The 144,179-nt window shown below is 38.9% G+C and overlaps 1 pseudogene; it reads left to right on the top strand.

The window, feature by feature from the left end:
- Window positions 1-52,555: 52,555 nt before the first annotated feature.
- Window positions 52,556-105,498, top strand: LOC133771049 (UBX domain-containing protein 6-like; annotated as a pseudogene).
- The last annotated feature ends 38,681 nt before the right edge of the window (window positions 105,499-144,179 follow it).

Here is a 144,179-nt window from a genome sequence, read left to right as displayed (position 1 = left end):
CTTATTCCCATAGTGAGCAGCATCCACCCTTGCTGTATCTTGTTCTCATGGAAGTTGAGAACAAATCCCCAGCTCTGGGGAGTGTGCTTGCTACTTACTATGGTTATAGCGCTAACCTCGAGAAAAGAAAAAAAAAATACACATGAGGTTACAAACACACATCTGTGATCCACAATGATTGGCTAAATGAGAAAGTCGCTCAAGCTTGTGACTCTGGTGAGATCTGAATAGAGAAAATGACACCAAGAAGTAAATGGGAAGAGGATGGCTTTTTATCTTTTCTCTTGATGCCACCACAGTTCCATATGAAAATGGAGAAAAATGTATATAATCTGCAATGTATTGGTTAAAAAAATCATTTTTGTAAATTTGAATGCACAGAGAGAGAAGTGGGCTTTGTTTTGTTTTTGTATTAAATGATTTTATTTACTCTCATTAAAAGCAAGTTTCAGCTTTCTTTGGGTTGTTTTACTGTACCAGCATTTAAAAGGTAAATAAAATTTACTTTCTTCAAATTTAGTTAATATTATTTGAGAGCAGAGCTAATTTGATATAATAGGGCTCATAGTATCCTCTCCCCATAGATCCTCTGATATAATTCAGAGGGGCTGAACATCTAGGTGGAAGGTGTAATACATCTTCATTTCACAACCCTCCAGCTATGAGGCATTTCCTTCTATTATGAGTATCAACGAAACAGCAAACTCGCTGTCAGGATCAGTGACTCTGTCACCAATAGAAAATACAGATATTTTAACATCCCATTACAATTGCTCAAAATATTTCACAACATCATCTATGTTTATCTCATCTTTGAAATTTTATCTATTAGGCCGGCACCGTGGCTTAACAGGCTAATCCTCCGCCTTGCGGCACCGGCACACCGGGTTCTAGTCCCGGTTGGGGCGCCGGATTCTGTCCCGATTGCCCCTCTTCCAGGCCAGCTCTCTGCTATGGCCCGGGAAGGCAGTGGAGGATGGCCCAAGTCCTTGGGCCCTGCACCCGCATGGGAGACCAGGAGAAGCACCTGGCTCCTGCCTTTGGATCAGCGTGGTGCGCCGGCCGCGGCGGCCATTGGAGGGTGAACCAACGGCACAAAGGAAGACCTTTCTCTCTGTCTCTCTCTCTCACTGTCCACTCTGCCTGTCAAAAAAAAAAAATTGTATCTATTATTAGACCTGCCACTTATGTATTATATAATATATTCATATTGAATATTCATAATGGCATTTCAATATAATTGATTCCCTTTGAAATCCTATGTATTTCATCATGTGTATTTACAATACTATCCTAACGAGATGGGGCAGGATTCCTCCAGGTTCAGATGTAGAAAGTCCAGCAATAGCCTCAAGACTTTTGGGTCCATACATGAACCATGCAAATGGTTGGGGCACAAAAGAAGACAGTAAGGGCATATTTGTTACGTATACCTGATTATCAAAGGACTACACATTTACCAAACCACAGCTTCTCAGAATCATGAATCCTGACACAGCATATCTGGGATTTCTGCTCCAGGGTCTCTATGTGTGAGCCACAGCTTGAGTCTGCTCTGAAGGCTTGTTTAGGGGAAGAATCTGATTGCATGTTTACGTGGTTGCTGGGAATATTCAATTCTTCAAGGTCCTTTGGACTAAGGGTTTTGGTTTCTGGCTGGTTGCTGGCCAGAGGTTACCCTGGGCTTCCCCAATACGGCCGCTTGCTTCATAAAGACATGCATGCTGAGAAGGCAATAGAAAATGCTAGCAATGTGGAAAGCACTACCTCATATGGGATCTAAGCACAGAAGTGCTATCCAATCTCTTTTGCTATATTTTAGCAGTTAGAAGCATTATCACTATATCATACATATTTACTATTCATAACAGCATTTCAGTATAATTTCTTTTCTTTGATATTTGTATTTTATTGCATGTATTTATAACACTATCCTCTAAAGGGCTTGATGAAGTCTTTATACTGTTAAAGAGTTCCAGGACACACACAAAAAATATTAATACAGGTTGTGAATAAATCCTGGCATTATCTTGTCTCCTATTTCATTTGGGCAGTACAAGGGACAGGTTCTAGGAACTTTTCAAATATAAACATGTTTTCCTAAACTCTGCTTTTTAATTCTGAAAAACAGCCAAGTATAATAATAAAGTGTATAATTTTTTGTAACTCATAGTGCATGTCAGTTGTAGAATGATCAAAAGCTCATGAGTCATTACCCAAATGTTGAATGTGGAATAAACATAAGATAAAACAAAATACAAACACAAAAGATAATAGCAAGGGTGACCATATAAATTAGTGTGTAAATCATGGAATCTGAAAGTGAAAAACACGCTATTAAAAAGTATGCCAAGGCAACAGTTGCAAACTGGAACTGCCCCGTGTGAACCGTGAAGTATGACTCATCATCCTTAACAATAATTTAATTTCAAGTCAACCTAATAACATTTTTGCCTATTTTCATCACTAAGCCATTCAGCCAACTCCACTCATCATAAACTATATTATAAGAATAAGTAGAAAAAGTCTACTAATTTACCCTGCAGAACTCTCACATGAATAAGTCTTTGTAAAATTTTTATTAATATAGAGAAAGGTTTCATGTATTTCAGATATAACCTTAAGAAGATAACCATACTTCCCCACATTCCTCTCTCAATCCATCCTTCCTTTCATTTTTCCCACTTTAATTGTTACAATATCATATTTTCAATCTACTTTATAAGCACAAGCTTTATGCACCACTAACGATAAAGATCAACAAGTAAAAAATAGAAAGACAGTGAATAGTCTTAATTGTAGGGTACTGAATCTGAGTTATGTGAAGTTAAGAAGACTGTTGTATCTATGTCTTCAGATTCAGTAGTTAAGTTTCAATCTAGTCCAACTGAACAGAGCTAATGATTTAACTCAATTCAAAGCAAGTTCCAAAGGGTATTTTTTTAAAATAGGCTGCACCAAAGATGCTTTAATAGCTTCTATGTAATAATTCTAGTATGCTATTTTTGTTCAACTTAAGTCACCATAAGCTTTCCTATATGTTCTTGGTTGCTCCATATGACTGCAAGTATTTAAGAAATCAAAGAATCCTCACTTACGATGGATGTGAATTAAGTAGGAAGTCCAGTTACATAACTGGTGAGTATCCTTGAAACTTAAAAAAATACTTAAATATTTAATTTTGAAACTAATACAACAAATATGTGGATGAAAATATCTTCAGATACATTTCAAGATGTAATTCTGTTAAATCTGACTGCACATCAGCCATGCCATTAGCTTAACTGCATTAATGTCTCCACCCAAACTAGATTTAATCAAGATGTCTCTTAAAGAATATGAGTTGAGCTGGCGCCGTGGCTCAATAGGCTAATTCTCCATCTGCAGAGCCAGCACCCCGGGTTCTAGTCTCAGCTGGAGCGCCGGATTCTGTTCCAGTTGCCCCTCTTCCAGGCCAGCTCTCTGCTATGGCCCGGGAGTGCAGTGGAGGATGGCCCAAGTGCTTGGGCCCTGCACCCGCATGGGAGACCAGGAGAAGCACCTGGCTCCTGGCTTCAGATCAGTGTGGTGCGCCGCTGCAGCGGCCATTGGAGGGTGAACCAACAGCAAAGGAAGACCTTCCTCTCTGTCTCTCTCTCTCTCACCGTCCACTCTGCCCATCAAAAAATAAAAATAAAAAAAATAAAAAGAATATGAGTTGAAGGTGCTATACCAGAAGACCCCTAACACTAACCTAAGCAATTCTCATTTTGCCATTTAAAAATATTGAACTTGCACATTAGATGAGGAAAGGTCAACAACAACAAAAAAGTCCCAAAGTTAAGCCCACAATTCTAAATTAACCAAAGGAAAGTAAAAAGAAAACATATGCAAATTTTAGGAATATTCAATTCCAGAAAGATATGGTAAGTGTAATTTCCCCATTAATTCCACTAAGTACAGTGAAAACCCAAAATAAATATAAAATAAATTAAGAATACTCTGCAAGTTTGAGGGAAGAAGATACACTACTTAAGGACTTTAGCATCCAAGTAACAACATGGCGGTAAGCTCCTTGGGTTTTCTTTTTTGCTTTGTTTATCCTAAATTTGAAACAGAAGCAGTAGCCAGCAACCCAGAAATGTCAAAGAGAACAAACAAAAAGATTCAACAAAAACATGCTGGCTATAGTCAAAAGACCAAGAAAACAATATCCTAATAAGACAGAAAGCTTTAGATAATAATCAGTCTACACCAGACACACACACACACACACACATGCAAACTCTAGTACCTTCTCCCACCTACACTACCAAAATCCAAATACAGAAGTAGATTTCCACCATTACAAGACTCCAACACACCCCAAATCCCCTCATAGGATACTTCCAGTCGTCAAATGAAGCGGCAGGGATCCTGTCACTGTCAGCTGATAACAGGTCCCTTCCCACTGTGGAGACAGTAGAGAGTGCATGGGGAGCATGGATTACAACCTCTATCTGTCAATAGCAAGGCTTCCCTCCCCTTCCCCTCTCAGGTGGGGTCAGAGGAGGCCTTATAGAGAGGCAGGACCTTCCCCTTCTCCAAGTGGTAATAAGTCCCCAGCACAGTCTCAGAGGAGACCTCATGGAAGACAGAAATTCCTTTCCTACTTGGCAGAAGCAAGGACTCCCCTCTCAGGAAGTGACAGACCCTGACTGTAGAACATGGAGGACTTCTACCTCCACCTAGAAGTAACAAAGTGATGTTCCTACCACAGGGTTTCCTCACCATGTCAGTGTTAGAAAAAGCTAGCTAAAAGATAAAACTTAAATAAATCTAAAATTTCATAACATAATATATAAAGTCTGTCTACAAAAATCACTGGTCATACCAAATTTCAGAAAAACCTCAAACTGGATGAAAAAAAAAAAAGACTTCAACACTCAAGCAGAAATGTTATAATTATGAGATAATCATTTTAAAACATCATGATAAGAATGTTTGTTAAAATAATTACTTTTTAAAGTAATTATAAAGGAAATAACAATGAAAAAATATAATACAACAAAGAAATGGAAAGTATTAGCAAAAGAAATAAAAGATATAAAGAACCAAATAGAAGTTTTAGAACTAAAAAATAAAAAACTAAAATAAAAAGCTCAGTGGATAGACTGAAGAACAGAATAGGTGCAACAGAACAACAACAACAACCAAAAAAAATCAATCAATCAAACAAACAAAAAATACCTAGTGAACTGGAACGAAGAAAATAGAGATGGCCCAATCTGAACAACAGAAAAAAACAACTACAAAAAAAGTGAATGGAGTCTCTGGGACCTGTGAGAGTATAACAAAAGATATAATAGTCATATCAACAAACTCAAGTTCTAGAAGAGAAAGAGGTAGAGATTAAAACAAAAAAGTACTCAAGAAACAATAGCTATAAACTTTCCAAATGTGACAAGAGACAAAAAACTATAGATTCAAAAACCTTAGTAAATCCTACCAGGATAAATACAAAGAAAGCCCTGCCAAGACATATCATAACTACATTTCTGTAAACTAAGAATTAACAAAACATCCTGAAACCAGTTAGATAAAACATATTGGTTACAGGACAAAAATTTTGAGTAATATCAGAAGTCACAGATTACAGACATCCCATCTTTATTAAAATTCTTAGGAATGAAGGGTGAGTCAGGACATTCTTAGATAAACATAAACTAAGAGAATCTGTCATCAATAGCTGTACCCTAAAAGAAGGGTTAAAGGAAGCTCTCCAGACAGAAAGAAAATGATAAAAGAGAGAAACTCTGGAATATAATGAACAAAGAATACAATAATCAATAATATGCATAAATACAATTTGTAAGTTTTCTAAAGTATCTTTGATGGTTGAAGAAAAATGATCATGCTGTTTATAGTGTTTCTAACTGTAAGATAATCAACCATATAAAAAAATGAGAGTTAGTGTAAAGGGAGGTAAGATTTTACTTCAGCTGGTGAAAAATACCATTATTCAAGGATATCTCATATATATCATAAATAAATAAATAAATAAATAAATTGCATCACCCATAGAAGCCTCTAAAAACTATGCAAAAATATTCATTCAAGCACACTATATGCAAATCAAAATGTAATTCTATAAAAATGTTTAAGTACACCACACCAGAGACAGGAAAAAGAGAAACAAAAATGAGAGAACAGGAAAGAAGTTAAAAGCACATTTAAACAATAACATATCTATAATTATATTAAATGTAAAAGGCCCACAAACAACAATTAAAAGACAGTGATTCAAAAAGTAGGTTGAAAATACAATAATTGTAAATTATATGCAGGAAATTCTTTGAATATAATGATGTAGCAAAGTTGAAAATAAAAGGTTGGAAAAAGACAATAGTGCAAATATCAGTCAAAAGAAATCAGAACTGGCTGCATTAATATCAGATAAAGTATGAGTTTACCATAAAATTCATGAAAATTAATATTCTGAAAAAAATCTATGCATTTCAAAAATTTTTTATCAAAATAAACATTTTAAATTTTTATTTCTACTAACTTTCTGAAATACCTTCATAGACTTCTCAGTAGGAAAAATTGCCAGGAATGCAGAGGGATATTACGTAATTATGGAAGGTTCAATCCATCAAGAAGGCACAGTAATATTAAACATGTATTCATTAAATAATAGAAATACAAAATACATCAAGTAAAAAGGGAAAGGAGAAGTAAGCAAATACAACTAGATATGTCAGCATGCCTCTCTCGATTATTGGTAGAACAACTAACTAGAAAATAAACAAGGATATAAAGGAATTCAATAACACCACCAACCAAAGGATCTGAGTGACCCTAACCATAAAACAACAGAAAAGGTATTCTTTTTAAACAACCATGGAAGTATACACCAAGCTAGAACATATTCTGGGCCATAAAACAAGCCTTAACACATGTAAAAGAACTAAAATTGTACATAAAATGTTATTTGACCACAATGGAAAGAAAGTAGGTATCAGTAACAAAAGCGTAACAGGAAAACCTTCAAACACTTGGAGAGTAAGCAGCACAATTCTAAATAACCCATAGGTTAGGGGAATGTGCTATGGCATATTAGGTTAAGCCTCCACCTGCATCCCAGGTGCTGGCATCCCATATGGGCACTGGTTCAAGACCAGGCTGCTCCACTTCTGACCCAGCTCTCTGCTATGGCCCAGGAAACCAGTAGAAGATGGTCCAAGTCAGTGGGCCCCTGCAACCACATGGGAGACTTAGAAGATGCTCCTGGCTCCTGACTCAGATAGGTCCATCTCCAGCTGTTGGGGCCATTTGAGGAATAAACCAGTGGATGGGAAATCTCTGTCGCTCCCTCTATCTGTAACTTTGCCTCTCAAATAAGTTATTTTTTTTAAAAAATAACCCATAGGTTAAATAAAAAGTCTCAAAATTAAAAAATAGAGTGAACTGAAAGAAAATGAAAATACATTCTACTAAAATTTGTGTCACGTAACTAAAACAGAGCTGAGAGGACACTATGTAACAATGACTGCAAGCTTAGAAGAGATGTCTCAAATCAGTGATCTAAGATCTCTCCCAAATATCTTTGCCAAGGGAAAGCAAAACAAACTCCATAAAAATGGAGGAAAGAAAATAGAAAAGAGCAGAAGCAACTGATATTTAAAACAGTAAAAAATAGAGAAAATGAATAAAATAAAGATCTGGTTCTTAAAAAATATCAATAAAATTCAAAAACTTCTAAGAAGAGGGCCGAAGAAATAAAACACAAATTAAGAAATTATTCTTGTAGAAAGAATAGAAATAGATAGATATAGGAAAAAGTAAAAAGCAACAGAGAGGTTAAATATATAGATGATTTCAAATGTTTATTTTTAAAATCAATAATAATCCCCTTAGGATTTAAAATAAGTATAATTTTGTACTATGACGACAATAACATCAAAGCCATCAGGGATTAACTGGTGAGTTATTTTTAAAACATGGACCCAAATCATTTGATGAGCCTCTATCAAGAGGTATAGATTCTATACCTATTTGTTAAGCCTGGGTGAAACTGTGATTGCTTAAATCAGTCAATGGTAGAAATGACAACATGACTTTCCAGGCTAAGCCATCAGAGGACATTCAGCTCCTACCCTGTTGTTTTATTCTTTGATCTCAGAACCACTACTTAAATGGTCTGACATTCTGAGGCCATCCTCCTGGAGAGGTCACATTTTGGTTTCTCATCAGTAATAATAGCTAAGCCCATCCCTCATTCATGTCAGGCAGAGGCCACACGTATGTGTGAAAAGGTCACCTGTTTGGGGCACCCCCCAGAAAGCCAAGTCATCCCACCTGTAGCCCCAGTCATGAGGAAGCAGAGATAAGTCATCTCCATTGTGTCTTTTTCAAAGTTCCCAATTCAGAATCCGTGAGCATAACAAGTTAGTGGTCATTTGGCACTAATAAATTTTAGAGGAATAGCTCAGCACCATGGCATAGTGGGCTATGGCTTTGCCTGCAGTGCCAGCATCCTCTATGGGCATTGATTCTAGTCCTGGTTGCTCCTCTTTCAATCCGGCTCTCTGCTATGGCCAGGGTAAAGCAGCAGAAGGTGGTTCAAGTGCTTGGGCCCCTGAACCCATGTGGGAGACCTGGAAGAAGTTCCTGGCTCTTGGCTTCAGATCAGCCCAGCTCAGGCCATTGGGGTCATCTGGGGAGTGAACCAGCAGATAGAAGACCTTTCTTTAAGTCTTTTCCTCTCTGTCTGTAACTCTACCTCTCAAATAAATAAAATCTTCAAAAAAAAATTTAGGGTAGTTTGTTGCACTGCAAAGGCAAATGGAATATACAGTCCTCTAATGTCCTAGAACGGTTTGAACAGTAAACAAACTTCGTTATATTAGAGTCCAGGTTAAGGACGCATCATAGAGGAAAATCTCTAAAAACATGGAGAAAGTAAGTACAGTTAAGCTGCATAGGAAAATAGTCCTCATCAAACTCTTCCTAAGTCATATCTGCTGCTCAAATTTTCGTTTGGGTTTTGATGGTATCCCATCAAGAAGCTTCTCGTGAGATATGAGTGCAATATTTTAGAGAAGGATAATTAAATTAACACTGTCAATTCGTTGTGCTGCCCTATACCTGCCAACACCACCAAACATACACGCCATTACCACAGAAAGTTGTGACAAGTATGGATGATTTAAATGGTGTACATATCCCCAATGGCGCCTGCTTAATGTTTTTCCAGAGTTAATACAAATGCATGATACTGAAATAAGTACTGGAAAAGCTCTTTACAGCTTTAGGTACAGTAAAGGAGAAAACTTGACTTTTCAAAGCTGAATTCTGGTTCCATCTCTGCCATAATTCAGCTTTGTGACCTGAAAAGGAAATTTAAGATGAAGCTTTACAGTACTGAAAATTCTGAAACCAAAAGATATAAACTTTTCCAATACATTATACAACATAAACCATAAAATAAAGGGGTTTTATACGACTGTCACTAAAACTCTCTAGATTTTAAAATTCAGTAGGAAAATGTTTGCCTTTGCCCAAGAATGTAGGTTCTAGTAACCAGACACAAAGCATTGAGAAATATAGTTAGATACTTAAACAAAAAGCTTTTTCCCCATTCTACCAATCACTCTCTCTTAATACTCTGTATTCTCTCTTTCCTTGCAACTACAGATATGTTTGAAAGCTATAATTTTCATTAAAAGACTCATGCAGATTCATAGCAGAAGCTATCCAGATTCCAAAATTAAAGTGCAAACAGACAATTAACCCACAGAATGGAGCTCCTACAATATTTGTTTCCAGTTTCTAGTTATATATCAGCAAAATGAAAATGTGACAATGCTAGATAATACCCGCTTGAAAGAAATTAGGTAAAAGCAAGTAAAAATCTCATTCTTACCTCTCATTCTTTTCACCCAAACTCAGCAAATATGCTGATTCAAACTTAAATATAAAATATCCAGTGAAGACTAAGGTCAAGTGGGGATTAAGAAAGAACATGGCTATTTGAATAAATTACATTCTCTGAAAATATGCAACTCAATAGAACAGGACATTGAGGGGTTTTTCTATTTAATTTCTCCAAGGCATGAAAATAATAGCAGCTGTCAATATAAGTTGTGAGACTATACAGGACTTGCATAGAAGAGAGATTGAGAAGCTATTGGATGATTCTTCCCCCCACCCACTCACCCATAATGAGGGCATAAAAATTGTCAGGATCATGCAGAGAACTTAATTGGTACTGTGACAGGTGAACTCAAGGAGTGAATATGGAATCAGGGAGCAGCCGATGTTCAGAGTTTATCTGAGGAAGAAAAAACATGAGACTTTGTCATGGATCATATATAAAGTGAAGCTGCATTGGGTGTTTTAGATTAAGTACAGAGAAAGCTGCTTAGGGGAAATTTCAAGAGACAGAAGCCAAAAATTTCTAATGGCTTTGGAAGCAACTAACAAACAGACAGAGCAGAGACTGATGGGTAAAACAGTGATTGCATGCCCCTGGAATCCAGGAAGAAAATATTTCCCAAAAAACTCATGACAACAAACTTTCCATAACTACCTGAGGATTCCTTGGTCCATTTTTGTGCTGCTGTAACAAAATACTTGAGACTGGGTACTCTATAAAGAAAAGAGGTTTGCTTAGCTCAGAATTCTAGTGGCTGAAACGTCAGCCATTGTGGAACTAGGACCCCATTGAGAGTCCCCTGCTGCATCATAACATGGAGGAGAAGTAGAAAAGGCAGTCATCTGCAAGCAAAAGGGACCGAGCACATGGCGTGGGCTCTCTTTATAAGACAGCAATCTTGAGAGAACTTACTTCACCTCACAAGACCTGACCCATTCCCACCAAACAGCATGAATCCATTCATGAGGGTGGAGCTCCCAATGGCCCAACTACCTTCCACCACCTCAACACGGCTAGATGGGAGAGCAAGCTCCCAGCATGTGAAGACAAACCATAACAGGGTGTAGAGCAATACTGTAAGATTGCCAGTCTAATAAGAACACTTTGACAGCCCATAAATCTTCCTTCCTGCCCCTCAAGGCTCAGGAAGTGAGGCAAGGAAAGGAGAGCAGTGAAAGAAAGAACCAGCCCAGCTGGAGTTGGCAAAAAAGTAATTCTTAATCAAGTTTAGAATTTAATTATTACATAGATTAGATTTTCAATAACCAAAGAATAATGAGAAAAATTATGAGACTACTAAGTTTTCATTCAGGGCAAGAAAAGAATTTGCCACAATAAATACATTTTCAATGGGCAGTGAGTCCAAATTAAGTTCCCTAATGATTAGACCCCACAAACCCAGTTTGTTCAACATACCAGTACCACTATTTATCTGTACATGTTAAGATTCTTTCCCTGAATTACCCAAATAATTGTCCAATTACTCTTCTCTTTACCAATACACATGTTAAGATTCTACTATTTATCTTTTTAAAAAGTTTATTTACTTATTTATTTGAAAGGTTGAATGGTGGGGGGGAGAGGGAAAGAGAGAGAATGAATATGAGTCTTCTATCTACTGGTTTACTCCCCAAAGGGCCACAACGGTTAGGGCTGGGCCAGGTTGAAGCCAGGATTTTTATCCAGGCCTCTCACATGGGTGCACTGGCCCAACTACTTGTGCCATCCTCTGTTGCTTTCCCAGGCACATTAGCAGGGATCTGGGTCGGAGTGAAGCAGCCAGGACTTGAGTGGCCAGCATATGAGATGCCAGTGATTCAGATAGCAGCTTAACCCAATCCCCACAACATCACCCCTGCTGCTCATCTTCTAAGTTCTAAGGAATTATAAAGAACAGTCATAAGCTGGTATGCAAGAATAGTGCAAACAAATAGAAGGAAGTATTCCCAGATAATATGACTTATTGTGAATGATAACTATTTAACAATTTTCATCAATATTTGTTAATAAATCAATCGACACTGGATATCTATTACATGTTGACTATGAGATTAGGCTTTTATCAAGACACTGTGGCAAAAAAAATGTCCTACATGAAAGACCTCTGTGAGAGAGATCCCCATGGAAAGAAGTGGCCAGAGAAGGATGTACTTTTCTCTGAAGGGAAGAGATAACTTCCAATTTGCTTATGGCCTTGTCTAAATACTGACAGAGTTTGTGGATTCAAGAGGCTTCCATAGCCTTAGCAGCTCATGTCAAGAGCCTTGGGTGGTCACTGATATCATACATAAGAGTGTTAATTGTTAAATTAACAACAAGAGTCACTGTGCACGTCTCATGCAGGACTCCTGTCCTCAATGAGTTGTATTATGAGAATTAACCATAAAACTTGTTGTCAAACAGTTTGTGTGTATGTATGTGTATGTGCAAACTGTTGAAATCTTTACTTAGTATAGAGTTGGTATTCTGTGTATAAAGTTAATTGAAAATGAATCTTAATAAAGAATGGGACTAGGAATGGGAGAGGGAGGAGGAAGTGGGGAGGAAATGGGGTGGGAATTGGCCTGGGAGGGCAGATATGGTGGGAAGAATCACTATACTTCTAAAGTCGTACTTATGAAATTTGTACTCATTAAGTAAAAGGTTTCTTTGGGGAAAAAAATAAAAAATCATCATAGTAAGTTTAACTAAAAGAAACAAAAAAATAGAGAGATATTAGGCTTCTAAGAATATTTGAAAGAACAGGCTATTTGATACCCTCAAGTTGTTATCATCCATTTCTAATATCATTGTTTAAAAGTGTGTTGGTCTTACTACATGATGGTAAGAAACTGACACTCAGTGTCACTTCTCCGGGGCTACAAAGGCTTTGTAGTTAGACATCTTCTGCAGATCATCAAGTACATAGTAAGACTCAGAAGGATGTGCTGCAGAAAGATGAGCTGGAAATGGCTAACCCCTGCTGCCAGGGGTTGGAATAGGAAATGAACCATTCCCCAACATGAGCAAAATGCTATAAAAAATCAGAAGCTATTAAAAGTCTACCTGTTTTTTACAGAGATTTTTGAATAAATTCTCTAAGATTTTTCTTCAAATAATGTTATTCTCTCTGGGAAGACGGATCACACATATTCATGAATCTTATGGACTAACAATCATTTTTGACTCATACTGTGTTTAAAAACTAAGTATATAATTTTAGCTACAAAAGAGTAATTTAAGAGCTATTTGTAACTTTTCAATGCTAGTGTATAGTATTTTTTACTTTGTGTCTTCCATCTTTATTACCTCCTAATAATAGGACTTATGTCAATACACTTTCGTTTTCACTGAAGTGAATGGGCTGGAGCTTACTGGACAAATGCAATGAGACTTAGTTATGGAAGCTGCATTTTATATGCAGATAATGGAAAATGCATCTCATCAATTCTATATTAGTTCCACTGCCTATATTCCTGGGATCCAAAGACATGTCCTTTTTGTTTTCTCTTCTTTCCTCCACATGAAATGCATTTAAAATAAGCAGATCTATACAAAATTCCAATGTGGAGCACACATAGTGGGTATTCAATTAACAACTGCTGAATTGTGAAGAACATTTTACTGGTATAAAAAACTCAATCCATATAGTGAATGTGATGGGCACATCATATGCAGGCATAAAGAATTTCATTTATTATTATCCACTTGTGTGTATTGAGCAACTGATTATTCATACACATTTTATAAAGCTGATCATTTCTTGTTCTTTTTTTCATGGTGGAAGTATGAAAGAACGTACCAAAGGAATTAGTACACAGTGTACTGAGGACGTATTTATGTGCAGATGAACAAAATTAGTCATCTGTATTTAGAAACCCTGAATGCCCATGAAGGAAGGCCAATTTGGTATAGGTTGAAGGCTGATTTTGAAATATCTCACTTAGTCACATCATCATTCACAAAGTGGATCAAATTTTGTTCATCACATACTTAGGGATATTACAATAGAAAACTTCTGACCTGGGTTGAACTACATTCAGCAGTTGTCTTTGGCTTTGGGTCTGGGTTTTGAATTGAGAAGTACTCAGCAAACTGAAATAGGCTGGTGCCCATGTCAGCTACATCTCACTTGTGTCTCCCTCTACCAGGGTGGAAATCTCTACCAGGTTTACTTTCTTCAGGGTAAACGGAGCTAGGAGACTGCAAATTTAATGCCTGCCCAACACCCAGGTGAAATAAAAGGACACTCAAGTCAAGAGAGACAGGGAAACAACATCACCTGCCACAAAGGCAGCCCTCAGGGAAGATAAAATAAGCCACACTTTCTAAAGGAACCCACGTACAGCAGAATTATGCCCCTGCTATATTTATACACACGGGTACAGTTTTCATACACTATTATGGTCTCGTATTATATATCTTTAAATCATCCAGCAAAACTTTCTGCCTCCTCCTAATGCTGGCTCTAATTTAGGATGAACAACTACTCTCATAAAGAAAAACTGCTGCTGCTGCTGCTTATTAGGCTCCAGAAAGGTCTCACTGACTAATGTCCCAGGATTAAATGAATGTGGAATAATAAGAGCTGATTTATTTGTGCTCTGCTAGGATAAAGCTGCCACTGATTTTACAAGAAACTATTCATCTGAGGCCCACTGTAGCTAGTAAATTGTGGCTGTTGCTGGAATTAGTCTCCAGGCCTTCACGTCATGTACAGTGTGAAGTAGCAGCACGGTAATAAAGCCATTGTGGGCACTTGGTTTATTTAAAAGATTCTCCCCCTTACTTCCCATCTTCAGGGATTCTGAAAGTGAACCTCCTGAGATCTCTTTCGGAAATCCACCCAACCCTTGCCCACAAGTTGCATTTCTAGCTGCAGAATTTAAAACAAGAATTAAAAAGATAAAGTGCTCCCATAAACACCAAGACATTGTCTTTAGACTTTGCTTTTTAGCCTAGCATACTAGAAATGCTTTCAGAATCAGGAAGTTATTGCTTCTCAGCCTTTGGCTAAGATCAAGTGCAGAATGAGGCAATGTTAGGAGAAAAAGCAGAGTAATTAGATAATGGTTGTACTATCTCTTAAATGTGTTTGGATCTTCTGTCCTCCAAGAACAACCTTCCAAATTTACTGATAGCCATTTTATGCAGGACTTTGGTCTAGGCACTTCTAGTAAATGAAATATTAAACCAATGAAAAGCTCCACCCAATAGAGAGGAGCAAAAAGAAATGCAGTTGCTACAGAGAAACCTGGAGACAGTAGCACCATCCCTATACTCCTCAAGAATAAAATATTTTCAGGAGCAAGAAATCTATTTTAGACACTGCTGTCTAACTTATTCTGGCTCACTGTGGTTGTACAGTTGTTAAACTGGAGACCAAAGGGTATATTAACAGCCAATCAAAATGGTGATTACTTTCCTGGGGAATAGTTGTCTCTGTGTTATAATTAACAGTCCTATCAGAAAGTATTTTCAAGTTGGTTTTCATTTTATCTGGTCTTGCTCATCAGAATATTTATATAAGTGTGACTATATGCTTTATTATCAACATGATGAAAATAAGAATTACAATAATAGGTAACCTGAATGGTATGTACCTTGTGCTTGGCGTTATTTTAAAAACTTTATAAAATATTATTTCATTGTTTTTTCATAACAATCCTATTAGGAATGGTCTTTGTTATGCTTGTTTTGCAATGAGATTAAGGCACAAGAAGCTAGGACACGTGTCTAAAATCTCCTATCTCGTGTCAGAAACAGGATTTGAACCCAAAAGGTCTGGTTCTCAAGTCAGTGCACCTAAACCACTAGGCTATCTTACAATGATAGCTCTATCAATCAATAGATAGGCAGATATGTATTGAAAATACATATGCATACCATATTAAGTTCCTGAGAATTTATTTACTCTAAAGGTCTAGGAAATGTAGCCACTTTTACATGTCATGAGAATATGGAACTGAGTTCATTTTAGCACTCACCCTACTAAAGCAAGTGTCATCATACCTAATTTTGATTCCTCTAATTCCAGTTTCTCTGGATGGCTGCAAAATTATCATATACTTATCCCTCTAATACTTTCTTGTATCACAATATTCTTTCATTAAAATAGTTTGTGTTCACTTCCACACCATGTTTCCTAATTTATTTTCTCCTCCCATTACTTGCTCACTCGGCCCCACATAGAAGATGATTTGTAATAACTAAACAGACTGTGATCCAGTTGTGCACTAGATGACCTGCCTGAGAAAAAAAGAGAAGTTCAAAAAAATTCAGCATCCCAAACCCAGTGTGGCTGGCTACATCCCTTTACCTGCTCTTGACCCAAGTTGCTATGTTCTGGAAAGGGAGATCAGCTAGTATCTACTCTGGCTACACAGCTCTCCCTTCTTAGACTAGAATGGACTCAGGCCTCAATGTGCTTTTCCCCAAGGCATACAATAAACTTATCCTCACCTTTCATGGATGGAAGTATCCCTTTCTTTCATGGTGGTTCATTCTGGTTTGTGTTAAATGCTTGATTTCATTATTAGCTGACAAAGATGGGGTCAAGGGACCAAGTGGAATTCATTTAGCAGTGGCTAGAACTTGAGCCTGGGATTTACTTGTAGCTATTATAGGTGCAAATGTTGTGCTCTATGACATCTTCCCCTCTAATAACATCTCAGAATTCCCTAGATAACACCTCTCATCCACCCGTGGAATTTGTTTCCTGGCTGTAATCAAGATAACAGAGCCAGCAGTTACCAAAACTTTTCTATATATTGCTCTTGTTTTCCTTTATTCTCATCAATTCTGTCTTGACTGTCTCATAAACAAAGGCTGTGTTTCCAAGACTACTTTTCCCCTTCTCAGTTTCAGAATCTCAGTAGAAACATTTTGTTCATAGTAACAGCTGTTGTCTGCATCTTTGCTACTCAAAATGTGGTCCTCAGATCAGCATCCTTGGCATCACCTGGGAGCTTCTAAAAATATACAATCTTGGGCCCCATCTTATACCTACTAAATCAGAATACGCAGTATATCAGGATATTGGGCAGATTTTTAGGCATCCTGTATTTCATTGTTAGAAGGAAAAATGACAACAGTTCAGTTTAACAAAGTTTGCTTATGCAACAAAAGATTCTAGGGAACTGGTGTTGTCTCACAGTAGGTTAAGCCACGACTTGGGAATTCAGCACTTCATATCAGAGTGCCAGTTTGAGGTTTGGCTGTTCTGCTTCAGATCCAGGTTCCTGCTAATCAGCTTGGGAAAGCAGCGCTTAATGGCAAAACTACTTGGGTCCCTGACACCCATATGGGAGACCAGGGTGGAGTTCTTGGCTCCTAGTGTCAGCCTGGCCCAGATCTGACCATTGGGTCATTTGGGGGGTGAACCAGTGTATGGAAGGTCTCTCTCTCTCTCTCTCTTTCTCAAACTGCCTTTCAAATAAATAAATCTTAATTCTTTTAAATATTCTAGAAGTAGGATTCCAAACCAAAGATGATTCAGAATTCTCCACTCTACCACATGTGCAAATTACAGTTATAGCCAGAGAAAAAGAAGTGACATACAAAAGTAACCTGATTGGCTGAAGTTGGCATTTGCCTTATATGGTCAAGTTTGGGCAGCTTTCACCCCCAGGCTAGCAAGGTTTAACTGCTATGATTGGCTGAGACTCAGTTGCTTAATTACAAGGATGCTAGATTCATTTACATTTGGTAACACACCAAAATAGCATACAATTCCTAAGTATAGAGGCTGTTTTGGGCCAAACTTATAATTCAAGTATGGGGGCTGTTATAGGTCAAATTTACAGTATTTCTGTTTAACAACATGTAAGGAAAAGGACCTTTGAAGTTTCTAACAGGAGACTGAGCTAGCCAGTGCTTCAAATAGGCAACAGCCATCAGTCCTGCTGTACAGATGAGCACTGACTTGATAAAAACCACACATGTGTAAATGTTGCTGACAGCATGAAGAGGGCAGACTACTTTCAGATGCGTCATGTACATTTTAAGAAGTCTTCAACAGAAGCAAAAATGGAAAAGGAGGACAGCTGATACTTTACAAAGTTATTGCAAAACCTCAATGGAGATGATATTATACAGGAGCAGGATGGGCCCATTATATTCTCCTTTCCATCACTGTAGTCCGTATCATTTAAGTATCACCATTCTCCAACATTCCAGTGAGAAGACCACAAGCTGAAATTGTACAACTACCTACTCTCAAGGTTCCTAGGTTTCTAGGAGAACTGTCACCTCATCAAGAGAACACTATGAATGTTCTTTGTATTATTTTGAATACACTACAGTGCTGTGGTGTGGTAGGTTAAGCTTCCACCTGCAAGGCTGGAATCCCACATGGGCATCAGTCAAGGACCTGAGTCCCAGCTGCTCCACTTCCATTTGAGCTCCCTGCTAATGTGCCTGGAAAAGCAGTGGAAGATGGCCCAAATGCTTAGGCCCCTGTACCCATGTGGGAGACCTGGAAGAAGCTCTCAGCTCCTGGCATTGGATTGGCCCAGCTATGGCCATTGTGGCCATCTGGGGAGTGAAACAGAGGATACAAAACCTCTCTTTCTGTAACTCTGCTTCTCAAATAAATAAAATCTTTTAAAAAATAGGACTACATGAACAACTTAGATTTCTCTTGGTAATATTTTATATTTCTGTTAGGACTCCATTTCTTTTATAATTTGACCATTTCATTTTAAGTTAGTACATCTCTCCCGAGTTTCACACCTAGTTATGCACATGCTTTAAGTAAGCTCCCTCCAAATATATTAAACAGAAAAAATGCTTTTATTAAAGAAAGTCATAATTTTTTTCTATAGTCAAAATTGAAAAAGAGAGTAAATATCTTTCTGAAGTTGGTATTAGGGTCAATCTATTGTATCACAGATTGGCATAGTATAAAAGTTTATCTGAAAGCCTCCTTGCAAGAAACTGTATCAGAAAAACATACTCACTAATCATAACTTTCATAACCTCTCTTGAAAATCAGTCTACAGTTATGACATAATCCTGATACAGACATCATTCAATTTGTTCTGAAAAGTTTTACTGAGTGCCTCACATGAGTGATTTAACTTATTTTCTTTTTTTTATTTTCTTTATTTTTTAAGATTTATTTATATGGGCTGGCGCAGCAGCTCACTAGGCTAATCCTCCGCCTATGGTGCCGGCACCCCAGGTTCTAGTCCCGGTTGGGGCGCCGGATTCTGTCCTGGTTGCTTCTCTTCCAGTGCAGCTCTCTGCTGTGGCCCGGGAAGGCAGTGGAGGTGGTCCTAGTGCTTGGGCCCCGCACCTGCATGGGAGACTAGGAGAAAGCACCTGGATCCTGGCTTCGGATCGGTGCAGCGCACCGGCCATAGCGGCCACTTTGGGGGGTGAACCAACGGAAAAAGGAAGACCTTTCTTTCTGTCTCTCTCTATCGCACTAACTCTGCCTGTCAAAAAAAATTTTTTTTAAAAGATTTATTTATATGACAGAGAGAGAGAGAAAGAGACATACTTCCATCTGCTGATTCACTCCTCAAATGGCCACAATGGCAGGTGCTGCACAGATCCAAAGCCAGGAACCAGGAGCTTCTCCCAAGTCTCCCACATGGGTTCAGGGGCCTAAATACTTGGCCTATCTTCCACTGCTTTCCCAGGCCATAGTAGAGAGCTGGATCGAAAGTGGAGCAGCCAGGACTCGAATCAGTACCCACATGGGATGTTGGCAATGCAGGTGGCAGCTCTACCTGCTATGCCACAGTGATGGCCCATTATTTTCTTCTTAATAATAAAGTTTATTGACTAAGAGGACAAAGTTCTCAGTAAAGTACAAATACCCTATATCCCTAATCTTACAGCCTACTCTCTCTCTAACCCTGGCCTATTTATAGGAGAAACTTGTTTTGCCAGTAAGACTGGGAGTTTGTCAGTTAATTTTTTTTTTATTAAAACAAAAGGTATAGTTTTAAATTATATATTAAATGTTTTTCTTTATTTTAAAGAAATAAAAATATACTCAGTATCCATTCTTTATTGTTATCACAATCTTTTCTCAGAATTAGGATTCACTAATTGGAGTTACATATTGATTTCCTTGCATAAATCTCATCTCTATTGAATAACTGTGATTTTCAATTCCTGAATTTAATAAAAAAAAAGCTTAACATTTGGCAATCAAGAAAAGTGAAGGAAATTTCTATTTTTTATCTCTTTTAAACATTGAATACATTTTGCCTGTAATATAATAATGTCTTGGCTACTTTGATGTAAATTCTTCAAAGTTTCCAACATTATTTTATAGCAATAATAATCACATTTTGCCATTCTAACAGTTCTTCATTCTGCAAAATATGAGAAGACTTCAAAAAGCTTAGGGTAGCATTGAATTAAAATAAAATGCTGGAGCAGGCATTTGGCCAGTGGTTACAACAACAGTTAGGAGACCCATATCAGAGTGCCTAGGTTCAATTCCCAGCTTCATCTTCTGATTACAGCTTCATGCATTGGCAACACATGATGGCTCAAGTAGTCGGGTCCCTGCACCCATGTGGGATACCTGGATGGTGTTCCCAATTCCCAACTCTGCGGCCATTTGGGGAGTGACGTAGCTAATATTGTATCTCTCTGTCTCTCTGCTTCTTGAATATATACATGTTGAATACATACATATATATATATATATATATATATATATTTTTTTTTGACAGGCAGAGTGGATAGTGAGAGAGAGAGAGACAGAGAGAAAGGTCTTCCTTTACCGTTGGTTCACCCTCCAATGGCCGCTGCGGTAGGTGCATCGCGCTGATCTGAAGCCAGGAGCCAGGTGCTTCTCCTGGTCTCCCTTGCGGGTGCAGAGCCTAAGGACTCGGGCCATCCTCCACTGCCTTCCCGGGCCATAGCAGAGAGCTGGCCTGGAAGAGGGGCAACCAGAATAGAATCCGGCGCCCCAACTAGGACTAGAACCCGGTGTGCCGGCACCACAAGGCAGAGGATTAGCCTGTTGAGCCACGGCGCCGGCCGAATACATACATATATAATATATATTGAATATATACACACACATGTATATATACACATATGTGTGTATATATAGGGTCTTTGCTCTTGTCATGCTCTTCTCAATAGAGCCATGATGACACTCCTATCTAGAGTCTATGTTACCTTTTTAAACAGTGTTCCATGTGAAGGCTGAACAACTTGGAAGTGTAAGTTGCTCAAATGCCACATGACACTCCTGGTGGTGTGTGTGCAACACACCAGAGGGAAGAAGTAGCACAGCAAGGACTAAAAGCTGACCAGGAAGGGAGCCCCTTCTGCACGACCAAGTTTAGCATGGACAGCAAAGATTTGGGGAACTGGTCCTTTGAACTTGGCCTTCCCAGTCATTATGAAGATTTATTAACCAAATAAGGACAGAATATGTTTTCTTTAAGAGTTTGTTATTCTTTTATTATTTCCTTACATATTTAGAGGTTAGGGATATGTACCTTCATTTGTACTCTTGTCCATAGCCCCATTAATTAAAGGGTTTGGCCTAAAAAAAGAGAAGAAATTTTAAGTAGAGAACCCACAGAATGGGCTCTTAGCAAGTCTGGAATCCAGCTAATAGGAGCAGTGGTGGTAAAGCATGTACTAAAACATCCTCCTAGCTGTAGACATTCAGAAGCTGGGCACAAGTGTGTGCAACATGACAGACAGATTAAATAATGTGGAGTAATCCAGAAAGGTAGAAAAGTGGAAGTCTGTTAAGAGTTTCTAGCATCCTCTTTAGTAAGCTTTGGTTTTGGCTTTGTAAAGTGAAGATAATAACCATGTCCAACTATAGATATTGTGAGAAATGAGTAGATCAGTAGAGTGTTTAAAATGAAGGCTAAGTACATTATGCACAGTAACAATCAGAAGCTTTCGTTTTGTTCCTCTTCTCTAAATTCTAGCTAAAAAATTAATAATAATACAAAGTAATTACGCAGCACTCTATGTGTGTTCTTAAGGGTTTTGTGATCATCCCAACCTACCAGATTGGGAGATGTAGGCACAGAGTGGGTGAATCACTTGCCCAAAACACACAGAGCTCATAAAGAATACAGCCATAATTCAAGCCTAAGATTTCTGGCTCCAAAATTCTTTGGTAAGCTCTTCTTCTTTTCTCTCTCTCTCTCTCTCTCTCTCTCTCTCTCTCTCTCTCTCATGGATAGGAACATCTTTTTATTTTCTATACCTCCTTGAAGCGGTATTGGACCTTATCTGAGCCATTTAGAACATGCTGGCTATATGGAATGAATTAGTTCTATGATACAAGTGCTTCATAAACTTTCAAGTATCACAGCCCATATGGTAAAGATAAAAGCATTTTCTGATCTCTTCCTGTACCCTAACCTTCCCATGGGTCACAAAATTCATAAAAGATGACATTTAACTTCCAAGTCATTATGATTTCAAGGATATTTCTGGCAATTGTTTTCACATACATCAGTTATTTTATATTAATATTTTAAGTGCATGTTTCCTTTTGATTGCTAAGTGAGCAATTTTTTGTCACTGGAACTTTAACTTGGTCATTTCAGTTCACTTTTCACATCTATTCTGGCAAAGTCAGAGTTGTTTATTATCCCCATTTCAGTCAAGGTTATCGAGAAATTTGCAGGGCACCTTGCCAATCCCAAGTCCACTACCTGTGTTAATTACTAATAATTGTGCCAAATTCATGATTTCTTGAAATTATTTCAGGTATGAGGGTATTTCAAAATGGAAAAATGGAATTAAAAGGTAAGTATATTTAATCTTTTCAAAAAATAATTCATGCATAGAAAGGTACTCAGGAAATTATGGAAATGCTTGTTACTAAAAAACTATCCATAGATTTTGAAAATTTTTTGCACCAAAATAAAATTATCTTTTAATTCCATTTTTCCACAAATATGTTTTGTGGTATCTTCATATATGCCCCCAGCCAGGCCTGCAGTGAGACAATCATGAAGAAATTTCCCACAACCTCCCTCAACAAAGAAAGAGAGGAAGAAGAAAATTATCAGCACAATTAAATGAAATTTTCATTATAAAAATCTGGTACATAGATTTCAAGTTTGTAGCACATGAATCAAAATCAGTACTGTGGCATAGCAGGTAAAGCTGCTGCCTGCAGTGCCGGCATCCCATATGAGCACTAGTTCAAGACCTGGCTGCTCTACTTCCAATCCAGCTCTCTGCTATGGCCTGGGAAAGCACTTTAAGATGGCCCAAGTCCTTGGACCCCTGCACCCACGTGGGAGACCTGGAGGAAGTTCCTGGCTCCTGGCTTCGGATCAGCACAGCTCCAGCTGTTGCGGCCACCTGGGGAGTGAAACAGCAGATGGAAGACCTCTCTCTCTGTCTCTACAACTCTCTGTAACTCTCTTTCAAATAAATAAAATAAATTTTTTTTAAATAAGTGTTTGATAGGGAGAGAGGGAGGTCTTGTATAAGCTGGTTCACTCCCCAAATGACCACAGTAGCCATAGCTGGGGCAGGCCAAAGCCAGAAGTCCAGGACTGCATCTGGGTGTCCCACATAGTTGGCAGAGGCTCAAAAACATATGCCATCATCCACTGCCTCCCAGGAAGAATTAGTAGGAGGTTGGATTGGAAGTGGAATAGCCAAGATGCTAAGTAGCCCTCCAATATGAGATGTGGGCATCCTAAGTGATAGCTTAATCTGCTGTACCACAACACTGACTTCAAGATTTATTCTTTATAGTGACTATTACAACACAACTCCTTCCTGTGGAATTCCTAGCCCACTGTTTCATTTTTCCAATTCAGGAAGTTAACACGATGGGTAATGATTTTCAGGGTTGCTTAGAGCTGCCAGCATGAACACATTCTTCCTTTGCATGATCTCAGCAGTCCAACTCAGTTACATCCATCATTATTTTGGCACTGGAAACATACAACATGAGTGAACAAAACTCAAGCAAATTTGCAATGAAGGTAGCCTGCTATGACCAAGGCTTGTTTGCATTATAAATTATTTAAGCAAAAACAATATCTTAACATGTGAAAGCTGTGACTTACTAAGAGTACTAAATAGAAATGAACTAAAATCTTGCATTTTATTCTATGATCATTCATCATAATCATAAATCAATTAATAATGTATATTCTTAGAATCATGGGTCTTAGCAACCCAGCTCTAAAAGTATTTTTGTCACTTCTAAAACAATGTCTTGAATGTGAATTCTCTGACAGAAATCCCATCCCACGAAATACATTTTAGAAATATATGCTATGTGAGATACAATGTGTAATAGTTTGTTTGGATAGAAAAATGCAAATAACAGAAAAGAGTGAAAAAATACAAGAAAGGATTTTAAGTTTTGAATCCTCTGAACAGGTTTCTTTTGGGTTGAGAAACAGTTAAGAACCCAGCTTTTCAATTTTCATTAAATCATTTTGATGGACTACTTATTATTATCACTAATGTTTCTTGTAGCTTGCCAAAATGCTGAGCAAAACACGCTACCAATAATATGCTTTTAGTCTCCAAGATGCCAAAACGACTAATATGTTGAACTATCTGATTCAGTTGGTTTCATCCCAACAGCTGTCAACAGATCCCAACCTGACCTTCTGTGGAAAGAGCAAGGAAACTAGCTGAATTTTCTATCACTTTTACTGAGGAAACAGATGCTGGGTGTGGTAGAGGGGGAGTGAGGTCTCGTTTGGGTCTGTTTCACACGTTAGGAATTGAGTTTGCCAAAGAAAGGAGGAAAATCAGCCCACTAATTTTCTAATTTTAGTGTCCATTTCAAGACATTAAATAAATCAATGAACAGCTAAGGTGAAAGGTAGAATTCCAGGCTCCCTCAAGGAACATATGCTGTCTCTTCACCTTTTCCTACTTTCTCTCTCTACTGTGAAAAAGCTACCCACCCTGCAGGGTATCAGCCCCTCAGAAAGGGTCCCTCTGCCTTGAGAATGTGCCAGAGTCACATTTTCTAAAAATGCTGACCTTGACTGTGGGCTTATATTCAACTATGAAGTGGAACCAAATGAAGAAAATAGGGCTGTGCAATGACCAATCAGGCTTATTTTCATACCTAAATATACCTCTAGAATTGTTCTCACAACACACAAGGTCGCTAAGCTCTGGGAGTCTTTTTTTTTTTTTACTACATTTTTAATGTTGATCATACAAAATTTCATTTTGCAAGAGGTAAAACAACTTTCCTGGAGAGATAAAATAGGCTTCATGATATTGGTTCGGAGGAACAAGTTAGGAGCAGTCTGAAATTCAATGTCTATTGTATTCATTGTCATCTAATGAATTTACGTGTTAGTAAATATATAAAAAATAAAGTATAGCTCTAAATCTCATAATTGGCAAAGTATAATATCAGCCTTTCCCATACTCTCTAATATTGCAGAAGATAAAATCAATTAAAACAAGATGCTCAGGGACTGGCATTGTGGACAGCAGATAAAGCTGCTGTGTGCAACACTGGCATCCCATAGGAGTACAGAGTACTTGTTCTCCACTTCTGATCCAGTTACCTGTTAATGCACCTAGGGAAAGGAGCAGAAGATGATCCAAGTGTAGGGGTCCCTGCCAATCATTTAAGATACCTGGATGGAGTTCCTAGCTCCTGGCTTTGGTCTGGCCCACCCCCGGCCTTTGCAGCCATTTTGTGAAGTGAACCAGCAGATGGAAGATTGAACTGTCTCCCCCTACCACTCCACCCCATCAAATAAATAAATCTTTAAGTATAAATTTCTTTAGTTTTTCAAAAAGAAGACACTGAAAATAAAACTAAGTCTGAAAAAAGACATCGTACGATAAAAGTTATGAAGTATTGAGGGTATTTTAAAAGTTCACAGAAAGTGGAATTTAAAGACAAATTTATTTTGGTGCAAGAAAAATCGAAATCCATACATTTAGGGATCTTCAAAGAGTTCATGTAAAATGTATAAAATGAAAAACCTATCGAGAGATTTCAAAATAGCTTGCATCAGCATAAAAGTATCTTTTAATTCTATTTTCCCATGAACATTTTGAAGCATCTTCTTGGTGCTACTGTTTGGATTTAGTTTCAGTGTACAACCTTAAAGGTTCATACCCAGGAAACTGGGTTCCCAAGGTGGCAGTGTTGGAAGGCAGTAGGATCTGTACGTGTCAGGGCTTAGTGGGAGGTCATCGGACCGTAAGGGAGCCACTCTCAACGAAAGGATGAATGCTTTCTCATTAGAAGTCAAGAGTTCTAGCTCTAGGGAAATCGTTTTAAGCAAGTTTGACTGTCTTGACTTACTCTTGTTTCCAGTCTCACCTTCTCTCCTCTCTCACATGCTCCCACCATGATGCCATCCATCATGGTGTTATATAACCAGAAGACCCTCACCAGAACCAAGAAGATGCTGGTGTTAAGCTCTTGAACCTCCAAAAGTGAGCTAAATAAACCTCATTTCCTTATACATTACCCACCATCCAGTACATTGTTATAGCAAGAGAAAACATACTGTGCCAACAGGATTCCTGTTAAACCATCATAATAAACAGACACAGAAACAGTGGCTTTGTCAGTATAGTGGGCTTATTTCTTTCTCTTCCAGCAGTTCAGAGATGGGCAGTCAGTCTGAGATGAGTTACATTTGATATGTGGTTCCAATCGTGGGAGCAATGGGACTGCTTTAGAAAGTTGTCACTATTTCCAAGCCAGCAAAGTAAATAACAAAGTAGATGGAAAATAGTTTTCTCACTCACAACATGCCCTATAAGTTGTACCCTTTACTTCTGCTGATATCTCTGCAGCTAAAGCTTAAAACATGACCATCACTCCCAGCTGCATGAGAAACTGACAATAATTGGTAATCATTAAAAGTGAATTATATTCAAAAAGTACTTTGTGAGGAAGGACCTTTATCAGACAGGAGAGACAAGGTTTTAGTCTCTAGCTAAGTCAGGAAATGGTGCTGAGAATTCTAGAAAGAACTTAAAAAAAAAAGATATTGGAAAATAATTAGCAATGTCTGTTTTAAAAATACTCATATTCCTTTAGTCTCTTCTTCAAATCCCTGAAGGCACCTATATTTGTGAGTATATGGCCAATAGCCAAAGGTAAAAGGTAATTAAGATTCCCAAAGGAGAAAAATGTCAAGTGTATCAGTCAAACAAATTCAATCAATCTTCTGTTTTCTTTTTTTCTGGAATGAATTTTTTCAAGTATAAAACAGATATGTTAAAGCCAGCTTTCTCTTCCTGTAGTACAGCTTTTTAACTGCCTTAAGTCTACAATTATTCCAGGGTAATAACCTTCAGTTGGACCTTACTTTGCCAAGTAAAATAAACAACCTTCCAGGAAAATCCTAGAGTTGCTCTACTCAATATTCCCATATGCTCTATTCTCCTCTATAATCTTCCAAAACGGGAAAGAAAAGGGAAGGCCTCATTGACTCTTTCACCATCAACCAGAGTGAATTAAAATAAAGCCTTATGAAAATGAAACATCTTGTGTTCTGCTTGACAAAAAATACTCAGGAAATAACAAACTAATAATATTAAAAATTCAGCAAGAGAGAAAAGCTGATCACATATCACAATGAAGAAGCAAGAAGATGCACAGTAGTGTTTCAGACATATGTTAATAGAGTTGTTTGGTAAACACTAAAGAAATATTGCTTGCAAAAATATTTTGGTTCTCTGCTTTCCTCAAAAGTAGGGTTGACCTACTGGTTCATTGGTGACTGGGAGGAACCAGTGGGTTCTATGGAGAAAGCACACGTGTGCTGGTTCAGGGCAGATCATTTCACTATACCACATCTCCCTTCAGAACTTTCCTTTTTGCTGCCAGGTTTATCAGTTGGTGGTTTCCCAGTGGACTTGGACTCCAGACGGAGGACCACCTGGAGCATGACTGTGCCAGAATGAGACAAAGTTGATACAAAGTTTTACAGAAACATAAACCTTTGCTGTTCAAGCCACTGAGATTTAGGGCTGTACCTTACTACAGAGAAATCTCGCCTATGCTGACTGATGCAAGCCTGCCCTCATAAAGTTAGTTTCTGGATTTACTGAGTAATTAAGGACTACCCATCATTTGCCAGGCACCCTACTAATTTTATCTTCACACTAACTGTCATATAGAGAAATAAACGGAAGAAAGTCTACATGGCATCTGAATGGTGGATTTAAAATCTGAACTCTGAATCCATGCCTAACTCTCTTTCAATTACATCCATAACTCCATTTATTCAAAAATCAATCCATCCTGGCCTGCCACATTTACCCTCTAGGAAAGCCCAGGATCCCAGTATTATAGTACATTAGAGACATTCTCTCCTCCAAATTGGCACACACTGGAAAAAGCTAGCCCTTTAAAAATCACCATCTTCAGAGAATACAGCAAGAGTTTAAAAAGAAGGATTAAAAGAACAATTTTCCCTTTAGCAATGTCTTCCCCCATAGACAAGAGCAACAAAGGCAGCAATCTGAATGATGGGCTCTCCTGGGCTCCTTATGAGCGTCCCCAGCAATCCAGGCACAGGGTTTTGCTCCATGCTGCCATAGTCACTATAGAAGCACTCATTTCCCCATTCTGTGGCTGAGCAGGTGCCGGATGCAAAGCTGGACGGTAACCCAATTTACTGTGCTGCAACAACAGAACAGCACCCCAGCTGGAGAAAAGGCATTTCGGTTTTGCTCTTTTCACACATTTGTATGGATAAATGGAAGTTTATGTGAGCACAAAGAGGATATATTGTCCTCTGGACGCACATGTGTAACTTCAATTCTGCCAGCAGTCATCATTATAATAAGTGAGGTTTATAGAAGTTTTCTATCCAGAAGGATCCCAAAGAGCATCACAAAAGCTTCACAAATTACAGGCACAAGGGCTTCTTTCACATCCGCATGGAGAATCTCATCAGTAATATTCTGCTTTTCTGGCCCACCATCTCCAGATGTCAATGAGAGATCACCCACATGTCAGGAGAATGGAATACTAGAGTCAAAAACCAATCAAGGGGCCAGAACAAGGGGAGTTTTGCCCCAAATGCATACACAATAGCAGTATATCTACCAGCCTTAGGAACTGAAAATAACAGGTGCTTAATAGATACTCACAAGCATGGCACACATGGCTCAACATCAGGAGTCAAAAACAACAGTGATGCAACCCATCAGAAAACTTCACAGGGCGGTTCGGCATAAAGAATTGGAACTTGGCCTCTTTTCCCTTGCCAGATGTGCCACAAGCTCACTCATTCCAGATTTAATAATGTGTACAGATTGAGTTGGGATAGAAACCAACAACTCAACTGTGAAACAACTGCTGAAACAGAACAGCTCTAGTAATGACTGAGTTGGAGATTCCTAGTTTTGGGTTTTAATGTGATTTTTTGGTTTCCTAACATCCTGAGAACTATGACTTGATTTAAATTTGTAAGTTCAGTCTACTGAGTTAAGTCATCTTCTTTTAATGCACTTTAGGAAACAGATTTAACTGGATCATGCATTCATTCAAAGGTAGTATATTATCCTCCTCAATCAGATGTACAAACTGGGTCACAGCTCAAACAGCTAAGTGGCAAGTTGATTCACACTGAGTTCCTCTGACTCAAGCTCAAAATCATCAATTTTTAAGTATTGTTACAAAAAGTGTAAACAAGAGAAGGTTCAAAAATTTCATGGAAAACATTAAAATATGTTTACTTTGGTACAAAAAGATTGAATCATGCAAATAAGCAGTTCATAAAAATGATTACTAGAAACTGTGTATTGGTTTCAAAGATTTTTTGTACCAAACTTATCTTTTCATTCCATTTTTATGAACATTTTGAAGCACCCTTATATCTTTATAAGTGCTAAATGTGTGTGTATTATTTGTAAAGGAGTTGTACACTTGAAGGATTTTGCATGTGGTCTGTAAACCAAACAATCCCTTGATACTCAACTATACTTGGTTGGATGCACATTAGTTGTCATCACGTATTTTGTTTCATACCAAGGTGAGTTAAACTTACGGGTTTAATATTTCAGTAAGTTTAAAATATCATAACAAAAGTTAAAATATCTATTCTAAGTTCTATATTAGAGAACATGAAAACTAGATGATATAAAAAGATGATACAAAATTATATATTATATAAAACTATATATTATAGGCTATATGGGAAGAACTAAATGTGCCAGATAGCAATGAACAAAACTGACTTCCTCAGCTGTTTGGAGGATCAAGCAACCAATATGTTATGGAAACATTGGGATATACAACTTAAACTGCATCTTGAAAAGTGAATTTCAAAGGCAAAGAGACAGAATGATAGAAAGTTGATCATGGCCTCAGCTGTGTACCCACCTGGCTGCCACCTGCCTCCCTCTTCATTCCCCTCACCTAACCCAACTGTCAATGTCCAACAACCATTGACAGGACCAGGGGCAATTCTGGGCAGCATGATGGGACCCAAACATCTTTTCCTAATCCTGTCTAATTAAACACAATTGACTCTTCTGATCCAAAAGGGAGACCCAACTGTGTAAAGTGCTCTAGTGAAACCTGCTATGACCACCATGTTCTGAAGACCATCTGAGCAGCCTTACCTGCTTCTTTCAAATTATCACTGAGGTGACCAAACAGATACAACTAACAGAAGATCATATGCTTCCTGTTTGAATTCTGTATGTTAGAAATTTGAACTGTGAAAAGCCTTCCCAAAGCATAGAATCACAGGGTAGAGGGAAACAGATATAATACATACAAAAATATTAGTAGATGTGATTTCTGTGCACAAAAACCCCAAATCACTGGTGCCTAAAGTAAAAACTGTGAACAAGATGAACAAGACTGGAGACAAGGAATTAATGACAACACTCAGAGGTAACAGAATAAGGGGAATATGTATAGGGTTTTTATGAACCAATAAGAAATTAGGAATGCCCTGTGACAACAAGCAGAAAAGGAAACAAACGTATTTTTAAAAGATTTTTTTATTTGAAAAGCAGAGTGACAGAAAGAAAGGGAGAGACAGAGTCAGAGATCTTCCATTCACCGGTTTATTCCCCATATGCCCACAACAGCCACTGCTGATCGAGGCTGAAGCCAGGAACTCCAGATTTGGGTCTCCATGTGGGTGCAGGAACTCCAGTATTTGAGCCATGATCTGCAGTAAGTTGGATCAGAAAAGGAGGTGAGACTCAATCCCAGCACTCCAGAATGGGATGTAGGTATCCTAAGAAACAACTCATCCCAGTGTACCACAATGCCTATCAAGAAAGTATTTTAAAATGTTAAGCCCCAATAATGACCAAACAAATGATTATTAAAGAAATTATTTGCTATTTTCACCTATCATATTGGCACTTAAATAATTATGCTGAACAGTACTATATTGTTGCTATAGGAAGTAAGTATAAACAGCTATAATCTTCCTGTAGGAATATTTGGAAAAATGAAAAAAATATTTTTGCATGTTCGACCTAGAAATTTTATTTCTATACATTTATCATATAGAAATAACCAAGAATGTTTTCCAAGTTAGACTCTAAAACTGTTCACCAAAGCAATTTTCTAACAATGCACAATTGGAAACAATTTAAATATTCAAAAATAGAGGACTGGTTAAGTAAATGATAGCAAGTCTGTTTAAAACAATTCTATGCAGCCGGCGCCGCGGCTCACTAGGCTAATCCTCCGCCTTGCGGCGCCGGCACACCGGGTTCTAGTCCCGGTCGGGGCACCGATCCTGTCCCGGTTGCCCCTCTTCCAGGCCAGCTCTCTGCTGTGGCCAGGGAGTGCAGTGGAGGATGGCCCAAGTGCTTGGGCCCTGCACCCCATGGGAGACCAGGAGAAGCACCTGGCTCCTGCCATCGGAACAGCGCGGTGCACCGGCCGCAGCGCACTACCGCAGCCATTGGAGGGTGAACCAACGGCAAAAGGAAGACCTTTCTCTCTGTCTCTCTCTCACTGTCCACTCTGCCTGTCAAAAAAGAAAAAAGAAAAAAAAAAACAATTCTATGCAGGCTTTTAACATGGTACCACAATATTGCATAGTTTTAGATTTTCTTAATTAATATAAAGAGATCCTATTTCATGTATTGTGAAGATACCCTTCTAAGAACATAAGGATACTTCCCTCCTTCTTTTTAAAATAGAAAAATATTTTGGATACTTAAATTATAAATATAGCATTATCTCATCCTATTTTTAGAAGTTAGGCACACAGAACAAAAGGAACCAAGAAAAATGTTAAAACTGCTTAGACTATAGGTAATTTTCTTCAATGAACATAGATTACATTTGTTATTAAAAACATGTCATTTGGGAGGAAAAAAAGCACTGACTTAAACAATTATCTTAAAGGTGATTGTTCTATAACCTTATTCTGATCAGAAGCACTGTAATTTTATGAAAATTAATCATTTAAAAAATGGAAAACCTGAATCTAAAAAGGAAATCATTACAGTCAGAAAAACCAAATCAAGGGACCAGCACTGTGGCACAATGGGTTAAGCTGCCGCCTATGAAGCTGGCATTCCCCATATGGGCACCAAATCAAGTCCTGGCTGTTCCACTTCCAATTAAGGTTCCTATGCTAATGTGCTCGATAAGGGAGAAAAAGATTGTCCAATATGTGGGCACCTGCCACCCATGGGGGAGACCTGTTTGGTGTTCCAGGCTCCCGGCTTCACCCTGACCCAGTCCCTGCTGTTGCAGCCATTTGGGAAATGGAAGATCTCTCTATCCCTCTCCCTCTCCCTCTCCCTCTCCCTCTCCCTCTCCCTCTCCCTCTCCCTCTCCCTCTCCCTCTCCCTCTCCCTCTCCCTCTCCCTCTCCCTCTCCCTCTCTCTCTTCTCTCTTCTCTCTTCTCTCTGTCTCTCTCTCCCTACTCTCTCTGTATCTCTTTGAAATAAATGAAAAAAATCTTTTTGGAAAAAAACCCAAGTCAACAGAGGAAATCAGTATCTAAGAGCAATGCTATTTCTATATCCAAACTCAGTGATGGAACAACATCCAAAAAGAAGTGGTTGTTATTCATTCAGAATTGACTATGAACATTATGCCTTCAGATCCTCAGCATCATCCATTCCTTTGAACCAACATTTACAGGGATTTGATACAGGTGAGAGTACTTCAAAAGATTCATAGAAAAATGGAATTAAAGAACTTTTTGAAGACCTCTCTTACATTATTTGACTCTGCAATTTCTCTTGCTTCTGTGTACACAACTGATGTCCTCTTTGGCAGTACAGTATCCTAGCACCCTGAAAGACCCCAGAACCCCAGTCCTGTTCCCAGAGCATGCCCAGTTACCCACCTGGGACACTATTGCTGCTGTAATGTCTGGTAATTTCTCACTGCAGGAAGGCTAGTGAACTCGGAATGTAATGCTTGCAATCCCCTTAAATTTATATGTTGAAGCCCAAACCCCTAAAGAGACCTCTAAGGGAGTAACTGAAGGTTAAATGATATCATAAGTGTCCAACTCTGATCCGATAGGATTAGCATGTTTATGAGAAGAGACATCAGGAAACTCATTCTCTCTTTCTCTGAATGTTCATGTGGAACAAAGTCCACATGAGGACAGCTAGAAAGCAGCCATCTGCAAGCCAGGAAGAGAACCCTTATCAGGAACTGAGTTGATGCAAATCTTGATCTTCCAGACTTCAGAACTGTGATAAAATAAACTTCATTACCTTAGACATCCAATCTATATCTTTTATTAAGGCAACCTGAGAATCCTAAGACATTTCACTTAAAACTAATGGACCTCTACATACAAACTCTTAGTAGGTCCCTCAAAGCCTAATCATTATGCTTGGTGCTGTGGTTACTGGAAAATTGCCAGACACACTGGGATCCTAACATTTCCTTATGCCTTTCTTGTTATATTGTCACTCCTTGAAACATAGCCAGACATGACCTCCATTCCAAATTTCCCCGTTTATGCTCTTTGCATTCCAATCCACTCCACCAACCATCTATTTATGTTCAAAATGAAATCTGGAATTTATGTACTCTCTTAGGCTTCCTGTTTGGACTGCTGTTCTGTAACCCCTGAAGCTAAATACTATAATTTTTGTTAGTTATAAACCTAAACTATCAAAATCCATGTCCTCTTATTTTCTCTCTCTCCTAGGCCTGGAGTACCGAAGTCCAACCATAGGCTGCTGTCAAACAATTCAAGTTTGGAAAACTGTCCCTTTTTCTAGCTCTGATGTAACAGCTAATCTGATTATCAAACCTTATTTCACTTGCCCATGGACGGGGCTGAGGGATTTCTTTTCTTTGGTAGCAGAAAACAAAGGAAAGAAAACCATCTGAGGTCTGCTCCTTTACAGTCCAGGCACTAGGAGGATATTTCAAAATGTTCCTGGAAAGGGGTTGGCACAGTGGTTAAGACACCACGTGGAAAGCTCGCATCCCATATTGGAATGCCCGAGTTTGAGTTCCAGCTATCTTCATATGTATACCCTAGGTGACAGTAGATGATGGCTCATGTACTTGGGTCCCTGACTCCCATGCTGGAGATCCAGAATGAGCTCCAGGCTTGCTCGTACTCTGTTCTTCAAAGAAAAAGAAAATAAACAGTAACAACCTTAAAAATAAAATAAAATAAAAGATAACTTTACTTTCATGCAAAAAATGTAAAGTCGGGCATAGTTTTCTCATAATATGCATTTTCATAAGCTTTCGAAGATGCTTCAGATTTCCTGAGCCCTGGGGAATGCTGAATCCCCCTCTGAGAACTGGATCATTCTACAATGAAGAGAGCCATTATAATCAAAAATACTCCCCCATCCTGGGATAACCACACCCAATCAAAGATAGAGGTGGGATCCCAAGTATAACACTCTTGCCTCAAGGGAATATGTAAATCTGAAGAGCCATCCCAGCTCCAGAGTTCATTGAGGAATTGGCTAAGCACTAGGTTCAGTCTACTTCTCAGTTCAACTTCTCCTGTTGGCAGTTCTAATCACAGTGCTAATCCTGAAAGTGCCTCCAATAAGTCTCAACAAATATTCATTTTAGAATTTATTTTCCCAGGAAGCTGACATAAGACAAGGTAGATGAACAATGAATACATTGCCTGCTAGTGCTCTCAATGTTCATTAAGATATTCTAAAACAGTTTTGAAAATTCCTTCTTCCTTTATTCAATAGCCCATTGATCAAGAACCCCATTCCCTGCCCCTTTTTACATTGATCCCCAGAGAGTGTTAGACCTGCATAGTGTAGAGTTAAACTCCAATTCTTCCATGGTTGGCTAAGATCAGGTTAATTTATGGGTAAACCTTAAGTAAGCTAAGCATTGTGCAATGCATTGCTGAGCTTGCACTAGGCACTCATTAACATATCACTTTCCTACTTCAGAGATGGTTTTCCTGTCATATCAGCCTTGTACCTCACATCTTGATTCAGCAATAATTTAATACCTGCTATATGCAAGGCATTGTGCTTGGCAGGGACTATGGATCAAAAATTTTTCACAAGCTAGAGGACTTTTCCCTAAATAAAGTTGAAGCTTTATTAAAAGCAATTGAAGGGGCCGGTGCCATGGCTCACTTGGTTAATCCTCTGCCTGCAGTACCAGCATCCCATGTGGGTGCCAGGTTCTAGTCCCAGTTGCTCCTCTTCCGGTCCAGCTCTCTGCTGTGGCCTGGGAGGGCAGTGGAGGATGGCCCGGGTGCTTGGGCCCCTGCACCCGCGTGGGAGACCAGAAGGAAGCGCCTGGCTGGCTCCTGGCTTCAGATTGGTGCAGCGCCAGCCGTGGCGGCCATTGGGGAGTGAACCAATGGAAGGAGGACTTTCTCTCTGTCTCTCTCTCTCTCTCTCTCTCTCGCTGTCTGTAACTCTACCTGTCAAATAAATAAATAATAAGGAAAAAAAGCAATTGGAAAGTATTCAGTAAATGTCAGCTTAGGTGAGGTTACAGGTTAGTAGGTTAGATAGTGGTGAGAGATCAGCAAATATGAGAAAATGTGCCCTCAGAGACAGTAGCACCTGACTGGGGAGAGAAGTTGTTCAGAAGGTAAAGTAAGCCCAGCTCCAGGGACCACTCTCTGGTCCTTAAATATGCAGCATTAAAAGAGTGGTCAGAAGAAGATGGTCCTGGAAAGTCTACCCTACAACAGTGAAATGTCGTCTCCCTGAAGTAACATGAGCACAAGCTGAACATTTTGGGGCTACTTTTTCACTCACTTTATTTTCTCAAAAGAAATATATTTTTTTTCTTCCACACAGAAGCAACTTGTGTTTTTTACTATTAGGAACACCATGCAGGTTTCAGGCCTTAAATGTTAACCTTACACGTGCTGAAACCTCAAGATTGGATCTCTAGGAATCTCTCACATTTGCCAGTCTTGTGAAGAAAATGTTCATTTCCATGACTGGATTGCCAACTCCATATGCTTGAAAAAGTTTGCGTTTTTAATCATGATTTTGATAGACTTTGAAAGAAATTAGCTTGACTATTGAATTTAATATTCTGATTACACAAGACACAAAAGAACACACACACACACCATTTGTAGAAAACTGTTATCTGAAAAGTTGTGTTTCAAATGAAAATCAACGTATTCATTTTAGAAATAAATTAAATGAGGGCTGGCATGGTAGCACAGTGGGTTAAATCACTGCTCACAAAGCCAACATCCCATAGCAAAGCTCTGGTTCTTCTCCCAGCTGCTCCACTTCCAACCCAGCTCCCTACTAACACACCTCAGACAGTACTGAAATGTGGCTCAAGCACCCCAGTGAAGTTCCTGGCTCCTTGCTCTAGCCTGGCTCAGTCTGGCTATTGTAGCCATTAGGGAGTGAACCAGCAGATGGAAGATACCCTCTTTCTCTCTCTATCCATTTCAAGCAATAAACAGTTTTAAAATAAATATATCAAATAAGCTTTGGTTGTCTGCATTACACTCAAAAAGAGAGCAAATGTTTCATGATGTCCATTACCAAATGTAGTACAAAAGGTTGGTTGGCATCCTGTCTATCACCAAAACTACAGATAGGAGACACCTACTGGTGATTTCTAGAAATTATAATTGTGGGTATAGGGCAAGGATCTTGGTCAGCACAGGAGTGGTTTCTTCTAGTCCAAAAGCATGCCAACCAATAGTGAGATTTTTATGCAGGCAGAGTTGGGACTGAACCCTGGATTATGTAAGTTAAGGAAAAATCTTGTACACGCACTCAAAAGTAAAAATTCAATGTGACAATTTAATTTTCTCTATCATTTGAATTACAGGAAAAAGTAGAATTTTAAAGTACATTCCATCATTCAGGACTAGCAAAAAATTGTTCAACAATAAAGTCTCCCTTTCTGTAGGCCATGATTTGGGATAGAATAACCATAAGAATATGGGTTTAAGAATTGGTACCATAATAAGAAAATGCTCACAGAGCATTTATAAATATGCATTGCCCATTTGTGATTCATGAAAGATATCAAGCCATTTTTGCATTTTCAAGTTAGGTTGTACCTGCACAGTTCCGATGTCACTGATGACCAGTCATATATGGTACATTCCTTCAATTGTGATCTTATTTTTTCTTAGTTGATGAGTGTTTTCCATTTTGGCCTCCTACTAAAGCTCTTGCATTGCTGAGTTTATTGGAGTATCTGAAACCATACTCCAAATATTTATTGGAATTTATGAAATAATATTCTACAAGGATAATTCCTCTAAAGGAACCTGGAATCTTCATGAAACATGGGGCACATTCCAGATGGGAATGTTCTTGAACAGAATCTTGACTTCAATTTTCAGGTGAGACTATCTAAACTGAGCTCACAATGAGGCATGAATAGCATGCAGCTGGCTAAATTGGTTATCTTAACCACACTTTTTGAAGCTTGTCAATGTGTACAATGTAAATGAGTAACAGTGCGGGTCTAGAAATCAACATGAAACCTTCACACCAGAAAACTGGCAAACCTCCTGAGGTGTTCTAATGAGGTTCCTATCATCCAGGAGAATCCTCAGGTTCACTATCATCTATTGATTCCCTGTGTGCCCAGCACTCTGTACTGAAATAATAGTTTCCTTGTATAGGGCTTATTCTCATTGCAGGAGAAATGATAAGTATTTATTTTCAACTGTCAGTAGTTCAGAATTTAAGCATAGAGTCCATCTCTTCTTTGTTACTATGGTTGAGCCACTAATAATTCTAATTTGCTAATATACAGTTTTATTTAATATGGAAAATAATTGCATTTTCTTCAATATGTATTCCATGGCATACTTTTTAGATCTATCTCAGTATCTTGGAGTGGCTTTTGTCACCAATGGACATAACATGTGTACTACAGTCAGGCAAGAGGCATTAAATTGACTCCTTCACCACTCTCAGAGTCTCCCTCACTGTGAAGACAACACATTCTCACTACACCACCTCTTATGAAACGAGATGGTCATCCCCTGGGCATTTGGAAGTGGGCAGGAGAGTGGCAGCTTAGCCACTTTTAGTCTAATTACAGCTACACAAGTGTTGTGGAATCACACAAGGGCTTACAGCTAATGGATTTCAATCCCTCAATCCTCCAATGCACAAAGACCCGGAGATGTGTTACTTTTCTCAACAAGTGTATCTTTAGTGGCCACCCTGTGCCACAAAGTACAGTAGAAAGGTCACTGTCTCTTTGACAATATCACATTCTAAGGCTGGAGATAATAAGTAAAACAGTTTTGTGATGTAAATTAGTAACTGCTTTCTTAGAGATACAGTCACACACCCCATACACACATTTCAGCCACAGGTGGACTGTGTGACAGTGGTCCCATAAGATCACAACAGAGTTGAAGAATTCCTATCACCTAGTGATATCTCAGCCATTGCAACATCGTAACACAATGCATTGATCATGTGTTTGTGGTGATAGCCATATAAATAAACCTAGGGTGCTGCTAGTCATATAAAAGTATAGCACATAAAATTAGAATACTTGCTAACAATAATAAATGACTACATCACTGGCTTAAGTATTTATTAACTATACTTTGTATTGTTTTAGAACATGTCCCTTCTACTTATTAAAAGAAACTGTAGTGTTAAACAGTAAACAGTATTCAGTGTTACACTGCAGCCGCCCACACATCTTGTGTTAATTGCACTTCTTGATTCTGTCAAAAGTCAACATGGAGTTTGACCCTGTATCATTTTGGTTTGTGTAAGTCAATCTGCAATGGTCTCAACAACAGAATCACCCAACAATGGACTCATTTCTCAGAATGTATCCCCGTCATTAAGCAACACACGGCTATACTTCCAAAATGTGATCATCATGAAATACACAAAGCTAGTTAGTGGCAAGACAAGAAAAAGTCCGGGTCTCTGCATTTTGCATTCCACTGTGCCTTGCAGAGCACCACAGTGCCAACCAAGATGAGGCTTCATGTTTTTTCTCACACACACAGCTCAGGGCCCTGAGGCATCTATAAATGCTGCCAAGAGCTGACAGACAGCCTGCCTGCCATCAATTGTATCAGACTCTCCTAAGACAAGATGAAGCTGCAGCCCTAGAGAGCATGCCTTCTTCTAACCCATCTCGCCCCAGGGTTATCGTAGCCATGGCCCTAAGCAAGTGCTCTGATATGAGGCACAGCAATAACAGTAGATAAAAGGAAAGAAAAAAGTGGAGTGATACTACCTTTTTGCTATCATTCCTCTCCTTGGCAACGAACGACCCATTGACAGAAGTTTTTACTAAAATGCAAAGACAAGACACTGCATTTGCGTGACCAAATTACCTAAGGATAGAATGTGCACATGTCTTCAGTAGCACAGGCTCTCACATTAGCCTAGACTGGAAGATTCTATGTAACATATGCACCCATCAACATTTTAGAGGTAAAGTGAAATGAATAGCATGAGGGTAAAAATAAAGAAATGTAATATCATTTCTTTAAACATTTCCTAATCTTTCTTCTAATACTCATTTTAAAAATATTATTTTTGCCTAAATTTTCTGTATATCACCTGTTATTAATATTAGCTATATATATATTAATATTAGCTATTCAATAATAAACAGAATGACTGATCTTATAGTAATGATAAAATTAATATCAATGGCCCAGTAAATCCTACATAATAAATATAACAAAAGGATATTTCAGACCAAGAGAACTGTTGACTTCAGGTCACCTTGGAAGCTGCCAATAACAGAACCCGTTTACTGCACTTAGACTGCTCTGCCCTCATGGCACAATTCTAGGCCAGGGAGTTTTGAGAAGTGGAGTCTGCTTTGTAGCTACTGTTCTGCATTTCAGATCTCTACTCTGCCCCTCTCCATCAGTCTCAGTAAACACAAACTTATAATCTGACTGTTTCATTATCAATGAGCATACATGATGAGGTCACTGAAACTGTAGCTCAAAAATGTCAGGAATACTATTCCATTCCTCCTCTGAAGACCAAAGCCAAGAATATCTACATGACATCAGAGTAGGAATGATTTTTTTTAATTTTTATTTATTTCTAATTAAGAGACAGATAAACAGTGGTTTACTCCCTAACTGCCTGGAGCATCCCAGGTTGGACCAGGCTAAACAAGGAGCCAGGAACTCAATCCAAGTCTCCCTTATGGATGACAAGAACCCAGAGGCTTGAGCAATCACCTGATGCCTTCATTTGCCCAGGGTGTGCATTAGCAGGAAGCTGGAATGAAATTTGGGCACTCTGATATGGGACACAGGTGTCCCAAGCAGTTTGCTAAGAACTGCACCAAATGCTTACCTCCATTATTTCTTATTCAGGGCACAAAACCTAAAATTCATAAAAAATATGATAGATGTGTGTCCAAGATATGCATATTCTTATATGATTAAATTATAGCGATGAGTTCGATGCTTTCTAAATTGAGGTAATAGACAAGGCAAATACTGGGGAATGATTTCACAACTACATAAAAAGAAAATATTAGTGTCTGCAATACACAAACAGCTGCTAAAAATAAATGAAAAGCCCAAAACTGAAAATAATAAAGAAAATATATATTTGGAACCTAGAGAAAATAGTAAAATAGCCAAGATTATCTTTTTCAAGGACACTCTACCTCACACACTCTAAGTGAAATAGAAGAGAGTAACAACGTAATATTAATGCTATCAGTTTAGCAAAAATTTAAATATGTGTAACTCTCCAATGTCAGTGAGAACATAGATCCTGGAGTCTGCACAAGTATGAATAGGATTAGCAAAACGACAGTAAGGAGATCTGGTGAACAGTTTTGCCACAGAAGTAAAATTAAAACTATGCATATCCTTGAAAAAATATGTGCTATCTAGATCCAGTAAATATATTTTAGAAAAAGTCTGTGCTTACCTGCAAGAAAAAAATATAAAACATGGTTATTGTGGCATTATTTATAATTGTAACAAAACTGAAAACAACCCAAAGGCTCATGATTTAAGGGAATTTATACATGAAATATAGTATAGTCTCATGCTATACTAGTATGCATCAATTAAAATGAATAATTTATATCTACATATAGCAACATGGATATATTTCAAAAGCATCTTGAATCAAAGAGGATATTACAGAATATTAAGTACCATATAATTTATGTAAGTATTTACGGCCAAAAAAGCATAGTATCATGATTATAATCCTATTATTTATTGCTACAGAACAAAAGCACAGCAAAACTTAGGTGACTTACAATAACAATATTTATTTTGCTCAGGCAATGGTTTGAATGGTGTTGCCTCCAAGTTCACATGCTGAAATCCTAACCCCCAACATCACTGTATTTGGAATAAAAAATTAGCCTAAAATGAGTCAGAGAGGATTATCATCCCTTTTAAGAAAAAGCACCCGAGGCTGATCTCTATCTCTCCATCTCCATCTCTATGTCTCTGCCAGATGAGGACAGAGCAGGAAGGAAGCTGTCCAACGGTTAGGAAGTCACTGTTCAGCCGTAACCAACTATGCTATCCTCCTTGATCTCAGACTTCCAGATTTCAGAAGTGTGAGAAAATAAATTACTATTGTTTAAGCCTCCCAGTGTGTGGTATTTTGTTATTGCAGCCTGAGCTGATAAATACAGCTTACAAACCACATGTTGGGCAGGACCTATTGAGGAAACCTCACTATTTGTGCTCCAATCAACAGCAGCTGGGGTTTCAAAAGCCAGAGGCTGACATTTGGAGCCTTGATCACTTCTCTCCCTGGCATCAGCACACAAGATGGAGAGGCCTGGGCTCCCCATGCAGCTCTCTATCCTTTTGGGAGCCTTCCAACAAAGTGACTTCAGTTGGACATCTTACAGTTTAGCTCAGAGCTTCCAAATGGTGTGCCCCAACAGGGAGAAAGCCAGGCAGAGACTGAATCCCCTGTGATGTCCTAGACTTGGAAGTCAGGCAGCACCTCTTTCACTGAATTCTAATCATTATCAGGATATAGGAAGTCCAGTCTATGGTCAAGTGTAAACTATTGGACATTACATCTTGATTATAAGTAGAACTGTCACAGAATTTACAAAAAATATATGAATGCCTCCATTTTACTACAGGTCTTCCAAAAAGTCCATGGAAATGCTTATTATGAAAAAAATCATACAAGGATTTCAAAAACTTTTACATCAAAATACAGTGATATTTTAATTACATTTTCCATGAATTTTTAATGTCTCTTTTGGTGTCAGAGAGAGAGGGAGAGTGCAAGACTGTACACCACACCAACAAAAGTATTTTTTTTTAAGATTTTTTTTTTCCCTTTTTGACAGGCAGAGTGGATAGTGAGAGAGAGAGAGACAGAGAGAAAGGTCTTCCTTTTTGCCGTTGGTTCACCCTCCAATGGCCGCTGCAGCCGACGCATCTCGCTGATCCGAAGCCAGGAGCCAGGTGCTTCTCCTGGTCTCCCATGCAGGTGCAGGGCCCAAGGACTTGGGCCATCCTCCACTGCACTCCCGGGCCATAGCAGAGAGCTGGCCTGGAAGAGGGGCAACCGGGATAGAATCCAGCGCCCCAACCGGGACTAGCACCCGGTGTGCTGGGCCTGCAAGGTGGAGGATTAGCCTGTTAAGCCACGGCGCTGGCCAAAAAAAGTATTTTTAAAGTAGAATGGTCGTCCAGTGCTGCGGCTCACTAGGCTAATCCTCTGCCTGCGGTGCCGGTACCCTGGGTTCTAGTCCCAGTTGGAGCACCGGATTCTGTCCCAGTTGCTCCTCTTCCAGTCCAGCTCTTCGCTGTAGCCCCTGGAAGGCAGTGGAGGATGGCCCAAGTCCTTGGGCCTTGCACCCGCATGGGAGACCAGGAGGAGGCACCTGGCTCCTGGCTTCGGATCAGTGCAGCACGCTGGCCATAGCAGCCATTTGGGGGGTGAACCAACGGAAGGAAGACCTTTCTCTCTGTCTCTCTCTCTCACCGTCTAACTCTGCCTGTCAAAAAAAAAAAAAAGTAGAATGGTCATATATAAAATGAACTGGATTTGCAAGAGGTCCACATTTTTCACATGTGTCTTTGATATTTTATCAATATTTTGAGAATAATAGGACAAAATGTTAATAACTGTCAATCCCAGAAAGACATTATTTTGTGTGGCAGGTTAATTTCATTGTCACCCACAATAAAAGGCCTCTTTATATCCATACCTTCTGCAGTATCACATCATATCTCATCAACAGATGTAGTCTATTTCTGCAGCCCTGAGGTCTCAAGGCCTTGCCCATTTCTGCTTTGTCTCTTTCAGACCTCTGGCTCCACCAGGAGAACAACTCCAAAATAGTTGACTGGAGGCTGAGAGCGCCTCTGGAACATAGCTGAGTCATCCCAGCTGAGACAATCACAGAGCAGACAGCCCCGCCCTCTGCCAAGCTTACCTACCTGCTGACTACAGACATATGAGCAAGTCCAGCCCAGATCAACAGAACTTCCCATAATAAATGATGAAGGTTTTAAGTAGCTAAATGTTGAACTGGTATATTGCACAGTAATACAAGTACCAAGTGATACAGAGTATTTGTTATCATATTCTGCATATTTTTCTATATTTATACAGTTATTCAAGATGAGAAGAAAGAGAAGGAGCAAAAGTGGAACAGAAAGAAAAATCAAAAACACAATGATGTAAGGTTCAAAACCTAACAGAGCAATTGGTCCATTATTTTGAGGGCCAGGGGTAAGAAAATTCCACAGATACTAACTAAACTCTGCACTTTGAGGAAGACTTTTGTTATAATTCAAATATCACTGTGAACATGTCAAAAGAACCAAACCACATCCATTATAATAAGGAAATTACTCACCAGAAAATGCACATAGCTTGTGTATTGCTCTGACCAAAGAAATACAAAATACTAATAGTAATTAATCTTCATTTATTTCCTGAGATACAATGGAATGAAATAGTCAATCACTATTATTGGTTTACATATTACATATGAACTGTTAAAAAATACCAATGCAGAAATTCACAAAGAGTAAGCTTAGTAAATTCTCTTAGCCCAAATCAAATAGGCCAATGTGATTAGACACACTAATTGGACTCTTTATCTCATTCAGGAACATCTTGATGCCCTAATCTTTCTTAAAAATAATTATGGGAGAAAAATTTTATGGTCTCAATAGTTTGGTAATTTATTTTTTAAGATGGAAGTTTTCAACTCAAACAGCATTCCTTAATAAAAGGTGGGGGAGCAGGGGGCTCTGCACGGTGTCCTCCACTGGTCAGGATTCTGATGATGTGTGTACCTTCCAACAAAATAGACACAAAAGCAGCAATGGAAGAAGGCTTACTATTTGCAACAACATCCCTGAGTCCCAAAATTATAGGCCCTAGAATAACAGACAAGATTTCTATTGAAAAGAATTGCACAGATTATCCAGGATGCCATATGAGTTCAAGTAACCAGAAGCCCTTAATATTTAGAAATGGGTTAATTGTAGTTTTAACTCACTACTGATGAGATAAAGCACCTCAAGTTTTACTTAACTATCATAATTTTATCTATATCCTTTATAATGAAATAGCTCATTACATTAATAACTCTAGATGATTTTATTGTTTTACCCATTCAGTGCTGTTCAAATCAAAATATTCACACATCAGAAGTAAAATCTTTTAGCCAACCAGGTGACCTATTTTTGGTGCAAAAGATATCATGCACATGGTATATGTGCTTTCACTCAGTGACCTGGAATTCCTTCTTCCAAGGGCTTCTGTGAAGTTCATTATAAAGAGCAGATCAAAATTAATTGTTGAGGGAGGCAGCTGTTATGGCTCTGTCCTCTCGGACCAGTACATATAAAGACAATGTTGAGAAATCAATAATGTCACTAGGTCAAGGGCACTTCAAAGTACAGAGCCAATAAATGCTCTTTGTCCATATTTACAAAGGAAAGATCTCTGGGAAAAATAAGTGATTTCCAAAGCCATAATCTCCACTCATGTGAAAATCTCAAGGCTTCTGTGGAAGTTACTATCCAGTACATATTTCTGCTGTCAGACTACTTCTGTCACTGCATTTAAACCATGCAGTGCATTTGCTGCTGATTCCACTGTTATGGCAGGAAAATGACCTGTAAAGTTCTTTCGAGGAGCTTGGCATTTTGCATATATTATAGAAATACAAGAGGAAAAAATGTGTTAAAAATGAAGTTTATGAAAAGTCATCCAACTAAATTTTACATTTTGTAGACTACAGAGACCGCCTGATTTGTGAGACTAAGGAGGGAAGAAAAAAAAAAAAAACTGTCAAGACAGAAAATCTCCATATTCCCCTGTTTTCAAGGGCAGTTATCAACTTTTTTTTCTGTCTACAAAATCTCCATGGTAAATAGCAAACTGGAAAATGTGCCAAACTACGTTATTTGACCCCTTTTTTTTGATGACTCTGAAGTGCAAAGGACTTAATAGATGGGAACATATGCTTTATTGGGTGTTGGGCGGTGGTGGTGACAAATGCGTATGCACTGATTTGAGAGCAATCTGATTGAAAGCAATGACAAAAGCCTCAATTTTTATGAGCTCTCCAAAGGAAGAGACCTTGGTTTCATGTGAGGGAGGTTAGAGTTATGTCTCTCAGAGGTAACAGTGAATATCTGAGCTTAATTTGCAGCAATCCAATAGTTGACTGGGAGACAGGATTTCTGAGTCTGTACCACAACCTGGTGCCAACTGAGCATTTATCAACACTGAGCATCTCTCATCACTGATAATGTGAAGGGGGGGTGGGTGCAGAAATGCCTAGGGCCCCAAGGGCACTGCTATTTACTGCATCAAGATATTTTCCAGAGCAGATTCATGGGCTTAGAGATGGGGAGAGCACTGGCCCTCCCTCAGGATCCCCAGCTGGGGAGCAGGGAGGAAGGGAAGGGAATTAACCATTTCACTGCTGCTCAGCGATCACTGTGCTATTAAAAAGGTGCTTTTTTTTTTTTCCCGTCCCAGTGGAGTGGTTAGATATCAAATCCACAGTCCTACTTCCTGACTCCGAATGGGAATTTTATTCCTTAATCATATCTTCATGGCTGCTTCACTGACTAGCTTCAGTGGGAGCCCAGCACATTATTTAGAGGAATTAAAGAGCTTGGGGAGTTGGGGTGGAGGGAGGAGAGCATTTTTATCATAGTAGCACTCACAAGCATCAATACAGCTAAAGGTCGGCTGCACTTCCATCAAAACCTCCTGATTCCCAGGCATTTATAACTTGGCTATAAAAATCTCTCTCTCATAGGCTGCAATTCGGCAAACAGAGCCTCAGCTGAGGGGAATATTATGCCCTCTCCATTGCTGTTGGTTTGTTTTGGTTTACCTTTCATTTTTGTGATTGGAAGAAAATACAGTAATTTACAAGACATTACTTAAAATTATGCCTCCCAAAATGTTAATACTTTAAAGCATTCGTTTTTATTTTCACCTCCAGTAAAAGCCCTGACTTTGACTCCACCTTGAGTCATGTCCTGGCCCAATTACTCTTGGCATTTTCCAGAAACAAAGACAATGGTCCCAGCCTTTCCTTCAAGGGCAGTTGAGTAGAAAGGCTCTAAATGCTTGAGAAGTTTGTGTTCCCCAGCCCTGGGGCAGGACAGCCTGTTGACTGTTGCCTCTGAACTAATTTCCCCCTGTAAAGACCCAATCAGTGGGACTGCCCTGGAGAGCACAGGATTTTTAATAGCGCCAAGGTGCTTATTTTCAGAGAAGAGCTCAACGCAGGAGGATCAAATAAGGAAGGGAAGAGAACCTGGCTCATCCTCTCAGATGAACCCAATCATTTTCATCTCTCATCACTTTCACATCTGTGATTTTCCTTCTTCCTTGCAAGGGGAGATGCTTTTCTCTGCCATTAAGGAAAGAGATGATTTCTAGGGCGTGAGTCAAACATCTTCAGCTTGTTTCTGGAGCTCCATCTACCCCCACTTTCTCACTCAGGAGAGGCCAGGCAGTTGGCATTGCCCCCCGCATCCCCCCATAGAAAGGCACCTGGCTAGCTGAGACCTGTGCTAGTGGAAAAGCCCATGCAGATTGAATGTGCATGGGGAAAAACGAGCCTTGGGTATTTTAGCCTTGGGAAAAACATGACAAACAACCTAGAAGAAGTCACTGTGCATTTACTCCCCATGTAAGACCTCTGTCCTTAATAAGTTGTACTATGAGAATTAACTGCAAAACTTGTTCTCAAACAGTACGTTTTACATTTTGTGTGTGTGTGCGTGCAAACTGTTGAAATCCTTACTTAGTATAGAGTTGGTCTTCTGTATATAAAGTTAATTAAAAATGAATCTTAAAGAAGAATGGGATGGGAGAGGGAGTAGGAGGTGGGATCAGAGTAGGAGAGGGAGGGGGGATATGGGGGGGGGAATACCAATATATTCCTAAAGTTGTGCCTATGAAAATTGTATTCATTAAATAAAAGCTATAAAAAAAGAACAATCTGGTGTCCCTGCTGGGAGCCCTGCAGAAGGCACAGGCCAAAGGGAAGGGAGCCCTGAAGCCAGACTTACTGGGGGTGCAGGGGAGACGTTAGTGTTATTCCCTCACATTCATCAACGCAGGGTATGTGCCTTCAGATTCTGGAGACCAACATTTATCTTTTTAAAATGTCCCCCGGAGAGGGAATTTCTCACATTTCACTGATGAGAAAAGTACAAATAGAAAAGCCAGCTGATGTGTTAGAGGAGCCAACAATGGAATTTAGTGTCACATGTCCCCATCTGAGATTTCAGCCCTCCTTGCCTGGGGGGTGGGGAGTGGAGAGGAATACCAGAACATGCTTTAAATCTTTCTTGAGTTTTCATAAAATGAAAACAGAGCATTCTAAGCCGTTTCACTTGGAGTACTGCACCTACAGCATGGCAGAAGGCCCCAGCGCCGGGAATCACACATTCTAAGAGCCAATCTATGCCTCCTATCCCTGGGTGCCTAACACAGGGGGAAAATCAGCAAGGTCAAGATTCCATGCCTTCCTTCAAAACCATAAGCCCAGTAACTGGAGCCCTAGAGGCTCCGGACCAAACTCAAACTGTTCCAGGCCTTCGCTCCTGTCTTGCAAGTGCAGAACAGGCCAAAAGGCACATTCTTGGGCCTGAGACAGAGAAAAGGGTGGCTATTTGCTGCAGGATATGGACAGAACTTGGATGTGCGGACTGTAGTGTCCACATATAAAGTGCAGAGATCCAGGCAGAGCAGGACAAAGCAGGATGGAGACAGAAGAGTAGCTGGCATGGTGCAAGGACAGCTCTCCTCACATGGCTGTGTCCTAGTGTGGAAATACAAGAAGCTACGCTGGTCTCCCAGGGCATTACGAACATATTTCTGTCAAGGCGGAAAAAATGTACAGGAAATATTTTATCAGTTTGTGAGTCTGACATATGACTTCTGAATATGTAGACCCCTATGGTACTCTTGATGTAGGTTCTTGGAAGGTAGGGTGGACCTGTTGAAAAAGCCCCACCAAAAATGAGTTGTTTCCATGAATATACAGGGTGAACATCACTAATCCAAGGATCCAAAACGTTCTGAAATCTGCAACTTTTGGCCGGCGCCGTGGCTCACTAGGCTAATCCTCTGCTTTGCAGCGCCGGCACACCGGGTTCTAGTCCCAGTCGGGGCACCGATCCTGTCCCGGTTGCCCCTCTTCCAGGCCAGCTCTCTGCTGTGGCCAGGGAGTGCAGTGGAGGATGGCCCAAGTGCTTGGGCCCTGCACCCCATGGGAGACCAGGAGAAGTACCTGGCTCCTGCCATCGGAACAGCGCGGTGCGCCGGCTGCAGCGCGCCTACCGCGGCGGCCATTGGAGGGTGAACCAACGGCAAAAGGAAGACCTTTCTCTCTGTCTCTCTCTCACTGTCTACTCTGCCTATCAAAAATAAAAAAAATTAAAAAATAAAAAAATAATAAAAAATAATAAAAATAATGAAATCTGCAACTTTTTGATCACTGACATGATGCTCAAGAGTTCTGGAAACTGAAGCATTTGGAATTTTTGATTTTTACATTAGGAGTATTCAACAGATACAGTCTATGTAAATATCCCATAATCTGAAAAACTACAAAATCTGAAACACTTCCAGTCCCAAGTATTTCAGTAAGCAATACTCAACTTGTACATATAAAAGGGTACTTCAAAAAGTTCATAGATAAACATATATAAATTTATATCCTTATAAACTTATTTTGGTACAAGTAAGTCTTTTGCAAATACTCATTTTCCATGAAATCTCTGAAGAACCCTCTACGAGTTTAATTTTTTTCACTCTGTTAAAATCATACATAGAAGGGCTGGCACTATGGTGCAGTGGGTTAATTCTCCACCTGCAGTGCTAGCATCCCATATGGGCACTGGGTTCTAGTCCCGGCTGCTCCTCTTGTAATCCAGCTCCCTGCTATGGCCTGGGAAACAGTAGAAGATGCTACATGTCCTTGGGCCCCTGCACCCATGTGGGAGACCCAGAAGAAGTTCCTGGCCCATGGCTTTGGATTGGCTCAGTTCCAGCCTTTGCAGCCATTTGAGTAGTGAACCCATGGAAGGAATGCAATGCCCTTCTTTCTGATTCTTCCTTTCACTGTAATTCAACCTCTCAAATCAATTTTTTTTTAAAAAATTCATATATAGAATCCCTGCTTCAATGCTCACCTATAAGTCTACCTGCCATCTTATTTTGCTCTATTTTTCTGATTTCTGGTTCCTTTTTTTTTTCTTTTGTTTTTTGGCTTAGTGAAATTTGAGTTATATCTACCACCTTTCTTCTTGTTTATCTGTAAGTTTTTAACAGTCTTTTCAGTTTTCTAATGGCTATTTTTCTGTTCATGTCATAATAAAATTTATGTTGCTCTATTATTATATCAAAACTAAACATTAATCATAACCACACATACACTAATAGGAAGCTTTTAAAAGCCTTTTCTGCTTCTTCATTCTCTTTCCTCTCTGGTCCATTCCTAAATTCAGAATCTTGCAAGGATACTTTAGTTCTAGCCTATTACTGAGATTTTAATTACTATATGTCCCTTTCAGTCCAAGAACACTTACTTAAAACATACAGAACCCCACCTGAAGACAAGTACATAGTTGCTAATCAATATCAAATACAAAATTAAGGGGCTAGCATTGTGGTGCAGCAGGTTAAACCAATGTCTATGATGCCAGCATCCCATATCCAAGTGCCAATTCTACTCCTGGCTGCCCTGCTTCTAATCCAGCTCCCTGCTAGTACACCTGGGAAAGTAGTGGATGATGAACCTAGTGCATGCATCCTGTCATCCATGTGGGAGACTCAGATGGAGTTCCAGGCTCCTAGCTTCAGATCTACTCAGACCCAGCTGTTGCAGCCATTTGGGGAGTGAACCTGCAGATGGAAGATCTTGCTCGTTTGCAATCTCTCTCCTCTGTCACTCGTATTTTTAATAATACAAAATCAAGTTCTATTTGGGTAGGAGAGGACATTTAGCCTAGTAGTTAAGATGTCCACATCCCACATCAGATTACCTTGTTTCAAATCCTAGCTCTGGCTTCTAACTACAGCTTCTTGCTAAGGTAGACCCTGGGAGGTGGCTCGAGTAATTGGGTCCCTGCAACCCACACCTGAAAACCTGGATCATGTTCAAATTTTGGCCATACCTAGCCCCAGCTATTGGAAATGAGCATTTAAAGAGTGAACCAGCAGATAGGCTCTCTGCTGTCACTCCATCCTTCTTCCTGCCTCTCTGCCTATTAAATAAACTTTTTTTTTTAATTCCACTTAGATCAAAGAGTAAGTATATTATAAAACCCCATTTAAATCTACCTGACAAGGTTCTTGAAACATTTCATCAAGTGGAACTAAGCAGACAAAAGGCAAGAATCAAGGCTGCAAGTGAACCCTTGATTTGGCAAGAACATAGCAGATAGGGCTCAGGACATACGAGGAAGCCCAACACAGCTGTGGGAAGTTGTCAGTCAAGAGCCAGGGATCATGCCAAAACTGGAGGTCAAGGAAAAGCATCTGAGCAAAGTTAGACCAGAAAGGAGGACAACGGAAGCAGCTGTGTGGACCTACATGCACATTTTGAAATCCAGACCAAGAAGGAAGCAGTACATAAGTGTCCAGCACGTAGCAGAAGACACTAACCCCACTTACTTCCATAGCGTTTGGCACATTACAAAGCACTCCGCGTCTAATAGAGAATTCAGTCTTTCTCACAAATGGCAAGCAAAGGATTATTAACCCCTATTTGTGGTAGAAAAAAAACAAACAAACAAACAAACAAACAAAAAAACAGCAGCTTGAAGAGTTTCCTTGTTTTACTTCATGTAAGCCTGAAAGAGGTAGAGGCAGTTCTTGAGGTTAAGTTCTTCTGATGGTTGACCCAGATATATGCTCCTCCACTCCCTAGCATGAGGCTTTGAAGTTACTACACAGGGGAAATGACGACAGCTCTCAGCTCAGACAGGGATGTCCAGACTTTCTGAATTTTCTGTTGTTGGGCTCTTTGGTTGGATAGGGTGAGTCAAGGAGGAGGACTGTACTATTTCTGGTTGTCATTTCCTGCACAGCCATTTATGGCAGTTCCATGAGCCTGACCCCTGGCAGTCAGACACATCAAGCCAGCACTGGATTTATGACAACCCTAACTACTGCCATCCAATCTGCTAACCTGTGCAGGGCACGGACATCAGGAAATATGTCTTTCCGTAAATACAGTACAGGGGAACTTATTTGTTGTGGCAGTAAGGAGCAAAAAAGGACATTGCTCTCGAGGTCCCAAAGGGGAAAAAAAAAGATGATGTATGATGTAAGGTAGGGTATTAATCATGCTTGACACCTCTGGATAATCAACTGGAGTCATCCCTGGGAACAATTTCCTTTCAAGGATAAAACAGAAGAAAATAAATTGGGAGGGGCTTATCAAGTAAGACAGCACAACCTGATGCAACATTGAGTGAATGTAGCTCACAATTCTTAGTGATTGGCTGCCAATTAGGTTCAAGAGCTTGAGGGTCATAAAAATTGTTTCTGATTGTATTGTTTTCCATTCTCATCTCCAGTAGACTCATCCCAATGGAAGCTTGTAGTCTGTACATAGAAGACCTACGAATAGGTCAAAGCTGCCACCCTCAAGCTTCATAAAATCAAGAAGTATTTCATAGAGCTCCAAGAGGTTTCCCCATCTGCAAGTCTCCAGGCCAGCTCAAGGAGTGGTGGATCTTATCTCTGCCTATAGACAGATAACTGCACCATGGGATACCTGATAAACACGAAACACCAAGTTCCTGATGGGAATCAGGTGCCAAGCTAGGTATGGCAAAAGATATCCTTTTATGTGGAGTAGTGGTTGAAATTGACTTCAAAATGGGAAAATACCACCACAACTCCATTAAAGATAACAGCACTAAGAAACAGAAAAACAGGAAGAACCAGGTATCAAACCTGGCCCTTTCATATCAAGCTTCTACTACTAGGCAAGTGATAAGTTGCCAAACCTGCAACATGCAAGGACTATTCCTACATACTTCAATCAAGATGAAGCCATTCATTTTGTTTAGAATTAATGTTATCCCCTACCTATAACAAAACAGAGACATTCTAACATCTCAGTCCTTTTGCACTTGAACCGAGCACTAAAATATAAAATTAATTGTTGTGTATAGAATGTTTCATTTTTTTAATCACAGCTCAGTCCTCACGGTCTTTAATGGTACTAGTGTGCAGTCCTCTACATTTTGTGAAGCATTTTCACAACACTACAACTTATTTCAACTGTGATTAATCACCTGTTTTGCATCAGGATTTTTCCCAAGCACTCAGAAATGCAAAGATGAATCAGTTAAGAAAGCTTTCTTGAAACACTGAAATAAGGAGGAAAGATGCACAAATGCTTACAGTGATGGAATGTAATAGGGGCTTTACTAGATATATGTACAAAATAGTAGTGAGCACAGGTGAAGCCAAGTGACTTTCCCAAAATCATGCCACTGATGGGCAGCAGAGGAAGAAACTGAGTCTATTGCTTCTGACCCACATCTGGGATAATATATCTGTACCAAAGGTGGTTTCTAGGCCGGTGCCATGGCTCACTAGCCTAATCCTCTGCCTGCAGTGCTGGCACTCCGTGTTCTAGTCCCTGTGGGGCGCCAGATTCTGGCCCAGTTGCTCCTCTTCCAGTCCAGCTCTCTGCTGTGGCCCAGGAGGGCAGTGGAGGATGGCCCAAGTGCTTGGGCCCTGCACCCGCATGGGAGACCAGGAGGAAGCACCTGGATCCTGGCTTCGGATCGGCGCAGCACACTGGCCACTTAGGGGTGAACCAACAGAAGGAAGACCTTTCTCTTTGTCTCTCTCTCTCTCTCACTGTCTAAATCTGCCTGTCAAAAAAAAAAAAAAAAAAGTGGGTTCTTATATTAACCACTCCTGGACTTATTTAGATTTCCTTTTATTAATTTAAAAATCGTGGTTTATAAGACCATTGACTTGCCCTCTTTAGCACCTGTCTCTCAGATTTCATTCCCAACTGACACCTATACCACTTTTTTTTTTCCCTTAGTCATTAAGTCCCCAGTAGTCACTCTTAACTTCCTCTACAGCCTATCCCAACTGGAACTTCCTTCCCTTCTTACACAACCTCTATCTTCCATACACTGCAACCTGGCCTGAATTTGCCAAGTGTGACTCTTCTTGAATAAGCATATCAATGCTTAGACACAGGAACACAGAGTATCCTTTAAGGCAATCACCACAAAAGAGGTTATACATTTATTCTAATGGTGCTGTGATTGCTCCTAGTCATATCTTATTAGGAAGATCTCTTTTAGAACTGCATTTGACATTTCCAACTCCTTTTGCTTTGAATAGCAAAAACGGTGGCAAAACTGCATCTTTTTTATGCTGGCTTTGATTTTTAATAATCAAATGACCTATCCAGTGAAAGATAATCCCATTTCCATTCAAAATGTGCTATTTCTTTAAATTATTAATATTTCTTTTCTATAGTGGCTCATTAAACTGACAAAATGAGTAATTAAAATATATTTTGAGCTATGTTCCTATGATTCAAATAAAAAGATGCTTTACTATGGTAACTTCTCAAAGGATGTACAGAAATCCATAGAAATACTAAGTTGTTTTCTTCACCTTATTTTTTTGAACTGTTCTAAATGTTTAAAAAATATACAAAGGAACAAGCATTTGGCCTAGCAATTAAGAACCAGCTAAAATGCCTGTATCCCATACTGGAGCAGCTGGGTTCAAGTCCTGACTCCAGCCCCCAATTCCAATTTCCTGCTAATGCACACCTTGGGAAGCAGCAGTGATGGCTCAAGTAGTTGGTTTCCTGTCACCAACATGGGAGAGCTGGATTGAGTTCCTATCATCTCTCAGCCTTGGCTCAGCCCAATCCTGGCTATTGTGGGCCCCTTGGAAATGGATGAGAGTTCTCTCTTCTCTCCTCTCCTCCCCTCCACTCTCCTCTCTTCTCCTCCATCTCCTCCCACCTACTCCCCTCCTCCCTCTTCTTCTCTCCTCTCTCTCTCTCTCTCTCTCTCTCTCTCTCTCTGGCACTCAGATTTTAAAAATGTAGTGAAAGAAATGTGTAACATTTCAAAATAACTTTATAACATTTTAAACTTTTGATTAACATACAATACTTACATTTTTGTGGAATACAGTGCAATCTTTCAACACATATACACAGCATAAACTGGTCAAGCCAGGCAACTAGCATTCCCATCTCATTTCTTCTTGTGTTTACAGCCTACCAGCTCCTCTCTTCCAGTTTTCATATAGTATAGAACCCATTGCAAACTATAATCATCTCACAATGCTGTGAAACACTAGAACTTGTTACTTTTGTTACTTATATCTGTGTTTTGGTACCCCAATATCCAATATTCCTTTCTCTACTTCCCATTCTTTCCAGCCTTTTCTAATCACTATTCCAAGTTCAGACAGACTTTGTTATTTTAAATTTCCATATATGAGAAAAAACACGTAGCACTTGAACTTCTGCATCTGGCATATTTCATTTAGCATAAAGATCTCCAGTTCTACCCATTTTGCTGCAAATGTCAAGTTTTCATTTATTGTGACTAATATCCCAGTTTGTATTATACTGCATTGTCCTTATCTATTCAGCTATCCGTGGGCAACAAAGTTGATTCTCTAACTTCGCTACTGTGAATAGTTCTGCAATGAACATGTGCATATAGGTATCACTTTTGTATTTGAATCAATTTCTTCAGATCCATATCCCTCTAATTTTTTTTGAAAGATTTATATATTTATTTGAAAGTCAGAGTTACACAGAGAGAGGAGAGGCAGAGAGAAGAGAAAGAGAGAGAGGTCTTCCATCCAATGGTTCACTCCCCAATTGGCCACAATGGCCGGAGCTGCGCTGATCTGTAGCCAGAAGCCAGGAGCCAGGAGCTTCTTCCAGGTCTCCCACATGGGTGCAGGGGCCCAAGGACTTGGGCCATCTCCTGCTTTCCCAGGCCATAGCAGAGAGCTTGATCAGAATTGAAGCAGCCGGGACCAAAACTGGTACCCACATGGGATGCCAGCGCCTCAGGCCAGGCAGTTAACCCACTGCACCACAGCGCCAGCCCCTTAAACATTTGACAATTATAAACAATTCAAAGAGATGATAAAATTATCTGAAGAAATATTTCTCGAAAGAAATATAAATGGTCATCAGCACATGAAAACTGCTCAACATCAGTGACAGATTGGCTGTCAGATTCAGGTAAATCAAAGCCACAATGAGTTTTGTCTTTAATGGTCCACTATTGTGCAGTCCTCTACATTCTGCAAAGTACTTTCACAACACTACAAGTGGTTCTTGTGGCAGTGCAGATGAATATTGCACCCGGTAGGGCTAGCGCCCAGACATTGATAACCTGGAAGACAGGAGTTGAGGGTGAGATTATGCCAATGTAGATGATCAAACCCACCCCTCTGATAAAAAAAAAAAAAAAAAAAAAGATTTACCACGGCCAATGTGGGTGTTACCTGGATACTCCCCTCACCCAGGAGCACAGAACAGAACTCCTGGTCACACCTAGCACATGCCCCTAAGTATTCCCTGAAAGACACTTTCACCTTCATTCATAAATGAGAGCATAACAGGGTATAGAATTCTGGGTGGACAGTTGTTTTCTCTTAAGACTTGGACCATATCTTGTTATTTTCTCCTACCCTGTGGGGTTTCTGATGATACTAAGTCACAGAGCCATAGTCCAAAGATAAAAGCCATCAGAGGAGGAAAGAAAAAGTACCTCAAGAAGTGCTTAAAAATAAAGGCAGAAACTCAGGAAACAAGAATAAGCTGACACCCTCAAAAGGACACAATAACATTTCAATACTAAAACGTGAAAATGAAGAGATTGAAGAAATGCCAAAAAAGGAATTGCAAAAATTAATTATAGGATTACTCATAAGCAATCAGAAGCAAATTCACAAATTAAAGAACTCCACACATGACATGAATGAAAATTTTTCCCATGAAATTGAGATTTTAAAGAGAAAATTAAAGGAAATATTAGAAATGAAGAATTTAATGGGTCAAATAAAAATGCAGTGGAAAGCCTTAACAACAGACTCAGTTAGGCAGAAGAAAGAATATCCATGTTAGAAAACAAATCCCTGGAAATATTATAGACAGACCAATAAAAAGGAGAAATTAGAAAAATTAAAAACAGTGTTGGAAATTTTTGGAATACTATCAAATGAATCAGCATTGGGTCTTAGAAATTCCTGAAGGTGGCTGGCGCCGCGGCTCACTAGGCTAATCCTCCGCCTTGCGGCACCGGCACACCGGGTTCTAGTCCCAGTTGGGGCACCGGATTCTGTCCCAGTTGCCCCTCTTCCAGGACAGCTCTCTGCTGTGGCCAGGGAGTGCAGTAGAGGATGGCCCAAGTGCTTGGGCTCTGCACCCCATGGGAGACCAGGAGAAGCACCTGGCTCCTGCCATCGGATCAGCGCAGTGCGCCAGCCGCAGCGCGCCAACCATGGCAGCCATTGGAGGGTGAACCAACGGCAAAGGAAGACCTTTCTCTCTGTCTCTCTCTCTCACTGTCCACTCTGCCTGTCAAAACAAAACCATAACAAAAAAAAAAAAAAAAGAAATTCCTGAAGGTGTAGAGAGAATGGAGTAAATGGCCATTTTAGTGAAATAATTACATAAAGCTTCACTAATTTGGACAAAAAAAGGACATCCCAGTACCCGAAGCACATAGAACTCCTAATAAACATAACCAGAAAAGATCTTCCATGACACATTGTAGTTAGACTTTCCACAGAACATAGAAAATATTCTCAAATGTGCACAAAAGAAACACCAGATTACTTATAGAGGATCTCCTACTAGATTCATAGCTGACTTCTCATGAGACACCCTATATGCTAGGTGAGAATAGCAAGATGTAGTCCAAGTATTAAGAGGAAAAAAAAAAAAAACTGTCAACCCAGAATGGACTGTACACTGAAAAGCTCTCATTTATGAATAAGGTGAAATAAAGACCTTCCATAACAAAGGAAGTCCAAAGTAAACAATAGGAATACTTATGGAAAAATGGCAGGGCCAAGTCATTACTTATCAATATCAACCTTGAATGTAAAAGGCCTCAACTCTCCAGTTAAAAGATACAGACTGGGGCGGGGGGAGCAGTGCCATGGCAAACTTGGCTAATCCTCTGCATGTAGCACCAGCATCCCTTATGGGCACCAGTTCTAGTCCCAGCTGCTCCTCTTCCAGTCTAGCTCTCTGCTGTGGCCTGGGAGGGCAGTGGAGGATGGCCCAAGTGCTTGGGCCCCCGTACCCGCATGGGAGACCAGAAAGAAGCACCTAGCTCTTGGCTTTGGATCAGTGCAGCACCGGCTGTGGCAGCCATTTGGGGAGTGAACCAACAGAAGGAAGACCTTTCTCTCTGTCTCTCTCACTGTCTGTAACTCTACCTGTCAAATAAATAAATAAGTAATAATAATAATAATAAAATTTAAAAAAAGATACATACTGGGTAAAAAGTGAAAAACAAGACCCATCTATTTTCTGCCTAAAAGATACACATCTCACCAACAGAGATACACACAGACTGAAAGTGAAAGGATAGAAAGGTATTCTATACTAAAGGAAAGCAAAAAAGGGCAGGTGTTACCATCCTAATATCAGACAATATAGACATTAACATAAAATCTGTTAAAAGAGACAAAGAAGGGCGCTATGTAATGATTTAGGGATCAATTCAACAGGAAGATGTGACTATAATAAATGTATGTGCACCCAATTAAGGACACCTGGGTATTTAAAATAAATGTTAATCAATCTAAAGGGAGACACAGACCCCAATAAATAGTAATGGGGGACTTCAACACTTTCAGCAATGGACAGATCAACCAGGCAGAAAATCAGCAAAGAAACAAAAGGGTTAATTAACAATGTAGACCAAATGGAACTAACAGATAGCTACTGAACTTTTCATCCTACAGTTGCAGAATATACACTCTTCTCACCAGTGCATGGGACTTTCTCTAGGATATATCACATGCTAGGCCATAAAGCCCATCTCAGCAAATTCAAAAACATCAAAATCAAATCATGCATCTTTTCTAACCACAGTGGAATGAAGCTGAAATCCAACTACTAAGAATCTCTTGAACATACACCAATACATGGAGACTAAACAACATGCTCCTAAATGAACAGTGGGTCATAGAAGATATCAAAAGAGAGATCAAAAGCTTTCTGGAAATCAATGAAGATAAAAAAAAATATTAAAACATAGGATACAACAAAACCAGTGTTAATAGAAAAGTTTATAGCAATTGGTACCTACATCAAAAAATTGGAAAAGCACCTAATAATAAACTGTCATGCATCTCAAGGAGCTAGAAAAACAACAAAAACCAAACCCAAAATTAGAAGAAATAGTCAAAAATTAGAAAAGAAATAAACACAATAGAAACAGAAAAAAATACAAAATATCAGTGAAAGGAGATTCTGTTTTGAAAAAATGAACAAAATGGATACACCATTGGCTCAACTAACAAAAAAAAAAAAAAAAACAGGGAGAAGACCCAAATTAATAGAATCAGAGATGAAAAAGGAAATGTAACAACAACAGACACCATACGAAAAAAAAATCATCAGAAATTACTACAAAAAGCTGTATGCCAACAAATTGGGAAACCTAGAAGAAATGGATAGATTCCTGGACACATAAAATCTACCAAAACTGAGCCATGAAAACACAGGAAACCTAAACAGACTAATAACTAAGACAGAAATTGAATCAGTAGGAAAGACTCTCCCAACATAGAAAAGCCCAGGACTGGATGGCTTCACTGCTGAAGTCTAAAGGATATTTAAAGAACAAATTCCAATTCTTCTCAAGCTATTCAAAACAATTGAAAGGGAGGGAATCCTCACAAACTCCTTCTAAGAAGCCTGTATCACCTTAATTCCTAAATCAGAAAAAGATACAAGAGAAAGGAAACTATAGGCTAATATTCCTGATGAACATAGTCACAAAATTCCTCAACAAAATACTGTCCAATCGAATCCAAGAACACATCCAAAAGATCATTCATCTGCACCAGGTGGGATTTATTCCTGGCATGCAGGGATGGTTCAACATGCACAAATCAAAAAATGTGATACAACACATTAAGAAACTGAAGGACAACAACCATATGATTATTTCAATAGATGAAGACAAAGCATTTGATAAGACCAACATCCTTAGGACCAGCACTGTGGCACAGCGGGTTAACACCCTGGCCTGAAGTGCCAGCATCCCATATGGGCACTGGTTCGAGACCCAGCTGCTCCACTTCTGAATCAGCTCTCTGCTATTGCTTGGGAAAGCAGTAGAGGATGGCACAAGTCCCTGCACCTGCATGGGAGACCTGGAAGAAACTCCTGGCTCCTGGCTTCAGATTGGCGCAGCTCCAGCCATTGTGGCCAATTGGGGAGTGAACCATTGGATGAAAGACCTCTCTGTTTCTCTCTCTCTGCCTCTCCTCTCTCTGTATAACTCTGACTTTCAAATAAATAAATAAAGCTTAAAAAAACACAACATCCTTTCATGATAAAAACCTTAAGCAGATTGACATAGAAGGAACATTCTTCAACACAGTCAAGCCAATTTATGACAAACCCATAGCCATCATCTTACTGAATTGAAAGTTAAAGCCTTCTCACTAAGATCTAGAACAAGACAAGGATGCCCACTCACACCATTGCTAGCAATACTGTCTTGGAAGTTTTAGTCAGAGCCATTAGGCAAGAAAAACAAATCAAAAGGATACAAATTGGGGAGAAAGAAGTCAAACTATCCCTACATGCAGAAGACATGATTCTATATATACAGGATCCAAAAGACTTCACTAAGAGACTAATACAACTCATAAAAGAATTTGGTAAAGTAGTAGGATACAAAATTAACACAAAAAATCAATAGCCTTTGCATACACAGACAATGTCATGTCTGAGATAGAACTTTTAAGATCAATCCCATTTATAATAGCTATTTAAAAAATCAGATACCTTTGGATAAATTTATCCAAGGACATGAAAATCTTGATGATGAGAATTACAAAACACTAAGAAAGAAAAAAAAGACACAAAAAATATGTAGGGGCCAGCACTGTGGAATAGCAGGTAAAGCTGCCACCTGCAATGCTGGCATCCCATATAGGTACCGGTTCTAGTCTTGGCTGCTCCATTTTTTAATCTACCTCTCTGCTATGGCCTGGGAAGGCAGTAGAAGATGTACCAAGTTTTTGTGCCCCTGTACCGCGTGGGAGACCTGGAGGAAGCTCCAGGCTCCTGGCTTTAGATCGGCACAGCTCCGGCAATTGCGGCCAACTGGGAAGTGAACAAGCAGATAGAAGACGTTTCTCTCTCCCTCTCTCTGCCTCTTCTCTCTTTGTATAACTCTGACTTTCAATTAAATAAATAAATCTTTAAAAAAGTAAAAATATTCCATGTTCATGGATTGGAAGAACCAATATTATCACCATGTCCATACTACCAAAAGCAATTTAGAGATTCAATGAAATTCCAATCAAAATACCAATGACATTCTTCTCAGATCTAGTGAAAAAGATGCTCAAATTGTTATGGAAACACAGGAAAACCCAAATAGCTAAAGCAATCTTATGCCACAAAAACAAAGCCACAGGCAGATTTTAAGACATATTACAGGGCAGTTAAAATCACAACAGCCTGTACTGGCAAAACAAATAAACAAAAAAACAAAAACAAAAAAACCAGAAGGGTAAATTAATTAATGGAACAGAATAGAAACTCCAGAAATCAATCCACACATCTGCAACCAACTTATCTTTGACAAAGGAGCTAAAATCAATCCCTGTAGCAAGGATACTCAGATACTCTCTTCAACAAATGGTGCCGGGAAAACTAGATCCTAGATCTCCACATGAGAAAGTATGAAGCAAGACCCCCATATTACACATTATATAAATATCTGCTCAAAATGGCTTGAAGATCTAAATCAATGACCAATACATCAAATTATTAGGAAACCTTGAAAGACAATAGCATAGGCAAAGACATCTTGTAAAAGACACCAGAAGCACAGGCGACCAAAGCCAAAATTCACAAATGGGATTATTTAAAGCTGAGAAGCTTCCATGCTGGAAAAAAGAAAGAAAGAAAGAAAGAAAGAAAGAAAGAAAGAAAGAAAGAAAGAAAGAAAGAAAGAAAGAAAGAAAGAAAGAAAGAAAGAAAGGAAGGAAGGAAGGAAGGAAGGAAGGAAGGAAGGAAGGAAGGAAGGAAGGAAGGAAGGAAGAAAGAAAAAAGAAAAAAACACCCAGCAAAGTGAAGGGGCAATCGATGGAATGGGAGAAGTTATTTGCAAACTGAGCTACTGGTAAAGGGTTAATATCCAGAATCTATAAAGAGTTCAAGAAATTCAACAATAAAACAAACAATCCAGTTAAGAAATGAGCAAAGGACTTAAACAGGCATTTTTCAAAAGAGGAATTTCAAATGGCCAACAGACGCTTGAAAAAATGCTCAGGAACACTAGCCATCAGTTAAATGTCAATCAAAACCACAGTGAAGTTTCACCTTACCACAGTTAGAATGGCTTTCTTACAGAAATCAACAAACAAATGCTGGCAAGGATGTAGGGAAACAGGTACCCTCATCCATTGTTGGTGGGAACGTAAACTTGTACAGCCACTGTGGTAGACAATATGGAGATACCTCAGAAATTTGAATATAGACCTACCATATGACCAAGCCATCCCACTCCTGGGAATTTACGCAAAGTAAATGAAATCAGAATATGAAAGAGTTATCTGTTTCCCCATGTTTATTGCAGCTCAGTTCACAGTAGCTAAGATATGGAATTAACCCAGATGTCCATCAACTGAAGACTGGATAAAGATATAGTATATGTACCTCCATGGAATACTACACAGCAGCAAAAAAAAAAAAAAAAAAAAGAAAAAAAGAAAGAAAGAAATCCTGTCATTTGCAACCAAATGGATGCAACTGGAAACATTATACTTAATGAAATAAGCCAGTTCCAAAAAGAAAATACCATATGTTCTCAGTGGTAACTAATAGAGTACCTTTGATGGTAATCTATAGAAGTGAAACTGACACTTTGAAATGCAATGATTTTGAATAGCCCTTGTCTTGACTATTGAGGAATGGGTTTCTTGTTTGTTTGTTTATTGTTTATACCATTTGTTAACACTTCACTTGGTGTAGGATTAATCTTACATGTATCAATTTAATTCAAAATAGATCTTTATAAAAAAATAAGAATACCAATAGGAGAGGGAAGAGAAAGAATAATGGGGAGTGTAGGCCAGTGGGGAGGGAGGGGTGGCTGGGAAGAATCATTATGCTATATTTGTATATATGAAATGCATGAAGTTTACCTTAAAACAAGTTTTCTAGGCAAGAAAAAAAACTGTTTAAAAACTGAAAAAAAACCTCTCTCCTTTTCTCTGCCTCTCTCTCTGTCCTTCAAATAATTAAATAAATCTCTAAAAATGTAAAAAAAAAACAGATTTTATTGAGGATTTTTGCATCTATGTTCATCAGGGATATTGGTCTGTAATTCTCTTTCAATGTTGCATCTCTTTCTGGCTTAGGAATTAAGGTGATGGTGGCTTCATAGAAAGAATTTGGGAGGATTCCCTCTTTTTCGATTGCTCTGAATAGTTTGAGAAGAATTGGAGTTAGTTCTTCTCTAAATGTCTGGTAGAACTCAGCAGTGAATCCATCTGGCCCTGGGCTTTTCTTTGTTGGGAGGGCCTTTATTACTGTATCAATTTCTGTGTCAGTTATTGGTCTGTTTAGGTTTTCTATGTCTTCCTGGCTCAATTTAGGGAGGTTGTATGTGTCCAAGAATCTGTCCATTTCTGATAGATTTCCCTGTTTGCTGGCATACAAGTCCTTGTAGTAATTTCTGATGATTCTTTTTATTTCTGCGGCGTCTGTTGTTACGTTTCCCATTTCATCTCTGATCCTATTAATTTGGGTCTTTTCTTTTTTTAGTTAGTTGGGCCAATGGGGTGTCAATTTTGTTTATTTTTTCAAAAAACCAGCTCCTCGTTTGGCTGATTTTTTGTAATGTTTTTTTGGATTCAATCCTGTTGATTTCTTCTCTGATTTTAATTATTTCTCTTTTCCTACTGGGTTTGGGTTTGGTTTGCTGCAGATTTTCTAGATCCTTGAGATGACTTGAAAGCTCATCTATTTGGTGCCTTTCCAATTTCTTGATGTACGCACCTATTGATATAAACTTTCCTCTTAACACTGCTTTTGTTGTATCCCATAGGTTTTGGTATGTTGTGCTGTTATCCTCATTTACTTCCAGAAAATTTTTGATTTCTCTTTTAATTTCTTTTATGACCCATTGTTCATTCAGGAGCATGTTGTTCAATCTCCATGTGTTTGCACGTGCTCTAGGGATTCCTGAGTTGCCAATTTCCAATTTCATTCCTTTGTGGTCTGAGAAGCTGCATGGTATGATTCTAATTCTTTTGAATTTGCTGAGACTTGCTTTATGGCCTAGTATGTGGTCAATCCTAGAGAGGGTTCCATGTACTGCTGAGAAGAATGTAAAGTCCTTAGATGTAGGATGAAATGTTCTGTAGATATCTGTTAGATCCATTTGGGCTATAGTGTCATTTAAATCTACTGTCTCCTTGTTGATCTTCTGTTCTGTTGATCTGTCTATCTCTGAGAGTGGAGTGTTGAAGTCCCCCAGTACTATTGTGTTGGGGTCTAAGTCTCCCTTTAAGTCCCTTAACAAGTCTTTTAAATAAGCTGGTGCCCTGTAATTAGGTGCATATACATTGATAATCGTTATATCTTCCTGTTGAATGGATCCCTTAATCATTATATAGTGCCCCTCTTTGTCTCTCCTAACAGTTTTTGTGGTAAAGTTTATGTTGTCCGATATTAAGATGGCTACGCCCGCTCTCTTTTCTCTGCCTCTCTCTCTGTCCTTCAAATAATTAAATAAATCTCTAAAAATGTAAAAAAAAAAAAAAAAAAAAAACCAGATTTTATATTTCAACATCTAGAAGAGTTTGGGGAGTCAATTTATCTTGGATCCAACACAGTCTCTTTTTGTATTCCCTCAATACTTTAACCCTTACCATTCCCGTATCATTGATCTGTCATTTCTTCCACAAGTAACTTCATATCCTAGAGCTTCTGTTCACCAGTTAATCTCTCCAGGTTTTGTCTAGTCATTTCTTCTACCTATTCATCCAGTAAATGCAAGGAAGGAACCAAAAGTCAAACAGACCTCAGACAGAATATCTCAGAAAGCCTGATGGAAACTAAAAAGCTATAGTTATACTCATTTTTATGCCTTTAAAACTACCACATGTCAGTCCTTCCAGATTATCAGTAATGAAAATGTCAGTGTCCAAATCCAACAAAATAAATTACTATATCATAGTAAAGTCCTTCAGTCTGAATTAAAATGGTACAGCCACTCTGAAATGTACTCTGGCAGTTCCTCAAAGGGTTCAAACAGAGGCCGGCACTGTGGCACAGTAGGTTAATCCTCTGCCTGTGGCGCCAGCATCCCATATGGGCACTGGTTCTCGTCCCTGCTGCTCCTCTTCCAATCTCTGCTGTGGCCTGGGAAGGCAGTGGAAGATGGCTCAAGTCCTTGGGCCCCTGCACCCACATGGGAGACCGGGAAGCCCCTGCCTCCTGGCTTCGGATAGGTGCAGCTCCAGCCATTGCGGCCACCTGGGAAATGAACCAGCGGACAGAAGACCTTTCTCCCTGTCTCTCCTTCTCACTGTCTTTAACTCTATCTCTCAAATAAATAAGTAAAATCTTAAAAAAAAAAAAAACCAAAGGGTTCAAACACAGTTAGCATATGACCCAGCAATTCTACTCCTAGGTATATGTCTAAGAAAAATGAAAACATATTTCCATAGAAAAATTTACATATGTATGTCCATATACACATTATTCATAATGTATTAAAAGAAACAACTCAAATGTCTATCAACAATGACTAAAAATATGTGATGTCCACATAACAGAGTATGAATCAACTATAAAAAGGAATGAAATACTGATACTTGCTTCAGTATGGTTGGTAATTAACAACATTATTCTAAGTGAAAGAAACTAGTTATAAAAGACCACGTATTGTTGGAGTCATTTATTTAAAACATCCAGAATAGGGAAATCTATAGAAACCCATAGTAGGTCAGTGGTTGCCGAGGGCTGAGGTGGTTAGAGGGAAATGAGGAATGAATATTAACAGGTACAAGGATTTTTTTGTGGGTAATAAAATGTAAATTGTATACTATATTTTAAATGAGTGAATTGTGTAGTATAATTATATCTTAATCAAACTATGATTTTAAAAATTACACAGGTTAACTGTCATCTTTGCAAAGCCCTAAATCATGCAAAGTGAACAGAGGGCTTTATTACTCAAATTGTTTCTGCCATAATTATTAGCAATTATGAGGTATTCCACAGCATTGTGGTGTGCAGTTTTACACATATTGTATCTAAATATCACAAAAATTTTGCAAAGCAGATGCTCTTAGTGGACAACTAAGACATTTTTTTACCTTTTTGTCATGCAATGCTGTAATTAAACACAATTTAGAATAATGTACAAGACTACTTCAAAAAGTTCATGAAGATTTAACTAAAGGATAAATTTTGGTACAAAAAATTCTGAACTCCAGGCATACAAAGAGTCTAACAATTCATTAAAATACATATTATTAAAAAATTATGTATAGATTTCAAATTATCTGCACCAAAATAAATTTATCATTAATTCTATTTTTCATAAATTTTGAGTACTCTTCTGTATACATGAGTATTGCCCCTATTAGTGGAAAGATAAAAAATAAAGCAAACAAATAAAAATAATGAACTGTCACAGCATGAAAAGTAACTATTTACAAATTACAAATATAAATCTGAAATTTTTTGCTTCTGTAAATTTAGTGACTGGTAGCCTGAGTCACCCTGCTCTGAGCAAGCACCCAGGTAATGTAATATAAAGCAGACCCTAGCACTCGCATTTTGAACTTGAATCATCCAAGGCTTTTTGGCAATTTTTTTTTTAAACAGGAAAAAAGGAAGAGGAGACAGGAAATCTTTCTAGAAAGTAAGAATATTTTCACAAGGACCTCAATTTCAGAAGCTGCTTAAAAGTAGTCTATGAAAGTCAGTAATTTCATAACAATCAAAGAAGGTAAACAAAAAGTGTTTATTATGTGATGCAATTGACTGATGCCAATTTCTAAAATGTTCTAATAGAAGGGTATAAAATTAGAAATCATCAAACTGAAGAATAATCATAAACCGACCCCAATTTATTCAACTGATATTTCTTCCCTTTGATTAAAGAGAATGTAGAAACAGACAGATGTTCCCTTGTGTTCTGCCTGAAATGTAAGAAATATTGTTAAAGCACACAAGATGTAACCTGTGGTAGGATATCTGGGGGTTGAATGGAGATGGGTGGCCAGTGAGACTGCCCCCCATGCTTGGATCTTGCTTTAGGTCCTGTACATGGTACAAATGTATGCCTTTTCTCTGCTATACTTTAAACTGGAATTTTTATCCTTTGCCCATGTTGGCATTCTTCACCCATCAATAACAACACCCACCAATTTTGCCAGCTTTAACTTACCACTACCCTCATGACCATGCTTCCAAATAAAATTCAGACCAAAATACTCAAGTGTGACTGAAGTTTATGAGTCTCATGATATTTTGGGGGTAGGAATAGGGAAAATATCATCGGGAAGTCAGAACCAGAATTTCATCTTTTCTAGCCTGAAAGAACATCTATACCTTGTTACGAAGATAACAGGAAACCATCAAAAGATAACCTCTTTCAGGATAGAGTTACCTGGTATTGATATTAATGTGTGAGGGATCATCAAAGAATTCACAGAAAGTGCATATTATGGGGGGAGAAAACAACAATGGATTTCAAAAAAATTTTTGTGACAAAATAAAATTATCTTTTGCTTCCACTTTCCCACAAACGTTCTAAAGTACCCTCATATTTGTCAAGAACATTTGGAAGAGCCACTGTGACCAGAAAAGGATTAAGGTTCAGAGAGAACTATCAAGTGGACTATTGAACATACTTCTCTCAGAGAGTTTTAAAGGCAAATTGAAACCACCAATTTCTGTGGGTAAATCAATTTTAAAGTGATTTTGCACGTGGCACAAATGAAATAAAGGCACATTTATGGCTTACATGTGTATTTATTAAGACAAGCACCTTAGCATTCCACTTTTCCCAAATCAATGTGAATATTAGGTTGTCAGTATCTTTCAGCCAACGGCCACCAGCATTACACCTATAGGTAAAAATATGGGTATCTTGGTCATTCAATGAAGGAGAATGACCCATGGAGAACTGTGGGGTCTCTGAGTACTAGGACGTTAGGGAAAACTTACAGGATCTGAGTTAATGTTAAGTTATTGTGAGAGGATTCCAAAAAGTCAGACATCATTGTAAATTAAATGCTTTTAGGAGACATTCTATGATTTGCTATCTCAATGGCTCTCATCTAGGAAAAGATGAAAGCCAGGCTAAAGGAGTAATTGGTAAAGAAGCATTAGTTACTCTAAATAGCCAAGAGAAGAGGTAGTTTACAGTTTTTTTGGTTTCATTTTACTTCATTTCTGCTTGTGCATAGACAAAATTACACGGATGGTCTTATATTCTAATTCATTTAATCCTGATCAGAGAATGAGCTTGCCTGATGTTTGTGTTTTTATGATTTAATGTTCAACAAACAAAATCAAGCCCTGGAGGATAACGCCAGCTCACTCACAGGTGTCGGGTGGGGCTATCGAAAGAGAAAAATAAAGAATCCTTGACTGGTCTGAAAGTATGCTAGAAAAAGAATAAAATATGACTTAGCATCACAGGTGACAGAAATACAAGTATATCCAAAGAAATGGTGATAATAATAAAAGTACATGGACAAAATTTGTCACATGGACTGTGTGGAATCTCATTTTCTTTTTTTCATTTAGCTATGTACTGTTTAAAAGACACACCTAATGAAAAATGACCCCCAAAATCTGGTAGAAAAATTTACACTTGGCAAACACTAATTAAAACAGTTTCAGTGAGACTTATATTAGCATGGGCAAAATGGACTTTAAAGCATGGTTTTTAACAGGCATAAACCTCTTTATAAAATTATAAGGTAAAATTTATCAGGATGTTACCAGTGTTAATTATTTTGAACTTGTGTGCATCCAATGCAATTGCATAAAAAGATAGAAACAAAAATTTCCAGGATTACAAATGGAAATTAATGAACTCAAAATCATGTCAGATTTTTTAATGTTCCTGTCTTAGTAAACAATAGCTCACCTTTACCTATAAGCCACATTATTAAATGGTCATTATCTCAGGGATGAAAATTTAATTAAAATGACTAAAATATAAGGATGAGAAGACTTACAGGCATTTTACATATATATATATATATATATATATATATATATATATATATATATATATATAAACTAGTTAGAAATCTTCACTAATCATAGGATTCTTCTTGGTCTAGAGAGTTTTTCCAATGAGTTCACTTAGTAGGCAAGTAACAGATAATTCAAATCTAATACAAACTATTTCCAAGCCTATATTAAATAAGACCTCTCTGTTTTATTACATTGGTATAACATTTAACACAAAGCCAATGCAAAAAAAATTATTTTAGAACTATTAACTACATAAGGTATCTCGAACATTTAGATCACTCAGATATGTTCCAAAGGTTCTCTCAACACATGATTCAGGGCTAGGTCAAAGTCAAATCCTGACTGCCATGACCAGTGAAAATAATCAGAGCCATTTTTCATTTCAGGAAGTGCACTTACAATGAGAGTGGAAGCAGTAATAGCCAAAGGTACCAGCTCCCTATGGTCCTTAGCACACATACTCAAGTCAACACCTCCAAAACAAGTGGCTACTATGAGTGCAAAATGAGTTCTGAGGTGTTCTGTTCTAGACTTCAGCTTAAGTCACTTTATATTCTTCAGCTCTATTCTGGCAGGAAATTTGATACCTCGAGAAAACCTGAGAAAACTGTCCCATTACATGGAAACAGGAAGTGAGCAAAAGACAGCCTTGAGCCAGCACCTCCCAAGCCTCCTAACCTCCCATGTTCTCAGAGTTCTTCCAAGATACAGACAAGCTACACGAAACTTCTACACATGTGGCCTCTGTGAACACATTCAAGATCACTATCTGGCCAAAATAGAGCTATTCCCATACACATTCATTAGGGAAAATTGTTTTCATCTAGGAACCCAAGAAAACTTAGCAACAAAGAAGTTTCTCATGTAATTATCTACACTAACATATTATATTAAAAATTATGTTAATGTTACCAATGCTAAGAAAAACAAAATACATGACAAAATTGAACACCTATTTCTGGAAGGGGCAAGGCAGTTAGATCATTAGTAATAGAAGGAAATATCCATAATCTGGTAAAATTGATTTTTTCAAATCCTATGGCAAACTTAATGGTAAAACATTTGAAGTATTTTGTTAAAAACAAAATAAGACAATAATTCTGGCAAGCTCCCTTTCTATTCAACACCATATGGAAGACACTAGCTGACTTAATGAGGTAACAAAAGAAATAAAAGTGCAACAATTGAAAAAAGCAAAGCTGTCATAATTCCCCGATCAGCTTATCATATTTTTTTGTTTTATTTTGTTTTGTGTTTTGACAGGGAGAGTTAGACAGTGAGAGAGATAGAGAGAAAGGTCTTCCTTCTGTTGGTTCACCACCCAAATGGTCGCTACTGCCAGCACGCTGCGCCCATCAGAAGCCAGGAGCCAGGTGCTTCTCCTGGTCTCCCATGCGGGTGCAGGGCCCAAGCACTTGGGCCATCCTCCACTGCACTCCAGGGCCACAGCAGAGCGCTGGACTGTAAGAGGAGCAACCGGGACAGAACCCTGCGCCGCAAGCAGAGGATTAGCCATGTGAGCCATGGCACTGGCCTCAGCTTATCATGTTTAATCCCTCTAGTGAATACTTGTGTCTATTATATAACTCTTATACTTTATAATAACTATAATTTGATTCTTTAACTTAAAGAAGTTTATGAAAAATGCCTACATCTTACTAAAGTAAAAATAATTATGACAGCCATCTCTTTAACAAATTCAAATGCAAACGTGGGAAATTTAAAAAGTCATCAATCCCTTCAGTGGACAGTAAATAACAGCAATAAAAATCATTTAAAACATTATGTACTAGGCCAGCGCCGTGGCTCACTTGGCTAATCCTCCGCCTGTGGTGCCGGCACCCCGGGTTCTAGTTCCTTTTGGGGCACCGGGTACTAGTACCGGTTGCCCCTCTTCCAGTCTAGCTCTTTCCTGTGGCCCGGGAAGGCAGTGGAGGATGGCCCAAGTGCTTGGGTCCCTGCACCCACATGAGAGACCAGGAGGAAGTACCCAGCTCCTTGCTTCGGATCAACACATTGCCGGTCCTAGAGGCCATTAGGGGGGTGAACCAATGGAAGGAAGACCTTTCTCTCTGTCTCTCTCTCACTGTCCATAACTCTCTCTGTCTCTCTCTCTCTCTCACTGTCTAACTCTGCCGGGCAAAAAAAAAAAAAAAAAATCACGTACTATAGATTAAAACAGTGGCTAAGAAGACATCTCCAAGAGAAAAGCCTGGTTTCAAATATTTTTAGCTGGCTGTTTGGCCTGTCTTTTGAGATGTAAAAACTGATGGCAGAGTTGTCCATGTGTAAAAGTATAGACTCAGCTGATATTAAAATATGAAAAGCGGGATACAAAATACCCATATATTCAAGCCCTACTAAAACACACTAGCAAGGTTAAGCCTTTTAACAAAGCATTTCAGTAATCAAAATTAAAATATGAGTGGAAATTCATGACTCTATTTCTCCTTAGCAGTCACAGATAAATTCATACTTATAATGGTACATATAATAGTTCCTGGAAAGAATGGAATTAAAAGATATGTTTATTTTGGAGCAAGAAATTTTGAAATCTACTGATGTGAGTAGGCTTTAAAAAGTTCATTAAATGCTCGCACTGCGGCTCAATAGGCTAATCCTCCGCCTGCGGCGCCAGTACCCCAGGTTCTAGTCCCGATCGGGGCACCGATCCTGTCCCGGTTGCCCCTCTTCCAGGCCAGCTCTCTGCTGTGGCCAGGGAGTGCAGTGGAGGATGGCCCAAGTGCTTGGGCCCTGCACCCCATGGGAGACCAGGAGAAGCACCTGGCTCCTGGCTTCAGATCAGTGCGGTGCACCGGCCGCAGCACTCTGGCATTGGAGGGTGAACCAACGGAAAAGGAAGACCTTTCTCTCTGTCTGTCTCTCTCTCTCACTGTCCACTCTGCCTATCAAAAAAATAAAATAAAAAATAAAAAGTTCATTAAAAAATATAGTATGGAAAAACCATATTTGGTACAAATTCAAAAATTTGTACCAAAGTATACTTACCTTTTTTAAAGGGTTTACCTTAGTTGATTTTATTTCACATATTTTCTTTAACTTAATATTTATTAATTTTTGAGATAATATTTTTAATTTACATTATAGTCAAAGACTTAGTGATTCCATTAAATAAAGAGTAGGACAAAATAAAGAGTAAAGCTACCATAGCCTAGCAGAAAACAGTCAAGAGCTATAAACAATTATAATGAAAAGATGTTAAACTTCACTCATATAAAGTAAATTTTAAAACAGTCACAAATTATTGAAATTCTGGGAGTATATAATTAATAATTTTTTTGAGAAAGATTTAAAGCAAAGTTTGACAAAACACTAGTTGCAGCAAAACTGATACACACAGGCATTCCTGTATTTATTCTCATATCCTGTTTCTCTCTTTCTTCCTCTTCTTTTTCTCCTCCCTCTGTCTTCCTTCCTTTTATCCTTCTTTATCTCTTTCTCTATCTTCTTGATTTTAATATTAGCTCCCACATATAAAGAAAAACATCTGGTATTTGTCTTTCTTGTATTTTCTGTATCTGGCTTATCTCACTCAAAAAGATTTATATTTTATTTCCATTTTACTTGAACTTTTTGAAGTTCCTTCATATTCATATGGACTATAAATATCTGTTCAATAAAAGAGAAAATGCCTGACAAATATTTCACAGTCTCATGATTTTTTTGGAGCTATGGTTCTCAGCCTGACGCTGTCCAACTTACCTATGCAGGGTGAGTGTCAGACTCAGAACAGCCTGGGAACCGGCCACCCCCATGGCTGATCGCATCTCTACCACTCCTAAAAGGCATCCTCTACTGGATGGAATCCTGAAGGAAGGGGATTATTAGCCTCCAGTGGGAGGAAAGGTCAAAACTTCACGTTTGCAACATTATCAAAGTTACCAAATTATTGGGAGAAACATAGCCTTTCGATGCCTTGAACAAGAGATGGTTAGAACAGGGCAGACATCCGAGCGAGTAATGCTAGAGCCAGCTTTACACAGCTTGGTCTGCTGCCAGTGTTTGCAGTAGTCAGATTTAATTTTAGTGACACTATGAAATGTAGTGTGCTGTGCATAAAATATTAATGTAGCGGATAATTGGGCACTCCAAAATAACCAAGTCTATGTACACTGATAAATACTGACTCGGTGAAATGTTCTGGCATTTACAGATATTCCTCTCCCTCTAAAAGTAAATGATAATATCTGTTGTAATTCCAGCTTGTTCATGCTTCCTGTGGTGTTTCTTGCCTGCTAATACACATATTAGAAGAAGCCAACAGGTATATAAAAACAAGCCCTCCTCTTAGAGCTAATAAAAACAGTGGATTTTACAGCATACAATTGGACAAATTAATACTCTATCAGCAAATAATAATAAAAATATTCTCTACATGAATTTTCATCTATAGATAAGCTAGAGGAACATATATATTATATATAATATATATACACAATGGAATCAATGGAATATTTCTTTGCCATAAAAAAGCATAGAGTCCTGTCAGTTGTGAGAACATGGATAGAACTGGAGGACTTCACGTTAAATGAAGTAAGTCTGACACAAAATGAAAAAATACCTCATGACCAGCACAGTGGCTCACTAGGCTAATCCTCCGCCTGCGGCACCAGCACTCCGGGTTCTAGTCCCGGTTGGGGTGCTAGATTTTGTCCCGGTTGCTCCTCTTCCAGTCCAGCTCTCTGCTGTGGCCTGGGAAGGCAGTGGAGGATGGCCCAAGTGCTTGGGCCCTGCACCCACATGAGAGACCAGAAAGAAGCACCTGGCTCCTGGTTTCGGATCTGTGCAGCGCACCGGCCACAGCACACCAGCCTTAGCAGCCATTTGGGGGGTGAACCAACGGAAGGAAGACCCTTTCTCTCTGTCTCTCTCTCTCACTGTCTAACTCTGCCTGACAAAAAAAAATGAAAAGAAATACCTCATGATCTCATTCATAATTGGATCCTAAAAGATGTTGATCTAATAGAAGTTAGAGAATAGAACAGTGGCTACCAGAGGCTTGGGAGAATGTAGGGTAGGAGGCAGGGACAGAGATAGGTTGGGCAATAGGAGCAAAGTCACATTAGATAGGAAGAGTAAGTCCTGGTTTTTTATCACAGCCTAGTGAACATAGTTAACAATGTTTCCTACATCTTAAAATACTTAGGAAGGAAGATTTCGAAAGTACTCAACATAAAGAAATGACAAAAGGTTAAAACGATGGGTATGCTACTTATCCTGCTTTGATCATTATCCAATGTATACATAATTCAAAGCATTTCATTGTTCCTTATAAATATGTACAAATACTATAGGCAATCAAATGATTAAATTAATAAAATAGAGAGATCTGAATATCATCCAGTTTCTCACTTTTGTATCAAAAAGTCATCACACATATCTACATTCAGCTCTTTTCCACACTTCTCAATCATATTTCTCAAGAGAAATGTCCACACTCACCCTCCATCATATTCTTCAATTTGCTACAGGCTTTCATCTGCACGACTCTTCCAATGTCCCATCCAAAGTCACTGACTAAAAATGAACAGACACAGTCTTCAATAGAGCTGTTTGCATGTTCTCTTTTGCTTATTACTTTGTCATCCATAAAAGCACTTCTCTGGTTCTTCCATACCTATCTGGTCCTCCTCTCCAGCTTTCTGGAATCTACCTCCTCTGCTTATACCCTCAGTATCAGTGTGGCCTGGGCCTCCATTCCTGCCCTCTGCTCTCCCTGGAAGATCTTTACTGCCACCCCCACTTTCAATTATATCAATGACTAATAAACTTCAGTGGGTAGTCTAGATTACTGTTCTGAGTACCTAGCATCAATACATCCAAACACACACGATTCATGTCTACCTGGATATTTGCATCTATTTTGTCACCAATGGATCTAAAATGTAATTTTTCTCCCCCCCACTTCCCCGTTTCCCCAGGCTGATCTAACAATCTCCCCATCTTCAGCTCAAGCATAGTCAACCGCACTCATGTACATATCTGATGTTCATTTTTTACTTTTCTTCTACCCATGATAAAACCAATCTTTAGGTCCTAGCTGTATCCAGATCTTCCAGATACATGGAAATGGTGCTGCTGTTGCCCTGATATCTTTTACGTCTGCCTCCTTTTCCTCCTCAAATTCCTGTTCTTTCAAACCACCACTCTTTGACTGGATTATTTTAACAGTCTCCTATCTCCTGATTTTCACTTTCTTCTAAAATAGGATGTAACAAAATACAACTTCCTCTCCAAATTCAACCCCCTGACTGTTTTGGTTAACAAAGTTTTATTGGAATACAGCCAAGTCTATTCATTTACATATTGCACATAGCTGTCACTGTGCTACAATAACATTAACAAGACAGCAGTTAAAACCGGGACCATGTGGCCCATGAAGTTGAAAATATTTACTATGTTGGTTCATTAAAGAAAACTTTGCCATAAAAGCTTCTCTCACTTTTCAAAATGTAAATAATTCATTCTTCCGCTCAAAATGACTCTCCAATGCTTGCTCATAGGTTAAAACTCAAACTACTTAGTACATCAACTAAACATGATTCAAAATCTGACCTACACTTATCATTCCAGATTCATCCTCACTTCCCCATCTCACCCCACACAAATCAAACACTGTTCTCTGATCTCACTGAATACGCCTGGCTGTCTAGTGCCTAGGGATCCTGGACCTGGCTTCATTCTCTTCTGAATTCTAGCTTCACCTCTGTCCCCCTTGGCCTGACCACTTCTTAATTACTTTTTAGGATTCAAATCAGATGCCATGCCTTCAAGGAAACTCTAATTGCCACATTTTAGTCAGGTGTCCCTCTCTCTGGCTCCGCTAAGTCCTCCTGCTTTCCTCTCAAATCTCACTCTAAAAAATGACCTCTTAGCTTCTTGTCTTTGGCTCTTAACTGTAAAGTTTCTGAAACAGAACTATAATATATTCACCCATGTACTTGTATCAGTAGCAATTGTTAGAGTTCTGGTAGGCAGGCTATGCTTAATAACTATGCGTTGATTAACTGAATGAATGAATACTATTTGCTATCTCTGAATTTTTCCTTAACTATGAAATGGATTAATTAAAACATAAACTGTAAGGGTATTTGATAATCAGGTGCATACATATACTCATAGAATATGCCTATTATCTATAATTTGTTAGCAACCAATATATGCAAGTCTGCTGCCCATACCTCTCACAAAGGGTCCAGAGTTCCATTCTGCTCAAAGCATCTATTGGCCTGGGTAAAAAATAACAAAAACATGAATATATACAGCCTTTGCCTTCAAGAAAGTTACAAATTGATAACAAACTTACACATTTGACAGCAAAGTTGGTTGTATAGATCTCTGTGGTGAGAAAAGTCACCACAATTCAAAGTACAATATGGATGATGCCCAGAGACAAATAAAAAGACTATACTGCCAGGTAGCTTGTTGTGCCTAATAAATTGTAACTGGTTTATCATATTTTAAAATTTATTAAAGTGTTGCTGAAACACTACCTTCTAGAGTTACAACTAAAACTACAATGAGGTTAATTTCTGGAAATAAAGGCAGATATAAGGATAATTGTAAGAGGTAGGTATTGTGGCACAGTGCGTTAAAGTCACCACTTGGAATGTCCACATCCCATATCCAGTGCAAGGATTCAAGTTCTGCTGCCACTTCTGACCCAGCTTCTCACTAATGAACACTCTGGGAGGCAGCAGGCGATGGCTCGAGTACTTGGATCCTTGCCACCTACATGGGAGAGCTGAATTGAGTTCCTGACTCCTGGCTTCAATCTGGCCCAGTGCCAGCTGCTGTAGGCATTTGGGGAGTGAAGAAGCAGTTAGAAGGACACACACACTCACTCTCCACTTCTCTTTTCCAAATCAATAAAAATATTTGAAAAATAAAAATAAGAATCATATGAAAAATCCTTTCAGTTATTTTATCAGACATTATAGAACACAAAAATTATAAAGGGATTAAAATGGGCCTTTGTTAAGAACATGAACAGAGAGTGTGCAAATAAAGAAACAGCAATGAGTTAGTAGTCAAAAAATTTACAAATTAATGCTGTAGATGCTTGGGTCAGATGGACCCAAGATGGAGACGTCACTACTACCTGGGGAACATTTGAATGTCAACTTCATCATTTGTGGAAATGAAGTGACAACACTGTGTTAGGATGCTTGCAGTCTCAAGAAATATAAATGCTCACGCAAAATACATTAAATGATAACAAGTATGATATCATACCAAACTACATCAAAAGAAAATAGTGTTACCCTGTGGCAAAAAAATGACCTAAATGAAAGATCTCTGTGAGATCCCAGTGGAAAGAACGGGCCATAAAAGAAGGAGGTACCTTTCTCTGAAGGGAGAAGAGAACTTCCACTTTGGCTATGACTTTGTCTAAATAAGGTTGGAGTTTGTTTGCTTCCATAGCCTTGGTAGCTCATGACAAGAGCCTCGGGTGATTACTGACAACATGAATAAGAGTGTCAATTGTTAAATCAACAACCGGAGTCACTGTGCACTTGCTCCCCATGTAGGATTTCTGCCCTTAATGCGTGTACTATGCGAATTAACAGTAAAACTAGTATTCAAACAGTACTTTATACTTAGTGTGTTTGTGTGCGATTAAAAATAATAAAATTTTCTCCTTCCTGACTGAGCCCTGCAGCCCCACCCACCACGGCCTCCAGCCAACATAAATTCTGTCAGAGTACGGCAGACATTGGCCCCACGTCACAGGACTCCATCCGGAACCAGGTGAGGAAGGAACCATGAGCCAAGCGACTGTCAGCGGGAACCAGGAGGCCCCAGAACCAACGCCGTCCCTGAGGCAAAGAGGAAGGCTCGGCCCACCTGGCGTGGCCGGCGTGTACTTCACCTGCCACTCACGGAGGGGCACCTAGAGCAAGGACCAGCCGGAGGCAGGCACCAAGGAGGTCATTCTCACAGTTCTCCTTGGACCCCGTAGCCGCGTCCATCGTGAAGATCCACACATTTAGCTAAGACCGGGACGGGTGAGGCTGGGCTTGGACAGCCTCCACTCCACTCTGAGGAGAAGTACCGGGAGGTCAAGCTGCTGACAAGGTGTTCCAGGAGCGCACTGACTGCCTGGAAGGGCCCCACGAGTGTTTTGAGGCCATCGGGTTCCTGAAGACACTGCTTCCGGTTGCTCATCAGGAGGGCCAGGAAGAGTTCTACCTGCTGAGTGAGGTCGTGCTGGCCCCACCGCCGAGACTGGCAGGCCCAAGGAGAGCTGCGGGCCTCACTGGACCAGGAGCGCTCGGTCTTCCAGCCCTCAACCTGCCCTTGGATTTCTTCACCTCATGGCAGAAGTCGAGTGAGCAGAGGCTCAGATCGGCCGCGGCAGACAGGTCGAGCATGCTATGGACCCTCCGCAGCAAGGAGGAGCAGCGAACGCTCTGTGGGTACACAAACTGGCCACTGCGCATGCGCTTCCCCGAGGCCTGCACTTCCACGTCCTAATGGACTGCAGCTGGCGGGGCCTTCCACCACCCCCATAGTGGCTGTCAGTCCTGGCCGCCAGGCTCTGGAAAGCGAATGCTTTCCTTTTGAGCTGCTGGCCTCAGCAAGGCAGAAGCTGTCGGAGGACAAGACCCTGGCCTCTTAAGAGTGCCTGCTGGTGCCCTCTGCCCTCCTGGTGGGACCCAGCTATGCTGGAGGAACTCAAGGCTGCAAGGGCCAGGCCCCAGGTGTCTGTCCTAATACTGGAGCCTCAAGGGTCCAGCTCATTCTCGCCCTTGTCCTGTCCCCTGCCTCAGAGCCTCCCAACTGCTTCCTGTGGTCTTCTGTGGCCCTGGGAATGGTGCCACGTCAGACACACCTCATTACTCAGACTCAGCCTCTCTATCAATCACAGATTGGATTTCTTTCATGCCTCTTAAGTCTTATAAATGAGCAATATATGTTACCCATTTTAATAATAATATGGGGCCGGCACCGTGGCCCATTGGTTAATCCTCCACCTGTGGCACCAGCATCCCATATGGATGCTGGTTCTAGTCCCAGCTGCCCCTCTTCCAATCCAGCTCTCTGCTATGGCCTGGGAAAGCAGTAGACGATGGCCCAAGTGCTTGGGCCCCTGCACCCGCATGGGAGAATGGGAAGAAGCTCCTGGCTCCTGGCTTTGGATAGGTGCAGTTCTGCCCGTTGTGGCCATCTGGGGAGTGAACCAACAGAAGGAAGACCTTTCTCTCTGTTTCTCCTTCTCACTGTAACTCTACCTCTTAAATAAATAAAAAAAAAACCTTTACAAAAATAATAGTACATGTGCATAAAGTGTAAAATATATGCACCAATATATTAAAAAACACTAGTTCTAAGAAGTTGGATCTTCGATGGTTTACTTATATAATGTTGCTTATCTTGATTTTTTACCATAAAGTATTTAAGTATGGACTATAAATTTAAACATTTTATATTTTTTCTTAAGGATCAAAAAGTTTACCATGTTATAAATGTGCAGGTCTAACTTATGTTAATTTGTCTCTGTTTTCTTTTCTTCTGCCTTAAGCAGTTAGCCAAGAATTTAGCTTTTCCTAGCACCAGGGATGTTTGTAAATGTAAAGCAGAAGCTACCTGAAGGTAAAAGCTTTTCATTTTTTGGAAAATAAAAAGCTGTTTTTAGGATCAAGCATTTAACTTCACAATGAAGACACCTGTATCCCACACTGGGGTGCCTACTCTTAATTCCCAGCAGGAGCTCCTGACTCCAGCTTCTTACCAGGGCACATCCTGGGAGGAAGCAGGTGATGCCTCAGGTATTGGGTTCCTGCTACCCTTGTAAGTCAAACTGAATTGGTTCCTGATTCCTGGCTTTGGCCTGGCCCTCTCTTAGCCATTATGGGCACTTAAAGAATGAAACAAGCAGATGGGAGCTCTCGCTCTCCTGCTTTCTTTCTCTCTCCTCTCCCTCTCCTTTCTGCCATACTCTCTGCCTCTGAAAGAATTTTTTTTGACAATCAGTAAATGCATTTTTTGCAAAAGAATTACAGCTCACTAAAAAACACAGAAGGTAGATCTATAACTGCCTGATATATGCTTCTGATGACAGCAGCAATTCCTCATTACATAACTAATGTGGATTTGGAGACATCAGAAGATCTCATCACAAAGATGTCATAGCAGGGAATGGATGTCATTGAAAGCTTTTCATTCTGTCGCCAGTTCACTTTCCCCTTCCAGCATCAAATGACCTCTTCAGAGATGTGTTGTGCTCTTGAGCGCTGACCACAGGAGCCAGCCAGACACCTTTGCTACTATTCTGGGATCTGACATATAGACTCCCTGAGTAGCCCTGGCCAGCCCCTTTCCTTCTCTGTCTTGCTCATTCCTAGACTCCAAGATGATATCATGATATTACCTACAGAAGGGAGACTAAGTGACGAGCACCACCTAAAGTATCCATAAAGGATCATTTACAGTCTCCTTTGTCTTTTAGAGTAATACTTTCTACAATGTCCAATTGGAAATGACAGAGAGAGAGTTGTGTGCCAACTTCCACTTTTTTGGGTCATTGATCTACATACAAGCATCAAAGACCATTACTCAAGGCTTTGTATATTTCAACATCCATCCCAAAGGACTCCAGTTCCGTCAGGTTATGTCACTGATTCACCACTGATTCTACAGAATCTGCTGAGAGAAACATAGTGGGACTAAGTTCTGCTCTTCCAGAGAGCAAACAGAAGAGCACTGGTTTCAAGTTATCAGAGAGCAGGATTTTCTTCAATGCAAAGCAAAGCAAAGCAGTCTAATATTTATATTATTATTTACCATAGTATGTTTTTTCAAAATGCTAGTCCTCTAAGACAGCAAAGGAGGAAGTGTTATTTGAAAAACACTGCATAGCAGCTGGCGCCGTGGCTTAACAGGCTAATCCTCTGCCTTGCGGCGCCGGCACACCGGGTTCTAGTCCCAGTTGGGGCGCCGGATTCTGTCCCGGTTGCCCCTCTTCCAGGCCAGCTCTCTGCTATGGCCCAGGAAGGCAGTGGAGGATGGCCCAAGTGCTTGGGCCCTGCACCCGCATGGGAGACCAGGAGAAGTACCTGGCTCCTGGCTTCGGATCAGCGAGATGTGCCCGCCGCAGCGGCCATTGGAAGGTGAACCAACGGCAAAAAGGAAGACCTTTCTCTCTGTCTCTCTCTATCTATCCACTCTGCCTGTCTAAATAAATAAATAAAATTATAAAAAAAAAAAACTGCATAGCATAGCACTCATGCTTAGAAAATCAATGCTTATGAAAATATGACAGGCTATAAAAAGTTGTATAAGAAAACTGTGACTTTGTTGAACCCAGAATTTTATAAAATTCTTTAACTAGACAACACATTTTTTAGAAGATTGATTTATTTTAAAGGTAGAGTTACAGATAGAGAGAAGGAGAGACAGAGAGAAAGGCCTTCCACCCACTAGTTCACTCCCCAAATAGCCATGATGGCTTAAGCAGGGCCTATCTGAAGCCAGGAGCCAGGAAATTCTTCTGGGTTTCCCATACAGTTGCAGAGACCCAAGCACTTGGGCCATCTTCCACTGCATTCCCAGGCCATACCAGAGAGCTGGATTGAAAGAGGAGCAGCCAGGATACTAACTGGTACCCATCTAGGATGCTGGTGCCATAGGCAGAGGGTTGGCCTTCTAAGCCCCAGTGCCAGCCCCCTAGACAATGCTTTTTCGTTCAGCATTATTTTTAGCCACATTGATGAAGTTGTCTTCTGAAAACATAGATTTTGGGATGGATTGAAAAAGACTTTCTCAAAAAGGGAAGATTCTTTGGTCACCAGTGTCAAGCATGATTGTGGGACTAACTGCCAGGAAGTTTCTGGGGAATTGTGCATTGCATGTGATAAAGGATTAGGAGACTCTAAGATCCCTTTTAATCCTCAAAATTCAGTGAATCTTTTCTACCTTAAATAAGTATCATCATTTAGTACCTTCTGTATCCATGGTTAGATCCAAAGACTAATATCTTTTATATTTGCAACTAGACATAACAAATTATACAAGACAGACCTTAGATTCTTTATCCCATTTGCCTGTGAAATAGCCCTAAAAAGCACTATAATCCCATTTCACAGATGAAAGAGAAACTGGGTGTCAACAAGTTTAAATAAATTTCACATAGACATATAGCCAAAGAACTAGCATCACAAAAATTGGAATCCATGTGCCTTTATTTTCTACTATGTAGTGTGACATCCTTAAATCTACCAGTCTCAAAGGAGACCAGTAGAGATATGGTTGAACTTGGAATATTGAAAACTTAAAGTTATTAAATAATATTTTGGGAATTAGCCCCACAGTCATTGTTAATAATATAGAAATAATGTACTACTTCTCTGAACTTATAATATCCATAAACTTTTCCTTCCATTTCTTTCTAAGGACGTAAGCAAAGACCAGACAGGTCCTCATTTTGATGTATGGTCTTTGTACTTGCTGTTAACTATCTTTGGAATGCTTTTTTTCAGGTCTGGCTATTGCTCATCCATCAGGACTCAAGTTCCATGAGGTCACTTCAGCCCAGGCTTTCTTGCTCAGCTGATGCACATCTCCTTCTGGGCACACAGTATGATCATTCTTCCTGGATACCTTGATATCTGGTGCCACCATGGAATTAGCACTTTCCAATTGGTCATGAATAGAAGTGATGTGTGTAACTTCCTGACTGGGGCATCTGGACAAGATCCAAGAACCACCCTCCCCCCAAACTTTCTCTTGTTCCCTATGACAACCAGTGCAGTTTTTTTATGATAATAGCTACTACAGCCTGGGCCACCCAAAGACTAGGTAGAGAAGAGCCTTCCTGTGGACCCAGGATGGGCACACCTGTAAAATCTTTTTTCAGCTCTGGGTATTCAAGGTCTTTGCATAACCTAGCACAATGCATCTCAAAATTTAGGTGTATAACAATCACTCACAAAGTTCTTTCCCCAAAGAGATTGATTCAGTAGACTTTTGTATCTTTAGATCAAATCTCTAGATCTCTGGAAATCACCGTTTCTAAACAGTTCTAGGTGATGTTGATGCTCCCAGACCACACTGTGAGTAGTACTGCCAATCCTGAATGATATATCATTTATTCTCAAGGTATCATCATTTCTGTTTACTCTATTTCACTTAACACAACTACTTTTTTTATTTACTCATACATTGTTTATCACCCCCAATATGACATTATGATATAAACTCCATGAACACTGAAACTTTGTCTTTTTTTAAAAAAAAATGTCATAGCCCACAAAATGTTGAACACTGTCTGGGATCATGAAAAGAGTAAAGAATGAATGAAGCATCAAGAAATGTGTTTGAATGTCTACCATGAATGCCAACTTCTATTCAACTCTGTTCTCTCAAGTGCCTTCTATTTTCTAGGCAGAGAAAGGAAGAAACAGGTGCACAGATCCTGCTAAAATACAGCCTCAGCTCAATCCATCAACCACCTTGATGTGCACGGAGCCACTTGAAGGGGTCTTGAGTAGAAATTGTTGACCTTGAGTATAAAATGCCTCTCGCCTCTTCCCTGACTGTACAGCAGGGAGGGCAAGTGGAGCAGGAAAATAAAGAGTGCATGACATTTGGATTTTTCTTTATATGTTTTCCTCCCTTTGTTTTCCACAGAGGTGGCATGCTGTGAGGACACACTGTCCAGATTCAGTGAGAGTCTGCTCCACAGTGAACCGTGTTACATGGTAGCCCGTATGTATTTAAATGATATGCGAAATTCATGAATTTTACAACAGTAATTATCATCACATATTCCCTCATCTCTGAAAAATATCCCCACTGGGTTCTGGGGAAAATGACAGAGGAAAGGCCAACATGAGAAGACACAACAAGCACAGGGCCAGGCCACCAGTCCTTACCACTTCTGGGTCTGCCTACTTCTCAAACAGGACTTCTGCAGACACCTGACAGGAGATGACAGCAAAGAAATCACAGCACACTCTGCACCTGCTTGTGTGCCTCTCAATCACTTCTCACAATTAACAGGCAAATAAATAACTTGAGTGTCTACTAAATATAGGAACTATATGGAAAATTGGAATTGACCTAGAGATAGCTAAAAGGAGATTCATATTTATGCACCAGGATATACTCAGAGTTTGCGTTAAAGTACTATATTTCTCTTTATCTCACCCCCCCCACCCAAAATGGGAAGCAACAGAAATTGGCAATTGTTGAAGCTAGATGGGTAAGGGCAAGTTAATTAGAAAATTATCTGTATAACTTGTGTATGTTTAAAGAGTCTCAGCATAAAAAGTTTAAAAATTGTCATCTAGTGTATCATAAAGAAAATCCTAGTGCAATTTATTAGATGGGAAAACAAGCTGATAATACAATGTCATAGGTAGCCTCAGGTGGCTCCCGGTATAGAAGCACAGGGTTATATTTTGACATTGTTTAGATTCTCTATGTTAATATAGTATAATTGAGCAATGCATATTCTCAAAACTGTCAGCGTGGGAAGGAATGTATTTGTAAAAAAATTGTTGTTTTTAATGCTTGATAGTTCAGAATTATTCTTAGAGTGAAATAAAAGATGTTTCCTGGGTAGAATTTTTTGCATGCTCCTGCCAGGAAGTTAGCTTTTGTTTGATTCCTTCTGAAGTCATTTCAGTGGAGAAAGTTTGCACCTGAACCTTCGAAAGATACATGGAATGTGTGTTACTTTTGAATTCTTATTTAAAGTAATTAAGAATGTAAGCATTATCACAAAAATTTAATATTGGCTACAGCTTTTACCAGAACTTGTGCTAACTTAAAACCTAGGTTGCGATTTTACATGTTTAATTAAAAATGTTTAAATTGAAGGAAAAAAATCTCAAGGAAATGTGATAAATGTTGCAAATTAACTTCATGATACTAAATGTTTTTATACCCCACACTCTCAAATAGTCCAGCCTGTGGCCACCGTACAAAGAGAGGGTAATTATATTTTGTAGACTTCTCTTCCTACCCAACAGACAGAGTGGATCAAGGCAAAAAGCCAAAAAGGGAAAGAGAAAGGCTGAACTTGAGAGTCAGTCAGAGACCCTGGTTGGAATTCTTAGCTGTATCTCTTTCTAGCTGTGTGACCTTGAACGGCTTACTTTACCTTCTTAAATCTCATCAGTAAAACCGGGAATGATATTACCTCTTCATATCATTGAGTTGCAGTAAAGTATTGATCAGAGCAGAATCTATGGTTTAGGAAGAGAGATTATTAAGGAGACACTTTGCAGGGCAGTCTGTCCTTGGGGTGAGACTAGGAGCAAAGACAAAATGTAAAGAAGAAAAAAAAAAGCAGGAAAGCTGTGAGATATTTTGCATTTTTTTATCTCCAAAGAGAAGGTATCCACAAGCAAAGAAAGACCGATGGTCAAGTTCAGAGTCTTGGTTCAGTCTGTACAGAGTATATTCCATTACCTGAGTGCCTGGACAAGATGACTCTGATTTTTGCAATTGCATTATCTGAAGCACCACGTGGAAAGAAAATAAGCAGTAACTAAAGGTGGTATCAAAGTCCATTTAGCTCCACCTGGAAGGAAGGCAGGGAGGATTTTATGAATGTCACAGAGGGGAACAAAGTGAGTGATCCACTAAAGGGTCAACTTGAGCCTATGTGTCCAGGACAGAGCTTTATGTGTTACCTACAGCTCCTCCACTGACCATATTTACTCAATGTTGTGTCATAAATTCAGGGTCTAGTGTTGAGCTTCTACCACTGTCATTGCTCACAAGGAAATACCAACAATAACCCATCCATAGCTCAGGAAAGAGGACGCTTACTTTCCTGGTGACTTGCTAAGGGTTCACAACAATCCACAGAGCTAGGAAGAAGCATAGCTAGGACAGGAAGTCAACAGTTTTTACTCTGCAGAATTCTCCAAATTAAATAAGGACATGCGCATGAGGTGCTTAGAACATAGTAGTCCTTCAGCCAGTGCTGGTTCACATAACTGTTGTTGTTGCATTCATTGTTATCATCAGAGCTACCGCTATCCTTTCAATCCAGCCTCAAACATCTTCCTGCTTAGAGATTCTACTTCTGCCTTCAACCAGAACACCTCCTCACAAAAATAACTCTCATGTACCACAAGCATTCAGGAACAGTAGAAAGTTACGCAAAACATGACAAATTAAAAGCTTTATATCAATTCCTGACTACAGTAGCTGAAAAATTCCATTTAGACACATCAGTCTTCACAAGGCTGATGCTTCCTCACCAGTCAGCTGTCTCTCCTCCTCTGCCTTTTCCTGAGCTCTGTCCAACCTCGTGGGTTGTCTTCCCACTCTCCGAAAATTGCCCAGACTTTCCTTGCCCTTCCATTGTCTTAGGAGCCTCGGTTGCTTCTGCACAGCATATCTCCTCTTGTCCTAGCACTTGACTCTAGTTCACATATCCCATCCAGCAGCACAGGGCCTTCAGCTTTCCCAAGATTCTATTCAAAGACAGCAATCTAAAATACCACGTTGAGTTTTGTCATTACCATCTTTGGTTCAAATCTCACTCCACCTATCACTCAGCCTCACAGTGATTCATTTATTCCCTCTTTTGTCCTCTCCTCAGCTCTACTTAGCAGCAAAACTGCTTGCTAGACCTTGTTCCAAGCACTATTCAATTCTAGCCTGTTACAGCTTTTGCACATGGTCTGCCTTCAACCATTCAACCCTGTTTCTCAACCAACCATTGCATTGGTCCAGAGTGTGAATTAGTTCATCTGGAAATTCAATTGGTATACAGTTGCTGGGAGAAGAGAAAGGCCAGGAAAGAAAATTTGGTAAAGAAATTAAGTTTCTGCCAAATTTGAAACCAGCCACAAAATATATACTTATCATTTCTTTTTAGATTAATTTATTTATCTATTTGAAAGTCATTGTTACAGAGAGGGAGGGAGGAAGAGAAAGAGGAAGATTTTCCATCCTCTGGTTCACCCCCTTAGATGGCCACAGCAACCAGCACTGGGCCAAGCTAACTCCAGGAGCTTCTTCCAAGTCTCCCAGATGTGTGACAGGGACCCAAGAACTTGGGTCATCTTCAACTGCTCTTCCCAGGACTTTAACAAGGAGCTAGATCAGAAGTGGAGCAGCAGGGACATGAACCAGCATCCATATAGGATGCCGATGTCCCAGGTGGCAATGCTGTAATACAACACTGGCCCCAGTACTTATCATGCCTCAGCTACTCAATAATGAACTCTGAGTGATCTCAGACTAAACTTTCATATGCCAGTGTTCATTATACCAGTGCACACATGCACCCAAGTATGCAAAATAGAAAAAGCAAGCAATCTTGAAGGCCAGGATTGTTACAATATTTTAAAAGGCTGGCTGATTTGAATAAATCAAGTACAACTGTCTTACATTATTTTGTAATCTATGCTAACTCAGCATTCATTAATTGAGATTCATCAAAACAATATTTTTTCTCATGGAGTTTCAGTGTCTTCCCTCTCCCTTAAAGAAGATTTAATTCTAAACACAAGAGGAAGAAAAGGAAAAATGAGAACAGATATAACCAGTCAAAAAACTCAGATTTATGGAGTTCAACCTTGAAAATATTTTTTTAAAACATCAAGCACGTGAATTAAAGCTCCCACCAGGCAGCTATAATTTATACAGCAAGCACTTGGCAGGTAATTTGAGCACACTGTGATACGGGTAGCAAGGGGATCGTCTTCATAGAAAACCAGACCACTTTGTGACAAGCTGGGGGGGTGGGGTAGGGAGGGGGTGAGAAAGCAGAGCACTCATTTTGCAGCCAGAATAGGGTGTGTCCACTTTAATGGACATAGGGTAATACAAAATAACATGCAAAGACCTAAGAAGAAAAGAAGGTGGGTGGCAACCAGATTGTAAACAAGAACCCATGAAAACTGAAAGATCATGAAGCAAAGGTTGACAGCCCAAAATACAGACTCCACCATGGTTGCAAAATTTCAGGCAAATCAAGGAAAAGAGAATGAAAAGACAACTAACTGGGAAGCTTCTGATAGTTTCCAAAAATGAAATATTTCATTTGTTTAATTTTTTTAAAAAAAATCTGTTTAAGAATGTAAAATGTTTCCTGAAATTAATAATTATTTTCTCATTCAGTTCAAAGCATTCCCTGCCCCCTGAAGGATTAAACTGTATTTCACAACTAGCTCAAGTCCAACAACACTGTCCTAAAAAGAAAAAACACAAAAACAATTATTTCCCCTTTGAGTTTTAGATAAAAAGTACAAAGTTTGTCTGAAAAACCTATTAATTTATAATAGAGCACAGAACATAGGTTTTCTCCAGCCTATGCTAAAGATAGATACCACATGTGGGAGTGGTGGGCAATCCCTGAAATTAAAGGTGTGGGTAGATCCAAATGATGTCAATAAATTTCAGGTAGTGGTAACAATTATAAGCGTTCCATGTGCCTCAAAAGCCCTATTTCCTGGTATTGTGACTAACTGGCTTGGCTGTAAATTCATTTCTGAGTGGCATTCATCCTTCGCAATATGCACAGTCTTCTATGGAATGAAATTTCTGTCACTGGTTCTGATCTGTTGTTCTCTCAGTGATGAATTCCTTCTAACTTGATGCCATATTGTGTCTTCCTTTGGGTGGAGCAACAGGTGAGTAGAAGTATGGTAATGAAAAAATGCACTAAACTGGGATATAAAAGATCTGGATTCTGGTCTCTGCTATTAAATTGACTCACTTGCATCATATGCAATATGCAATTTACATCTCTGAAGGGGGAAAAGCTCTTCACCTTTATCATCAAAACTCACTAAAGTTACCATCATAAATTAGATCTCCTAAGCTGGCAGCCTTAGTATTCTACCTGCTCTATTGCATTTGATCAAAAAACATGTTAGTTTTTAGTGGATAGATTTCAAGCCAAAATGCAAATTTACCTATTCTCTTGAAAAGTCATCAAATCTCATGAAAGTAAGCCTAAGTTTGTGTTTGTTGAGAATAGCTGCTCATCGCAAGATCATGGGCTGTTCAATTTCTTGCATCCTCACACCATATACAATGGTTCATATACACTTATCTCACTCACTTGCCTCCTTTAGGTTACCTTCCTGAAAGGTGAATCACTGCATTTGAGTTTGTTACCCCTAGTGCAGAAGAGGCAGAAGTAGGTTCACAAGTGATTACAAAGTAACAAAGAGTGCAGAAAAGCCATAGACACCTATGGCGGGTAGAAGGCTTGACCAGTAGGCACATCTACAAACAGATCACAGCCCCACATCACTTAGTGCTCCCTTCACTGCTGGATATACAATAGCTCGCTAAATAGCAAGAATACATGTGATATATATTTAGATTGCACATTAGACTTTAAAATCAAGACCTAACTGAATGCATTAGCCAGTGTTGCTGTTTATGCCTCCACAATGCCATGGAAACACTGTGCAGCATCCTAATGGGCCTCTCCTGGCAATAAATAAAGCCTTTGTCTATTCATGTTCCAATTTCTTTTTTTTTAAACATAATTTACAATTTCAAAGAAGAAAACAGATCGTTGATGTTTATTGTTGAGGTTTTTTTTTTCCTCCTCCCTGCCCCTTCCAGTTTCCTGTCTTGCAAAGTACATCTGCAAAAAATGCAAAATGCACCTTCTTGTAGTTACTGAAATCCAAACCAGCACTGTCAGCGTGCAGAGAGTGAGATTCTCCCAGCTGGACTCCTCTTTCCCCTTTATAAAATGCCATGATAATTAACCTCCATAACGAGGTTCTTTAAGCATTTCAGTCTAACCCAAAGAGCACTTAATACAGTTGTTTAAGGTTGAAAGCTGATATAAAACAGACATAAAATCTAGTGGGTTTCACTCCCCTCCTTCAGTCTAAAAGGCACTATCCAGTCCATTTCTATAGAGATAGTAACAGAAGCCACAGCCCTTAAATGGCTCCACGATGGCAGCGACACGTTCTCACCTCCCTGGCTCCACAGCGTGTGGTGCAGACAGTTCCCTCCTGCTGCCGCCATCACCCTAATGTGCAGGGGCAAAGTGAAATCCGAGGCTTCAAGTGTTGGGAGCTCTCTGCGGTCTGGCACCTGCCGTCTCCTGCCAGGCAGTAACCCAAGACTTGGAAAGGCAGATTAGTATCTGGTGGAGAAGTGGGCAGATTTGATTAGGTGGCTCACATTTGCTGAGTTCCCTGGACCCAAATGCAGGCACCTCAGGCAGACAGTCCAGGGGCCGCTGCTCCCTCCACAGAGTTCGTGCTGAAGCCTCTGCTAACCGACTTGGGACCTTGCATCACCAGGCTCACAGGTCAGCAAGCAGGAGTCACTGCCTCCCAACCACAGATTAGGCGGGGTCAGCCTCAGGGCTAGGATCTAGCCAGCAATGTCTATTTTCATCAGTCATGAAAAGCAGTATGTGTCCCAGATTTCTAAGCATTCACAAAATGGGTCTCCCATAGCATCTGCCCAAGGAGAGACCTCTCTCATCATAATTTTCAAGTGCTGGACCTTAAGTCAGAAAACAGTGTCCACAGTAAGGCCTCCCTAGGTAATAATCAAATGGTATGGCCTTTGATTTTCTAAAATGGTGTATAATAACCTGTCCATCTGAAATATGCTTCCATATCTCTTGTGAAATAATAACAACTACAACAACAGTATTACCATATAACATTATTAGGTGCTTACCTTGGCTTCTGGGATAGTTGTTATTATCCGCTTGTCACAGAGGAAGCCAAGTTGAAAGAGCTAAATAACACATTCAAGGTCAGAAAGCTAACAGGTCGCTGAGCTGGGAGGAGCACCAGGCAATTGACTGCAAAGCCCGTATTTCTTCTCCCACGTTTTTGGAGTACCTACTAAGAGCTCTTCACAGTGATGCTCCAATATATATACATGTTTCTGTGATTCCTTCCTTCCCAAAATAAAAACTCCATGAAGACTGGATTTTCCTGCCTACCTTAGGTGCCAGAAAAAAAGAGACAAACAATGCCCAGTCTGTCAGGACTTCTTCCCCTTGAAGACAAATTCTTGCCACTGTTTTGGATTTTGTGATCCTAAAATCTCTACCCTCTGCTTCCCTCAGATGACTTCCCCTCTCTGAGACCTTGCATTTTTGCTTTGCATCATGTCTACCTTAGAAACCACTATAAATCTTCTACAAACAGGCAAAGTATAAATGCAAATGTTTCTGCTGGATCATCATAATTGGCACCAGAAAAAGCTTCAAATGTGATCATGCACTAAAACAATAAGGTCTGGAAGAAAAGGAGAAGTGGGCAAATCAACTTAAAAACCTAGGAAGCATCGAACAAGTGTCCTATCTCTATTACTAGTGACAATAACACAATACTACAGCATCTAACTCTCCTCAGATGTGTGCACTTACACTCTCAATCATTCTTTGCAAACTTATATTCTGGACTCATGTCTTGTCTTTTGAGATGCTGGTCCTGACAACAAGGACCTCTAACATGTGCATGATCCTGTGCCTGGCTGGGAGACTGCCTGCCTAAGCCATGCAGGAGGTTAAGAGGGCATGGCACACCATGCCCCCAGGAGAAACCCTGGTAGAGGGCTCAGCACACTGAGACCCCCACATATGGCCTGACTGCCAGTAGGCCACAGAGGTCCCAGGCACGTTTCCCCCACCCCCACTTCTGTTGAGAGGCCTTGTAATTGTCAATCAGGTAAACAGCTCCCAGGTGAGGCCCAGACCCATAAGACCACCTGGAAGGCTATGTGACCTTCAAGCTGATTGGAGCAGCATAGCCGCACCAGTATCAGCTTTATCCTATAGAATTAGTGTTGCTACCCTGAGCTAGCTACTCCCCTTTGCCTACCCTATAAAAACTTGTGTCTAACTACTAGTAAACTGACATATTCATCAAAACTGTCATCCCACCATCCCGATACTGTGGGCCTGCAGGATGAGCCCACACAGACAGACTAGTTTTACCAAAATCCACAATACACTGAGGACTGATGACCTTCAAAAGTTTGGGAAATGGGAGTAGGTTGAGGGTGGTTACTGGTGGAACTGCTTTCACAGATTTTTCACCTGCACTGGCAGTTTCCCCACATAGCTGAACATGAACAGTGTAGTGTTTGTGAATAAAACAAAATTAGCCATTTTGCATGAAAGGAAGGAGTGTCTTTAGAGATTTTTCTTAAGTTATTCACCCTTTGCAGAGGCTTTCTCTTTTGCTGTGAAAAAGCTTGCTCCTGAATTCAAATATTAAAATGCTAGGTGGCTCAATTTTCAATTTTGTCTGATACTAGGGGACAGATCCAGGTTTTGCAAAATTTGAAGCTTCATGTATTTGAAACTTTAAGCAAAAAAATGCAAAGTTATAAATATCAAATTTTGTTTTGGCCAGCGCCGTGGCTTAACAGGCTAATCCTCCGCCTTGCGGCGCTGGCACACAGGGTTCTAGTCCCGGTCGGGGCACCGGATTCTATCCCGGTTGCCCCTCTTCCAGGCCAGCTCTCTGCTGTGGCCAGGGAGTGCAGTGGAGGATGGCCCAAATGCTTGGGCCCTGCCCCCATGGGAGACCAGGATAAGCACCTGGCTCCTGCCATCGGATCAGCGCGGTACGCCGGCCGCATCGCGCCAGCCGCGGCGGCCATTGGAGGGTGAACCAACGGCAAAAGGAAGACCTTTCTCTCTGTCTCTCTCTCTCACTGTCCACTCTGCCTGTCAAAAAAAAAATTTTGTTTTAAAAAGTGATCATTTAGAAGTTAGACATGTAGGCAAATAAATTGCAATAATTTACAAGTTTTCAAATGTTAATAATGCCAATAATATCACAACACCCAGAAAAAAAAACCATTTTCATTAATAAACTGGTCTGGCCAACCCCTACAAAACTTTGCCAACTAGATTTTTGTTTGCATTTCCCTTGATTGCCACTTTGTATGACAATAAAATGGTAATGATATAGGCAGGCAGATAGTACTAGCAAGAGAAGCTAAAGCATACCAACATCACCCTGGCTGCCTTGTCCACTGTAGCTCTGCTCACCTGACCCTGCCTGGTAGCCTCAGCCCACACAGCAGCTCTGGCTTGCATGTTTCAAACCACCATCCTTCTCTGCAGCACCACATACTACACATTTTATGCATCACGCAAGATGCCTTTCCATGCAGTATCCTACCTCTTCTTTCATGTAGCAGAAAACTGCAACTAGTGAGACTGTGCAACTTAGAATTGGAGCCAACTAAAAAGATTCAGTATGTCTGCAAGCTACACCCCCACAATGAACTTAAATTTATTATAATGTAATCATGTTAAAATTACCATGGCCGACACCCCACTCCCATCACCCACATGATGCAATGACACTTCCAAGACTTCCAAAAATTGGCAAGGAAATGAGTGGGACTCAAGCCTGTGTCCTAAACTCTGCCCCCTTTGAATATTCAATTAAGCTCTACTCCAGTTACCACCCACTGTGATGGCCCCAAACCTTTTTGATGGCAGCTCATTCTCTCCCCAGCTTGCCAGAATTCAATCCCAAGGATATACTTTTGCTTTCAGTAAAGTTTGCTTCTCTACTCACCTCTACCTACATCTCTTCCTTAAATTTCTTCTCTCATAGAAAAATGAATCTGGACTAAGCCTAGCCAGAGGCCATGCCTCAATAGTTGTATTTTCTTTAGAGAAAAAAGTTCAGCCTCTCCACAAGCAAAGTTGACCACATTATTTTTTCTTATTGTTAGCTTAGAAAAGTTTTTTCAGCTCTACCACTTATTGGAATGTTTTACTTGTGTTTAGATATATTGCTAATTTGGGGGAAATATGTGTCAAGTTTCCTGTCAAAGTCTTAAGATTACAAGACTGTGGGACTTTGAGCCTCCCTGGATAGTGAATGACAGGGATTTTCAACACTCATTAACAAGTTAGTTGTTGATGTCCTCCCTCCAGTAACATATTATGAGTTATCTATGTCAATTACTGTTTTTGTGTCAAATCATCATGAAATGTAGTTAGTTCTCCAAAAATGTGTGTGTGTGTGTGTTTATATATTTTTTTTCCTCTTTTCATTAACTGTATTATAGGAATGACTCAGGAGCCAAGGCATTAACTCTTATAATGTACCTCTTGCTCTCAATGAATTGCTTCTGTTGGTATATTCTGGCTATGATCCATCAGCCCTAAGTACTCACTGGTTGCTCATTACAAAGTCACCAACTTGGGATGAGAATTTAGCCTCGCAGTTAAAATGCTCACATTCCACATCAGAGCACCTGGGTTTGATACCGGCTCTGGTTTATGACTCCAGCTTCCTGCTAATACAGATCCTGGGATCTGTAGCAGTTTATAGCCAAAGTGACTTGGTCTCTGCCACATCTACAGAAGACCTGGCTTGAGTTCCCCAATTCTGACTTTGGCCCAGTCCAGCCCAGCCCTGACATTCATAAGCATCTGGAGACTGAACCAATGGATGAGAGCTTTCTTTGTCTCATTCATTCATTCATGAATAAATAAATAAATAGTTTAAAAATAAACACAATGGCAATAAATATCAAATTTCAATTATCGCTTTTTTACAGAGAAGTCTCACAGGGCAGTAAGGGTGTTAACAGAAATTAAATGCCTATTCTAGTAAACTTTACACAAATATATCATCATATGAACATAATTATTAGTCTTAGGGTACACCTTCTTATGCTGACATCATTTCTCTATCAATTGCATAAGAAGTAATTTGCATTAAAGGAACTCAGGGTCTAGCAGAATAGACCACATAAAATAAATGAATAACAAATACATGCTTGGTATATTGTCAGAGTTTTGTTCTTGGCTAATATCAGAACCCTAGATTCCATAATAAATGATGTTAGCACCAATTTCCTTACCAATTACATCATTAAAAATAATAAATATATAACAGCTATATTGGTTGATTAAGCAGGCTGACAGGACCATTTAGTAATTTTTAAAAACTGGATTAGCTCTTTAGTTGAATTGCTAGACCTTGTATTGCTTAATAAATTAGAATAAGGGATAAATTTCAATAGGTTTGAATTTGAGCACTGTGTGGCAGTGAAGTCAGAGGCATTTGGGGAAAATCTCTCGATTTTGCCTTGCCTAAATTTGCTGCTTTATTCATTCTTTAGAATTAAGGACCTAGAGAAACTTGTTAAATGTTGTAACAATTTAAGTAAGCTTAGAAAACCAATAAAGAATTGATATTGAAGCACTGATTATTTTATCATAGAAGCATTCTCTAAGGCAGAGAAACTTACAGAGGGTCAGCATCAAATGAAGTTGGTCCCAAGAACTTATGTAGAATGAGACTCTACTTTGAGAGGACAACTCTACTAGGAGACTGAGAAGTCCGGGATAGCCACATGAATTCAGAAAGACCTTGGGGATCTCTGGAAATATAATCTGTTTATTAGTTAAGAGAATCATTACACAAAAACCTCATTGTTAATTTTTCTCATAAACCTTTCATTATTGCATGCATCTTTCTGTCTATACCAAAATATGCACAATAAAAGAAATGAATGAAACCTTGAAACATAGGCTTTTAACAGTTTAAGAATTTGCTATTGGGTGGGCATTTGATACAGCATCTTGAAACGCCTACATCCCATATTGTGGCCCTGGGTTCAAACTGAAGCTCTGCTCCTGCTTGCAGCTTCCTGTTAGTAAGCACATAGGAGGCAGCAGGTAATGGTTCAAGTAGTTGAACCCCTGCCATCCATGTGGGACACCTGGCTTGAGGTCCAGGTTTTTGGCTTCAGCCTGGTTCAGCCCTGGCTATTGCAAGCATTTGGGGAATGAACTAGTGAATGGGAGTAGAACATTCTCAATCTCCCTCTAATTTTAATTTTAATAAATGTGGTATAAAACTAGCAACACAGGCAACACCTGGAGTCTTATATGAAATGCAGAGTCTCAGGCCCCGACTTACACATGCAGAATCACATGCACATGTGCACAGGTGACTCAGATATGCAATGCAGTCATGGAAGCTCTGGGTTTTTCCCAATACCAACAGCCAAAGTGACTTTGAAGTCAACAAAATGATTTTTTCAATTTCAGTTAATTTTATTAAATAATATTGTAACTGGAAGTGTTTTTGAAAATATGGTTTGCTCATTGAAAAATATCAAAAGCACAGATAATAAAATTTTTAAATTATAAAGTGAACCAGATCTGAGTTTGTGAGCATGCTTTCTGTGTCTGTGTGTGTGTGTACGCATGAACATTTTAAAACCTTTTAATATATCAGGTAAAGTACCCTGATATATTAAAAATAAGGTACTCCTCTACATACTGATTGTAATTTGCTTTTTATATTTAGCAATAATATGAGGACACTTGCTCATGTCAATAAATGTATTTGGGGCTTATCATTTTATTTTTTTATCAAATACTTTATTGTACTGTGACATGTAACTCTTTCAGTAGTCTCTTGTTTGATAATCAAAGAACATAAATTATTTTTTTAAAATAAAGTCCTAAATGTAGAATCTCAGTGTCACAGGGTGGGCACATGCCAATGTTATATACATTGCAAGATGACCTCAATCACCTAAGCCTGATAGGTGGTCAGCATTCGATCTTTTTTTTGTCAAATGCTTTTAAATCATCTTCTCCATATGAGTGTTTGCAGAGGTATGTTTTTTGTATTATTGGTATTAGTTAAAAATTTAATGGTTCAGTAATCTATGTGCTTTTGTAATTTCAAGTCAAATAATCCATTTCATTCAGAAATCTAGTTATTTAGAACATAAAACCCCAAGATATGATTCAGTCTAGGTTGTTTGAAATGACAAGTTTGATTAAGGATACAAAAATCTCTGTGATCTCTTTCTACATATCTACACATCAATTTAATGTTTATTGTGAGTCTCTCTATTGAATATACAAACTGAACTCTTACAGTCTCACTCTATGTTATACATCCTGCTGGTCCACCTCTCTCTAGCCCAGAATTGTACCAGTCCTCTCCTCTTTATAATTTCACTCCCTAGATCATATCCCCATGGCTGCCCACCACAGCGCATGAGTTTGAATAAGGAAGGGATTCTGACCTCTTCATATGGGCAAAGTTTATTTTCCCACCTCTGTTTTTCTGAGCACCAACATCACACCTGACATAAAATCATCAGTACCATCGTTGAATGAATCCATAAATGAAACTAGAAACTACTTACTCATCCCCTTCAACCCAAATTAAGAAAACTGAGACCAAACAAGTTAAAAACCAAAAAAAAAAAAAAAAAGGAAAATAAAAACTTAGGTGAAAACATTATAGAGGGCTGTATTATTTACTAACTTAATATATTTCCTTAATGAAAGTGCTTAATTTCCAACAAACATAAATGAAGATCATATTTTCAGAGTGTAGAGGAAAAAGAAAAACAAAAGTTTCTGCTTGTAGTAGCCCATAGCTAATGTCAAAGGGAAGAAAGGCATTTTTCTTTTCTAGTTTTCCCTACATTTCTTAAAAACATCAACCATTATTTAAAATTTTCTCCCCATCACTCAAAGAAACAGAGACAGTTGTTCCTTCTGGATTAGTTTTTTGCTTATCTCACCAGCAGGGTCAGGATAATAAATCACTCAACCCCTAGGGAATAATAATGCAGTTACTGGGCATGGGGTGGGGAGGGGAGACAAAGAGGAAAATTCTTGGGATTCAATTCATTTTCAAATACTTCATAGTACCTAAGAAACATCAGCATGAAGATCCTATATAGGTGAAGCAGATGGAAAGGGAAAAGTCAGAGAAGTGGCAGTTCCATTGGAGGAAAAGCTATGATCTGTTTTTTCAAATATCCTGCAAAAAACTACAGAAACCTTTACTTAGTATAGAGTAGATATTCTGTATATAAAGATAATTAAAAATGAATCTTAAGGAAGAATGGGATAGGAGAGGGAGTAGGAGGTGGGATGGTTTGGGGGTGGGAGAGCGGGTATTGGGGGGAAGAACTGTTATAATCCAAAAGTTGTACTTATGAAATTTATATTCATTAAATAAAAGCTTTCTTTAAAAAATTTTTTAAAAATCCTGCAAAAAATAACCCTTTGTTTCTTCATTCCTGTAAGCCAGCCTTAAACATCTCGTGGGCTGGTGGCAGCCCTGAGACAGCATCATTTTCACTTCTGGTGGAGATGTTTCTGCTGTATCTGGTGGAGTGGCTGAGGAACCAACAGCCATTCTGGGCTATCACTTCCCAGAAGCTTGGTGCAGGAGCATTAAACAGCAAGGTTAAATATGCTCCACTCTGCTACTGGGTGTTGATAAGGACAATCGTGATGCATGTGAGATTGGAGCAAGCTGGGCGAGTTCAGGCCAAAGGCCCAAACACACTTCCAACAAGATTTTACATTTCCACCTCACTATTCTAACCCCCCTAAATTGAGGAAATATACAAGGACTTTTCAAACTATTCATGGAAAATAGAATTAAAAGTTGAGTTTATTCTGATGCAAAAAAAAAAATTTGAAATACTCTTATTCAAGAGGTCCTCAAGAAGCTACTGGAATATGTGTATTATGAAAAAACTATGCATGGATTTCAAAATTTTTCTGCACAAAAATAAAATCATTTTCTCATTGCACTTTCCATGTAGTTTTTTGAAGTGCCCTCATTACAGTACTAGATTTTCCTATGAAGAGTCCTTCTGAATGTAGTCAGTCCTCACTTTGCATTCTGCAATATAAAACAATGCCAAAAGGAAAAAGAATTAAGGTAAAGCTATTGAGTAATTACAGTTTCTTATCCAAGGGGAAGAATTGTTTTCCTGAATACTCATCACACAAAACTACTCATATTGTAATATTGCTCTAATGTCAGAATATAAATTGCCCACGGAAGTTACAGAAACAATGGATAATTCCAGGAAAGCTTTAATCCTGAATGAGTGTCCAATATTTGTCCTTACTACGCTCCATACTTGCTCCGCAGTACTGGGAAAAATACCAAACATTTCTGGGTCTCAGATAGCAAGTCAAGGTACACTTGCTTTTCTCTCTGAAATAGTGGGAATATGTGACTCCAAAATACAGCACTCTAATCCTTAAAAGAGGTTATGCGTAAAACGCAAACTTCATATATAGAAAGCATATGTGACACTCTTAGAATAGCGCCTGGCACATCATCATTATTTAACATGTGTTATGTAAGTCTGTCTCCCTTCCCCCTCAGGGAAAACTAATTATACAGGTCTTACTTGTTCCCTGAAAACAAAGTCAGAATAAAGTGAAGAGATTTGAGTTTGCTAAAAACATAGTATCTTTCTTCCCTTAATTTTTTCTTTTTCTAATAATATATTTAGCTGTGCACACAGTCTTGTGGAAAACTCAATATTACAAAAATAAAGTATTGATAAGACTCGAAGTCTCATCCAGAGGAGGAGATTGTAAAATGATATTAGAGTTCTGTCACTTCTGAGCAGGAACTCTTGACAGAAGTCTCCGAATTCCCATCCGTGGTAGGTAGGTATGCTGTAGTTTTGCAGGTCTGAAATCCAAGCGGATGACAACATTTTTGCTTCTGTTACAAGATTTCCTGGAGTTTGCACTCCCTTCATGATCTTGGCAGAGATCTTGCTGCTAAAATAACATATAGAATCCTCACCAAAACGGTAGGCTGCCGAAATGCCAGAAAACTGTAAGTGTGTGCAAAACCTGCAAGTGACAGTCCCCACCTCCTACCTGGCCAGCCTCGTCTCCTCACAGATCCCCAAAGTTTTCCTGGAAAGATTATTTTTCTCTTGAAATAAAAATAGACTTTCCAGTTCTAAAATTCCCTGATCTTTTCTCACCCTCCATCTTTGAGCAAGTTCTACAAATGACCTGGCTCAAAAACGAACTAAAATTTCTTAAAGAAATCATCTCATACAAATTAAAAACACTGAATATAATGTTAATGTCTTCTATATTAAGATAAAAATGCACCCACTCACCACTACTAAATCTAACTAAGTGCTTTTATTCTATAAGACCTATAACCAAAGATTATTCTGCCTATTTGGCCAACAAGTACATTCTGCTAAAAATAGGAAATTGGGTCTTCCTTTACTTTTACATTCTTCAGTCAGTATTTAAATATCTGACTCACACTGAACAATTCCAAGGCTTAACAGGGCCATACTGAGTCCATTCTTTCATCAGCACATATTCGCCATGTGCCTTCTATGTGCTGGGTGTTCTTAATGTTGGGGTTATGACCATGCATATTATAGTCTTATTGTCAGAGAGCTTCCATTAATTCTGGTACAAGAAGGAAGATAATAAATGTGTAAATATGAAACATGCTAGATAATGAGTGCCAAACTCAAGAATAAAGTACAGGACAAGCTGAACAAGTGATGTAATAGTAGTTACTATTCTATCCATAATAACACTGATATGTGAGCGAATTTCTGAAGGGACTAGGGAGGCAATACACCTGTAGATATCTGGAGAGAGATGATCTCAAAGACAAGTCCTGAATCAGAAACATCCTCAGTGCAATCATGGAGAACAGATCTCAGAGAAATAAAAGAATGGCTAAAGGGAGTGACTTAGGAAAGAAGCAATGGATTGGATGAGACATGGTCAGATTCAGGATGTATATCACACTATTGCACAGCCCCCAGATGTGGAATATGAAAGAAATTAACGATGGGTCCAAGGACAGTGGTCTAAGCAACTGATAGAGTTGTCATTTACCAAGAAGTGGGCAACGTTGTGGATGGCAGTAGGTGAACCAAAACTTAAGGTTTCAATGTGTCACACTCAAGTTGCCCATTAGAAACCTAAGTTGACATGTCAAAAAAAGCAGCTGAATATGTGAAAATAACATTCAGAAGAAGTTTCCAGGCTGAACAGGGCAGCTGAATGCCACCAGTTGACACACAATGCATCATACTTCAACTGTGCTGGTCACCTATCCCTGCAGTAATGCTGCATAACAAACCGACCTCATAATTAGATGGCTTACAACCATGAACAGTTATTTTTCTGGCTTAGAGGTCTGGGGGTTGGCTGGGATGACTAAACTCCAGGCTATAGTTTAGCTGACTTAGCTCTAAACTATGGGTCAGGTTTAGTTCTGCTCCACATATCTCATTCCAAGACCTATGCCCCAGGGACAGCAGACATCTGCAGTGTGCTCTTCTCAAAGTGAAATCCCCAATGCCTTTAAGGCTCTGTCCCAAAGGCTGGTACACTTGTGCTTGTATTCTGCTGGTCATATTTACTTGTGTCCATATTCTATTAGTCAACACAAGTCATTTACTGATGCCCTAATTCTACATGGTAGGGTAACACACTTGATATTTTGTGGTAGAAAATGCAAAATCACAAGGATATACATACTTCTAATCAGGGAGGGCCTGAAAACCCATAACAAGGATCCAACTTACTTTTCAACACACTATAGTGATAGCTACAGCTCATTGCAAAAGACATTTTTTAGATCCTTTCAATCCACTAAGTTTCTTCAACTGGCTGTTTCTGAAAGCCATTTGACAAATATGTTTGAGATAATTATGCTTGACTTTTTTTCACTAACAGAAAAAAAACAGGATAGTATTTTCTAATAACACAGCACACATTATGCTTTAAATTACATTTCTTTAAGAAAAATGTCAATGTGTACTTCGTAGACTATCTGTGGCAGAGTACTATTTTTTATTTCAATAAGACATGTACCTGTAATTTTGTAAAATACAATAAAATTAATTGCTAAGGCTGAAATTAACAAGATACAAAAAATGTCAAGCCTATGTTTTCAGGAAAGTACTTAGTCACAAAGGCTATAAAACTTTCTGAACACTCAAGTTCTGTACTTATCTTGAGGAAGACATTTTATGTAAGCAATGGCTCAGAGAACACACTTTGAGAAGCACGTGCCCAGTTGATTATGCCTGAATAAGATCCTTTTACCCCTAAAGTCTTAGCAGCACTGAATAACAAGGATCTGAACACAAAATTGCGTTGCTAAGGATTTGAAATTGAATTTGACTTATACCCAAGTTTACTCAACTATTAATTCAATTTGCCAGGCTCTATGGGTTCCCAGGATTTCATGCTTCAGTAATTAAGTAAAAAAAAAATCAAGAAAAGGGCTATGTCAAATAGCCATATCCTACTTGATGACTTTTACTATGTTTTTCTTGATTCTTAGGGCAATGCCTTTTAGAATTTTCATCCATGCTGTACACACACAAATTACTGAAATCTCCTGGCCACATCCTGAGGCCACCTTAATTGACTGCTATCAAGCTGTGCTTTTTAAATGTTCCAGCATTTGATCTTTTTAAAATGCTCTGAGACTTAACTGATGTCAAACTGGCTGGTCTAATTTCCTGCTATGTCTTTAGATCCTTTTTTTTAAAAAAATAATTGGGTGTTGAATTAGGTTTTCTTCCCTCTTTCTTTCTCAAGAGATCAGTACTAAATTTAGTTAAGTTCTGACAAAAATTTCTATTCTGTCCTATTAATTCCCTGTACTTGGGTTTGCTGTCTCTTAAGTCACAAGTTACTCTGGAGTATGGAAAAAAAAAAATGAAGCTGTGTTTTCTCAACCCTAGGGAAGGGGCTCTTTTTAGGCCTAGAGATAGCTGGTTGATTCACATACTGAAATTGTGAATTACATGTTACAAACTTTGCCTGGACATAGATGAGAATTTGTAAATCCTTTAGGTGGCAAAAGAAGATCAAAGAGTGGTAAGATTAGTACTGATGCTAAAATGATGATCTTTTTCAAGTAACATTGTCAAGTAGAGCTGGACCATGCCTGAACAAGCTCACAATCAGCAACCAAGCCTTCTATTACCCTTTCCGTTAGTTAGGGCACACTTATAAATGTTCAAGAATTAAGGAAGCTCTCCCAATTGGCTCTAACCTTATTTTTTTTTTTACTATAATTACCGATTTAAAGTAAAATCAACAATGTAAATATCGAACCGTTTCTATTCTCTCTTGGGAAATCCTTCTTCCTAAATGGCAATGAACAGCTTTTTAATCAACTTCTCCAAAGCAAAAAATGTTTATTTGGGGTTCTATGTCAGGCCAACAAATCAATTGACCAGTCAATCCTATTAAAGAAAAAATAAAATCATCATGCTACTGAGCTCCATTGTCCAATCAATTCAGAAGAAAGAATTGATTCAGTAGAAAACTCAGACAAAAAGGGAAAGGCTAGAAGAATTCAAAAATATATACAAATTGATAGAATCTATAAAATACTTAAAAGCACTGCTAATTATAGAAATACACAAAATATGGGGTTGGTGCTATGGTGCTGCAGGCTAAACAACTGCCTACAGTGCCAGTATCTCAGATGGTTGCTGGTTAAGTTCTAGTCGCTCCACTTCCAATCCAGCTAAATGCTAATGTGGAAGACCTGGATGAAGCTCCAGGTGCCTGGCTCCTGCCTGGCCCAGGACCGGCTGTTGAAGTCATCTGGGGAGTGAATTAGCGGATGGAAGATCTCTCCTTCTCTTTTTCTCTTTGTAACTCTGCCTTTCAAATAAATAAATAATCATTTTAAAAAACACAAAATAAGGAAATACAAATATGAGATGGACAAACATGAGGAAAGTATATTTATCATTTAATAAAAATTAGAATACTAAAATTATACCTAAAACATAAGCTATTTCTTAAGAGATTTATTTGAAAGAGTTACAGAGAGAGAGAAAGGAGGGAGAGAGAGAGGGGGAGAAAGGAAAGAAGAGAGAGGGAAGGAGGGAGGAAGGAAGGAAGAGAGAGGGAGGGAAGGAGGGAGGGAGGGAGAGAGAGAGATTCCATCTGCTGGTTCACTCCCCAAAACTATCTGCAATGGAGAGGGTGAAGCCAGGAGCCTCATCTTGGTCTCTCACATGGGTGCAGGAGCCCAAGAACCTGGGCCATCTTCTTCTCTCCCAGGTCATTAGCTGGAAGCTGAATCAGAAGTAGAGTAGTCAGGACATGAACCAGTGCCAATATGGGATGCCGGCATCTCAGGCAGCAGCTTTACCTGCTGTGCCACAATACAGGCCCCCAAAATAAGCAACTTTAAAAAACCATAATATTGAGGCTAATTCAGGACACACATATTCTTTTTTTTTTTTTTTTTTTTTGACAGGCAGAGTGGATAGTGAGAGAGAGAGACAGAGAGAAAGGTCTTCCTTTGCCGTTGGTTCACCCGCGGTAGGCAGGCTGCGGCCGGCGCACCGCGCTGTTCCGATGGCAGGAGCCAGGTGCTTCTCCTGGTCTCCCATGGGGTGCAGGGCCCAAGGACTTGGGCCATCCTCCACTGCACTCCCTAGCCACAGCAGAGAGCTGGCCTGGAAGAGGGGCAACCGGGACAGGATCGGTGCCCCGACCGGGACTAGAACCCGGTGTGCCGGCGCCGCAAGGCGGAGGATTAGCCTAGTGAGCCGCGGCGCCGGCCAGGACACACATATTCTAAAATATTGGTAGAGAATCTGCAAATTGTCCACATATTTTATGAAAGCATTTGGAAATTTTATATCAAAGTCATTAAAAATATTTCCCATTATTTAAACCCAATAATCCATTTTTGCAAACATACCACTACTGAAAACACCCAAAAAGTTATATAATGATGTTCTTTACCTCTATGGAGACACTGCTAGCTGTCTGTGCAATCTCCTGTGATGGTTAATTTTATCTATCAACTTGATTGGATCACTGGGCGCCAAGCTATTTGGTCAAACATCCTAGATATTCCCATGAATATCACATTCTTGTGTTTTGGGAAGGAAATTAACATTTGAAACAGCAGAGTAAGTAAAGCAGTTTTCCCTCCACAATGTGCAGGGGCCTCATCCAATCACCTGAAGTCCTGAGTAGAGCAAGAAGACTAAGGAAGATAAAACCACCCTGACAGTCTTCAAATGGGGTCGATCCATTTGTTTTTTTGTTTTGTTTTGTTTTTTGTTTTTTGTTTTTTTAATCCTTGCTTCTAGATTTTTCAGGGCAACATGAACTTTCCTGTCACATTGCGCTACTCAAAGCTCAACACTGACCATGTCAAAGCTTGTCAAAAAACATTCAATGCTTCCCCAATACCAAGTGCAAGTTACTTGGACTGCCAATTAAAAGAAGTCTTTGGACTTGAACCAAAACATCAACTGAGCTTTAAGAACCCCAGTGGGAGGCAAAAAGCTAAACAAAGTGTAAAGGGGAACTTAAAACACTTCCAGAGTGTTCTCTCTCTCCCTAAGCATTTGTGGATTTTTCTGTTTTGTGTTTTGATTTTTTTTCTGTTTCCAGACTGACCTCACTTCTTCCTTCACCTCTTTGATTCACATAAACTAAAAATATCACTGACACCTTACATACTTCTAGCCTTACAGAGATGGAGAGACTGAATTTCTTGATACCAGTGCCAAACTCCCAATGAAAAACTCAATCAGACCAATCTGATTCAGGTGCCCACTGAGACGCACTACTCTGTGATGAGAAGAAGGTGATAAACTGCAAATGACTGGGCCACAACTGTAGCCATTAAAAAAGAGAGGGATGTTATGAAGAAGCAATTCTCCAAGTGGAGAAGATAAGCAAAAATCATCCACATCAACTGGCTACAAGTTATTTTACATATTCTTGAGCCTCAGTTCTCTCATCTGAACACTGTCAAGCCACAAAGCTTAAACATAAAAATCACATCCTATCCCTAATAATCTCATAAAAATAATTCCAAGATGTAGCTTTTTGTGAGGGCAGCTTCCTCTATTTCCTTTCTTGGTATATCATGGAATTTGATTAAGGTTTTGACAAGAACTACAAGAAAGAAACTTAGTGTTTTTGTTTAGAAAGAATGTCTCAAATTTATCTTACCATGGGATAATTTTTTGGAGAACACTTACTTCCTCAGGACAGTTTACGAATCCCTGTACTTTATTATTTATATGACCCTAACATTTCCGATCACAAGGGCTATGCTTCTGTAGAAAATATTTTTTAAGAAAATAATAACTGTACCATAGGTCATTCATGTTAATAATTCTTCTCTGTCATTTGCTTAAAGCCTCCTCTGAAAAAAAAAATCCTCCTAATTACTGCTCTTCTGCATCTGTGGGAACTTATGGTAACTTTTACTGCTATGAGATTTCCCACTATCTTGCTACCTTTTCCAATAGCATTGGCCTTTTATTGTTGGCAAAATTATATGGAGCCCAGAGATGGATTTCAATCCACAGAACCAATAAAGAGGTTTCATGGAAGAACTACAATCAAGCAGCACTTTCTCAGTGGGGTTGATGTAGAATTTAAACTTTAGAGCAGTTATTGATGTTAAGCGCAGATTCCACGGTCAAATAATAATGTCCTTTTAGTTCTTTCATTTGCTGTCAGGTTTATATTAAATACATATATGCAGCATTCACATCTTCTGCGTGATGAATCAACACAGACTCAAGTTTTGTCTCGCACGAGTGGCCAACCGACATATTTAGCTCTTTTCTTCCTAGGGGTAGTCTCCAGTCACTATTTTTATTACAACAGTTTATTGAAAATGTGTAATTTCAGTTCCAAGTTTCAAATTGTGTTTTATTAGTAAGAATTATTTGCTGTTCCCTAGAAAGTGATTTGAAGCCTAAGATAATTATAGAATCATAGAGCTATAAAGCACATCCAGAGGTCACCGAGCCCACACTCCGCTCTCAGAGCAGACCTGCACCTTTGCTCAGCAAGCCATATTTCTAGCTACTTTGCCCAGAGGAAATGGTTATACATTTTCCAATTGCAGTTGAAACTCATGTTCAACAATTCTTAGCAGTCAGTGTGGCCTGTTTTCTGTTGGGGAAGGATAGAAACCCTAAGGGCTGATAATACTTCCCTTACTCTCCATTACTTTTTCCTTTCTACCAGTTTGTCTAAATAAATTTATTTGCATTTACATATCACTTGAACTATCTTCTCTTATCACTAGCTCCAGTACATAAACAATGCCACCATTTTCCTGGTTACCCAGGCTTAAGTCCTAATCATATTGCATTGCTTCCTTTCCCTCCATACACACATACAATCAATAATTGTCTTAATTTTATCACCCAATTGTATCTCCTATTTCTCATTCTTTTCCATTTTAACTAATGCTGTCCCCACCATGGTCCAAATTCCTATTGCTTATTTGTCTCTCACAGTTGTAAAATTTGCTAATTGGTGCTCACATCAGTTACAGACTGAATTCAGTTGCATGTAGCACAAAATTGAGCCATATATGCCCCATTTGGATAAACAAATAGAACTATTTTTTCTCTCCCATCACAACAGGGCTGACAGCTCCATGGTATCATTAGGAATGCAAGATTCTGTAGGCTTTCCCTTTGTGTATTCTTAGGATCTGGGCAGTTTTGTCACTTAAGGCTGCTCCCCACTTTTGGAAGAGCCACTATGACTTCAGCTTATAATACACTGTCCCATTCTAAATAATGTCATGCTTTTCTTCAAAGGGGGAATGAAAATATGGATGCTTTTCCATTATTTGTCTTCTGTTTCCTTTTTAAGCTGTGGCATAACCTTTATGCCCCAAAGTGTCCTATAAAAGAGAGAGGAATATCTACTGGGTGGAGGATCCACAGACGCTGCTACAGTATACTTGCTTCTAGATTTTTCAGGGCAACATGAGCCTTCCTGCCACATTGCACTACTCGAAGTTCAACACTGACCACGTCAAAGCTTGTCAAAAAACATTCAGTGCTTCCTCAAATACCAAGTGCAAGTTCCTCGGACTACCAATTAAAAGAAAAAATAATCCAGCCTTAAACTATTATTTTATTATTCCACAGTAGGACCTTAATATTCAGATGAAACTCAGCCAATCATTGTCATGACTGTTTCCAAAATATGACATGTACAGAATGAGCTCTACCCCTTCAGTGTTCCTAGAGTGCTCCCTTTGCCACTACCCTTATTACTTGAAATCCTGTACTTTCTTCGACTTTTCTTAAAATTCAGTTCTAAGTTTCTCATCACTCTTCTTCCACTTGCCTTTAATGAACCTCTAAAAACAGGAACAAGAAGAGATGACTGAGATTTCATTCATCTGTGTACTAAAGGTTTTATTCCAATTACCTCATTGAATATAGCAATATACCTGGGAAGATAAGGTTCACTATTCCCATTTCACAGAAGAAATAGTCCAAGAACTTTGCTCTCAAATTCGCACTGTTAGTAAATAATAGTCAAGAGTCAAATACAGTGCTATGCAGAGGCTAAATTTGGGTTCTTTCCATTGCATGAAGACAACTCCCTATATAAAGTCTCTTTCTCCCAGAATTCACACAAATGCAGAGGCTGGACCAGGGCCAAATGCAGAGGCTAGGAACTCAATCCAAGCCTCCTATGTGGGTGGCAGGCAAGGTCTCAAATACTTGAGTCATCACCTTCTCAGGATCTGCATTGGTGGAAATCTGGAATCAGGAGTTGAGTCTAGAAATGCAGACTAGAAAAGCATCTTAACTGCTCAAAATAAAGTAGAACAAAAGAAAAACTTTCATGGTACTACTTCTCTTAAAGAATGCCATTTAAAATATTTTTTTGAAAACAGAGATTTGTAATATCTAAAATGATGAGCCATACAAATAGATCAAAGATTAACAAGATAAAAAGCAAACATCCACAAAGTAGAACACCTAGACACATTAATAAAAATTCAGATATAGTTCTCTGAGGAGGACATACATTTTATGAGTTTATTTGGTGATGCCTTTTCTATGTATGAGGACTAAAAAGATTGATAAAGTATGCTCTTTGGAACACAGACTATTAGAGAATTTCAAATCATATTAGAGAATTTAGGGTATGAGGCAACAGCTAGGAGTGTGCTCTCTGTGTTTTTTCTGTTTTTCAAATAATAAATAAACATGTTTAATAACAATTTCAAATGAAAATGGAGGAAAAGGGGTTCAGAAATCATATTTTTAAGTTATAGTAGCTGAAAACATTCCAAATCTAAGGAAAGATACCAAAATCCAGGTAGAACAAACACAGAGATCTCAAATCAAAGTCATTCTAAAGCAGGGTTTCCAAAGACAGATAAAAAGGAAACTATGAATAATTAATGATAAAAACAATTCTGAAACAAGAAATAAGAAATATATCACACACAAGAGATCCTCAATACAACTTTCAGTAGATTTCTCAGCAGAAACCCTGCAGGTCAAGAGTAAGACAATATTTTCAAAGCACTTAAGAGAAGAAGGGGAGAGGGGGGGAGAGGGAAGGAGGGGAAAAGAGGGAAGAAAGGGAGGAGAGATGAGAGGGGAGAGAGGAATGGAGGAAGGGAGGGGAGAGGAGAGGGGAGGGGAGAGGGGAAGTGAGGGGAGAGGAGAGGAAAGAAGGGGAGGGAGGGAGGAAGGGAGGAAGGAAGGAAGGGAGGAAGGGAGAAAAGGAGGAAGGGAGGAAGGAAGATACTATTGAGGAAAAACGCTCTACGCAGCAAAGCTGAACTTCAGAAACAATGGACAAATAAAAAATTCCCAGATGGAAAAAAAAAATGTTAAAGGTGTTTATCACCACTAGGTCTGCTTATAGGAACTGTGAAAGGCAGTTCTTTATGCTGAAATAAAGGTTGCTAATTAGAAACATAAAATACATGAAGGCACAAAATTCAATGGTAATAAAGAATAACATTTAAAATATTCTAGGAAATAATGGTGGTGTGTAAAGCAACTTTACTATGGTATGAGGGTTAAAATAAAAATCTTTTACAAAGACACAACTTTTAAAAGATGTAAATGTTAACAACAAAAACAAATGTGAAGGACCTGGAAAAAGATAGAGTTGCTATTTCTACAAAAGTTAACAAATTATTAGCTACCAAAGCTAACTAGTTATTTTGTTCTTTGCTGTTGTTTGAAGTAGTCTTGTATAAGTATCAGCTACTACAAGAATATTGATGATAACTACAAAGTAAAAAAATCTATAGCAGATGCATACATTATAAATAGAGGGATTCAAGATATCACTAAAGAATATTGTCAAATTGCAAAGGAAGAAGGCAAGAGAGGCATAGGGAAGTAAAACATTTTATAAAATGACCAGAAAACATGAGAAAATGTCAGAATTAAGTTCTTATTTATCAATAAGTACTTCTAGTATAAAACATTACAAGACAAGAACAGTAAAATGAATAAAAAAATCAAGACCCAGCTATATGCTGTCTATAAGAAACAACTCACTGTGAGTGAAAGTGAAGGAGATGGAAAAAGATATTACACAGAAATGTAAAACAAAATAAAACAAGGTTAGCAAAATTATTTCAGACAAAATAGACTTTAACACAAAAACTCTAAGAACAGGCAAATAAGGATATCACATAATGATAAGGGGGGGTCAATTCAAAGGTACAACTATTACAATTATATATGCCGTCAACAACAGAGCATGTATACATGTAAAGTATATATTGAAGGATCTGAGGGGAGAAAGATTATTGCAATTCAGTAGTAATAGAAACTCAATATCCTGCTTTGAGTAACAGGTAATTCATGCAGAAGATTAATATGGAAATACTGGGCTTAAAATATAAACCAAATGAACCCAACAAACATAAATAGACAACTCTAGCAACAGAATACAAATTCTTCTCAAGCATATATCACATGCTAAGATATAAACCAAACACAAATAAATATAAGAGGATTAAAATAATATGAAGTATCTTCATAATGGTATGAAGCAAGAAATCAGTAACAGGAAAAATCTTGGGAAATTCAAAAACATGTAAAAATATAGAACATGCTCTTACACACCAATAACTCAAAGAAAAAAAGGCAAATATTTAAAAATACATGAGATAAACAATAATGGAAACAAAATACCCTATTTAGAGGATCCAGCAAAAGTAGTTCCAAGAAGGAAATTAATAGCAATAAATCATATGTCAGAGAGAAGAAATATCACTAATAAATAGTCTACTGTTAAACCTCAGTTCTTAAACCTCAAGAAGCTAGAAAAATAAACACAAACTAAGTCAAAACTAAGTAGGAGAAAGGAAATAAAACTTGAGCAGAAAGAAATGAGATCAGAAACACAACACAAATTAGTGAGAGCCCATTTCTTAAAAAGACAAATACAATCAACAAACAATTGGCCGAAGAACAGAGAGAAGAAAGCAAGAGATCTTATAATTGATACCACAGAAATACAAAGGATCATAAGAGATTACTATAATAGCTGTATTTCAAATTCAATAACCAAGAAGACAGTTAAATTTCTAGAAATATATCACCTACCAGGACAGAATTGTAAAGAAATAGAAAATATTAAGAGTCAGATAAAAAATAAGGAGTCTGAATTGGTAATAGTCTCCTATCAATAAAAAGCCCAGGATCTGCCAAACATGCTTACAGTTAAAGAAGAACTAATACCAATCCTCCTTATAATCTTCCAAAAGATCTAAAAGGAGATACAGAAGTACCCTGATATCAAAGCCATACAAGAACTTTAGAATAAAAGAAAATCACAGGTCAAGAGCCCTTATGAACATAGAAGCAAAACTCTTCAACAAAATATTAGCGCACTGAATTCAGCAGCATATTAAAAGGACAATTCATCATTTTGAAGTAGAACTTATCCCTGGTTTTAAGGATGAGTCACTGTCTCTGTTTACAGATGGTATAAACCATAAAGATTTCACCAACACCCAGTTAGACCAAATAAGTAAATATAGTAAAGTTACAGGGTACAAAATCAACATACAAAGATCAGTAGCACTGCTACACATGAACAATGAATTCTCCAAAAAAACAATCAAGAAGACCACATAAAAATGAAATATTTAGAAATAAATTTAACTAAAATATTTAAATAAATTTAACTAAAATTTAAAATATGAGTACACTGAAGTATAAAATATTAATGATATTGAAGAAGACACAAATGCTCCCTTTTTAATCTTTAAATGTTAATTTATCTTCATCTATTTGAAAGGCAGAGAGACACAGAGGCAGATCTTCCATGCACTTTGTTCACTCCCTGAATGCCTGCAACATCCAGGACATGGCCAGGGCTAAACCAGGAATCCACATCTTCCATGTGAGTGGCATGGCTCCAGGTACTCAAGCCTTCATCTGCTACCTCCAGGGATGCATTAGCAAGGATGGATCTGAAGCAAAGCAATACTGCAATATAGGATACAAGCATTGGAAGCACCAACTTAATCCACTGTGCCACAATGCCTGTCCCTCTTGTTTATTTAGTAGAAGAATTATTATCCTAAAATGTATGTATGTGTGTATGTATATATACATTTATGTATATATGTGCATATATATATATATATATATAATATATATAAAGCTGTCTACAGACCCAATGTAATTCCTACCAAAATTCAAAGATTACCTTTCACAGAAATAGAAAAAATAATCCTAAACTTCACATGGACTCACAAAAAAACCTTACACAGTGAAGGCCACATTGAACAAAATTACTGTGCTGGGTCACCACACTACCTGATTTTAAACTACATTTCAAAGCTACAGTAATTAAAACAGCATAGTACTGACATAAAAATAGACACACCAACCAATGAAACAAAATAGAGAGCCCAGACATGAACCCACATATTTACAGTCAATTGATTTTTGACAAAGGTAATAACAACATACAATGGGAAGTGGACAGTCTTTAATAAAGTGTGATGGGAAAACTGGATAACAACATCCAGAAGAGTAAAACTGAACTCTTATCTCATACCACATTCAAAAATAAACTAAAAATGGTATAGATTTATGCCTAAGACCCAAAACATTAAGGGAAAAAAAAAAACCTGGAACAAAACTTAGTGGGGAAAGCCATGGTGTTGGCCTTGGCAATGAACTCAAAAGCTCAGGCAACAAACATATAGACAAATGGGATTATATTACATAAAAAATATTTCTGGACAGGAAAAGGAAACAGCAGAGTAAATAGACAGAGGCAAATAATGTACTTGGAGAAAAGTGCAATAACTCAACAGCAAGGAAACGCCCCAGTTTAAAAATGGACAAAAGACTTGAATAGACATTGTTCAAAAGAACATCTACCAATGGGCAATAGTAATGAGAAATGCCCAATGTTATTAATCATCAGGTAGATCCATAACAAAACCACAATGAGATACTACCTGACAACTGTTAGAATCATTATTATCAAAAAGACAAAAAGATAATTAGTGTTGGCAAATGTGGAGAAACAGAACCCTTGTACTATCAGTGGGAATGTAAATTAGGAATCATAATACACAGTAAGGAAGTTCTCAAAAAATTGAAAATAGAACTACAAGACAATCTACCAATTCCACTTCTAGGTATACAGTGAGCTTCAAAAGTTTACAAAAAATGAGTATTATGAAAAAAATTATAGATCTCAAACATTTTTGCACAAAAATAAAAATTTTCTTACAGTTTACTTTTATTTATTTGAAAGGCAGAGCATGAGAGAAAGAGGGGGGAGAAGGGGGAGGGGGAAGAGAGGAAGGAGGAGAGGGAAAGGGGGAGAGAGCAGGGGGAGAGCGCAGGGGGAAGAGATCTGGAGGAAGAGGGGAAGGGGGAAGGGGAAGAGGGAAGGGGAACAGGGGATAGAGAAGAGGGGAGGGGGAAGAGGGGAGTGGGGAGAGGGATATCTTCCATCCAATGGTTCACTCCCCCAAATGCCCACAACAACTAGGTCTGTGCCTAGCCAAACTCAGAAGCCAGGAACCCCATCCACACCTCCCAGATGCATGACCCATCACCTGTTGTTTCCTAGAGTGTGCATTAACAGGAAGCTGGATCAAAAGTGGAAGGGGAGATTCAGTCCCAGGTACTCTGATATAGGATATAGACATCCTACATGGTGGCTTGGCCCATCCCTTAAAAGTATCTTTTATTTTCATTTTTTTCTGTGAACTTTTGAAGTACCCTCAGATAGCTTAAAGCATCTGGAATCAGTATGTTGAAGAGGCATCTGTACCCCTGTGTACCCTGCAGTATACATACTGCATATATATACATATACATATATATATAGCCAACCTATAGAATCAGCCTGTGTTCATGAATGAATGAATGGACAGAGAAAATGTTATACATATACATAATGGTATACTCTTCAGCCTTAAAGAAAAAAAAAAAAAAACCTGCCTCTTGCAACAACATGGGTGAATCCATAGGACATTACACTAAGTGAAACAAGCCTTGCAGATAGACACATGCATCGTCTCACTTATATGCAGAATGTTTAACATTCAAACTCAGAGGCAGAGGATACAATTATGGTTACCAGAAGTTGAGAAACCAGAGGTGCAGGGGAGCTATTGACCAAAGGGTACAAAGTTTAAGTTAGAAAGCAAAAATATGTTTGAAATCTACTACATGGTATGGTGATTATAGTTAATAATAATGTACTGCATATTTTAAAATTCTTAGGGGAGTAAGAATTGAATGTTAATGGCAAATATTTGAGGTGATAGATATGTTAATGGGCTTGATTTAATAATTTAACATCATATGCATATATCACATGACTTTCTGCTATACATATTTATACACAATTATAATTTTGTACCACACAGATATAATTCATCTATTCACAATACATTTTTTAAAGAATGCATGAGATAGTCTTTGTTATAAAATGGGTGAAGAAAACCACAGATCTTCTGCTACAACATAACATACTAAACAGAATCTTGGTATGTTACCTCTTTTTCAAGAGTATATGGAGATAATAGCAGAATACAAGTGGGAAAGACTGAAAATGCTTTAATTCAACTAGATCATTGCCTCTATTGTTTTGCTCTATAAGTAGAATTTCTGATGATATATGTGTATTTCCTCAGCATTTCAGTATATCATAGATCTCAATCTTATCGGCTCTTTTCTCAATAAGTTGCCTCAAAGAAAAAGAAAAGAAAAAAAAAAAGAAAAAACAAATTCCCATCAAGTATTATCTTCCCATGTGATCATTTATGACAGCTTGAGAATGAAATTGAGCCTAAACCGCCAACAGCTATATTTTCATAAGTGAAGGCCCCACACTGATTGCCAGTGGTAAAACAGTACAATAAAAAAAGAAAACAATGTGAACTGCTCACATAACACAAGCAGGTTTTCCAGTTTGCTTTGTTTAGTCTTTCAGTGTTGCAGAAACACTTTAGTTCTGGTTGAGAGCGTTCTTTTATTACAACACAATGCAATTTTTTTCACAGTGACTTGTTTATAAATAGTAGGCCACCATCTTTTAAAGATGTACTATCAAAACTCCAGACACAGCATTAATAACATTCAAGTTAAGAAGCAGCCTATGCCTTGCCACACATGAGAGTCTAACTTGTGACAATAGGCTAGCTGACTACAGTGGTGGCACAAAGCAGGGTCCAAGCACCTAGTCTTAGAGTTCACAATCACTGTATAAGGATGTTACTGACAATACTGTGATCTAATATATCTTTTAAAGTGTTCTGTACATATTAATTATTTGGGATGTCAATAAGACTGATTATAATAGCTAACATGTATCAAGATTTTATTACCTGGGTGCTATAATAAGCCCGTATACTAAGTACTTTATGAACATTACCACACTTAATCCTAGATAACAAAAGTAAACTATTCTGTAAGTATCATTTTCATGTTCTTTTTGCTGATAAAGAAACTAAGTTTTGGGGAGTTTAAGTAAATAGCCAAGCTGATATGACTTCAAAGATTGTAATCTTAAAACTCCTTACAATTGCTCCCTGTGATGTCATGGAGATAGAGGAGACTATATAGCTCCCCTGCACCTCTGGTTTCTCAACTTCTGGCTATGGCTCCAAAATGGTATCCATTGTGGATTCTCCTGAAACCTAAAATAAAATAAATCCTTTCCTCTTTCCCGTATTTACGTATCTGACTTTGCCATCACTGGGACGATTCCCATGGCCATCTCCAATGGATAGGTCCAGTGCATACTGCTCAGGTGTTATAACTGGGCTATTTCACACAAAATCATAAACCAGGAAAGCCCACAGTGAGAACACTCTCTTATAGACTCACCATGGATGCTTACTCAGTGGGTAAAGCTCATTTCTCTTGGCTACCTAATACCTTTCAGTGTTTACACCCAAATTGCAATTGAAAGAGGAAGGGGAGGTTGAAGGATATGACAGACATATAGTACCAAAGCAAAGGAACATTACAAATGAAATAAGCAAAAACTTCACCATTACGAAGAAACTTATGTCACAGAAAAAATGTACTATCTTTAAATACATATCTGAATTCACAAATAGAAAAACCCCCCAAAGACACATAGATAAACTTGACCCCAAAAGACAAATATGTTTTATTTGCAGCTAATACATAGAGTACAAAACAATGTAATGTCTATGAGTAAAATTGACTTCTTGAGGTTTGATTTTTTTTTATAGCCCCTGTCTATACCACTATAGAACAATGTTCACCGGCGCCACAGCTCACTAGGTCAATCCTCCACCTGCAGCGCTGGAACCCCAGGTTCTAGTCCCGGTTGGGGCGCCAGATTCTGTCCCCGTTTCTCCTCTTCCAGTCCAGCTCTCTGCTGTGGCCCGGGAAGGCAGTGGAGGATGGCCCAAGTGCTTGGGCCCTGCACCCGCATGGGAGACCAGGAGGAAGCACCTGGCTCCTGGCTTCAGATCGGCGCAGCACGCTGGCCAGAGAAGCCATTTGGGAGGTGAACCAACGGAAGGAAGACCTTTCTCTCTGTCTCTTTCTCTCTCTCTCTTACTGTCTAACTCTGCCTGTAAAAAAAAAAAAAAAAAAAAAAAAAAAACAGTTGTCTTTCTACTTGTTGAATTCTTTATTTAGTGGAGGATTAAGCCTGTGAGTATAAAGTAAATTTAAAGTATGTTATCACAAAAAGTTAAAGAAAAAAAGGAAGGGGAAGTATCATTTATGGGCTTAACTTTGTATATGTGGAATACATAAAATCTCTTTATATAAAAGAAAAACATGAGGTTAGGGAGAAACAGAGGGAAAGCTAATCGCCAGAACCTAAATCTGTGCCCATTTAGGGATGGAGACGAAATCAGTAAGCAGTGCCATTAACCAGAAGAGCTGCTTTTTAGAAGTCACATAAAAAAAGATATGACCTCTTGGGTCACCAAAATTAGGTTCATAATTTTACCCAAATCCAAAAGTTCAGGACACGTAAGAAGCAAGTTCTACCAACATACTAAAAGAAATAGCAATTCCATTTGTCTGATGCAGGTTAAACTCTAAGCAGAAAAACTAATCTTCTCTGATAATCCATACTCATTTGTGTATTAAGTGTGAATTTGTAATTTGCAGATGTATACTTCCTTTCAAAGTTGTTCTATGGGCCATCAAAGAAGGAGGTACCTTTCTCTGAAGGTATGACTATGACCTTGTCTAAATAAGATCGGAGTTGGCAAACTCTAAAGGCTTCCATAGCCTTGGCAACTCATGACAAGAGCCTAGGGTGATTACTGACACTATAAACAAGAGTGTCAATTGTTAAGTCAACAATAGGAATCACTGTGCACTTACACCCCATGTAGGATCTCTGTCCTTAATGTGTTGGACAATGTGAATTAACGGTATAACTAGTACTCAAATAGTACTTTACATTTTGTGTTTCTGTGTGGGTGCAAACTGTTGAAATCTTTACTTATTATATACTAAATTGATCATCTGTATATAAAGGTAAGTGAAAATGAATCTTGATGTGAATGGAAGGGGAGAGGGAGCAGGAGATAAGAGGGTTGCGGGTGGGAGGGAGGTTATGGAGGGGAAAAGCCACTGTAATCCAAAAGCTGTACTTTGGAAATTTATATTTCGTAAGTAAAAGTTAAAAAAAAAAGTTGTTCTAAATACAATTAAAATTTAGAACACTAAAGATAACTCAGGTAAAACAAAAATCATATTCTAAAGATAAAGAATAGTGCCCTGCGCTGTGGCATAGCAAGTAACGACACCACCTGCTGTGCCAGCACCCCCATATGGACGCTGCTTCACATCCTGACCACTCCACTTCTGATCTAGCTCCCTGTTAATGCTCCTAGGAAAAGAGGACGATGACTCAAGTACTTGGACCCTTGTACCCATTTGGGAGACCTGGAAGAAGCTTCTGGCCCCTAGCTTTGGATCATCCCTGCTGTGGCTATTATAGCCATTTGGGGAATGAACCGGGGGACAGATCTCTCTATATCCTCTCCTCCCCTCTCCTCTCCTCTCCCTCTCCCCATCTCCCTCCCTCCCTCCCCACCCCAGTGCTGTGGGTATGTGCAAAGTTAACCAATAGATGGAAGAAAGATTCACTCATTTCCTCCCTGTCCCTCTCCCTCCCTCCCTCCCTCCCTCCCTCCCTCCCTCCCTCTCTCCCTCCCTCTCTCTCTCTCTCTCTCCCCCACCATTTCTGTAATTCTACCTTTTAAATAAACAAAATAAATCTTTAAAAGGATAATAAAAAATTACAAAATTTGTAAAGAATCAAGAAAATGTGATCTCCAACTTAAAAAAATAAGCAGAGTCAATACAAGCAGCCTACAGAAGACCACATTATTCCACTATGGAAGTTAAAAGTCAAACGCTTTAAACCACTATCACAAATATGTTAAAGGATTTATAGGGAAAATTAATATAATGGCTAAAAGGATGTGTGTTTTTTTGAAGAAAAATCAAAACTCTCAATAGGAAACAAATGGCACCCCCAAACTAAAAGGCACAATATCTAAACTTAAATAAAAAATGGAAATTTTCACTATTTATGGGCTTGACAGCACATTGAATATGACAGGGAAAGGAACTGGTGAACTTGAAGACAGGTTATTATAATTTCTTTAAACTGAATCATGGAAAGAAAAACATCTGACTAAATGAACAGAGCATCAGTGAACCTTGGGATAATACCAATGAGCCTAATATCCATTTAATTGGTGTTCTGGAGAAGAAGAATAGAGTAAAAAAATTTTGAAAAAATAGTGCAAATTTTTCAAAAGTTGATGAAAAATACTAAAAACCATAGATCTAAGACTTTGAATAATTCCAAGCAGAAGAAGTATACAACAGCAAATAAATACTACAGCATAAGGCAGGGGCCAGCATTGTGGGTAGCATCCCATATTAGAGTGCTAGTCTAAGCCCTGGGTGCTCCACTTCTGATAGAGCTCCCTACTTGGGCCCTTATACCCAACATGGGAGAGCCAGATGGAGTTCTGGCTCCTGGCTTCAGCCTGGCCAAGCCTTGGCCATTGTGGTCACTTGGGTAGCTAACTATGGGCTGAAAGATTTCTCTGTCCCTACTTCTTTCTCTGCAATGCTGCCTTTCAAATAAATAAATAAATCTTAGAAAAAATGCAAAAAATATCAGACTAGATAAAAAGTAGCAAGAAAAAAACTACTGGTATATAGTAGTTCTACTGCTAAATGGAATAGTATAAACAGTGCAAAAACAGACCCACACTTGCATGATTAATTTTGACAAAATTACCAAAACAATTGTTAATGATATACTATTACTAAAACTGCTTTACTATTCTGTCTTGTAAGCTATATGTATCCATTCTATGTCTACATGGGAAAGTATATTAAGAGCTCCGTTTTAATTGGCTTATAGATCAAATATTGCTCATAAATTTAAACTGCTAAGTTAATCACAGGTACCTTTTTGGTTTGTTTGACTTAAATCTCTGTACCAGGTGTTTTAAATTTGTTGACATGCTTGTACTTGGGTTTGCTGGTCAAACTAGTTACACTTGTGTTAGATATTGAAGCAATGTTTCTAAATGTACTCTTTAAATTCATGGAAGTCTAAATTAGACCTTTTCATAAATTTTTTCATAGTTGTTATTTAACAGTTAAACTTGTTTGCTAAATTTTTGTTTGATATTAAGTTACTGACAGTAAGCAATCTGGAAAGCCTGACTTATTCCCTCATTTCTCTATTCTCTTCAAGATGGGAAACTGATTCTGTTCTGAAGAACTCTCTAGGATGTGCAGTTTGATCTTTAGACCTTATAAAAGGAATGGCTAACATTTTTCTGTAATAATAGCAAAGCCTGAATGAGAGCTTAAATTATGATTTCACAGCTAGATTTACTTTGCCATGGGCACAGTAAACAGGCAAAAACACCGTTTCAGACCAAATGAAGGGAGAAAAGGTTTTAAAGTGAGGACATAGTTTTCCTCGTGTGCATTGTCTACATCAAAGAAAAACCACTCTCAGAACATGCCTGTGACTACAGACTTCTAGTCTAGACCACCAAAGATTATAGAGATGGGACTGAGCACCCACATGACTTGCAGCCTCTTAAAAGTTTCCTCTAGTTTATTTTCACAAAACCAGGAGGAAGAGGAAGGAAGCTAGGCAGCATAAAGATAGGTGGCAGGCCAATGGCTGCCTTACACAGTGATCTGCCATCAAGGAGACCCAACAGGCCACTCCACTGCATTGGTCTTTGATGTGGAAAGCCAGGGCTTCAGCAGAAGTCAGCAAATGGAAAGTCCTGGCAGCTCTGCCAGCAAAGAATTGGGTCATTGGAAACCCAACTGCCCTGAAGTTGAAGGACTTCCAGGTCAGAGCCACAAGTCTTGTTGGCTCCAAGTTGAAAAGCCCTTGCACTCAGCCCAGCTTCCAAAGTAACCACTGTTATCAAGGGGATGGCCAAGTAGGGTCAGTAACATTGCAGGCAGAACTATAAATTTCCTGTTAGAGATACCACCTGGCCTTCACCTGGCCAGCCCTCCTCCCAGGCCAGCTAGGTAATGGAAATCAACAGGGTGCATTCCCTAATGAGGTTCATACCTCCCTTATGATGTACCCCATGTAAAGACATAGGCCTGCACCTCATAAGTGGCAAGGCCTTAAAGCCCACCTGATTATTATCAAGCCCCTTCTGTCAGTTTCTATTTGCCTCTGAATGAGAAAACTTGCTTGTGGTTTAATGACTCCGTCCTCAGTTTTAGATCCTGTGAGTTTAAATTGCTTATTTGAGTTTTTTCTCCAGACTTGAAAAAGTAAATTTCTAGGTGGTCACGCACAGGGAACCTCAGATGGAAGCAGTTTATGCAAGCTGGCACTGCATTTCCCTAGAGAAGCCACCTCCTGCTGGAATCCTTCCAACATTGCTCCTTTTCCAAAAGAAGCAGCCAGAGCCATCATCGCCCAGTCCCCATAACAGATGGTAGGGTCCGTTCTTATTGAGGGGGAATGTTAGGAGTCAGATAGGTTAATAAGCAGTCAGGGTGGTCTCAGTGCAATTTGGGACATAGAATGCTTGCTTTGCCCCCAAAGGTAATCTTTAGCAAGAACAAACTGACCACCCTCCTTCCTTAGGAATCTCCACATTTACCAGGAGAATAGCAAGGGAGTGGTGATCACAGTTTATTATGAAAACAAGTTACCTCTCCCACCCTTGTGATGGCTTTTTGTTTTATAGTGAGCAAGCAGACAGGATAAAGAATTGTAAACCAGATCTTCTGTTGGGGTTGTCCCTACCTTACTGATTGACAGTTTTGTCCCCAAAATTGTACTTAAAAACCCCAGTGCCATGGGGTCTTTTGGGTTGTGCTTCTTTTGCAGCCCTCTCCATGCCACTCTGGCTGGAGGTCTTTAATAAATCTTGCCTTTAAACCTTTAAAATAAAAAAGATATGCTATTTCAACAAAGATACTAGTTTTTTTTAAAGCATGGATCCATAGTTAAACAAATTAATGAACATTAGTCATTAATACACATTATATGACAAAATAAATGAGAGGGCTCAAAGGCCTATATATAAAAGTTAAAGTCATTAACACTTTAGAAGAAATAAAAAAGAATATCTTGGTAGGGAAAGATTTCTTATAACATACACACACAGAAATAAAGCTCTATAAGAAAAGAAAATATTAGATTTCAAATTTAAATATTTGTTTTTTAAACTATTAAAAATGGATTGGAAATTCACAAATGGAATACACACACATACACAGAGAGAGAGAGAGAGAGAGAGAGAGAGAGAGACGTACTTACATTTAGAACATTTAAAAAATGATGGGTAGAGAGAAAAACATGACCAAATGTTTCAAATGAACAAAAGACATGAAATCATGAATATGTGTAACAGTAAGCACACAAAAAGATGCCCAACAACATTACCCATTAAAAATGAAAATAAGACCATTAGAATGGCTACATTACAAATATCATGCATTAGCAAGGGTATATGCAGTGACTGGAACTCTTATATTTTAGTGGTCAGAATTTGGAATGGAATGACCATTATGAAAAACTGAAGATTGAAATCTAAATTTTTAAAGAGAAAAAAATCATCTTCATATAACAGCAGACTATCTAGATATTTGATTTAGAGTGCATAATATTCACTGATAGAATTTTCTGGTAAACTATTAAATAAGAGGGGCTGTTGCTGTGGAGTAGGGGGTTAAGTCACCACTTGCAGTTCTGCTATCTTATATGGGCATCAGTTTGAGTTCCAGCTGCTCCACTTCCAATCCAGCTCGCTGCTAATGTGCTTAGGAAATCAGCAGAAGATGGACCAAGAGCTTGGGCCCCTGCACCTGGGAGACCTGGAAGAAACTCCTGGCTTTAGCCAGGCCCTTTCCCAGCTACTGCAGCAATTTGGGGAGTAGACCAGTGGATGGAACATCTCTTTTTCTGTAACTCTGCCTTTCAAATAAATTTTAACAGATCTTTAGAAAACCTATTAAATAAGATTTTTAAAAATTATTAAATACATAAAGCAAGAAATAAATGTAAAATTTTAAAAGAAACAATGTACTGTGAAGATGTGGCATATTTGAAAAAGAACTCAGTAATCTACATATAAAGTATATTTTCAGGAATTAAAATAAATAGCCGTTTAGACACAATCTAATAGGGTATTAGTGAACAGGATGAAACACTGGAAGAATTTCATACAAAGATAAAATGATAGGGAAAAAATTAATAGATGAGAATAGAATGAGAATGTCCAATAAGCATCTATTGGTCAAAGGATGCATAATTACACTTAGATAAGAGGAATAGATTTAGAAGAGCTACTGTGTAGCACATGGTTAAATGATGATACAGTAGTATTTTCTTATCTTCAGGGATACATTACAAGAGCCCCTGTAGATTTCTAAAACACATCAAATCCTATATACACTTGTTGCTGTGGATTCATTCTGAGAGGAGGAGCGCGGAGGGGGCAAGAGGTGCAGAGTCACGACACAGACACCGGGAGTCAGATGAAAGCGGGCAAGAGGCGAGCAGCTTGTAGACTCATTTATTTCAGTTGGTACAGCAGCTTATATAGCTGAGGCAGCCAATCTGGTCAAGGGGTGGTTTATGACCTAACCAATCACAGCCTGTTGTCAAGCAGGCTCCGTTGCCAGGTTGGTTTCAAAGCCATTCCTGAGTAACTGACACGTGCTTGCCAGCAGCCATCTTTGCATGGCCTTCTCATTCCACCACATATACTATATTTTCCCTATACATAAATATTTATGCTAAAGGTTTATAAATTAGTCATAGTGAAACAGTTACAAATGATAATTATAATAAGCTAAAATTCATTTGAAAATTATTTATTTATAAAATTTTCTATGCAATATTTTCAGACTGTGGTTGACTATGGGTAGTGAAACCATGGGAAGTCAAGTTGCAGATAAGGGAGGTCTACTCTATACTGTTTTCTTGAAAAAGGCTAAGAGAGGACATACTAAGTATTCTTAACTGAAAAATAACTATGTGAGGTAGTGCATTTTCAAACTGAATAGTTTTAACCACTCTATAATATGTATAACTTCAAACATTATTTACCCAATTAATACATGTACCTTGATGATAGTTTTAAGCAATAAACAAATTTGATAAACAATTTGTGAGACTGAATTTTGATAGTGACAGTAGTAAAAAATAAATTACATGAGTAAATTGGATAGTCAAATGTCACTTTATTTTACACTGTCAAATATGAACATGTCAATTGGCAACTTTGTATCAAATGATATAATGCCATATTATAGGTTTTCATGCTTGAAAATAATGAATATTTTAAAACAAAAGGTTTTTGTTATTTACATAACAATGTTATAAAATAGGTAACATCTTCCTGTTTACAGAGAGAGAGATACAGACATCAAAAAATTTCAATAATAGATCTAACTGGATCTGGCTGATTGCAAATTTAAGTGAGCAACATTTTTCTATACCAAAAAACCACTTAATATGGGGACCCCCAGTTTGACTCACTCTATGAGAATGACTCTATGCAGAGACATTAGCAAGTTAACCCCTACATGTACCATGTTTTAGAATTATGTTATCAGAATACAAATATAAAATTACAAGTTTATTCATGATTAGTTTCATAAACAGCCATATAGACTATGGAATAAAAAGTTTTCTCTTACTATATACCAGAAATTAAAGACAAAACCATTTAACACTGGAATGATTCATTTATATGTCAACTTGTTTGGACTATAATCAGCACCCTAGACATTTTGTTAAATATTATCCTGGGAGTGTGAGGATGTTTTGGAAAAAGAGTAACACTTAAATCAGTTGACAGAGTAAATCTGATTGCCCGTGCCCTAATATGGGGGAACCCATTCAATCAGTTGAAGGCCTGAAAGGAACAAAAAGGCTGAGCCTTCTACAAGCAGGGGTGAATTTCCTCCTGTCTGCCTGCCCTGAGCTAGAGCAACAGTTTCTTCCTGTGTTTAGACTTGAACTGAAACATCAGCTCCCCCAGTCTCCAGCCCGACAGCCTTCAGACTGGAACTACACCATGTCCTCAAGTCTTCAGACTCAAAATGGATTTATACCATTGGTGCTCCCGGATCTTTGACTTAATGACTACATATGCATTCCACTGGTTCTGTTTCTCTGGAGAACCCTAGCTATTAGAAGCACCATCATCTTTAGGGTTAAAGCTCATGAGAAAATACAATGATGTCTGAAATCAGTAAGGAAAAGTTGGAGAGAAAGAAGCAGATGTAATAATTCCACATAAGAATCAAGCTTATACTCAAACAGCAACTCTCTATTAAGTAGTGAAATTACCTACTGTCACCAAATTCATGAAAAATATTGCTCAAAATAATACTATGGAAGAAAAGGAAATGTATGCTTGAGAAGTCTAATAAACAGTAGTGGTATTCCACTAAGACCTCCATAAGAAAGAAACACTTGAATTTCAGAGCTGGATAAACTTAGTAGGTTAGATCAGGGGAGACGTTCCCATCCATATTTAACATAAAGTGATAAGAAGATAGGCTTTCCAAGAACAGGGGTTGGTGAACATCCAATTCATCAGCCTCCTTGTAGCATTGGCTGCCTCCCAGTTCTTGATCAGGAGTATGTAAATGAGGTGGGCCAGCAAGATTTACCCCTGCCCTTCAGAAGAGACAGCCCAAGCTGACCATTAGGAGCATAGCTAAAACACAAAACTGAGAAGCAATGAAGGTGTAAAAGATCTCATTGGAATTACAATCTGGAGCATATCCTGTAGCATTTGGGATGCTTAGCAGAACAAATGGATGACATTTAATCTGTGTCTATATTAGAAAGTCTTAACTTAAAAATAAATACTTTTAACTTTTAACTTAATGCTGCATTTAAGTAGTACACACAAAAGAGATTTGGGGTCTTTGTTGCTGCTGTTTTTATTTGAAAGATTATCGTGCTTCTGTTGTGATTTGGTGGAAGGTATTAGCAGTCTGGCAGTTAATATCTATTTCTGAATATGGTTTTAATGAAAAAGATGTATGATGAGCTACATAAAATAATGGTTTTGAAAGAACTGGATGTGTATCCTTGTTTTGCCACTACCTACTTACATAATAATAACCAACAATAATACAGTCAAGTATATCTTAAAATATGGATATGTTCTGAGATATGTACCATTAGACAAGTTTGTCATGGGGCAAACATTATAGCATTTACTCACAGGAACCAAGATATCACTAGACAGGATAATCTTATGTAACTACCATGATTTACATGAACCATCATTGACAAAAAATATAGTTATATAGCAGATGGCTGTACTAAAAAAAAAAAAGTCTCCATTTTTTGAGAGCTAATTATGGGCACCACTTGGCTCAATAACTCAAATGTACTATTGGGTAAAAGGGACACAACTACTTTATGGATACTATAAATAAAATAAAAGGGTCACAACTACTTTATTTATACTATAAATGTACTTAATTCTATGACCATCCTGTTTTTAAATGAGGATCCTAAAGTTTAAAAAGTTTGAATGTATTTCCTATGGTCACTCAGCCTTTTAGGATCTTAGATTCCTTAGCCATAAAGTCTGGGAACTGGATTATCAAACTTAAAAAATTGCTGCCTACTCTAACACCTATGATTTTCTTTGAGAAGCTCTTCGGAAAGAGGGGATGTGTCACTATTAACACTCTCCATGATCTCTGCCACAAGCTACACATTGCAATGAACAATAAATTAATTGAGGAAAATTGTCTAGTTCTAGTAAACAGAAAAAAATTCAACTCCTAAGTCTCATGATTTTTATTAAATCAACAAATACAATGAGTGATCACACTCATAGGATGTAAATATGCAGTGCACTTCAAAGTTAAAGAAATCTTTGCTGAAAAACAAATAAGGACCAGGCTATAACAGTGACTTCATATCCTTTGTACTTATTCAAGTTCACAGTGGTGGCCCCTATTGGGGGATTCCCCGAGGAAAAGAGGAATGGAGTATTAATGTCTAAATCTAATTGTTAATGTTTCCTTTATTCAAAAAACAAAGAAAGTGGATTTTTAAATATTATGTCTCAGTTGGTTTAGGGGTCACCTCCTCATCCTGCATTTTCTTTCTCTGCAATACAGCCCCTTTATCTGTAAATTATTTCTTACCATACCTCCCCTCCACCTACTTTATCTCTGAGAAGGGAAGCTACCGGCATTTAATTTATTCTTCTAAGCTGCTCGGGAACTGAAGTGGATAGCTGCTTCTTAGACCACAGACAAAGGAGGTAGGAAGGCTCCCTGTGTACTGGTATCAAGGTTCAGTATCTTCAGACAGGTAGACCATTATCAATCCATGTCTCCAGCACAGTTATTACATGAAAAATTTTTAGTCTTTTCCCAACTTGAATTGTACATCAAAGTCCCCATTTGTTAACCCAAATTCAGCATATAGCAAGTCCTAGGAAAGACAAGGAGAAAGTGAAGAGTTGAGGAGAAAGTCAAGAGTTGGGCACATCAAATTACTCATGGAACCCTGGAAAGAATGACTGTTGAACAGTTCTCTATCTTCTGCCTGAAATCCCCTTACTTGTCTCATGGTCTTATAGATCTTGGCCTGCATTTTAAGACTTAGAATAAGGATGAGGTTATGAAGCCATAGGTACAATTGAGCATTCTTTCCATCAAACCTCATTATGGTACATAGACTTCTGCTTAGTTCTTGTTTTTTGTTTTTTGGTTTTTTTGTTTTGTTTTTTTTAATTTTTGACAGGCAGAGTGGACAGTGAGAGAGAGAGACAGAGAAAGGTCTTCCTTTGCTGTTGGTTCACCCTCCAATGGCCGCCGTGGCCAGCGCGCTGCGGCTGGTGCACCGCGCTGATCCGATGGCAGGAGCCAGGTGCTTCTCCTGGTCTCCCATGGGGTGCAGGGCCCAAGCACTCGGGCCATCCTCCACTGCACTCCCTGGCCACAGCAAAGAGCTGGCCTGGAAGAGGAGCAACCGGGACAGGATCGGTGCCCCGACCGGGACTAGAACCTGGTGTGCCGGCGCCGCAAGGTGGAGGATTAGCCTAGTGAGCCGCGGCACAGGCCTGTTGTTGTTTTTTTTTATACTCACTTATGCTCTATCCTGACTTTCCTAATGAGATCAAGTGCCTGTCATATAGTAAGGGCTCAAAAATTTTTCATATGCTAAATCTCATCAGAAAGCTAAAATATGGAAAAGATTAGCTTTGGACTTCTTGTATAACAGAAGTCTATAAACAATATATCATAGATGGGGAAAAGGAAACAAAAGTATGAGGGAGGGAAGGGAAGGCTTTGAAGAAGGCAAGATATTAAATTTTACAAGACAAATTATAAGAAGTTGTCCACTCAAGTGATTATGCTGAATTAGTTATCTAACCACCCAGTAGAGATACAGCCACATCCTTCCAATCATTTATTAGCTCTGATTCACTAGTAGCCAAACAAAACACTACCCTAGTTAAAGTCCAGCTAAACAACTTAATTCAAACTCAACATAAACATGTCTAGCTATAACTCTATCTGGGCCAGCAAAAAATAAATGCAGCTTTTGTCTTTAACATTTGAGTCCCAAACTTTATGAATTGTGATTCCAAGTAAAAAAAAATCACAGTTTTGCTTATTGGAGAAGTCTGAAAACTTACTGAAGCTAGAATAAATGTGGTATCTTTCAGGTGGGTGCCATAAGCCATCTCCCACCAAAAGTTATTAAGCAGTTGTCACATTTTCCATCCTGCACCCCATTAACCTCTCCAAACCATTCAATAAGGTTCAAAGTCAGTTGTTTAAAATTATGAAAATTACTTGAAGAGAGGTTTAAATAAATAAGAACTATATGTATCAGCCTTAGCCCATTTTGTGCTGCTATATCACAATGCCACAGACTGCATAACTTATAATGAACAGAAATGTATTGGCTCACAGTTCTGGAGGCTGAGAAGTTCAATGTCAAGGTATTAGCATCTGGCAAAGAGCTTCTTGAGGTCTCTAACATGACAGAAGGGCAAAGAAGGGTAGAGAGGGAGAGAGCTATTCACAAGAGGGGAACCCCTTAATCCCAATTCTTCTCACAGGCCTCACTTGCTAGTACTGTCATAATGACAGTTTTCAATGTGATTTTGGAGTGGACAACCATCCAAATCATAGAAGCATCTAAGCTATAAACAAGGCCCCAAATTAACCATTTACTTATGCTGTTGTCCAGCAGAAAGAGGGAAATATCCCTCAGGTGTCAAGACTACCTGAGATTTCACATTCAACAATTTCAATAGAGACTTTTAGCAGCAAACTGGAAACTTCCAAAGGAATTGTTGTTTGTTTTAGTCTGTCATTTTAATCTGTGAAGTAATTTTACTGTTAATATTTTTAAATACATTCTTTATAATTTGATTCAAGGCTATTGATCTAACAAATTTTTTTAAGACTTATCTTCAAAAAAGTGACAATTAAATCCCCATACATGGTTTAGCTCTAACATTTCTCTGGGTGCTGTGGCAGGTGCAAGTCAAGAGCTGGAGTCTATTTTAGCTAATTAGTGGCAATAGGGTTTGATCCCAGGACCCTTCCTGATCATCCTCTTTGCTGTTGGTAGTACTGCATAAGAAAGCACTAACACAAGTGTATACACACACAAGCCACTCAGCAAACAGTTTTTGATAATACAAAATCCAATGCAAGAAAAATAAATGTTGACATATCTGTTTGCCAAAACTTTCTTCCCTCCTTCCGTGTTATGGTTGAGTAGGATAAGCAGAAGTAAGAGATGTCGCTCCTGCCGCATTTCATTTTCCTTGCAACGCCCTCTAGAGCTTTCGTTTTCCTCAAGGGGTGACAGATTGTTGTACTGGTCTGGATCTTTGAGGCATTTTGAGGACCAGAGGAGTTGTGCAAGCATGAAGCATAAGAGGCAAGCTTTGGTGTTTTAAGACGTGGATAGCCTGGGTTTATTTGTTACTCTAGAATACAGCCTGTCCTGATGCAAGCGTATTACAACCCATCCAAGGAGAAGTAATTCAGGCACCAAAATCACCTTTTGGTAGATGGATGTCACTTAAGAGTAATCTTTTTGGACACTGATATCACTACACCAAGCATAGATTGCATATCACTTAAAATTCTTGGTTAAGAATCTTCAAATACAAATGCCACATGAAAACAGCCTCTCATTTCACCTGACGTTAAAACCTCCACTGAAAAACGAAGCTCTAGAATTGAAAACCAAAGTAAAGTTAAATAGCTCTAACCCTTTTCCATACACTGGATGCTCTGGCCCCAAGACTTGAGGGTTGCCTGCTGACTGCTGTTACCCAAAATGCCTTCACTAAGGATTATAACCCCAGTTTCCCCCAACTAACTCTCTGTTCCTTTCCTTCTTAGCATGAGTCAACCAACTTGTTTTAAGCTCTGTAAGGTGCACTAGTCTTTCTTTTGATCTTGACAGAGGGAGGGATATTTTTAGAAAATAACCTTACTATTTCAGAGGGAGAGGGGTCATTATCCGACACAAAATGAGAAGAATGTGCATCTCAAAGAAGTCAGACACCCAGTTCACAAATTCAAGCTGCCTGACTCCAAGCCTCAGAAGCCCCACTGCTCTGTATTAGCTCTGGCTTCAGAAGCAATTCAGCATGATACATCCCTGCTCTTGCTACATTGGCCTTTGTTGCATGGGGAACAAACAGAGTCTGGAGTCTTAGAGTTAAAAATAAGATCACATTAATGTTGAGCTTCATAAATCTTGACTTCAGCAAATGGGTACACCACCACAAATTTCCCAGAGATCAGCTAGACCTTGTGACAGAAATGTAGTACAGTGTCTCTCTGCTGGGAATAGGGTACACATTAAGTCTTGTCGGCTCCTTCAGCTTGGAAAATTCAGCCTGGGCAATGGATACTGTGTGCCTGGACATAACCAGCATGGTGAGGAAGAAAATACGTCAATGTTCTTGAAAGATTTGTAAATTAGACTCCTGTGGCCAACCCATCTCCCCCTTATCTTGGAAACATTACACTATGGAATCAAATTCTCTCTTTGTGGAGTGCGATAACATTTTCCCAAAGAACAGACCCATATAATTCCTAAATTGAGCTTGCCTTCTTTTACGTTGTGGCAAAGTGCAATTACAGTTTAAAGGGAATATTTATGTACATTAGTTAACGACATCATTGCAACTTACTGCTCACACATCAACACTTAATTAGTGTGAGCATAAGTGACATAATTGCTACAAGGCATGCATTTACTAGTAATGCGAGGTAATTTCATGCACTATGCACATTTTAAATATCTACTTTATACTTTGTCAGGATGAATTTTTTAAATCAATAAGGGATAGTTACATGGATGGGGAAGCGATCTTCTCTGTTACACACAAGTATTCGGTTGTGGGCTTTTTGAAGCAGCTAAAACCCCCACAGGATGGTGAAAGCCAACAAGGTTAAAAATGGGTGGCAGACCCCGCCTGCAGAAATAATGAGGATCCTCTAATGTATGTAGTATCACCCACATTAATTATATGTGTTGTTCTCTTTCATTTACAGCTATTTAATATGTATTAAAATGTCTCTCCAGGCATTCGAAATCCTATGTTAGGAATTATTTCTCTGAAATATAATGGCTCTGTGAAATGGGGAGTTTCAACACACCTTCAAAAATCATGAATACTTCCCAGGAATTTCAAAGCATGGCCTTTCCAAAATGCACATTTATTGAAAGTAACTCCCTGTGGAAAATTCTCTTGTAGCTTAAAGATTTTTTTTTTTTTTATTTTCACTTATTTGAGAGGTAGAGAGGAAGAGAAAGAGAGGCAGGCAGACAGAGATTACCCACATTACTGGTTCACTCACCAAACGCCCAAAACAGCCTGGACAGGTCAGGCCAAGCTCGAAGCTGGGAATTCAATCTAAGTCTCGCAGGTGGGTGGCAGAGACCTAACTACTGAAGCAATCACCTGCTGCCTCCCAGGATAGCCTTCCACAGGAACCTGGAATGAAGAGCAGAACGAGGGCTTGAATCCAGGCACTCCAGTAAAGGAAGAGGGAGCGCCAGGTGGTGGCTTCACTGCTACACCAAATGTCCAATACTCCCTTTATCTCTTCTGATGCTTCATAGTCAAGTCCAACAGCATGGCTCTTGTCCACTTTCCAACCTCCTAAACATTCACCCCAGTCATTCCAAGGCCTCTAGATCACCTTGCTAACATTGTTCATGCTCAGCTCTCCCTGTCTGGGTCCTCACTTGCCTTCTCATCTCTAGTCCATCCTGCATCCCTGTTGCACTGGGGCTTCTGAGGCTTGGAGTCAGGCAATCTCATCTCTAGTCCATCCCTTCACCCTCTTCCAAGTGGGGTAGCATCAGCCATAGGTAAAGATGTTACACCCCTGTCTCCTCTAATACATACATAATAAAAAAAGACCCAGATAGTGAATTGGGTTTCTCTTAACTGATTTATGTGTCACTAAGGAAAACACAATTTCCCACAGACACAAAAGGTACCATAACTGACAATCTGGGCTCTAGAGGAAAGTGGTCCTCAATCTAAGGTGACCTTAGCCAAAATGCTTCCTGGTGCCTCAGTTTCTTTATATGTGAAATAAAGGGAAGCAACCTAAATACCAGCCTTACTGAATGGCAGGCTCTAGTTGAGTTCTTGAGTTATAGACTTGGATTTTCTCCTGCTGACTCTGTTTGGTATGCAAGCCTGTATTTCTCCATAATCTACTATACAGTTCTGCATAACTCAGGCACACTTCCAGCTCTGTTACTCAACATCCCAGCACACCTTACCAACCTTGCTTCCCTAGCGCTCCAGAGTAAAGTGTTAAAAGTGATATCTGCAGCCACGCTATGATTCTAAATTACCTCTTTCCCCTTAGGAAGGCAATCAACACTTAACCTCCAGATAGAAGTGGCCTAGATCTAAGTTCCAGCTCAGCCACAGCCTAAGTTATTGAGTAACTAATTGCCAGCCATATACCAGGCAATGTTTTAGGTACTCAGGAGATAGAGATGAGTAAAACTACCTCCTAGAGCAAAAATGCTTCCTTCTTGGTCTGGGGCTATCTCCTTACAGTGGAGACAATAAGCCCTTACTTAGAGGCTTGTCAAGAGGATAAAAAGAAAAAAATACAAATGGAGATGTGTCACAAACTGTAAAGTGCTATGCAAAATCAGGATTATACCTCTTTTACTCCTTCCCAATTCTTTCCAAGTCTAAGTCCATATTAACCTAGCTATGTGTGCATAGCTAAAGGCACTTTCCTCTGCAGTTTCTGTGCTGTATTCCCCATAAGTTCAGATCTTCCTGCTTGACAGGCTAATGTGCCATTGCCATCCCCCTCGATATTAGTCTAATTCTGATTTGAGGCTACAGAAGTGACAAGTGAAGCTATTTTAGAGGTGCCTGGGGTCGTAAAACATTTCGAAAATTATTTTGCTGTCGGAGTCACGTCAGAGTCGATCTGCGTGAAGATTCTGTGGTTCTGAACTGAACAGGAGGTGCCTTTCAGCTCGTGCCCTGGAGAGGGCTGGCATGATAAACGGGGCCATCATCAGTCACTTCGCTGCATGCCAGAGAAGTCTGCTCTGAGCCCACTAAGCTGGGCCCCTGGGGACTTGCTCAGCAACTCCAAGGACGCTTTGCAACAAAGAGGGTCTGGAAGGATCCAAGAATAGGAAAGAAAAAGTCTCTTGCCACGAAAATACTTCTCTGTAAGTGTCAGAAATGGATATCTTTTTTCAACAGGAGAGATCCAAAAAGCATGAAGGGAAATTATACATCTTGCACTGTCTAAAAAAAATGCCTGGGTAACGTTGCAAAGATCAGAATTGAAGTTCCCTAGCCATTTATTATCTTCCTTCAGTTTGTGCACTGAGCCTGATGATCCTCTTTAAATAATGGTAAGAGTAAATCCAAAGAGCATGGGAAGATACTGGCAAAAATGAAAAAAAAAAAGAGAGATAATTTTTAAATAATTATTTCTATCTGGGAGTTTTTACATAGAGAAAGACTGATGGTGACACCAGTGTCTTAGTATTGCAGATGGGAGAGGTCAGCAAATGGGAAGCCTGGGTGGAGGGACAGCCTCTATCACAAACATCAGGCCCATAAAATGAACTCCTTCACATTCATCTGCATATACTGGAGGAAGAGGGGAACCCATGGATCCAGAACCTGGGCTCAGCTCCCAAAATGTCAAAATGAAAAGACAGAGGTAATTTCTAAATATGTCCTCTAAACCTCATAAACCAGCTGTAAAATCCTCTGGGACTAGAACTATATGTCTTTCATCTCCATATCTACCACATCATATAAAACCTAAGGCACAGAATATCCAGCGCAGGTTCTTGTTGAATTAATGAGCCACGAGTTAGGAAAGAATTAAAAGGAAGAGGGAGGACATGAAAAGAGGAGAAAGAAATGAAACATGAGAAGAAAAAAAAAAACCAATTGCACAGAGAGGAATAAGCATATAAAAATTAACTAATAAAGATCAGAAAACGGATTGGTAGTCCAGCTAGTAGACTATTTAATCAGGGAAAAGATTTAGAAAATCCTTGCACATGAATAGTATATCTTAGTTTCCTGGTTTCTACAGCCTTCTGTATAAAGATCTGTAATTCTAGAAGATGGTAACTGAAATTATTCTGCCTATTGCCAGCACCTAATTCCAAACACAAAGATCTTTCGCACAGCAGAGCCCCTCTCGTAGAAGTCTACCTCCCTAATGCATTAGAAGGATTCAAAGTGGTGTCTCAGACTCAGCAGCTTTCAGACAAAGAATATTATTTTTAATGCACTGTGGCAAAGTAAGTGTAGATAGTGCTTTTGACCTTCATTATCTCTGATAACTCGCTGAACAGAACCACATGATTCTTAGCACTGCAAAAACATATTTCCACAAACCTCCATCAAGTAACAATTATTGACGATTCTAATCCCTTCCAATAAATATTTCAGAACATGGCAGAATTGTAGTGTCAGTAGGAGATATGCTCAAAACACCTACTAGATATGCCCACTGTCTTTCTAACTACACTAAAGAGAGAGTTTTATACCCTTCCCTCACGCCTCCCATCCTGGTGAACTGACTTACAGGTTCAGCATCTCTAAACTGAAAATCCAAAATGCTCCAACATGTAAAATTTTTATGATTGACATGATGCCACAAGTGGAAATTTCCACACATGAAACTTGTTCTATAACAAACACTGTGTGAGTAAAATGTACACGAAATACAAATTAATTTTGTGTTTATATTTGGATATCATTCCCAAGACATCTCATTATATATATGAAAATACACCAAATTTTTTTAAAAAATCTGAAATCCAAAATATTTGTCCTATGCATTTCAGACAATGGATACTTAAGCTCTATTTTTGTCATAAAATTCTATTTAAAATTAGAATATCTAAGAAATTGTTATTCCATGCCTTCTTCCAGACATCTGAAACCATTCTCACCCCCCATCCCGCCTCATTCATGTCAGATGATACTTTTCTATGACCTCCAAGAGCACTATTTCCACACCCTGAGAAAATAGTAAATTTGGACAAGGAAGGGTCTAGAACAGACCAGAGGTCCTTAAAGTTAGTCTCAATCATACATGAACTCCAAAATATGGCCAACTGTTATCTAACACATCTTCTCATCTTGGCTTACCGTTCAGATTTTAAAATCACAATTCACAGCTCACAATGAAACATCTGTCATGTTACTTACACACAAAAACTGACATCCCTTTTCCTCTACACTAAAAATACCTATGAATTAGTCCGTTTTTCATTGTTACAAATAAATACCAGAAATAGCTGTTTACGAAGGAAGGTGGTTTATTTTGGCTCAGTTTTTATCCTTTTGGAGGATCTTAGTCCAAGACTGCTCCAGCTGATAAGGCCAGAGGGTGGCAATGGTGTCTTCTGTGTCAAGGAGTGATCACATGGTGAGTCAAGTTAGTCCCAACTTGGCTTTTCTGACCAACCCTCTCTTGAGCACTGCTCCCCAAAGGCATGCACACACTGACCTGTGAACCTCCCAGCTCAAAAAGGTGCACCTCCTACTATGCCATAATTGGATTAAGCCCCTGCCCTAGTCACATCATCAATCAATGACTTTCAGACTTACCCTCCCTTTGGGAGCCATACCTATTCAAACCATAGCAACCTACTTTGCTTGCAAATTGTGGCTATCCTCTGACTCTTCTGTGATGAAAAGAAATAACACAGAATTTAAAACATAATGACCAACAAAAGACAAAGTCTTGGGTAGACTCTATTTCTAACTCTGAAAGATCTGGATTGGATATACCCTTCAGTTCAGCTGTGCCATGCTTCAGTAAATAGTAGATATTCCATAATTCTCACTGACCAAGCGTCCATTCAAAGCAAAATTTCTGGCCAGGATTTGCAGGAAATCAAGGGCAGAAGCAGAGTTACTAAAGCTCACCCACAGAATCACACAGCTCCCATATCACATCTCTTCATTTCATTCTGATGGACCTGATTCAGATCCTATTGTCTCTGCCAAGGATAACAGCTCTTACTTTCAAACACTTTCCCAAAGTGTGGATCAAAACATATGTCATCTCCAAAACAAATACATACAGAATCAGACGGGCATTAGACTTTTCACCATCAACTCTGTTGGATGATAAAGGTGCTTTCGAAATTCTGTAAGATTCTGGACCTAAAATTCTATAGCCTTCCAAAACGCAATCAAGCATGAAGGTAAAATTGAGCTATATTTAGATAGACAGGGACTCAGAAGGGTGATAACCCAAGCATCAAGCATCATTTGTGAAGAAGATATCTGAGAATGTGCCCCTGACCAATGAAACAACAAAATGAATTTAAAATCAAAAAAGAGAAGACACAGGATTTTCTTTAGAAAGCTTTTATTTAATAAACACAAATTTCATAGGTACAACTTTTGGAATATAGCAGTTCTTTCTCCCATACTCTCCCTCCCACCCCCAAACCGTCCCACCCTCTACTCCCTCTCCCATCCCATTAGAAGACACAGGGTTCTAAAAAAGAGAAGTTACCCCAGGAGTGCAAGACACACTCAGTGACTAGTAACTCTTGAGGCAATAAGCAAGTCAGAAGAGGAAGCAGTACAGGTTAAGGCAGGAAATTAATGTGCTCCAAAGGGACTTCTCTAGGATGCAAGTACAACCTGTGGAATAAGTGAGGCTGGTTGATTTTGAGAATAGTAAAAACTCACCAAAACAGAAGAGGGACTCGAGAAAGGCCATAGTTTGAGTGAAATTTGAAAACTAAAAAGAAAAAAACTAATAAAAATTAATCTACTGACATTAGGAACATCCTTCCAGAAAGGACAATTTATAATATTCAATATAAAAAGAAGGAAAGACAATCCAATCCCTTTCTCTGAATTTCTGCTGGACAACCTATGTCTGGCCATGGAAATGAATGAAGCTATTGGTTTTCAGTTTTCAGAGAAATCTAGAGACAAAAAATAATTACCATTTTAGGAAAAATGTTTCACCATGATTATTTAGAATTAAAATAAGTGTTGGGGTCAGCGCCGTGGCTCACTTGGTTAATCCTCCACCTGCGGCACCAGCATCCCATATGGGTGCCAGTTCTATTCCCGGTTGCTCCTCTTCCAGTCCAGCTCTCTGCTGTGGCCCGGGAGGGCAGTGGAGGATGGCCCAAGTGCTTGTGCCCCTGCACCCACATGGGAGACCAGGAGAAGAACCTGGCTCCTGGCTTTGGATCGGCGCAGCACCGGCTGTAGCAGCCATTTGGGGAGTGAAGCAACAGAAGGAAGACTTTCTCTCTGTTTCTCTCTCTCTCTCTCTCACTGTCTATAACTCTACCTGTCAAATAAATAAAAAAGTGTTACCTGAAGTTGAGAAATAAAAGGGAAATAGAGGAAATAGGAGCAAGAGTAGAAATGTGTACATATTTACATTTGTGGGCATGACCAGAGGAGAAATGGAAAGCAACAATGCATAACCATGGCTGCCTTTGGCAGTGAAACTGAGGTTGAAAAGGAATGAACAGAAACAGTTATGCTTTTTGTTTTATACTCCTCTTCAGTTACCAAAAGTAAATGAGCATACATTTCCTTTGAAACATTTCTAGATAAACACAGACCATAAAAAGAGCTCTTAAATGAAAAACACAAAGCATGACCTGAGCTGTATGTTTCGAGGAGCATGTACATGTTTAGGGAAAAAGTTTCAAAGGATCTATACCAAATCACTCATTACATTTACAAAAAAGAATTATTGATTTTCACTTTATTCTTTACATCCTTACATATTATGTGATTATGTTTACAATGACTACTTATGATAAGCATGCAATAAAGGATTTACTGTTGAAAATTAAATTTTAACACATATCCTTGGATCCTGAAAATGGTAGAACATGGAAAGGATATACTTCTTTCTGCTAGAGGGAAAAGAATAGCAAAGAAAGTGGGAGGGCATTCCCAAGGGAGAGCCAGAGAGAAATCTGCAGTGGAAATTCTACAGAAGAGGGATGTCATGGATCAATGTGGAAGGTGAGGACATGCAGTGATGAGACAGACAGAACACAGGAACCCCACAGCCAGGAACCAGAGGAAGTACCAGCTTGGAGAGCAAGATGAGAGCACACTGCGGCAGCCTATGCCACTAGTGATATAGCTGGAGTGAGAGCCTGGCAGAAGTCTGGCCTGGAGGCGTAAAGAGGATGGCATACCCACCTAACCAAGCAAAAAAAAAAAAAGGGCACATTTCTCTCTCTGCATCCTCACACAATGGCACCCAGCAACTGGTTGGGAAAGGGTACGGTCTTGAAATAAGTAGTAGCCACAGCAGCTCAGGTGCTCACATCCAGCAATGAGTTCATGTCTTCAAAAGAAAAAAACTGCCAACCCAGAATATTGTACCCTGAGCAAAGCTCTCAATTACAAGAGGGTAAAATAAAGACCTTCTACAACAAAAAGAAATTCAAAGAATTTTTCACCACTCGTACAGCCTTACAAAAGATGCTTAAGGATGTGTTATGCACAGAAACACAAAAAGATAGTCATCATTATGAAATAATGTGAAAGCAGAAAATCTCCCAGTAAAAGTATAAAGGAAATTCACAGCAAACAATAGGAATATTTATGGAAAAATAGCAGGGTCAAGTCATCACTTGTCAATAGTAATCTTCAATGTAAATGGCCTAAATTCTCCAATTAAAAGATACAGACTGACTAAATGGATTAAGAAACAAGACCCAACCTGAAGTTGCCTACAAGACATGCACCTGCCCAACAAGGATACACGCTGACTGAGAGTGAAAGAATGGAAAGGGTATTCCATGCTAAGGGAAAGCAAGAACGACCACATGTACCCATCCCAGCATAACACAAAATACTTTAACACAAAGACTGCGAAAAGAAACAAAGAAGGGTACTATGAAATGATTAAGGGATCAATTCAACTAGAAGATATGACTATAATAAAGGTATAAGCACCCAATGCCAGGCAGCCTGTTTATTTAAAACAAATACCAGTGGATCTAAAGGAGACATAGACTCCAATACAATAGTAATTGGGAACTTCAACAAGCCATCATTGCACAGATCAACGAGACAGAAAATCAAAAAAGAAACAGAGCTAATTGGCACTGCCGACCAAATGAACCTAATTGATATCTATTTAACTTTCAACCCACAGTGGCAGAATACACTTTTTTTTTCATCAGTTCATGGAACTTTCTGTAGGATAGACCATATGCTAGGTCATAAGCAAGTCTCAGCAAATTCAAAAAAATTCAAATGATATCATGCATATCTTTTTTCCACAGGGAATGAACCTGTAATTTAACAACTCAAGCATCTCTAGAACATATGCAAACACATGGAGACTGAATAACATGATACTGAATGAACAGAGAGTAATGAAAGTATCAAAAGGGAAATAAAAAATTTCTGGAAGTGAATGAATATGATAATATATCAAAACAAATGAGATACATCAAAAGCAGTGTTAAGAGGAAAGTTTTAGCAATCAGTGCCTACATCAAGAAATTGGAAAGGCAACAAATAAATGAGCTACGAATGTATATTAGGGAACTAGAGAAATAACAACAAACCAAACCCAAAATTAGGAGGAAATAATTAAATTTAGAGAAGAAAATTCAAACCAAAAAAGCAATACAAAAGATAAGTGAAATGAAGAGCTTTTTAAAAAAATGAACAAAATTAATACACCATTGGCATAACTAACAAAAAAGAGGGAGAAGACCCAGATTAATAAAATCAGAGGGATCAGTGCTGGATATAGCATGTATAGCTGGGTATAACAGTTAAAGCCACTGCCTGCAGTGCCAGCATCCTATACAGGCATCAGTTCAAGTCCCAGCTGCTCCACTTCCAATCCAGCTCTCTGCTATGGCCTGGGAAAGAAGTGGAAGATGGTCCTTGCACCCACATGGGAGACTCAGAAGAAGCTCCTGGCTCCTGGCTTTGGATCAGCTCAGCTCTGGCCACTGCAGCCATTCTGGGAGTGAACCAGTGGACAGGAGACCTCTCTCTCTCTCTCTCTCTCTCTCTCTCTCTCTGGCTCTACCTCTCTGTAACTCTTTCAAATAAAATAAATCTTTTAAGAAACAATAAAATCAGAAATTAAAAATGAAATGTAACAACAGATACCAAGGAAATAACAAGAATAACCAGGAATTACTACAAACACTTACATGTCAACAAATCAGAAAATCTATAAGAAATGGATAGATTCATGTACACAAACAATATATCAAAATTGAGTCATGAAGACATAGAAAACCTAAACAGACCAATAACCAGGATGGATATTGAATCAGTAATTAACACCCTCCCAATGAAGAAAAACTCAGGACTGGATGACTTCACTACTGAATTCTACCAGACTTTTCAAGAAGAACCAATTCCAATTCTTCTTATGCTATTCAAAATAACTGAAATGGAGGCAATCCTCCCAAACTCCTTCTACTGGGAAACTATCACTTTAATTCCTACACCAGAAAAAGACATGACAGAGAAAGAAAACTATAGATCAGTGTCCATGATGAGCATAGATACAAACAGCCTCAACAAACTACTCATCATTCACTCTGATCAAGTAGATGGACAGCTCCACATACAGAAAATGAATAAAAACCATACACTTATCTAAATAGATACAGACAAAACTTTTCATAAAACACAATATGCGTTCATGATGAACATCTTAAGCAAATTGGATATAGAAAGAATATTCCTCAACACAAATGAGGCAATTTATGACAATCACATAGTCAGCATATTATTGAATGGGGAAAAGTTGGAAGCATTTCCACTAAAATCCAGAACCAGACAAAGATGCCAACTTTCTCCATTTAGTATTCAATATAGCTCTGGGAGTTTTGGTCAGAGCCCTTAGGCAAGAAAAGAAATCAAATATTCCAAATTGGGAAGGAGGAAGTCATATTATCCTTATTTGCAGATGACATGATTTTATATGAGGAACGAAAAGACTCCTCTAAGAGACTATTGGAACTCATAAAACAGTTTGATAAACCGGCAGGATATAAAATTAACACACAGAAATCAATAGTCTTTGAATACACACACAATGCCACAGTTGAGAAAGAACCTCTAAGATAAATCCCATTCACAATAGCTACAGAAAAAATTAAATACCTTGAAATACACTTAACCAGCGAGATGAAAGATCTCTACAATGAAAATTGTCAAATATTAAAGAAATAAAAGCTGACACAAAAAATGGAAAAATATTCCATGTTCATAGATTGGAAGAATTAATATTATCAAAATGTCTATACCGCCAAAAGCAATCTACAGATTCCATGCAATTCCAATCAAAATACCAACAATATTCCTCTCGGATCTGGAAAATATGATGCTTCACAGGGAAACACAAGAAACCCTGGATAGCTAAAGCAATCTGATACAATAAAAAGTCAGAAGCATCACAATACCAGATTTCAAGACGTAATACAGGGCAGGTATAATGAAAACGGCCTGGGGACCAGCGCCGTAGCTCACTTGGTGAATCCTCTGCCTGCAGCGCCGGCATCCCATATGGGCACCAGGTTCTAGTCCCGGTTGCTCCTCTTCCAGTCCTGCTCTCTGCTGTGGCCCGGGAAGGCAGTGGAGGATGGCCCAAGTGCTTGGGCCCCTGCACCCACATGGGAGACCAGGAGGAAGCGCCTGGCTCCTGGCTTCGGATTGGTGCAGCACGCCAGCCATAGCAGCCATTTGGGAAGTGAACCAACAGAAGGAAGACCTTTCTCTCTGTCTCTCTCTCTCACTGTCTATAACTCTACCTGTAAAATAAATAAACAAACAAACCAGCCTAGTACTGCCACAAAAATAGGCACGTAGACCAATGGAACAGAAAAGAAACTCCAGAAACCAACCAATGCATCTACAACCAACTAATCTTCAAGAAAAGATCTAAAATCAATCCATGGAGCAATGACAGTGTCTTCAACAAATGGTGCTAGGAAAATCGATTTCCAAATGCAGAAATATGAAATAAGAGCCCTAACATTCACTTTTCACAAAAATCAACTCAAAATGGATTAAAGGCCTAAAATTATGACCTGATACCATCCAACTGCTACAGAACATGTTGGAAACTCGACAAGACATTGGCATGGGCAAAGATTTTTGCAAAATACCCCAGAAACTCAGGCAATCAAAGTCAAAATAAACAAATGGGATTATAGCAAGCTGAGGACCTTCTGTACTGCAATGGAAACAGTCAGCAAAGTGAAGAATCGACCAACAGAATGGGAGAAAATATTTGCAAACTATGAAACTGATAAATTATTAATATCCAGAATCTATAAACTCAAGAAATTCAACAACAAAGCAAACAATTTAGTTAAGAACTGGTCAAAGAATTTGAACAAGCATCTTTCAGAAGAGGAAAGTCAAATGGCCACATGAAAAAATGCTGAGGATCAATAGCCATCAGGGAAATGCAAAGAGAAACCACAATGACCAGGGCTGGCTTTGTGGCATAACAAGTAAAGACACTACTTGCAGTGCCAGCCTACCATGTGGGTGCCAGTTTGAGTCCCGGCTGCTCCACTTCTGATCCAGCTATCTGCTATATGGCCTGGGTAGCAATAGATGATGGCCCAAGTGCTTGTGTCCCCGTACCCCTGTGGGAGACCCAGAGGAAGCAGCTCCGGCCATTGCAGCCATCTGGGGAGTGACCCAGTGGATGGAATACCTCTTTTTCTCTCTGCCTCTGCCTCTCTGTATTTCTCCTTTCAAATAAATAAATAAATCTTTAAAAAAAAAAAAACCACACACACAGTGAGGTCTTACCTCATCCCATTTAGTACAGGTCTCATACAGAAATCAACAAACAACAAATGCTTGCAAGGATGTGGGGAAAAGGGTACCCTAATCCACTTTGGTGGGACTGCAAACTAGTACAACCATTGTGGAAAACAGTATGGAGGTATCTCAGTAAGCCAAAAATATATCTGCTATATGACTAAGCCATCCCTGAGAATTTACCCAAACCAAAATAAATGTTTATATGAAAGAGTGATCTATACCCCCATGTTTACTGCAGCTCAATTCACAATAGCTAAGATATGGAATCAACCCAGATGTCCATAAACTGATGACTGGATAAAGAAATTATGGGGCATATATATACACTATAGAATACCACTCAGCCATAAAAAAGAACAAATCTGGTCATTTCCAACAAAATGGATACACCTGGAAACCATTATACTCAATGAAATAAGCCATTCCCAAAAAGATGGGTACCAAATGTTTTTCCTGACATGTGGTAACTAATATAGTACCAAAAATTTAATACATAGGAGTGAAACCAACATTTTGAGCTCTGATGGCTGTTTGCAATCCTTGTTTCTACTGCTGAGGAAATTTTTTCTTCATATTATTTTTTTAACTCAGTGTAGGATAACTTTTATGAGTATAAAGTAAACTGAAAGCAGAAAATTATAAAAATTGAGAGGGAACAAGAGAGGAAGGAGGACAGAGGGTGGGGCCCTGGGCAGGGAGAGTATAGGGTGGGAAGTATCAAGGGATCCTAAATCTGTATACATGAAACTTATATTCCTGCAATATAGTTTTTAAAAGACATCATTAATCACATAATAAGCCAGTTATAAATATCATTACTTTTTGGAGTTTATTGTTAAAAGTATTTTTTAACATTTATTTAATAAATATAAATTTCCAAAGTGCAGTTTATGGATTACAATGGCTCCCCCCCCCCATAACTTCCCTCCCACCCACACCCTCCCATCTCCCGCTCCTTCTGCCA

This window comes from Lepus europaeus, chromosome 12 (assembly GCF_033115175.1).
Source record: "Lepus europaeus isolate LE1 chromosome 12, mLepTim1.pri, whole genome shotgun sequence".
In the NCBI taxonomy this organism is placed as follows: domain Eukaryota; kingdom Metazoa; phylum Chordata; class Mammalia; order Lagomorpha; family Leporidae; genus Lepus; species Lepus europaeus.
The sequence above is the reverse complement of the archived record's forward strand: the minus strand, read 5'-3'. Positions and strand labels throughout refer to the sequence as shown.